The sequence below is a fragment of the Bos mutus genome, chromosome 6 (genome assembly GCF_027580195.1).
Source record: "Bos mutus isolate GX-2022 chromosome 6, NWIPB_WYAK_1.1, whole genome shotgun sequence".
Lineage (NCBI taxonomy): Eukaryota > Metazoa > Chordata > Mammalia > Artiodactyla > Bovidae > Bos > Bos mutus.
The window spans coordinates 1,334,694-1,478,872 of record NC_091622.1 but is presented as its reverse complement, the minus strand read 5'-3'; the positions used below and the strand labels follow the sequence as shown (position 1 = coordinate 1,478,872).

The 144,179-nt window shown below is 40.8% G+C and overlaps 1 protein-coding gene across 1 annotated transcript; it reads left to right on the top strand.

The window, feature by feature from the left end:
* The first annotated feature begins 54,486 nt into the window (after window positions 1–54,486).
* Window positions 54,487–115,031, top strand: QRFPR (pyroglutamylated RFamide peptide receptor). The gene is made up of 6 exons (XM_005897380.3): window positions 54,487–55,352; window positions 101,791–101,949; window positions 104,953–105,014; window positions 109,385–109,620; window positions 111,870–111,967; window positions 112,710–115,031. The coding sequence occupies exons 1-6, from the start codon at window positions 55,013–55,015 to the stop codon at window positions 113,108–113,110; spliced, it is 1,296 nt and encodes a 431-aa protein (XP_005897442.1). The 5' UTR covers window positions 54,487–55,012; the 3' UTR covers window positions 113,111–115,031.
* The last annotated feature ends 29,148 nt before the right edge of the window (window positions 115,032–144,179 follow it).

Genomic DNA, 144,179 nt, shown 5'->3' with positions numbered 1-144,179 from the left:
TTTCAAATGAGTGAGTTCTTTGCATCAGGTGGCCAAAATATTGGAGTTTCACCTTCAGCATCAGTCCTTCCAATAAATATTCAGGACTGATTTCTTTTAGGATGGACTGGTTGGATCTCCTTGCAGTCCAAAGGACTCGCAAGAGTCTTCTCCAATACCACAGTTCAAAAGCATCAATTCTTCAGCACTCAGCTTTGACCAGATGGACATTTGTCAGCAAAACAATGTCTCTGCTTTTTAAATAGATAAAATTTTCTAAAACACACATATCCTTAAATCTACATGTTGAAAGGGCCCTGTTTCCACCAAGTACCTAGCACTATCGATTCCAGAAGTTCAATTCTAACTCACATTCTAGTAAAACTATTGGACTTTAAAGAAAAGGAATAATAATAAGAAAGAATACTCTGTGTCTCTAGGTAAATAGACCAGGTCACTTAGGAAAGAAATCAGGTTGGTGTAAGTCTGCTGTTCAACAGCAACATACTAAGCAAATTATAAAGTCTACATCATGGCAGTTGAAAAAATATTAATAGCTTTAAACATGCAGTAACTCAGAGAGTTATTTTATCTACATGTCCTTTTTAAGGAATCAATGAGAAGATGAATTTCAGACATGAATAGGGAGACTTCTGTAAAAAAACAACAACAAAAAAAAAAACAATGAGCATTTAAGACTAAAATAAAGGCAGAAGAAAAACATATATGCTTTGACAACCAAAAAGTGGAAAAAGGTAAAGAAAAAGAGAAGATGAATTTACCCATAAATAACATGTGACAGATACAGAAAATCTTTTAAAGATAATGAACTTAAGAGTAAATGTTCAAGAAAAGAAAAAAGGGAATAGGGAATTATATAAAAGTATTAGGACAAAGATCACTACTACACTATTAGAACAAAAACACACACCTTCCAAAAACTCGGAAAGTTCAAAATAAAAGAGAACATTTAATGAAAGACACATAGTAAATATAACTTGAAATATTTAAAAGATAGAGATAAAAATGTTGGTCATATTAATAAAGGCAAGTGGAATCAATTTACTATCAAACTAAAAAATAAGATTGGCTTAAAAGTAGATTTAACTGTGTATCATATATAGGACAGATACTTAAAAGAGAACAATTAAGAAAAACTAAAGTAAAAAAGGCTAAAAGTAAAAAATTTTTTTAAATGGAAAGTAACTCAGACAAACACAAACAAAAGTAAAGTGGTGGAGGGGCTCCAATAAATATGACAAAATAGAAGGACATGGAGCTCAACTCCTCCCACAAATGAATCAAAAACACATCTACATTTGGAACAGTTCTCAAAAACTACCTGCTGAATGTTAGCAGATCTCAGCTAAAAGTGCAAGAAAGATCTCCATGTAACTAGGTAGGACAAAAGGAAAAAAAAAAAAGAAGAAGAAGAAGGTACAGGATGGGACCTGTACCACTAGGAGGATGTTGTAAAAAGGAAACGTTCCTTCACCCTGAGAGGCACTCGTCAGTGGGGAGTGTCAAAGAAGAGCGCAACCACTGGTTTGAGATAAGTAGTACAGAAAGAGATCTGCACAGATGATCTATGCACCCCCAAGCCTGAGACACATGTCTGCTGGTACAGGCATGCCCTGGGGACTAAAACTTGGCCTTTAGAGGACACACCTAGGGAGAGGACTGGGGTTGGCTGCATGTAGACAGCCTGAAGGGGCTGCAGAGTTGTATGGCCACAACAGGGAGTGTACATGGAAGAAGCCTGGGCCCACCATAGAAGCAAAGAAACACTGTTAAGAGGTACATGAATGGAGGGCCATAGGAACCTCTTCCTAAGCATGTTCTCAGCCCACTGAGAGCCACCTCTGAGTTCTAGAGTACACAACTACCAGTGGGTTTTCCATATATGGAGGCAGGGCTGAAATCAGAGCTCCTGCCCAAGAGTCATGTGACTTAGGAAGTAGGGCTGAAATCTGAGCCCCATCCTAGCAGCTTACTGATCCATGAATTTATGCTGCCTCCACTGACTTTCTAAACTCAGCATCCATGGGATGTCCAAGTGGACAATGGATGCTCCTATGGCTGGGATGGCTTTGTTCATAGCAGCTGTAGGCTTAGAGGGTATGCAGAGGCAGGATTGGGATCTAGGCTGCTTCCATAGCTCCCATAGTGGGTCCAGGTGCATGACTACTGCAATCCTGGTACCTGACTTCAGTGGATCTTTGTGAAGATCTTTGTAGAGACATCTGATTGATACCAGGGCCAATTGCTGGCTTTGCCATGGTTGAGGCAGGGCTGAGGGCAGTGCCAACAACAGTGTAAGGTGTGAATCCACACTAGAGATGGCAAGTCACACCACAGAATATAGTCCACAGTGAACAGCTCCAGGGAAGGAATACTCATTGGCTCCTCTCCCACTGGCTCCTCCTACCTCATATCACAGCTCAGAAATGGATCTGAGAACTTATAATCCAACAAATAGGAAGCACACTCTGCCCCTGAAAGGGCCATAACAGCCACAAAGCAAAGAGGAGGCCCTGCAGACTCCAGAGCAGACTCTTGTCACCACAACACCAGTCCACAACCCCTATCAAGTGGATAATGTCCAGCACACAATGAGGAAAGAAGCAGAAGGCATCCATACTAAAAACAGCCCTGGCAACAAAAATATTAAACCCACACAGGCTACATCGAAGTGCTCCCACATAAAAATATTCATCCAAGATCACAGAAGATAATTGTTACTCTTAAACTCATAGAGTCAGAGAAATATAAGTAAAATGAAGAAGCAGAAGAATCACTCCTAATAAAAACATCAAGAGAATTCCCCTGAAAGAGCAAACAGTGAAACAGACTTCTTTAGTCTAATATATACTGAGTTTAAAAAAAAAAAAAAAAAGGGAGAAAATGAAAATACTGAAGGAATTAAGAAAGATTATCAATAGAAATGAAGATACTGGAGGGTCAAGACAAGAAAGAATGTGAACTATCTTGAGAGTGGAATGTGAGTTTAGCTCTTTTTAAGGAAACACCAAAATCACAACTAATGGCTGAATAACCATAGACAAAAAACTGCCGAAACCTACTATAAAAAATACCCTATACCCAGAGCCAAAGAAGCCACCAGGGAAAAAAGCAGTGACCTCATAAGAACCTGAGCCAGACTTATCTGCTAGTATTGAAGGGTTTCCTGCAGAGGCAGGGGGCAGCTGTGGCTCACTGTGGGGACAAGGACACTGGCAGTGATAGTTCTGGAGAGTATTGATCAGGGTGAGCCCTCTTGGAGGCCACCGCTTTCTCATCTAGCCCCATCTGCAGCCTGCAGGCTCTCTAGTGCTGGAACACCTAAGGCCAAAAAGTCATCAGGACAGGAACTCTGCTGTACATCAGCAGAAAGGATGCTTAAAGTATTCCTGAGCTCATAGCTGCCCAATAAACAAACCCCCTGACATGGCTTTTCCCAGATGGACAAGATTGAGCTCCACCCACCTGTGGGCAGGAACCACTCCCTCCTTCCAGTAAGCCTGCACAAGGCTCTTAAACTCACTCTCCAGGGTTCAGACAGCATGAGCTAGAAAACTGCAACCCTTCAGCCTACAGAATGGGAAATATAATCATAGAACATTACAAAAATTAGATGGCAGAGAAATATGTTCCAGATGAAAGAACAAGATAAAATCACAGAGCAACTAATTGAAGTGAAGATAGACAATCTACCCACAAAAATTTCAGAGTAATGATAGTAAAGATGAGCCAAGATCTCAGAAAAAGAATGGTGGCACAGATCAAGAAGAGACAAGAAATGAGTAACAAGACCTAGAAGAACTAAAGAATAAATAAATGGAAATGAGCAATGCAACAACTGAAATGAAAAAAAAATCACTAGAAAGAATCTAAAGCAGAATAACTGATGTAGACAAATGGATGAATGAGCTGGAAGACAGAATCTTGGAGATCACTGCTGTGGAAAAGAACAAAGAAAAAGGAATGAAAAGAAGTGAAGATAATCTGAGATGCCTGTGGGCTAATTTTGAATAATAATTTTAAATGTATCAGCATTCACTTCTGGCATTACAGGAAAATATGAGAGAAAGGGCTTGAGAAAACATGTGAAGAGATAATGGTGAAAATTTCCCTAACATGGAAAAAAAAAAAAAAAAAACAATCACCCAAGTCCAGAAAGTATAGAGAGCTCCAGGCAGCATAAACCCAAGCAAGAACATGCTGAAATGCATAGAAATCAAACTGACAAAAAGTTTAAGACAAAGAAAAAATATTAAAAAAAAAAAAGTGAAAAGCAACAAATAACATTCAAGGAAATTCCCGTGAGGTTATCAGCTGACTTCTCAGCAGAAATTCTGCGGCCAGAAGGGAGTAGCATGATGTGATCACAGTGATATAAGGAAGAACCTACAACCAAGAATAGACTACTTAGCAGGCCTTCATTCAGACTTGACAGAGAAATAAAAAGCTTTACAAACAAGCAAAAGCTAAGAGAATTCAACAAGACCGAACCAGCTTTACAACAAATGCTAAAGGAACAGCTCTAGGCTGAAAAGAAAAGCACACAACTAGAAGCAAGAAAATTACCAATGCAGAAGCTCACCAGAAAAGGCAAGCATACACTAAAGGTAGGAAATTAGCTGCAGACAAATAGATATCAAAACAAGCAATATTGAGAAGGGGAGGATACAAATGCAGAATATTGGAAGTGCACTTGAAATTAAAAGAGCAGTAACTTAAAACAATGTTGTTTATATATAGACCACTCTATCAAATCTTCATGGTAACAGCAAAATGAAAATCTACAATAAACACACAAAAAACAAAAATGAATCCAAACATAAAAGGAAAATTAGTGGTCAAATCACAAGAGATGAGACTGAAAGAGGAAGGGGGAAAAAATGACCTACAAAAAAATCCAAAATAACAAAATGGCAATAGAAATATACATATCAATAATTAACTTAAATGAAAACAGATAACTAACTTAAACGTAAATGTATATGCTCCATTGACTTACTGAGTGGATACAAAAACAAGACCCATAAATGCTGTCTACAGGAGACTCACTTCACATCTAGGGACACATACAGAATGAAAGCGTGGGGATCGAAAAAGATATTCTGTGCAAACAGAAATCAAGAAAGCTGGAGGAACAATATTCATGTTAGACTAAAATAGACTTTAAAATAAACTCTGTAACATAAGACAACTTCTATTTCTGCTTCACTGACTATGCTAAAGCCTTTGACTGTGTGGATCATAACAAACTGTAGAAGATTATTAAAGAGATGGGAATACCAGAGCTGTTTACCTGCCTCCTGAGAAACACGTATGCAAGTCAAGAAGCAAAGTTAGAACCAGACATAGAACAATGACCTGGCTAAATTTGGAAAAGGAGTATATCAAGGCGGTATCTTGTCACCCTGCTTATTTAACTTCTATGCCGGGAGAAATATCAATAACCTCAGATATGCAGATGACACCACCCTTATGGCAGAAAGTGAAGAGAAACTAAAAAGCCTCTTGATGAAAGTGAAAGTAGAGAGTGAAAAAGTTGCCTTAAAGCTCAACATTCAGAAAATGAAGATCATAGCATCTGTCCCATCACTTCGTGGGAAATAGATGGGGAAACAGTGGAAACAGTGTCAGACTTGATTTTTGGGGGCTCCAAAACTCACTGCAGATGGTGATTGCAGCCATGAAATTAAAAGACGCTTACTCCTTGGAAGGAAAGTTATGACCAACCTAGATAAGCATATTCAAAAGCAGAGACATTACCTTGCCAACAAAGGTTCATCTAGTCAAGGCTATGGTTTTTCCTGTGGTCATGTATGGATGTGAGAGTTGGACTGTGAAGAAGGCTGAGAGCCAAAGAATTGATGCTTTTGAACTGTGGTGTTGGAGAAGACTCTTGAGAGTCCCTTGGACTGCAAGGAGATCCAACCAGTCCATTCTGAAGGAGATCAGCCCTGGGATTTCTTTGGAAGGAATGATGCTAAAGCTGAAACTCCACTACTTTGGCCACCTCATGCAAAGAGTTGACTCACTGGAAAAGACTCTGATGCTGGGAGGGATCGGGGGCAGGAGGAGAAGGGGATGACAGAGGATGAGATGGCTGGATGGCATCACTGACTCAATAGACATGAGTTTGAGTGAACTCCGGGAGTTGGTGATGGACAGGGAGGCCTGGCGTGCTGTGATTCATGGGGTCGCAAAGAGTCAGACACGACTGAGTGACTGAACTGAACTGAACTGATGCAGAGTATACCATGTGAAATGACAGGTTGGATGAAACTCAAACTGGAATCAAGATTGCTAGAAGAGAAATATCAACAACCTCAGATATGCAGATGACAGCACTCTAATGGCAGAAAGCAAAGAGGAACTAAAGAGCCTCTTGATGAAGGTGAAAGTTCAGTTCAGTTCAGTTCAGTCACTCAGTCATGTCCGACTCTTTGCGACCCCATGAATCACAGCACGCCAGGCCTCCCTGTCCATCACCAACTCCCGGAGTCTACCCAAACCCACGTCCATCGAATCAGTGATGTCATCCAGCCATCTCATCCTCTGTTGTCCCCTTCTCCTCCTGCCCCGATTCCTTCCCAGCATTAGGGTCTTTTCCAATGAGTCAACTCTTTGCATGAGGTGGCCAAAGTAGTGGAGTTTCAGCTTCAACATCAGTCCTTCCAATGAACACCCAGGACTGATCTCCTTTAGGATGGACTGGTTGGATCTTCTTGCAGTCCAGAAAGAAGAGAGTGAAACAGTTGACTTAAAACTCAAGATTCAAAAAACTAGTATCATGGCATCCAGTCCCATCAATTCGTGGCAAATAGATGTGAGAAAATGGAAACAGTCAGACTTTGTTTTCTTGGGCTCCAAAATCACTGTGAATGGTGACTGCAGCCATGAAATTGAAAGACACTTGCTCCTTGGAAGAAAAACTATGACAAATCTAGGCAGCACATTAAAAAGCAAAGATATCACTTTGCTGACAGAAGTCTGTATAGTCAAAGCTATGGTTTTCCAAGTAGTCACATATGAATGTAAGAGTTGGACCATAAAGAAGACTGGGTGCTGATGAATTGATGCTTTTGAACTGTGGTGCTAGAGAAGACTCTTGAGAGCCCCTTGGACAGCAAGGAGATCAAACCAGTCGATCCTAAAGGAAATCAGCCCTGAATATTCACTGAAAGAACTGACGCCTAAGGTGAAGCTCCAATAATTTGTCCACCTGATGTGAAGAGCCGACTCATTGGAAAAGACCTTGATGCTTGGAAAGATTGAGGGCAGGAGGAAAAGGGGTAACAGAGAATGAGATTGCTGGATGGGATTAACTCAGCGAGAGAGATAGTGAAAGACAGAGAAGCCTGGTGTGCTACAGTCCACAGGGTTGCAAAGAGTTGGACACAACTGAGCAAATGAAGAACAGGAAACAAAGAAGGTTCCCTACACATAAGGATCTAGGGATCAATCCAAGAAGATATAACAAATCTCAATATATATGCACCCAGCATAGGAGCACCTCAACATATAAGGCAAATGCTAAGAGCCTTAAGAGGAGACATCAACAGTAAAAGTAATAGTGGTGAACTGTAAAACTCCACTTTCATCAATGGACAGATCATCCAGACAGGAGATCAACAAGGAAACACAGGCCTTAAATGAGACACTAGACCTGGTAGACTTAATTGATATTTATTAATCCAAAAGCAGCAGAATACACATTTTTTTCAAGTGCACATAGAACTTTCTCCAGGATCGATCACATGCTGGACCAAAGAGCAAACCTCAGTAAAAATTTTAAGAAAATTGAAATCAAACATTTTTTCCCGCAAACTCAGTACTATGAGATTAGAAATCAACTACAAGGGGAAAAAAACAAAACACATGGAGGTTAAATAATATTTTACTAACCAACCAGTGGATCACTGAAAAAAATTAGAGGAAATTAAAAAATACCTAGAGACAAATGAATACAAAATATTATGAGCCAAAACAAATGGGATGTGGCAAAAGCTGGTCTAAGAGGGAATTTTATAGCAATACAATCTTACCTTAGGGCACAAGAAAAGTCTCAGGTAAACACCCTAACCCTATGCCTGTACCGAGCAGAGAAAGAACAAACCCTGAGTTAGTAGAAGAAAAGAAACCATAAAATTAGAGCAGAATAAATGAAATACAGACTACAAAAATAAAAGAAAAGATCGATAGAAATAAAGCTGGTTCTATGAAGAGATAACAAATGGATAAACATTTCAGTTCAGTTCATTTGCTCAGTCATGTCTAACTCTTTGTGACCCCATGGACTGCAGCACGCCAGGCTTCCCTGTCCATCACCAACTCCCAGAGTTTATTCAAACTCATGTGCATTGAGTCAGTGATAACATCCAACCATCTCATCCTCTGTCTTTCCCTTCTCCTCTCACCTTCAATCTTTCCCAGCATCAGGGAAAGATTAAAAAAATAGTAAAAAATCAATATAAACAAGAGCTGGTTCTTTGAAAGGGTATAAACAAGACTGACAAATTTCTGGCCAGGCTTACCAAGAAAAAAAGAAAGAGGATCCAAATAAACAAAATAAGAAATGAAAAGGAGAAATAACAACTGATACCACAGAAATACAAAAACCATAAGAGTACAATGAACAATTATATGACAACAAATTTGACAGCCCATAAAAAATGAACAAGGTTCACTAAAGCGGAATCAAGAAGAAATAGATAATTTGAACATACCAATGACTAGAAGTTAAAAGAATCTCTCAATTTAAAATACTCTCTAAAAACAAAATCCAGGGACCGAATGGCTTCACAGGTAAATTCTACCTACCACATGAAGAAGAATTCACATCATTCCTTCTCAAGACTATTCCAAAAGACTGAATAGAAAGGAATACTCCCAAAGACATTCTATGAAGCCAACATCAACCTGATACCAAAACCAGACAAAAACACTACCAAAACAGAAAATTACAAGCTAATATCTCTGATGAATATCAATGCAAGAAGTCTCAACAAAATAATAGCAAACGAATAAGTGAATCCAACAACACAAAAAATGATTATACATGTGTACACCCATGGCTGATTCATGTCGATGTATGGCAAAAGCCACTACAGTGTTGTAAAGTAATTAGCCTCCAATTAAAATAAATTAATTAAAATTTTAAAAAATGATTATACACCATGACCAAGTTGGATTCATCCCATGGTTGTGAGGATGTTTCAAAATATACAAATTAATCAATGTGATGCACCACATCAATAAAAGACAAAAGCCAGAAAAAGCAATTGCTAAAACTCAACATTCATTCATGACAAAAACTCTTACCAAAGCGAGTATAGAGACAACATATCTCAATATAGTGAAAACTATTTATCACAAACCACAACCAATGTAACACGCAGAGGTGAAGACCTGAAAGCTCTCCTGCTACAAGAACGACCACTCTCACCACTTCTATCCAATATGCCTTCTGAAATCCTAGCCACAGCAAGCAGAGAAAGAAATAACAGAATCAAGAAAGAAAGGGTTTACAGATTGAAAGGGAAGAGGTAAAGTTGTCATCATATGCAGATGACTATTAGAACTGATAAATACATTCAGTAAGGTAGCAAGATACAAGATTAACATGCAGAAATCAGTTGCATTTCTTTAAATTAACAATAAAATATTAGAAAAGGAATTTATTTATTTTTGAGATTGCATTTCTCATTTATCAGCTTGGCAAAAATCCAAGATTTTACAACATAGTCTGTTGATGAGGCTACAGGGAACAGGCATTTTCATATATTGCCAGTGGGAAGCAAAACTACAAATGTATTTACTCTTTCACCCAGCAATCACACTTCAGGAAATTTGTTCTGCAAATATATCTGCATACACCCAAAACGATGTATGTATATAGTTATTGACTATGGCATTCATTTACAACAGTAAAATACTAGGAAAAAGCAAGCGTTTTTCTAAGGAGAGCTGGTCAAATAAACAACTATACATCCACACAATGGAATACCAAGCCACTTGGCAAAAGAATGAGGAAGTTTTCATGGATAGATCTCCAGGATATAATGGAAAATGAAAACATCAATGTATGGAACAATGTATATAGAATATTTTAAAAAATAAGATAATATCAGGACTTCCCCAGAGTCCAGTGGCTGAGACTCCACCTTCCAATACAGGGGGCAGAGGTTCAGGAAATTAAGATCCCACATGCCACACTGTGGCCAAAAAGTAAGTAAAACAAGATAGTATGTTCATATTTATTCATATCTTATTTTAAAAACACTGGAACTTAACAATTTGAATATAATTAATACTACTAAGCTGTACACTTAAAAATAATTTTGATGGTAATTGTGTTATGTGTTTTTTGTGTGTGCTCAGTTGCTCAGTCACATCCAACTCTTTGTGACCCTATGGACTGCAGCCAGCCAGACTCCTCTGTCCATGGAGCTCTCCAAGCAAGAATACTGGAGTGGGTTTCCACCCACTCCACTAGAGGATCCTCCTGACACAGGGATCGAACCTGCCTTTCCCACGTCCCCCACTCCACAGGCAGACTATTCACCGCTGAGCCACTGGGGGAGCCCCAATGTGTGTTTTTTTCCCACAACTTAAAAACAAACAAACATGAGAAGTGTCTGTCAGAAGCTTATATAATATGGTTACTTATTTGGGAGGCAACAGGATGCATAAAGTCACTTATTTTACTTTTTAAAAAAAATTTTTGGCTGTGCTGGGTCCTCACTGCTGTGAGGGCTTTTCCCTGCTTGAAGTGCATGGGTTTCTCACTGCAGTGACCCTCTTGTTGCAGAGCACAGGTCCTAGGGTGCACTGGCTTCAGTAGCTGGACTCATTAGGTGCAGCCCCTGGGCTCAGAAAGCGAATTTAAACAGTCTCCTTAAAACCTGCATCTTAAAAAGTAGAATATTTAGTAAAAATCCTGACCAAGGAAGTGAAAGACTTAGATCCTAAGAACTATAAAACATTAATAAAGGAAATTAAAGATGATTCAAAGAAATGGAAAAATAACCCATGCTCTCCAGTTGAAAGAATTAATATTTTCAAAATGGCCATACTAGTCAAAGAGATCTACAGATTTAATGTGATCTTTATCAAATTATCCGTGACATTTTTCACAGAGCTAGAATAATTCTAAAATGTATATGGCACCATGAAAGACAGAATTGCCAAAACAATCCCAAGAATGTAGAACAATGCAGGAGGCATAACCCTCCCAGACAATACTATAAAGCTACATTAATCAAAACAGTGTGATATTGGTACAAAATCAGAGATGTGGATCAATGGGACAGAACAGACAGCCCAGAAATAAACCCACACACCCATGGTCAATTAATCCATGACAAAGGAGGCAAGAATGTACTATAGAAAAAAAGACAGTCTGTTCAGCGACTGGTGTTGGGAAAGCTGGACAGTCATATGTTAAAAAATGAATTTAGAACACACCCTTTTACCATACACAAACATAAACTCAAAATGATTTAAAGACATAAACATAAGACATGATACCATAAAACTCATAGAAGTGAACATAGGTAAAATATTTTCTGACATAAATCATACCAAATGTTTTCTTAGGTCAGTCTCCCAAGGCAATAGAAATAAAAGCAAAAATAAACAAATGGGACCTCATCAAGCTCTTGGACAGCAAAGAAAGCCATAAATAAAACAAAGGAAATCATAAGCAAAAGGACAATTGACAGACTGAGGGAAAATGTTTGGAAATGATGCAACTGACAAGGGGTTAATTTAAAGTATCGAAAGAACTCATACAACACAATAACAATAATAACAACAACAACAACAACAAAAACAGGAAAAAACCCAATCGAAAAATGGGCAGAAAATGTAAATACACATTTTTCCAAAGAAGACATACAGGTGGCCAAGAGGGCCATGAAAAGATGTTCAACATCACTAATTATTAGAGAAATGCAAATCAAAACTACAGTGAAGTACCACCTCAGACTGTTCAGAATATCCGTCATTAAAATGTCTGCAAACAACATGCTTGAAAGGATATAGAAAAAAGGGAACTCTCTTACACTGTTGGTGGGAATATAAATTGGTTTATTCACTACAGAAAATAGTATGGAAATTCCTTTAAAAACCTGAAAATAATCTTCCCACGTTAGTCACTCAGTCGTGCTCAACACTTCGGGATCCCATGGACTGTAACCCACCAAGTTCGTCTCTCCATATTTTCCCAGGCAAAAATACTGATCTGGGTTGTCATTCCCTTCTGTAAGGGATCTTCCCAACCCAGGAATTAAACCAGGTCTTCCACATTGTAGGCAGATTCTTTACTCTCTGAGCTATCAGGGAAGACCATATGTTCCCATATGATTAACAACACCACTCCTGGGCATATATACTGACAGAACAATAATTAAATTCTACATTCACCCTTATGTTCATAATTGCACTATTCCCAATAGCTGAGATAAGGAAGTAGCATAGATATTTATCAAGAGATGAATGGATAAAGAAGTTGTGGTATGCACCACAATGAAATAATATTCAGCCAGAAAAAAATAATGAAATAACACCATTTGAAACAACATGGATATAACTACAGATTATTATACTAAGTGAAGTAAGTCAGAAAGAGAAAGACAAATACCATATGATATTACTTAAATGTGGAATCTAAAATATGACATCATGATCTTATCTGTGAAATAGAAACAGACTCACAGACATAGAGCATAGACTTGTGTTTGCTGAGGGTGAAGGAGGTTGAGGGAGGAATTGACTGGGAGTTTAGGATTAGCAAATGCAAGCTACTGCACATAGAATGGATAAAAAAGTACTACTGTATAGCACAGAGAACTCTATTAAATATCCTATGATAAGCCATAATGGAAAATAATATAAAAAGGAATGTACATTCATGTATAACTGAATCACATTGCTGCACAGCAGAAATTAACATAACATTGTAAATCAATTATACCACAATAAAATAAATATTAAAAAATGAAGTAAACCAGGATTTACAACCTTGAATTCTTAATTAGGTAAATTCAGGCAAATCATTAACAAAGACAAAAGAAGGACATTTATAAAGCTGAAACTCCCCATTTATAATAAAAATAAGTTATTAATATCAATGCTCAAATAACACAGAAGCAATCTACATAAAGTTGAAACTATATAAAGAAATAGAAATACCCTAAAATTTAGAGATTATAACTCTACTTGTAGGCAAGGCAGGTCAAGTTGACAATAAGTAAAGATATATGAGATCTGAACATCATGAATAAAGGAGGTCTTATAAGTTTATGTAAAAATCTGAAAAAGAAAATAGATCTGTTTTCTCTACTGCACATGCACCATTTTAAAATTTTACCGTGTGTTAGGTCACAAAGAAACATCTTGAAAAGTTAGTGATATACACAGAGGCCCCCTAAAAGATATCCATGCCTGGTTCCCTAGAATATGTAAGTTACATAACATAGCCAAAGGGATTATGCAGAGGTGATTATGTTTATAAACTAATGTTAATACAGAGGAAAATTATATTGGATTATCAGGTAGGCCCAATCTAATCACCTGAGCCCTTAAAAGCAGAGAATTTTCTCCAGCTGGAGTCAGAAGTAGTAAAAAGAGAATTCAGACAGACTGAGAGCATGAAAGATAGATGACCTACTATCACTGGAGGGAACCACATGCAAAGCCTGAGAAGGAACATGGGCAAGAACAAAGACTGCCACTTGTCTTTTAGCCAATAAGGAAACAGGAACTCAGTCCTACAAACATATTGAATTGAATTCTGCCTGCAACTAGAATAAACCTGGAAGCAAATTCTATTCCAAAGTTCCTTGATAAAAGTCCAAGTTAATTGACACCTTAATTTCTGCTTTGTGAGACCTGAAACAGAGAAACCTTCCAAGCCCACTGGACTTCTGACCTCCAGAGCTATGGAAAAAATAAATTTGTCTTGCTTTAAGATGCTAAGTTGATGGCAATTTTCTAAGGCAGCAGCAGTAAAATAATACAGTGCCATAAAGCAGAAATGATATAAACAACAGTTTCTGATCACAAAGTGAAATAAGATTATTTATTAATAAAAGTAAATAGAAATTACTTGGGATATATTTGCCTTTGACTCCAAAATTGAAAATTTCTAAAACTAAGTTAAAATTCTTTACATCGTAATTATTAAAGCATTAATAAGAATACTTACACATCAAGACAGTGTGGTACTGGCACAAAAACAGAAATATATACCAATGGAACAAGATAGAAAGCCCAGAGATAAACCCATGCACCTGTGGGTACCTTATTTTGACAAAGGAGGCAAGAATATACAATGGGGCAAAGACAGCCACTTCAATAAATGCTGCTGGGAAAACTGGATAGCTACATGTAAAAGCATGAAATTAGAGCACTTCCTAATACCACACACAAAGATAAACTCAAAATGGATTAAAGACCTAAATGTAAGATCAGAAACTATAAAACTTAGAGGAAAACATAGGCAGAACACTTGATGACATAAATCAAAGCAAGATTCTCTATGACCCACCTCCTAGAGTAATAGAAATAAAATCAAAAATAAACAAGTGGGAACTAATTAAACTTAAAAGCTTTTGCACGGCAAAGGAAGCTATAAACAAGGTGAAAGGACAACCCTCAGAATGGGAGAAAATAATAGCAAAGGAACTATCTGACAAATAATTTCCAAAATATACAAGCAGTTGATACAACTCAATACCAGAAAAAGAAACAACCCAATCAAAAAGTGGTAAAAAGATGTAAACAGACATTTCTCCAAAGAAGACATACAGATGGCTAACAAACACGAAAAGATGCTCAACATTGCTCATTACTAGAGAAATACAAATCAGAACTACAATGAGATACAATCTCACAGCAGTCACAATGACCATCATCAAAAAGTCTACAACAATAAATGCTGAAGAGGGTGTGGAGAAAAGGGAACCCTCTTACATTGCTGGTGGGAACATAAATTGATACAGCCATTATGGAAGATGGTATGGAGCTTCCTTAAAAAACTAAGAATAAATCCACCGTTCAGTTCAGTTCAGTCACTCAGTCATGTCCAGCTCTTTATGACCCCATGAATCGCAGCACACCAGGCCTCCCTGTCCATCACCAACTCCCGGAGTTCACCCAGATTCACATCCATCGAGTCAGTGATGCCATCCAGCCATCTCATCCTCTGTTGTCCCCTTCTCCTCCTGCCCCCAATCCCTCCCAGCATCAGAGTCTTTTCCAATGAGTCAACTCTTTGCATGAGGTGGCCAAAGTAGTGGAGTTTCAGCTTTAGCATCATTCCTTCCAAAGAAATCCCAGGGCTGATCTCCTTCAGAATGGACTGGCTGGATCTCCTTGCAGTCCAAGGGACTCTCAAGAGTCTTCTCCAACACCACAGTTTAAAAGCATCAATTCTTGGCCTTCTTCACAGTCCAACTCTCACATCCATACCTGACCACAGGAAAAACCATAGCCTTGACTAGACGAACCTTTGTTGGTAAGGTAATGTCTCTGCTTTTGAATATGCTATCTAGGTTGGTCATAACTTCCCTTCCAAGGAGTAAGCATCACAATATTGTGAATGTACTTAATGCCACTGAACTGTACACTCGAAAATAGTTGAAATGATCAATTTTACATTATGTGTATTTTACCTTATACAAATTTAAGTTAAACAAAACACTGGCAAAAGATTTGAATAGCCATTTCTACAAAGAAGATATACAAATGCCAACAAGCACATGAAAAGATGCTCAACGTCATTAGTCATCGTTGAAATGCAAATCAAAACCACAACAAGAAACCACTTCATACCCACTTTGGTGGTCATAAAAAAAAATGTTTTTTAATGGAATTACTTTCCATTTGTTTATTAAAAGTGTTGGGGAGCATGTGAAGAAATGGAAACCTTCACACATTGCTGGTAGGTCTATAAAATGGTGCAACCACTGTTCTACCCCTAGGTATATACACAAAAGGATTGAAAACAGGTTTCCAAACAAAAATTTGTGCAGGATGTTCATAGCATTGTTCCAAATAATCAAAAGATGGAATTAACCTAAATGTCCATTAACTGATGCACAGATAAACAAAATGTGGTATATCCTTATGATGGAATATTATTTGATCATAAAAATGAGTGAGATACTAATATTTGCTATAGTTTGGACAGATCCTAAAAACCTGATGCTATGCGAAAGATGCCAGACACGAAAGGTCACATGGTATATGATTCCATTCATATCAAATTTCAAGAACAGGAAGACGATAGATACAGAAAACTGATTAGTGGTTGCCAGGGGCAGAAAGGAGCGGGGAGATAGGTATCCAATTTCTTTGGGGAGGGGCTAAAAATGTTCTGGAAGCTAATCATGGTGATGGTTGCACAACATGCTGAATTGTGAAGTTTACTAAATCGTAGAGTTTGAGAGAGTGTTAATCACTCAGTCTTGTCCGACTCTTTGTGACCCCAGGACTGCAGCCTGCCAGGCTCCTCTGTCCGTGGAATTCTCTGGGCAAGAATACTGCAGAATTAGATATATGTATAACTACATCCTTTTGCTGCACACCTGAAACTTAACACAAAATTGTCAATCAACTGTACTGCAATATTAAATAAAAATTTTTTAAAGGGCAAAAATGCACGAAGTTTATGCTGACAAATCAGCTGGTTATCTTATGGATGTTCCCTTATATTTAACAAGTTGTTCTTTTCTTATTACTCTTAATATTCTCTTGTCTTTAACAGTTAACTGTAATGTGCCTTGGTGTGGGACTCTGCTTCTACGACTCGGATGACTGTTTCTTTCACCAAGTTAAGGATGTTTGGAGCCATTATTTCTTCAAATAGGTTTTCCATCCTTTTCTCTCTTCTCTTTCTGAAACTTTTATGATGCAAATATTTGTATGCTTGATGTTGTCCCAGGGGCTGCCTTAAACTACCCTTAATTACTTTTTCCTTTTTAGTTTTCTAGATGGGTGATTTCTATTACCCTATGTGTCAGATCTCTGATTCACTCTTCTGCCTCCTCTGATCTGTTGATTCCCTCTGGTGCTACTTTATTAACTTCAGTTATTATGTTCTTCAGTTCTGATTGTTTTTTCAAAAATATTTTGTATCTGTTTGTTGTGATCCTCGCTGAGTTCACACATCCTTCTCCTAAGTTTGGTTAACATGGTTACGACTATTACTTTGAACCCTTTATCTAGTTAAGTTGCTTATCTCCATTTTGGTTAGTTCCTTTTCTAAGGTTTTGTCTTGAAAACATTCTCTTCATTTTGCCTTGTTCTCTTTATTAGCTATATTAGCGCCACACCTAGTCTTGAAGGAGTGACCTTATTATAGAACATGTCCTTTGGGGCCCAGTGGCATAACCTTCTCTGATCACCAGAGCTGGGTGCTCCAGGGTATGCCCTGCATTCTTTACTGGTGAATGGGCTTCCCTGGTGGCTCAGACAGTAAAGAATCTGCCTGCAATGCAAGAGGCCCAGGTTCAATCCCTGGGTCAGGAAGATTCGCTGGAGGAGGAAATGGTGACCCACTGTAGTATTCTTGCCTGGAAAATCCCATGGACAAAGAAGCCTGGAGGGCATTGCAGTCCACGGGGTCACAGAGAGTCAGACATGACTGAGCGACTAACACCACACCACTACTCTTCTGGTGAGTGGGACTAGCCCATGGCTGACTGTGTGGCTCAGCTGTGACTGCTTCAGGTATCCCAGTGGGCAGGGCTTGTCCCTGGTCCAATTTTATCTGAGGCCTGACCATGACTGCTGTGGCAGTTTTGGTGTGTATGGCTGGCCCTCTGCTGTGGAGATGCTTTTCGAGGGGTATCAGAGCAGGCCAAGTCTGACCACTGGGTGAGGCTGTCCTAGAGGACAGCTAGAATAGATAGGTTGAGCACAGCTGGTCCTCAAGAAAATGCCAGGGTGGGGTGCAGGGTGTTAGTTAAATTGATGGCGAGTGACAGAAATAGTACCTACCAGTACCAGGCCAGCTAAGTGAAAGGAGAGTGAAAAAGTCTGCCACCTACCAACACTTTCATTCCTAGGGAAATTTCCACCAAAGCCTTGGCGTTCCACTTTAGATCCTAAAATTAGTCAGTGAATCTCCTTATATGACGTAGGTGCTTTTGAAGCTTTTGTCTCTGCATTGGAAATTGGAGACAGTGAAATTGTGCACAAATCCTTCAAGAATAGAGTCTTGGTTTCCCACAGCCCTCCCCCTCTCCCAAATGTAAGCCCTGTTGGTTTTCAAAGCCAGACATATTGGGGGCTCATCTTTCCAGTGCAGGAGCCTCAGGCTGGGGAGCCTGATGTAGGACTCAGACTCCTCATTCCTCAGGGGGCCCCCATGCTTGCGATGTTCCTCCTGCTTATGGATTGCTGCACCAAGAGTGCGGGTTCTAACTAGACTGCCCATTTTGATGTGATGCTTCCACACCACACACACACACATCCTTAGTTTCAGAAAATCTGCTCCCCTGGGCTTCAGGTTGTTCTCAGAGACAGTTGTTCTATATGTAGTTTTGGTGTGTCCATGTGAGAATGTAAGCCTGGGATCTTCCCATTCCACCATCATGATTTGGTGGCTACAACTTGAAAGTCAAGGCAGATATAAACTTTACGGCCTGAAGTTTTTTTTGTTTTGTTTTTTTTTAAACTGATGAATGGACAAAGAAGACATGGTACAAATATACAACAGAATAAAAAGGGATGAAATTGGGTCATTTGCAGAGACTTGGATGGACCTAGAGTCTGTCATACAGAGTAAGTCAGAAAGAGAGAAACACATACTGTGTATTAATGCACGTATATAGGGAATCTAGGAAAATGATACAGATGAACCTATTTTCAGGGCAGGAATAGAGCCACAGGTATAGGAAATGGATGTGTGGATAGTGGGGGAGTTGGGTGGGATGAATTGGGAGGTTGGGGATGACATGTGCACTGCCATCTGTAAGACAGATGCCTAGTGGGAACATATTGTATAGTGCAGGGAGCTCACTTTGGTGCTCCGTGATGACCTAGACAGACGGCACTGAAGGGTGGGGGGAGGGAGGTCCAAAAAGGATGGGATTACATGTATACCTATAGCTGATTCTCTTTGTTGTACAGCAGAAACTAACACAACATTGTGAAATAACTGTACCCCAATAAAAATTTAAAAAATTTTAAAGGCAATTTGGCTTTTCTAATAGAGGAAAGATATGTCTTATTCAGCACAGCGTGCAAATGGCTGTATACATTGTTTATAAGTGGTATTCATTACCAAGCAGACTGGCTGATTCTGGCACATCATTTTTCCTACCTTGAAAATAAGGCTATGGGAATTTTCAACTAAAGGAACTTAAATTCCAGATGGATCATAAACGGAAACAGGAAATGTTGTTACGAAGAACTTAACACAGGTGTTCTTTAAAATCCAATTAAAAAGAAAACGTATGTGGATGGGATTGCAAAGGAGTGAGCAGGATCAAGACATGAAAATAGGTAGAACTGGATGTTTCTGTTTTGCTAGAAGACTCATAATTCTTCCTCTCACCCTAAGGTGGAAATTCTTGCTGGGTTCAGAAGTTTTTCCCAGCTTATTTGCAAATAAACTCTGAAGTCTTTTTCATTCTTTCACACACCTTTCAAGACCAATAGAGGTAGTCTCTGTGAGGCTGCTTATAAGTATAGAAAACATTGGAAGTGTTTGAAAACTCTCCAGTTCCTATGTTGTTTTTATTCTCCTCATGCTTATGAAGTTATTCAAAATTATCTTCCCAAATTAGAAATGTATTATGTGCTTAGAATAAATTTCAACCATAAAACATTTTAGACAGCAGTTGAATATAAGTAAGTTTAATCTAACATATCTGGTATGTCCTTTGCCTAAAAGGGAGATCTTTTAGGGCAATGAGGAGGTTGGAGAGCAGATCCTGTTTAGGTCACAGGACCTTCTGGTCTTTTCTTTCCCACTCCAAGAATCCAATGTTTGACAGTAGAATTAGCCCAGGTGGTTATACAACTCAGGACAATAGACAGCTAGTTAGGGTAACTACGAAGGACCACAGGTTTAGGTGGGTACCTAGAATAGAAGGTAACAGAAGGGAAAGTTGAAAGAGTGGTTACTTAGGACTTTCAACCACAAAAGAACCTCAATATTCTCAGTGGGTGAGAATTTTCAAGGATTTGATGCCAGACACTAAGAAAACATACAATATTGGTAAAATAACAAGAATATCACAAACACATTTTACGTTAACAGAAATTAAACACCTTCATGTGCCCCTGTTTGCCTGGTTACTCATTTTTTTTATTAAAAGGAGGTTAAAAGTGTGGTACTTTTATGGGTATGTATGTGTGCATGAATGTGTGTACATACACACACACACACAAGGGTATTTTAAAGAGCTAAATCTGGTCGTGTTGGCTGTTCAGATTGGACATTGACAAACTTGATTTTTTTTTCTGATAATTTGTGTTCATTTGAAGGGTTCCCCCAGGCTGAATGCAGAGCAATTCAAAGACACACACCTTGGTGAGGGCCAAAGCATGAACTCTTGCTTGGTTTGTCTACTTAGCCAAGCCCACTCAACCCCACTTCCTCTGCTGGAGCCAGCTGGTTGGCGGAAAAATAACCAACTCAGTCAGCTGAACTTATTTGCTTACTTGGTAGCTTGAAGAATGGTGGAGTAAGTATTATTTAATTAAATTATTAATATTTATAATTATGTTTGCAATAAAATATTCAAATTTTACATAAAAGTATACAGTTCAAAGTGAAAGCTATTCTTTGCTTCCTCATTGCTACTTCTAAGCAGTAATTGCTAAGTTTTATATACAAAGCAATTAGATTGAAACTATAATTTTTAAAGTAATAATTTAAAATTAAAACAAATGTACAGTGCAGCCATAACTCTGAGAAAAGAAGTGTTGAAAAATTCTCAAATTAGATGGCACCGTGACTGGGGCTGGTGCCTAGGCACCATGGCAGAGGAGGCAACGGCAGCAGAAGGTAAAAAAAATTATCAAATTAACTCTGTATTTTGTGAGAACAGCATCAACTTTAAAAACAAGTGGGTCCAGGGAACTTTTTGGCAGTTCAGTGGTTAGGACTCTGAGCTTCCACTGCAGGGGGCACAGGTTCAATCCCTAGTCATGGAACCAAGATCCTGTAAACTGTGCAGTGTAGGAAAAAAAAAAAAAAACAAAAGCATAGCATATCTAGGGACCTTCTGCCAAGGTGGCAGAGTAGACAGACCCTGAGCTCATCTCTCATTGAGCATACCAAAATCACAACCATCTGTAGAACAACCATCATGAAACCCAGTTGCTGCTGCTAAGTCGCTTCAGTCGTGTCTGACTCTGTGTGACCCCATAAACGGCAGCCCACCAGGCTCCCCCATCCCTGGGATTCTCCAGGCAAGAACACTGGAGTGGGTTGCCATTACCTTCTCCAATGCATGAAAGTGAAAAGTGAAAGTGAAGTCGCTCAGTCGTGTCTGACTCCTAGCGACCCCATGGACTGCAGCTCACCAGGGCCCTCCATCCATGGGATTTTCCAGGCAAGAGTACTGGAGTGGGTTGCCATTGCCTTCTCCAGAAACCCAGTAGAACCTATCAGAAAAAAATCATCTACAACTAAAGACATAAAGGAGAAACCACAATGAGACAGGTAGGAGAAACAGAGTCATGATATACTCAAATTCCAGAACCCCTGGGTGGGTGACCCACAAACTAGAGTATAATTACATGGCAGAAGTCCTCCCAGGAGTAGAGGTCTGAGCCTCACATTGTGCTCCCTAACCCAGGGGTCCTGCACTGGGAAGAGGAGCCCCCAGAGCACTTGGCTTTGAAGGCCAGTGGTGCTTAATTTCCAGAGTCCCAGAGAACTGAGGGAGATAGAGATTTCATTCTTAAAGGGCACATACAAAATTTCACATGTTCCAGGACTCAGGGGAAAAACAGTCATTTGAAAGAAGTACATATCAGACCTACCTGCTAGTCTTGGAGGGCAAGACTGCCTCCCAGAGAGGCAGGGAGCAACCACAAACTCCTGTGGGGATACAGACATTGGCAGCAGCCTTCTGAGGGAATGTCCACCACATGGACACCAGTACTAGTGGCAGCACTGCAGAATCCTCCCTCTAACGTGTTAGCTCCAGGACAGCCCTGCTCCGGCGCAACAACATGTAGGTGTCAGTGTTGCAATGCCTCAAGCTAGGCAACTAACTGGCCAGGGACACAGACTCACCCATTAGCAGACAGGCTGCCTTATGATTCCCTAAGCCAACAGCAACCTCTAGACATGGCCCTGCTCACCAGAGGGCTCAGGACTCTGCTTCACCCACCAGTTGGCAGGTACCAGCCCCTGAATCAACTGGACTGCAGCCCTGGGAAGTCTGCCCTCTAGCTTATGGACCAGCCTCAGCTCCCAAGGGGGCAGACATCAGATGCAAGAAAACCACAAAGCACAGCCTTTGGGTATAGTGTGCCCACCAGCAGGCTAGTCCTGGGTCCCTACCCTGGGACCAGCTGGACCTTAGTCCTGCCCACTAATAGGTTAATAAAAGCTTTAGGATGTCCCAGATCCAACTGTATCAGGAACTGGCACCTGCCCAGGAGCAATCTGACATTAACTCTAGATCCCCTGGTCTCTACAACCAGACTCCCTGACATTTGTTGCTGTTGTCTAGTTGCTAAGTCACATCTGACTGTACATAATCCCATGGTCTGGCACTAACCCCAGGTTATGGCTCCACCCACCAGAGTATGGCAACAGTGCTGGAGTCTTCTGGACTCTGATGCCACCTATGAGTGAGCCAGCACTGGTGCCAGCAGCCCTGGGGTGCTGCGGCAAGCCACCTTGTGACCCAACCCTGCCAGCCAGCTGCTGTCGGTCTCCACAGGGCACAGCCTGCCTGGCAACCAACCAAGCCTGTAAGACTCCTCACACAGTCAGCTGGACACAACGGAGGCCCCGCCCACACAGCTCTCCTAGGGCATATAGCGTGGGTGGGGTTAGGGGAGTATGCTGCAAAAGTCCACTTCTTCAAGGTTGGGGAATGTAACTAACCTACCAGAATCTTAAAAATACAAACATCAGCTTAGGCAAAATGATGTGACAGACAAACATGCTCTAGATGAAAGAACAGATAAAATTATGAAGAACTAAGTGAAGTGATGGAGAAGGCAATGGCACCCCACTCCAGTACTCTTGCCTGAGGAGTCCCATGGATGGAGGAGCCTGGTGGGCTGCGGTCCATGGGGTCGCTAAGAGTGGGACACGACTGAACGACTTCACTTTCACTTTTGACTTTCATGCCTTGGAGAAGGAAATGACACCCCACTCCAGTGTTCTTGCCTGGATAATCCCAGGGACAGGGGAGCCTGGTGGGCTGCCATCTATGGGGTCGCACAGAGTCAGACACAACTGAAGCGACTTAGCAAGTGAAGTGGAGTTGGACAATCTACTTGAGAAAGAGTTTAGGGTAGTAATCATAAAGATGATCAAAAAATTAAGGAGAATAATGGATGCAAGAGTTAGTTATAGAATATAAAAAACAACCAAACAGATGAATATAATAACTGAAATAAAAACACAACTACAAGGAATCCGCAGTAGACTAAATGACACAGGGGAATGAATTAGTGAGCTGAAAGAGGGAGTAGTGGAAATCACTGATTCTAAACAGAAAAGAAAAGAATTTTTAAAATGTGGACAGTGTATGAAACCTCTGGGAAAACAAGAACACTAATATTAGCATTTTAGGGGTCTCAGAAGGTGAAAAGATAGGAAAAGGGGCCGGGAATATATTTGAAGACATCATAGCTGAAAACTTCCCTAACCTGGGAAAGGAAACAATCCTCCATGTCCAGGCAGTGCAGAGAAATTCCATACAGGATAAACTCAAAGAGGAACACACCAACACACAGTGTAATAAAAATAACCAATAAATAAATAAAGACAAAAAGAGAATAATAAAGGCTACAAGGAAGAAACAATGATTAAAATACAAAGGAACTCCCAAAAGGCTATAAGTTGACTTTTTGGCAGAAACTCTGCAGGCCAAAAGGGAGTGTCACTATATACTTAAAGTGCTTAAAGGGGGAAAAACCTACAACTAAGAATACTCTATCTAGTAAGTCGTTCATTCAGATTTGATGGAAAAATCAAAAAGTTTTATAGACAAGCAAAAGCTAAAAGAATTTAGCACCACCAAATTAGCTTTACAAGAAATATTAAAGGAACTTCTCTAAGCAAGAAAGGTCACAATTAGAAATATTAAAATTGAAAAAGGAAAAAGCATATAAGTAAAGGAAATTATAAAGTTGGAAAGTTATCCATAGACAAAGTTAGAAGGAAAGTTTAAAAAAAATAATAATAAGTATAATCATTCATACCCACAGAAGCAATTAAGTGATACATAAAACAATTAGATATAAAATTTATAACAGATACTTATAACAGAGAAAAAAGAATCCAAACATTACACTAAAGACAGTCACAACAGAAGAAAAGCAGGGAAAAGACCTATAAAAGTAACTGCAAGACAATGAACATGATGATGATATGAACCACATATCAGTAATTACCTAAATCCTCTAATCAAAAGACAAGTGGCTGAACAGACACAAAATAAGATGAATTTACATACACACACACACACACTGCCCACAAGAACTCACTTCAGATCTACAGACACACACAGACTGAAAATGAAGAGATTAAAAAAGATATTCCATGAAAATACTCAAGGTAGCAATACTTATATAAGACAAAATAGACCTTTACATAAACACAGTTAGAAGAGATGAAATACAACACTGTGTAATAAAGATCAAGAGATAAATCTAAGAAGATGTAATAATTGTAAATATATGTACCCAACATAGTATCATCTAAATACATAAAGCAAACATTAAAGGACATAAAGGGACAGTAACACAATAAATGGTAAGGGACTTTAACATCCCACTTACATCAGTGGTAGCAGTATCCAGACAGAAAATCAACAAGGAAACCCTGGCCTCAAATAACACATTAGACCAGATCCAGTTAATGGATGTATATAGAACATGACATCTGAAAGCGGCAGAATGCACATTCTATTCAAGTGCACACAGAACATTCTCCCAGATAGATCACATCTAGGCCACAAAACATGTCTAAATAAATATAAGAAGATTGAAATCATATCAAGCATCGTTTCTGACCACAATATGATAAGACTAAAAATCAGCTACAAGAAAAATACTGCAAAAATCACAAACATGTGGAGGCTGAACAATATGCTACTAAACAACCAATGGTTCACTGAAGAAATCAAAATAAAACATTAAAAAAAAAAATACCTAGAGAAAATGAAAATAAAAGCATGATGATCCAAAACTTATGGGATGCAGCAAAAGCAGTTCCAAGAGGGAAGTTTAAGCAATAAAATGTTTTCTTATAAGACAAGAAAAATCTCAAATAAACTAATCTTACATCTAGAGGAACTAGTGAAAGAAGAACAAATAAAATCAGAATTAGCAGAAGGAAAGAAATCATAAAGATCAGAGCAAAAATAAATGAAATCGAGACTGATAAACAATAGAAAAAAAATCAATGAAACTAAAAACTAGTCTTTAAAAAGGTAAAATTGATAAAACTTTAGCCAAACTCATCAAGAAAAAAACCAATAAAATATTGTAAAGTAATTGCTGCTGCTAAGTCGCTTCAGTTGTGTCCGACTCTGTGCGACCCTGTAGACAGCAGCCTATGTCTACGGGGATCCTCCATCCTTGGGATTCTCCAGGCAAGAACGCTGGAGTGGGTTGCCATTGCCTTCTCCAACGCATGAAAGTGAAAAGTGAAAGTGAAGTCACTCAGTCGTGTCTGACTCTTCACGACCCCATGGACTGCAGCCTTCCAGACTCCTCTGTCCATGGGAGTTTCCAGGCAAGAGTACCTGAGTGGGGTGCCATTGCCTTCTCCAGTAAAGTAATTAGCCTCCAATTAAAATAAATACATTTATATTTTTAAAAAAAATTTTTAATGACAAAAAAAGAAAAAAAGGGAGAGGGCTCTAATCAATGAAAAAGGAGAAGTTACAACTGACACTACAGATATATAAGAAAGACTACTGTGAACAACTATATACAATAAAATAGACAGCCTGGAATAAATGGAGAAATTCTTAGAAAGATACAGTTTCCTAAGCAAGACTGAACCAGGAAGAAATAGAAAATATGAACAAACTACCAGTACTAAAACTGAATCAATATAATGGTACTTGGGAAATTGTACCCTGCTAAGAATTTGTCCATTTTCCTAGCTTGTCTGTTTTATTGGCATATAGTTGTTCATAGTAGTCTCTTATTTGTATATCTATGGTGTCAGCTGTAACTTCATTTTCATTTCTAACTTTACTGATTTGGGCCCTCTCCCTTTTTATTCTTGATAAATCTGGGTAAATGATCTTAGTCATTTAAAAGAATAAAATTATAATATCTGCAACAACATCTGCAGGGCCATCTCTACATGGAGCTAGAGATTGTCACATTGAGTGAAGTATCAATAAGTCAGACAAAGAAACAAAAATATCGTATGATATTGCTCACATGCAAATCTAAAATATATATATATATATATATATATATATATAACACTTACTTACAAAATAGACTCACAAACTTAGAAAATGAACTTATGGTTACTGGGGGGACTAGTCAGGGTGAGAGATAGTTAGGGAGCCTGGAATTGGCATGTACACACTACTATATTTAAAATGGATAACCAACAAGGATCTGCTATATAGCATAGGGAACTCTACTCACTATTCTGTAACAATCTAAGTGGGAAAAGAATTATTTGAAAAAGAATAAACACATGTATACCTATAACTGAATCACTGTGTTGTACACCTGAAACTAACACATTGCTAATCAATTAATCAATTATACTCCAGTCTAAAATAAAAAGTTTAAAAAATGGATCAGTAATTTTAAAACTCCAAACAAATGAAAGTCTAAGAATAGGTGGCTTCACAGTTGAATTCTACCAAACACCTATCTTTCTCAAGTGAAAGTGAAAGTCACTGGGTCATGTCCAATTCTTTGTGACCCCATGGACTATAGAGTCCATGAAATTCTCCAGGCCAGAATATTGGAATGGATAGCCTTTCCCTTCTCCAGGGGATCTTCCCAACCCAGGAATCAAACTAGGGTCTCCTGCATTGCAGGCAGATTCTTTACCAACTGAGCTATCAGGGAAGCCCCTGATATCTTTATCAAAGTATTCTAAAAAACTGCAGAGGATGAAACACTCCCAAACTCATCCTATGAGGCCAGCATCAACATGATACAAAAATCAGACAAAGATACCACCAAAAAAGCAAATTACAGGCCAATATTGCTGAAGAACATCCCCCCCAAAATATTAGCAAACTGAATCCAACAGTATATTAAAAGGATCATTCACCATGATTAAATGGAATTAACAGAGAAGCAAAGATTTTTCAATATCCACAAATCAACGTGATACACATTAACAAATTGAAGAATGAAAACCACAGGATCATCTCAACAGATGCAGAAAAACCTTTTCACAAAAGTTCACATCTTATTATAATAATAAAAACTTTCCAGAAAGTGGGCATAGAAGGAACCCACCTCAACATAATAGAGACCATCTCTGATAAATCCATAGCTAACATCATGCTCAGTGGTGAAAAGGTAAAATTATTTCTTCTAAAGTCAAGAACAGAGAACAAGGCAAGAATGTCCACTCTTGATACTCTTATTCAACATAGTATTGAAAACCCTAGACACAGAATTGGGACAACAAAAAGAAATAAAATGAATCCAAATTGAAAAGAAGTAAAACTGTTACTATTTGCAGATGGCATGATACTGTACATAAAAAATGCTAAAGATGCTACCATAAACCTATTAAAGCTCATCAGTGAGTTAAGTTGCAAGATACAAAGTTAATAGACAGTAATCTGTTGCATTTCTGCCCACTAACAATAAACTCAGTGCGCAACGGCGGCTGCGACCGGTGCACTAAGCGTGACCAAGAGGAGCTACCCCACGTCCGAGGTCAGGGGCAGCGGCCTAGAGTGCCAGGCTGTAATGACGCAGGAACGGCAGAGAAGAGCTACCCAAGTCCGAGGTCAGGGGCGGCGGCCGGGAGGAACTACCCCACGCCCAAGGCCAGGGGTGGCGGCTGGGAGGACCAACCCCATGTCCAAGGAGCAGTGGCTGCACGGGTGCAGGAGGGCCTAGAGGTGCTATCCCACGTTGAAGGTCAGGAAGGGCGGTGGTGAGGAGATACCCCTCGTCCAAGGTAAGGAGCAGTGGCTGCACTTTGCTGGAGCAGCCATGAAGAGATGCCCCACGTCCAAGGTAAGAGAAACCCAAGTAAGATGGTAGGTGTTGCAAGAGGGCATCAGAGGGCAGACACACTGAAACCATACTCACAGAAAACTAGTCAATCTAATCACACTAGGACCACAGCCTTGTCTAACTCAATGAAACTAAGCCATGCCCGTGGGGCAACCCAAGACGGGCGGATCATGGTGGAGAGGTCTGACAGAATGTGGTCTACTGGAGAAGGGAATCACAAACCACTTCAGTATCCTTGCCTTGAGAACCCCATGAACAGTATGAAAAGGCAAAATGATAGGATATTGAAAGGGGAACTCCCCAGGTCAGTAGATGGCCAATATACTACTGGAGACCAGTGGAGAAATAACTCCAGAAAGAATGAAGGGATGGAGCCAAAGCAAAAACAATACCCAGCTGTGGATGTGACTGGTGATAGAAGTAAGGTCCGATGCTGTAAAGAGTAATATTGCATAGGAACCTGGAATATCAGGTGTATGAATCAAGGCAAATTGGAAGTGGTCAAACAAGAGATGGCAAGAGTGAATGTCGACATTCTAGGAATCAGCAAACTCAAATGGACTGGAATGAGTGAATTTAACTCAGATGACCATTATATCTACTACTGCGGGCAGGAATCCCTCAGAAGAAATGGAGTAGCCGTCATGGTCAACAAAAGAGTCCGAAATGCAGTACTTGAATGCAATCTCAAAAACGACAGAATGATCTCTGTTCATTTCCAAGGCAAACCATTCAATATCACGGTAATCCAAGTCTATGCCCCAACCAGTAACACTGATGAAGCTGAAGTTGAATGGTTCTATGAAGACCTACAAGACCTTTTAGAACTAACACCCAAAAAAGATGTCCTTTTCATTATAGGGGACTGGAATGCAAAAGTAGGAAGTCAAGAAACATCTGGAGTAACAGGCAAATTTGGCCTTGGAATACAGAATGAAGTAGGGCAAAGACTAATAGAGTTTTGCCAAGAAAATGCACTGGTCATAGCAAACACCCTCTTTCAACAACACAAGATAAGACTCTACACATGGACATCACCAGATGGTCAACACCGAAATCAGACTGATTATGTTCTTTGCAGCCAAAGATGGAGGAGCTCTATACAGTCAACAAAAACAAGACCAGGAGCTGACTGTGGCTCAGATCATGAACTCCTTATTACCAAATTCAGACTTAAATTGAAGAAAGTAGGGAAAATCACTAGACCATTCAGGTATGACCTAAATCAAATCCCTTATGATTATACAGTGGAAGTGAGAAACAGATTTGAGGGCCTAGATCTGATAGATCTAGTGTGCCTGATGAACTATGGAATGAGGTTCGTGACATTGTACAGGAGACAGGGATCAAGACCATCCCCATGGAAAAGAAATGCAGAAAAGCAAAATGGCTGTCTGGGGAAGCCTTACAAATAGGTGTTAAAAGAAGTGAAAAGCAAAGGAGAAAAGGAAAAATATAAGCATCTGAATGCAGAGTTCCAAAGAATATCAAGAAGAGATAAGAAAGCCTTCCTCAGAGATCAATGCAAAGAAATAGAGGAAAACAACAGAATGGGAAAGACTAGAGATCTCTTCAAGAAAATTAGAGATACCAAGGGAACATTTCATGCAAAGATGGGCCCGATCAAGGACAGAAATGGTATGGACCTAACAGAAGCAGAAGATATTAAGAAGAGGTGGCAAGAATACAGAGAAGAACTGTATAAAAAAGATCTTCACGACCCAGATAATCATGATGGTGTGATCACTGACCTAGAGCCAGACATCCTGGAATGTGAAATCAAGTGGGCCTTAGAAAGCATCACTATGAACTAAGCTAGTGAAGGTGATGGAATTCCAATTGAGCTATTTCAAATTCTGAAAGATGATGCTGTGAAAGTGCTGCACTCAATATGCCAGCAAATTTGGAAAACTCAGCAGTGGCCAACATCCGCTGGATCATGGAAAAAGCAAGAGAGTTACAGAAAAACATCTATTTCTGCTTTATTGACTATGTCAAAGCCTTTGACAGTGTGGATCACAATAAACTGTGGGAAATTCTGAAAGAGATGGGAATACCAGACCACCTGATCTGCCTCTTGAGAAATCCGTATGCAGGTCAGGAAGCAACAGTTAGAATTGGACATGGAACAAAAGACTGGTTCCAAATAGGAAAAGGAGTACCTCAAGGTTGTATATTGTCACCCTGCTTATTTAACTTATATGCAGAGTACATCATGAGAAACACTGGACTGGAAGAAGCACAGGCTGGAATCAAGATTGCTGGGAGAAATATCAATAACCTCAGATATGCAGATGACATCACCCTTATGGCAGAAAGTGAAGAGGAACTCAAAAGCCTCTTGATGAAAGTGAAAGAGGAAAGTGAAAAAGTTGGCTTAAAGCTCAACATTCAGAAAACGCAGATCATCACATCCGGTCCCATCACTTCATCGGAAATAAATGCGGAAACAGTGGAAACAGTGTCAGACTTTATTTTTTGGGGCTCCAAAATCACTGCAGATGGTGATTGCAGCCATGAAATTAAAAGATGCTTACTCCTTGGAAGCAAAGTTATGACCAACCTAGATAGCATATTCAAAAGCAGAGACATTACTTTGCCAACAAAGGTCCATCTAGTCAAGGCTATGGTTTTTCCAGTGGTCATGTATGGATGTGAGAGTTGGACTGTGAAGAAGGCCGAGTGCCAAAGAATTGATACTTTTGAACTGTGGTGTTGGAGAAGACTCTTGAGAGTCCCTTGGACTGCAAGGAGATCCAACCAGTCCATTCTGAAGGAGATCAGCCCTGGGATTTCTTTGGAAGGAATGATGCTGAAGCTGAAACTCCGGTACTTTGGCCACCTCATGCGAAGAGCTGACTCATTGGAAAAGACTCTGATGCTGGGAGGGATTGGGGGCAGGAGGAGAAGGGGACAACAGAGGATGGGATGGCTGGATGGCATCACTGACTCGATGGACATGAGTCTGACTGAACTCCAGGAGTTTGTGATGGACAGGGAGGCCTGGCATGCTGGGATTCATGGGGTCACAAACAGTCAGACACGACTGAACGACTGAACTGAACTGAACTGAACTGAACAATAAACTACCAGAAATATAAATTAAGGGCATAATCTCATTCACCATTGCATTCAAAATAAAATATCTAGAAATAAGCCTACCTACGGAGGCAAAAGACATGTACTCAGAAAACTATGGTATTGACGAAATGAACTGAAGATAATACAAACAGATGGAATGATATATCATGTTCTTGGGTTGGAAGAATTAGTATTGCTAAAATGATCATACTACCCATGGCAATCTAAAGACTGTATGCAATCCCTAGCAAGATACTGGGCTTCCCTGGTGGCTCAGTGGTAAAGAATCCTCCTGCTAATGGAGGAGATGTGGGGCCAATCCCTCAGTTGGGAAGATTCCCTGGAGAAGGACACAACAACCCACTCCAGTATTCTTGCCTGGGAAATCCCATGGAGAAAGGAGTCTAATGGGCTGAAGTCCATGGGGTTGCAGAAAAGAGTCAGACACAACTTAGCAACTAAGCAAAAACAATCAGGATATCAATGGTATATTTCACAGAACTAGAACAAATAATTTTACAATTTGTATGGAAACACAAAAGATTCTGAATAGACAAAACAATCTTGAGAAACAACAGAGCTGGAGGAATCATGTTATATGACTTCAGTCTGTACTAGATTCTATTATAGTAATCATAAACATCAATTCAGTTCAGTCACTCAGTTGTGTCCAACTCTTGGAGACCCCATGGACTGCAGCATGCCAAGCCTCTCTGTCCACCACCAATTTTCAGAGCTTGCTCAAACTGATGTCCATCGAGTTGGACATGCCATCCTCTCATCCAACCAATTCATCCTTCTTCTCCCACTTTTAATCTTTCCCAACATCAGGGTCTTTTTCAACGAGTCAGTTCTTTGCATCACATGGCCAAAGTATTGGAGTTTCAGCTTCAGCATCAGTCCTTCCAATCAATATTCAGAATTGATTTCCTTTAGGATGGACTGGTTGGGTTTCCTTGCAGTCCAAGGGACTCTCAAGAGTCTTCTCCAACACCACAATTTAAAAGCATCAATTCTTTGGCACTCAGTTTTCTTTATACACCAACTCTCACATTCATACATGACTACTGGAAAAACCATATCTTTGACTAGATGGACCTTTGTTGGCAAAGCAATGTCTCTGCTTTTGAATATGCAGTCATAGTCTTTTCTTCCAAGGAGCAAGCATCTTTTAATTTCATGGCTGTAGAAGCCCAAGAAAATGGTCTGTAGCTCTTTCCATTGTTTCCCCATCTATTTCCCATGAAGTGACAGGACTGGATGCTATGATCTTAGTTTTCTGAATGTTGAGCTTTAAGCCAACATTTTCACTCTCCTATTTCACTTTCATCAAAAGGCTCTTTAGTTCTTCTTCACTTTCTGCCATAAGGGTGGTGTCATCAGCATATCTGAGGTTATTGATATTTCCCCGGCAATCTTGATTCCAACCTGTGCTTCATCCAGCCCAGTGTTTCTCATGATGTACTCTGCATATAAGTTAAATAAGCAGGGTGACAATACACAGCCTTTATGCACTTCTTTCCCGATTTGGAACCAGTCTGTTGATCCATATCCAGTTCTAACTGTTGCTTCTTGACTTGCATATAGATTTCTCAGGAGGCAGATCATGTGGTCTGGTATTCCCATCTCTTTCAGAATTTTCCATAGTTTGTTGTGATCCACCCAGTCAAAGGCTTTGGCATAGTCAATAAAGCTAAAGTAGATGTTTTTCTGGAACTCTCTTGCTTTTTCAATGATCCAGCAGATGTTGGCAATTTGATCTCTGGTTCCTCTGCCTTTTCTAAATCTAGCTTGAACATCCAGAAGTTCACAGCTCACATTCTGTTGAAGCCTGGCTTGAAGAATTTTGAGCATTACTTTGCTAGTGTGTGAGATGAGTGCAATTGTGTGGTAGTTTGAGCATTTTGGGCATTGCCTTTTCTTTGGGACTGAAATGAAGACTGACCTTTTCCAGTCCTGTGGCCACTGCTGTGTTGTTCAAATTTGCTGGCATATTGAGAGCAGCACTTTCACAGCATCATCTTTTAGGATTTGAAATAGCTCAACTGGAATTCCGTCACCTCCACTAGCTTTGTTTGTAGTGATGCTTCCTAAGGCCCACTTGACTTCACATTTCAGCATGTCTGACTCTAAGTGAGTGATCACACGATCATGGTTATCTGTGTCATGAAAATCTTTTTTGTACAATTCTTCTGTGTATTCTTGCCACCTCTTCTTAATATCTTTGGCTTCTGTTAGCTCCATACCATTTCTGTCCTTTACTGTGTCCATCTTTGCATGAAATGTTCTCTTGGTATCTCTAATTTTCCTGAAGAGATCTCTAGTCTTTCCCATTATGTTGTTTTCCTCTATTTCTTTGCATTGATCGCTGAGGAAGGCTTTCTTATCTCTCCTTGCTATTCTTTGGAACTCAGCATTCAAATGGCTATATCTTATGTTAAAACAGTATGGTAATGGCATAAAAACAAACATGCAGATCAATGGAACATATGAGCACAGAAATAAACCCATACACTTATGGTCAATTAATTTATGCTCAGTTAACCTATGACCAAGGAGTCAAGAATAAACAGTGAAGATAGTCACTGCTCAGAAAAGTGGACAGATACATGTAAATCAAGTAAATTAAAACATCCTCTAAAATCATGCAAAAAAAAATAATAATAATCTCATTACGGGTGAAAGACCTAAGTGTAAAACCAAAAGCAATATAACTTCTAGGGGGAAATTATAGGCAGTACACTCTGTCATAAATTATAGCAATATTTTATTGGATCTGTCTCTAAAATCAGAAGTAAATAAATGGGAAGTAATTAAAATGAAAAGCTTTAGCACAGCAAAAGAAACTACCGGTAAAACAAAAAGACAATATACTGAATGGAGAAAATATTTGCTGACGATATGACCCATATGACTGATAAGACAAATCAATGTGAAAGAAATAAACAATCTGATTTAAAATGGGCAGAGAAATGAATAGACATTTTTCCAAAAAGGACATGCAGATAGTCAACTGGCATATGAAAAGATGCTCAATACCATTAATCATCAGGGAAATGAAAATCACAGTGAAATATCACCTCATATCTGTCAGAAAACGATCATCAAAAAGAACATAAACAACAGATGTTTGTGAGGATGTAGAGAAAAAGGAACCCTCATGAACTGTTGGTGGGAAAGTAAACTGGTGCAGCCACTGTGGAAAACACTATGGTGGTGGTGGTTCAGTTGCCAAGTCCTGTCTGACCCTTGCAACCCCATGGACTGTAGCCCGCCAGGCTCCTGTGTCCATCGGATTCTCCAGGCAAGAACACTGCTGTGGGTTACCATTCCCTTCTCCAGGGGATCTTCCCAACCCAGGAATCGAAACGGGGTCTCATTATACGTGGATTCTTTACCAACTGAGCTACCCAAGACACTAATTTTCCATAATTTTAACTAATAGCTAACATTTGTTGATTACTTATCATGTGTCAGGAACTGAACAAGGACTTTATACTAAATAGTTCAAAAGGCTATGAGGTAAATACTATTACATTTCCATTCTGTGATGGAGAGGGAAAGAGGGTCAAAGAAATGAAACAGCATGCTCAAATTTCACAGCAAGTAAATGACAGCTGAGATTCAAAGGTAGGCAGTGGGACTTTGTAGCCTTAATGGCTATGCATTAGCAGAGAATTCTTGACTGCTTCCTCACAGGGTAGACATGAAGACAAAAAGAACAGTTTAAATGAAAGCAATCCAAACAATATAAAGAACTATATGATAGATATATGTAGATGTTAGAAATTTCAGTAAATTCTAAAGATGAGAGCAGTGTTTGATCAGTGTGCTCCAAAATACCCTTTGAGAAAATACATCTCAAAATTTAAAATTATGGATGTATATTTCAAATGTACATATGTGCAAAATTATGTGGAGTTATTAATTTCTAGGATTTATGCAATGTATTTTTAAATATTTAACATTTGATAATATAAGCTACTTTGTAAAAGTAAAATACAAAATCAGGATAAAAACTTGCTATACTGTATGCATACCATGTTCATAGCAGTATTATTTACAATTGACAAGATATAAAACAACTTAAGTGTCCGTCAACAGATGAATAGATAAAGAAGATGTGGTAGTATATGTATACAATGGAATACTGGTGGTGGTGGTGATGCTTGGTTGCTAAGTCATGTCCAACTCTTTTGCAACCCCATGGACTGTAGCCCTTCAGGCTCCCCTGACCATGGGATTTCCCACACAAGAATACTGGACTGAGTTGCCATGCCCTCCTCCAGGGAATCTTCCTGACCCAAGGATCAAACCACAGCTCCTGCATTACAGGCTGGTTCTTAATCACTGACCACCTGGGAAGCCCCACAATGGAATATTACTCAGCCATAAAAAGGAATGAAATTGTGTCATTTGCAGACACAAAGATAGACCTAGAGACTGTCATATAGAATTAAGTCAAAAAGAGAAAAACAAGTATCATATAATATCACTTATATGTGGAATCTAGAAAAATGGTACAGACGAACTTATCTGCAAAGCAGAAATAGAGATACAGACATAGAGAACAAACTTATGGATACCTAGGGGAAAGGGGCAGTGGGATGACTTGGGAGATTAGGATTGACATATATATACACTACTATTGTAAAAACAGATAACCAATGAGACCATGCTGTAGAGTACAGGAAACTCTACTCAATGTTCTGTGGTGAAGTAAATGGGAAGGAAATCCCCCAAAGAGGGGATATATAGAGAGCTGATTCACTTTGCTGTATAGCAGAAACTAACACAACACTGTAAAGTGACTATACTACAATAAAAAAGACTTTTTAAAGATGTGGTGTATATATATATATATATATAATATATTACTCAGGCATAGAAAAGGGATGAAATTTGGCGTTTGCAGCAACATGGATGGACTTGAGTACTATGCTAAGTGAGATAAGTCATACAAATATGAAGAAGACAAATCCTGTATGATACCATTTATGTGCGGAATTTGAAAAATTATAACAAACTAGTGAATATAACAGAAAAGAATCAGACTCACAGATGTAGAGAGCAGACTAGCGGTCACCAGTGGCGAGAACAGGGGGAGGGGCAAAACAGAGTAGGGTGGGGCTATAAACTATTGGAAGGAAGACAGACTGCAATGTGGGGGATATAGTCAATATCTTATAATAACTGTAAATGGAGTGTGACCTTGAAAAATTGTACAAAAATGAGAAAAAATATGTCCTATTATAATTATTTTCCCACTGTATTATTTTAGTAACAGAAATGCATACCATTCTCTAAGGAAGATTAGGAATGTGTAAATTTATGATGATGAGTGTTTGCTTGGGATATAGAAACAAGGCTAGGAGCATAAGCCAAAAAAGAATGTGTTGCATGCTTTCTGCTGAACTTCCAGTGGTATAGGAGCCCAGCAATTATTACCACAGGCAAGAAAACGGACAATGGATAATGATTGAAAAGGGAAACTTGGGGTCTAGAAAATCATGTTTAATGAGATAGATTAGGCAGTCTAAGTAGCACAGCCTCCAACAGGCTGGATTCCATAAATTTTCAGTCCACTTTGGGATAAACCCAGTAGGTCTGTTGGCATTGTTGCCTTGAAAGCTACCCAAAGCTACCCAAAACAGTTCAGACTTGATAATTCACTCTGGGCTGTTTTTCTCAAATAAAATAAGGTAAATTTTGAGCCGTATTAATAAAACTTTCATATTCTAAGTGTTTTAACACAAATCTACCCTGCAAGTCTAAGAAGGTACAGTCTGAAGCAATAGGACTCTAGGCCAAATGCTCTTCTGGAAAGATCCCTAGAAATACTGGGTAGTGGTGGTTTAAGCACTAAGTCGTATCTGACTCTTGTAACCCCATGTACTGTAGTCAACCAGGCTCCTCTGTCCTTGGGATTCTCCAAGCAGGAATACTGGAGTGGGTTGCCATTTCCTTCTTCAGGGGATCTTCCCAACCCAGGGATTGAACCCAGGTCTCCTGCATTGCAAGTAGATTCTTTACTGACTGAACTACAAGAGAAGCCCTTTATGACACCTGTATGCATTAAAAAAGATGAAAACTTAAAATCCCAAGTGGGATAGTGTCAGCTGTTTCTGCCACTCAGAATGCATGGTCCTGTCCTGTATTCATCCTCTTACCTCTCCGAGCAGGTAAGGCCAGAGGAGCTAGTGACAGCCGTCCTCCTGCCATGATGGCAACATGGAGAAAATGGCTGAGGTCAACAGTGTTTTGCCACTAAACCTGGTGAGAGAGTCACTGGCCCATCAGAAATAAAGCTTGTAACCAGTTAGCCAGAGCACTTTGGGGCAGGATGCCATATGATAGCTCCTCTGAGTCCACGCTGCATATACAGAGATTTTAGGCTTCAGCTTCCATGTGATATAGAAACACTGGCCCCTTAGGACTGTGTTTCCTGGTGGCTGACCCTGGCCAAGAACCATAATTGAAAAGTTGTCACTGCCCTAAGCATTGCCAATCCCAGAAAATCTGAGAAGCACAGCCTTCTGCAATTTCATGTCTCTTCTCCAGACTGTAAAATAGCTGAAAAATAAACATAAAAAACAAATAAATACAAACATTGGACAGAGTTTTGAGGACTAATGGATGAATCTCATGTGCTGTTTCTCATCCAAGAAAGTTGATTTACATCCTATTTCCTGATAGGAAAGTAATAGACAAAGGACATCCTCAGATTCTAATCACAATCATGTCTGTCATCCTGATATCCTCTGAATGCATATTATAACAGAATCCTCATTCAGGTACAGATAATCTTGGTAAAACATGTTTCTTATAGAAATATGGCTTATCTTATTTCCTCCACTTCTAAATGCCAGAGTTGGGACTTTATTTATCAGATACACACCTCATCCAGGAACATGACTACACACAAAGTCAAGGGGGAATTTCTGATTGAGGGTCGCTGAAGATTTACTTATTTCAGAAACATTTCTGCAGCAGCGTGAACTTCTATAGCAGTGTGAAGGCATTCTTCTAGGTGGTTTACAAATATACATTCCTTTAATCTTCATAACAACTTTTTGAGAAAAGGTACTTTTATAGACTCTATAGATGAAGAAACTGCCCAAGTTTTCCCAGTGACTACTTGACAGAGCCAGGATTCAAACCTGGCAAGTCTGAATCAGATATACTGTGCTATGCTTTGCTGCCTCTAACATCGGCTTGCTGAGACTGACTATAAATTTATTCTGTGATGGGAATTATACACATTTAACCAGTCAACATTTAACCAGTGCTGCACTCAATATGCCAGCAAATTTGGAATACTCAGCAGTGGCCACAGGACTGGAAAAGGTCAGTTTGCATTCCAATCTCAAAGAAAGGCAATGCGAAAGAATACTCAAACTACCGCACAATTGCACTCATCTCACATGCTAGTAAAGTAATGCTCAAAATTCTCCAAGCCAGGCTTCAGCATTACGTGAACCGTGAACTTCCAGATGTTCAAGCTGGTTTTAGAAAAGGCAAAGGAACCAGAGATTAAATTGCCAACATCTGCTGGATCACAGGAAAAGCAAGAGAGTTCCAGAAAAACATCTGTTTCTGCTTTATTGACTATGCCAAAGCCTTTGACTGTGTGGATTACAATAAACTGCGGAAAATTCTGAAAGAGATGGAAAAACCAGACCACCTGACCTGCCTCTTGAGAAACCTATATGCAGGTCAGGAAGCAACAATTAGGATTGGACATGGAACAACAGACTGGTTCCAAATAGGAAAAGGAGTACGTCAAGGCTGTATATTGTCAGCCTGCTTATTTAACTTATATGGAGAATACATCATGAAAAAGATTGGGCTGGAAGAAGCACAAGCCGGAATCAAGATTGCCAGGAGAAATATCAATAACCTCAGATATGCAGATGACACCACCCTTATGGCAGCAAGTGAAGAGGAACTAAAAAGCCTCTTGATGAAAGTGAAGGAGGAGAGTGAAAAAGTTGGCTTAAAGCTCAATATTCAGAAAACAAAGATCATGGCATCTGGTCCCATCACTTCATGGGAAATAGATGGGGAAACAGTGGAAACAGTGTCAGACTTTCCCTTTTTGGGCTCCAAAATCACTGCAGATGGTGACTGCAGCCATGAAATTAAAAGATGCTTATTCCTTGGAAGGAAAGTTATGACCAACCTAAATAGCATATTCAAAAGCAGAGACATTACTTGGCCAACAAAGGTCCATTTAGTCAAGGCTATGGTTTTTCCAGTGGTCATGTATGGATGCGAGAGTTGGACTGTGAAGAAAGCTGAACGCTGAAGAACCGATGCTTTTGAACTATGGTGTTGGAGAAGACTCTGGGAGTCCCTTGGACTGCAAGGAAATCCAACCAGTCCATTCTGAAGGAGATCAGCACTGGGTGTTCTCTGGAAGGAATGATGCTGAAGCTGAAACTCCAGTACTTTGGCCACCTCATGTGAAGAGTTGACTCATTGGAAAAGACTCTGATGCTGGGAGGGATTGAGGGCAGGAGGAAAAGGGGACGACAGAGGATGAGATGGCTGGATGGCATCACCGACTCTATAGACATGAGTTTGAGTGAACCCGGGGAGTTGGTGATGGACAGGGAGGCCTGGCGTTCTGCGATTCGTGGGGTCACAAAGAGTCAGACACGACTGAGTGACTGAACTGAACTGAACCAGTCAACCCTAAAGGGAATCAATGCCGGATATTCATTGGAAGGACTGATGCTAAAGCTGAAGCTGCAATACTTGGGCTACCTGAAGCAAAGAGCCGACTCACTGGAAAAGACCCTGATGCTGGGAAAGATTGAGGGCAAGAGGATAAAATGATTGGATGGCCTCAATGACTCAATGGGTATGAGTCTGAGCAAACTCAAGGAGATAGTGAAAGACACAGAAGCCTAGCATGCTGCAGTTCATGGGTCTCAAAGTGTTGGACACAATTTAGTGAACAACAACAAAGCCTACAGGGACTATACAAGAAAGTTATACTGTAGATGTGAACGGCTTCTGTCTCCTCACTCAAAAAGTGGCCATTGTCTTTGACCAATGCAGCTAAGGACTCTTCCTCTACAGCCTATGCACTTCAGAGTTCCTAATAAAAATCATAGAGAATGTCTATACCTTTGTTAATTGTTCCAGATTTGGTCTTTAAGCAGCATGCAATCAATTTATTCAAAAACATTGCTTCCTTCCAAAACACTGAGCAAAATTTTGGCTTCCTGACTTGCTTACCAGCCTCAGGAATTTTGCAGGTCCCAGACTCTCTAATCTGAATACCCACAACTTCAGTTGTGACTGTGGTCTCTCTGCAGTCATAGGAGTCTGTCTTGCTAACAGGTGGCCCAAACACTTTAATATCCTTTTGGCCAAAAGAACTATTTGCTACTCAGACTCCAAAATAAAAACTGATAGCCCATTCTGTGGTATGCTGTCATTTCCTGGAAAATGTAGCATCAGTTATTATTTTTGCAGAAGTGCCCAGAAATGATCCTGGGGGAGAATCTCTGCTTAAACCAGCAGAACATGGGTTAGACTATCCTGGGAACATCAGCAAGTGTGTGTTACTCTTATCATAAACAAGCCCACAGGAATAATAAAAAGCTTCTGAGCACAATCTCTGCATGAGTACACACACCATTCTGAAGACAGAGGCCTTCCCCCTGCCCTTGTGGCTCCCTTGATAAAGCTCAAAATGATCACTTGCTCCATCGATTTGGCAATTATTTATTGTTTTTCAAAGTTTTTATAGTGTTTCTCATATACTAGAATTCATAAACAAGCATTATGAACTCAACACAAGTACCTCCCAAACTGGGTCACAAAACTGATTCCTTTCAGTTGGTTTTAATCTGTAGTTTGGTTAGCTGTCATTAGACTCATTTATTATAAAATGACCTATTTAGTTAAATGAAACTCTTAAAGCAAGGGAGTCATTATTTACATTAGTGATTTTCATACTTACTTATCCATTACAACCATGTAGAGAGCTTCCACACTCTCAGAAGCCCAATTGGCATTCAAATTAGTTACATTAGTAACTTGGAGTGGGGTCCAGGTGTCATACATTTTCAAATGCCCCAGGAGATTCCAACATGTAGCTAAGTTTGGAAACCACTGATTTAAAGGAAAATTTTAAAATTACTTAATTAGATTTCTACTAATAGCAAACATGGACATCACCAGATGGTCAACATCGAAATCAGATTGATTATATTCTTTGCAGCCAAAGATGGAGAAGCTCTATACAGTCAACAAAAACACGACTGGGAGCTGACTGTGGCTCAGATCATGAACTCCTTATTGCCAAATTCAGAATTAAATTGAAGAAAGTGGGGAAAACCACTAGACCGTTCAGGTATGACCTAAATCAAATCTCTTATGCTTATACAGTGGAAGTGAGAAATAGATTTAAGGGACTAGATCTGATAGACAGAGTACCTGATGAACTATGGAATGAGGTTCATGACATTGTACAGGATACAGGGATCAGGACCATCCCTATGGAAACGAAATGCAAGAAAGCAAAATGGCTGTCTGCGGAGGCCTTGCAAATAGCTGTGAAAAGAAGAGAAGCAAAAAGCAAAGGAGAAAAGGAAAGATATAAGCATCTGAATACAGAGTTCCAAAGAATAGCAAGAAGAGATAAGAAAGCCTTCCTCAACAATAAAGGCAAAGAAATAGAGGAAAACAACAGAATGGGAAAGACTAGAGATCTCTTCAAGAAAATTAGAGATACCAAGGGAACATTTCATGCAAAGATGGGCTCGATCAAGGACAGAAATGGTGTGGACCTAACAGAAGCAGAAGATAGTAAGAAGAGGTGGCAAGAATACAGAGAAGAACTGTACAAAAAGGAGCTTCATGACCCAGATAATCATGATGGTGTGATCACTGACCTAGAGCCAGACATCCTGGAATGTGAAGTCAAGTGGGCCTTAGAAAGCATCACTACGAACAAAGCTTGTGGAGGTGATGGAATTCCAGTTGAGCTATTTCAAATCCTGGAAGATGATGCTGTGAAAATGCTTCATTCAATATGCCAGCAAATTTGGAATACTCAGCAGTGGCCACAGGACTGGAAAAGGTCAGTTTGCATTCCAATCCCAAAGAAAGGCAATGCGAAAGAATGCTCAAACTACCGCACAGTTGCACTCATCTCACATGCTAGTACAGTAATGCTCAAAATTCTCCAAGCCAGGCTTCAGCATTATGTGAACCGTGAACTTCCAGATGTTCAAGCTGGTTTTAGAAAACGCAGAGGAACCAGAGATCAAATTGCCAACATCCGCTGGATCACAGAAAAAGCAAGAGAGTTCCAGAAAAACATCTTTTTCTGCTTTATTGACTATGCAAAAGCCTCTGACTGTGTGGATCACAATAAACTGTGGAAAACTCTGAAAGAGATGGGAATACCAGACCACCTGACCTGCCTCTTGAGAAACTTATATACAGATCAGGAAGCAACAGTTAGAACTGGACATGGAACAACAGACTGGTTCCAAATAGTAAAAGGAGTACGTCAAGGCTGTATATTGTCACCCTGCTTATTTAACTTATATGGAGAGTACATCATGAAAAAGGTTGGGCTGGAAGAAGCACAAGCCGGAATCAAGATTGCCAGGAGAAATATCAATAACCTCAGATATGCAGATGACACCACCCTTATGGCAGAAAGTGAAGAGGAACTAGAAAGCCTCTTGATGAAAGTGAAAGAGGAGAGTGAAAAAGTTGGCTTAAAACTCAACATTCAGAAAACTAAGATCATGGCGTCTGGTCCCATCACTTCATGGCAAAAAGCTGGGGAAACAGTGGAAATAGTGTCAGACTTTCCCTTTTTGGGCTCCAAAATCACTGCAGATGGTGACTGCAGCCATGAAATTAAAAGATGCTTACTCCTTGGAAGGAAAGTTATGACCAACCTAGATAGCATATTCAAAAGCAGAGACATTACTTTGCTAACAAAGGTCCTTCTAATCAAGGCTATGGTGTTTCCATTGGTCATGTATGGATGTGAGAGTTGGACTGTGAAGAAGGCTGAGCACCGAAGAATTGATGCTTTTGAACTGTGGTGTTGGAGAAGACTCTTGGGAGTCCCTTGGACTGCAAGGAGATCCAATTGGTCCATCCTAAAGATCAGTCCTGGGTGTTCATTGGAAGGGCTGATGCTGAAGCTGAAACTCCAATACTTTGGCCACCTCATGGGATGAGCTGACTCATTGGAAAAGACCCTGATGCTGGGAGGGATTGGGGGCAGGAGGAGAAGGGGATGACAGAGGATGAGATGGCTGGATGGCATCACCGACTTGATGGACATGAGTTTGAGTGAACCCGGGGAGTTGGTGATGGACAGGGAGGCCTGGTGTGCTGGGATTCACGGGGTCGCAAAGAGTCGGACCCGACTGAGTGATTGAACTGAACTGAATAGCACACATTGGGATAGCGTGCCTGCTAATGTACTGGGCACTGCTGTAAACCTTTATGAATATAAACACACCTAATCTTCACTACAACCCTATGGTATTATCATCTGCATGTTACAATCGATGGGAAAAAGAGACAGAAATTAAGAGACTTGTCCAAAGTAACTTACATTGTAAGTAGCAGTCATAATTTTTATTCCATTAGTTTGGCTTATCAGAGAAGGCAATTGCACCCCACTCCAGTACTCTTGCCTGGAAAATCCCATGGACGGAGGAGCCTGGTAGGCTGCAGTCCATGGAGTTGCTAAGAGTCAGACACGGCTGAACAACTGCACTTTCACTTTTCACTTTCATGCATTGGAGAAGGAAATGGCAACCCATTACTCCAGTGTTCCAGCCTGGAGAATCCCAGGGACGGGGAGCCTGGTGGGCCGCCGTCTATGGGGTCACACAGAGTCGGACATGACCGAAGTGACTTAGCAGCAGCAGCAGCAGTTTGACTCATAACCATTATTCTGTCTGTTAAATGTTTATGTTTTTAAATAGACTTTGAAAACAAACATTTAATAGTAGTTACAGCGGTGGTGTCAGGCACTCTGAGGCACACTTTTAAGTGCTTTATATAAAGAAATACACTGATGACAAAGAAAGAAACAAAGTGAAAATGAAGTCGCTCAGTCCTGTTCGACTCTTCGCGACCCCATGGACTGTAGCCTACCAGGCTCCTCCGTCCATGGAATTTTCCAGGCAAGAGTACTGGAGTGGATTGCCATTTCGTTCTCCAGGGGATATTCCCAACCCAGGGATCAAACCCGGGTCTCCTGCACTGCAGGCAGACGCTTTACCATCTGAGCCACCAGGAAGCTCAAGAATACTTCTTAAATGCCAGTTCTTATTAGTAACTGCTTGATCTATTTTTAATTGTTTTACTCAGACAAACCTCTTTTGGAATGTTATATAACAAATTAAGCCATATACCGTGTACCAGGAATGTTAGCTTAAAACCATTTGTTAACATTGACAATGCACGTTCCTATGAAAATCTTCATGTAATTGTCTTCCCTTTCATTCTCTTTAAAAAGTTCTGAACCTTTTACCTTTTTAGTTAAAAACATATAAATTATAAAGTGAAAGAAAGAATGGGCCTTGCAGTTAAGTCAGGTCTGGAGTCAAATCCCAGCTCTGCCATTGGCTTTATCTGGGCTCCTTCACCTCTCTGAGCCTCGGTTTTCTCCTCTGCAAAATGGGGATACCTATAATGCTTGTGAATGTGCATGCAGCAGGGTTCCAGGCCTAGATGAGACCCTCCACTGTTCCCAGACCTTGGTTTCCCCACCTAGGCAATGCAGTAGGGAAAAAAATAAACAAATAATGTGACTCTCCTCTCCCCAAACAAGTGAACAAGCACGCCTCTTTTGCTCTTACCTGCAGTACCATCATCCCAGATTACTTAAAGTCCTCCCTGGGAGCCCTCTCCTGTGCTGCAGGAATTCTTACCCCTGGTAACTGCCTTCCCGACATTCCTGGTTTACCCTCTCTCAGAGTTACTGACACCCAAGTTCAGCACAGAAGCAAGCAGCTCTGGCGCCTGCCGGCTCCAGGCAGAACTTCCCTTTCTCTGTTGTGCAGCCTGCAGGAGAGAGGTGCTCCTCCAGCCTCAGACCCCAGGAAAGGGGCTCTCTGGCTGCTCCCTTCTCCTCGGGTCTAGCTCCACTCTGCTTCACGGTGGCCTGTGAGGTTTGCTCACAGAGGCCATGGAGGTCCTGCAGCTGCCACCAGCTAAGCCTGATGTGGGCCCTGAGCCAGAACTCTGGGACAGTGCTGAGTCCCTCTTAAAGTGGGCACATACATAGCTGTTGGTTATCGTCTGCCTTTTAGTCCACCCTCAGCATTATGTCTCTACTTTTCTCTTCTCCACACTCACATTCCAGCCTCTGAGGCTGGCCCTGACCTGAGATAGCCACCCTTTCTTACTCTCTTTCTTCCCTCTGGCATCTGTAGTTTAAGCCCCAAACGTCAGCCCCAGCCTGGGCTGGCCACATGCTGCCACATCTCACTGATGCCCACGGTCCGCTGTTGTGGCCTTATGACTCTGCCAGGCCTCTGGGAATCCATGTGCCCGTCTCCTTGGATGGTCTCTCCTTTATTGTCAAAGCCTGTGGAGACTTGTCCAGTGACCTCCTCTGTCCTTGGGGTTCTATGGAGTCTCTGCTTATTGGTCTTTTCTAGCCTGACCCACCCCACATGCCATTTGAACTGAAGTGTGGCAGCTTTCTCTCCATGGGAGCTGGGGGGTATGATAAATTATTCATATGCACACAGAATTTTGTTTTTACTGAACTGTGTCACCGGCTTCTAGCAGTTGTCCCCACCTGTCTCAAGACGGCTGGCACAGATTTCCCTTTATTTAAAGGGGCCAGGTCACTTTTCATAAAACATTTAAAAAGCACATGTACATGGGGCATACCTGTAAGGAGGTGTGCAGTAGCTTCTGGGGGCTTCACTGGGCATCATGTTTTCCCGTGCCCCCTGCATCCCTCATCTGCATCCATCACTGACCAGTCTCCACCGAGACTCCTCCTTCTTTCTGTCTCTGCAAGTCCCTCCTCATATCCCTCAACCATCAATTTCAATACCCATTCCTCAGGCTCTGGCTGCATATTAGAGTTACCTGAGTCCCTTCAATTAAACTACAGTCTCTGCAGGTGGGGCCCGGCATTGGCACTATGAAAGGCTCCTCAGATGATTCTAATCCGCTTTCAAACATGAGAACTTCTGACAGGAAAATTTAGGCTTCAGTTCTTTTCCAGGAAGGGCAAGAAGCTCCGCCACCAAGAATTAATCTCTATCTAACTTATCATTTTATTACTCATATATAACACAGCATGTGGCATATCTTGGGGATAATGTGAGTTTGATGAATAAATAAATGGATATTCTGAAATGTGTTTACAACTTTGTCCTAAGCCTGGAGGCTATGATTTATATCCACTAAGCCAAATTGGCTATAAAATTTGAACAAACACATTCCAAGTGTGTTCTCATCCAATTATAAAAATTTTAGATTTTGACATTCCTCATCACTATATTAAAATTCAAAATATTTCTCCCATTTTTATATACACTAATTGTAGAAAAAACAGAAAATACTTCCAATCAAAATAAACTAAATAACATCTATGCTTATACCATCACTGCTAACCCTTTATCATCTCTCATTTACTATGCCCACACACTATTGCATATATTAAATTGAATCATACCTTATTCCTTCAGCAATATGTTGTGTAAAACCTTAGTCTCATTAAAAGTAACTTGGAGACAAGTCAGCTAAACATTAGGGAGGTTAAAACTTAAGTGTATAAGTCCCCTAGAAGGACACTGAGACTTTTCTAACATTTGGCTACATTCTTATGTTCAGTGTGTGTGTGTGTGTGTGTGTGTGTGTGTGTGTGTTAGTCACTCAGTCATGTCCGACTCTTTGTAACATCATGGACCATTAGCCCGCCAGGCTCCTCTGTCCATGGAATTCTCCAGGCAAGAATACTGGAGCGGATTGCCATTCCCTTCTCCAGGGAATCTTCCTGACCCAGGGATCAAATCTGGGTTTCCTGCATTTCTCGCAAATTCTTTACCATCTGAGCCAACAGTGTAGCCCATGCCTGTATTCTCTTATTAGTCAAGTCGGTAAATGACATTTGTATGAACTTTAGGTGACTGTGAAATAGATAAAGTTAATCTCCAGTGACTTCCATTAGGGACAAAGAGAAAATTTTTAATAAAAATGAAAACAATTCCTGAGGGTTTCAAATAAACTCATAACATTATTTTAAACCTACGCTTGCTTTTTTATTTTGACAGAAGAAAATCACAATGACTAATGTTTATCAACCACTTTTTTGTTAGGCACTGTACTAAACAGTTTATGTAAACTATTTTGCTTATTGCTCACAATAGAACCATTAAGTAGGTATTATATCCCCTGGTTATGAATAAGGAAACTGAGGCTTAGACAGGTTAACAAATTCAACTGGGTTCTGCAGTTAGTGAGTGACAGAGCTGGGAGTGCGGGATGAGAAGGGGCTCCCCTGACCACTGTGTTCTACTGCTAGTCTCAGTTCAGACACTCATCGTGTTCGACTCTTTGTGACCCCATGGAACACCCCAGGCCTCCCTGTCCTTTACCAACTCCCAGAGCTTGCCCAAATTCATGTCCATTGAGTCAGTGATGCCATTCAACCATTTCACCCTTCTCTCCCTGCCTTCAATCTTTCCCAGCATCAGGGTCTTTTCCAATGAGTCAGTTCTTCACAACAGGTGACCAAAGTATTAGAGATTCAGCTTCAGTGTCAGCCCTTCCAATGAATAGTTAGTGTTGATTTCCTTTAGGATGGACTGATTGGATCTCCTTGCAGTCCAAGGGACTCTCAAGGGTCTTCTCCAACACCACAGTTCAAAAGCATCAATTCTTCAGCACTCAGCTTTCTTTACAGTCTGACTCTCACATCTGTACATGACCACTGGAAAAACCACAGCTTTGACTATATGGACCTTTCTTGGCAAAGTAATGTCTCTGCTTTTTAATATGCTCTCTAGGTTTGTAATAGTTTTCTTCCAAGGAGCAAGTGTCTTTCAATTTCATGGCTGCAATCACCATCTGCAGTGATTTTGGAGCCCAAGAAAATAAAGTTGTGTCTCGCAACTGCTAGTCTAGCAGCACCTAATAAAATGTAGTACTTTGACAAACCTTGTTCTTAATAAAAGCCTGTGTTGATAATCTCCTTCCTTTTATTAAATTACTCTATAGTTTTACTGGAGCTCACCTTAAATTTATGGTTTAAAAATCACTGTTTTCCTTCTTGGGGAAATGGAGAATTTACCCACGTCTAGTCCACACTATTTTTATTGGTTTTTTTATTTTCTAAAGATTCTCAGTGGCAGTTCTTCAGCCCCACGGGTTAAGTTAGTCCTCCTCATAGACAGTGTATTAAAAAGCAGAGACATCACTTTGCTGACAAAGGTCTGTATAGTCAAAGCTATGGTTTTTTCCAGTAGTCATGTACAGATGTGTGAGTTGCACCATATAGAAGTCTGAGCACCAAAGAACTGATGCTTTCAAACTGTGGTGTTAGAGAAGACCCTTGAGAGTCCCTTGGACAGCAAGGAGATCAAAGCAGTCAATCCTAAAGAAAATCAGTCCTGAATATTTATTGGAAGGACTGATGCTAAAGCTGAAGCTCCAATACTTTGGCCACTTGATGCAAAAAATTGACTCTTTGGAAAAGATCCTGATGCTGGGAAAGATTGAAGGCAGGAGGAGAAGGGACAACAGGGGATGAAATGGTTGGATGGCATCACTGAGTTAATGGACATGAATCTGAGCAAACTCCGGGAGATAGTAAAGGACAGGGAAGCCTGGCGTGCTGCAGTCCATGGGATCGCAAAGTCAGACATGATTTAGTGACTGAACAACAACAAACATGCTTTCCAGCTCTACAGTCTGTTGATGACCGCATGCAGAATCAGAGGGGTCCACTTGAATAGTAGGACAGTGCAGCTGATCCTTTAACTTTCCTAACAAATCCACTAACTGGTAGATATGCTGTGTCCACAGCACATGGGTCACTTTTCAATCAACAGCAGAAATTACCTCATTTATCTCAATTTAGAGCCATTTCCTATATGCAGCTCCTGTCCAAAGCCTGACAAATACAATTAATATTCAGGGCTGGTAGTTTATGAGATGTGAATAGCAATACATTCCCTAAGCTTTCTCCTACCCAGTCAAATCGCCAGAAAGCAGCATGCCTGCATTTTATTACTCTGGCTTTCCATACACATCATTTTATGGGCTATGACTCGAATTATGCCATCAGCCGGCATCGTTTGTCCTATGAATGGTGACATGCCGAATGTCCAGTACTGCTGAAGACATATCAGCATGTACTTTCATGTTTTTTCTATAAAGGCTGGTGTGGTCAGTTCCTGCTGCAGTTCAGAGTCAGAAAAAGCCTGGTCTCTTCTGACATACAGGTATGCTTCTTCTCTCTTTTGAGTAATGAAGACTGACTCCCTTCTTGTTAGGAAGCTGGTAGCTAAATATTCTACTCAGTTGCTGTAGCTTCTTATAATCTAGATTCACTGGTATAAGTGCCTGCTTGTCTTTCTTCATTACCAACCCCATGCCTCCATTCCCTGCCTCTCCTTCTTTTTGTTTTGTCCTGGTAAGTTTAATAGATTTTTGCTGGATAGTAAAGACAGCATGGGCTTAAGAACCTTACTTCCTGGAATTCTAAGAAACTAACAGTTTTGAGCTGTGTGAACTTGAGTGAGTTTCATAATATTGCCTATGCCTCCCTTTTTCATTTATAAAATGAGAATAATAAAAGCACCTGCCTCATACAGTTGTTATAAAAATAAAATAATGCAATGTGTAGTTCAAATGATGTTATTATTAACGCTTTCACTCCCTTTAAAAAAATACTGGTTAAATACACAAACCATACAATTTACTATCTTAACCATTTTTAAGTGTGCAGTGTGCAGTTTAGTAGTATAGTACATCCATTTCATTGTGCAACCAATCTCCAGAACTCTTTACAGTTTGCAAGACAGAGATGCTTGATATACCCCAACAACTCTCCATCTGCTCCAACACTTAACACCTAGCAGCCACCATTCTACTTTCTATCTCAGTGAATTTGACTACCCTAGGTACCTCAGATAAGTGGAACCATACAGCATTTGTCTTTTTGTGACTGGTTTATTTCACTTAGCGTAATGTCCCAAGGTTAATTCATGCTGTAGCACATGTTAGGATTTCCTTCTCTTTTAAGGCTGAATAATATCCCATTATATATATACACATATATATATATACACACATATATATTTATATATATGTGTATATATATACACACATATAATACCACATTTTTTATATATATTTATCCATTGATAGACACTTGGGTTGTTTCCACTTTTTGCCTATTGTGACTAATGCTTTACATCTGTGTCTCTGTTTTTGCTTTGCAAATAGATCATCTATACCATTTTTCTAGACTCAACCTATATGCATTAATATACTATATTTGTTCTTCTCTTCCTGACTTATGGAAGTCAGTGATGCCATCCAACCACCTCATCCTCTGTATGACTCTCTTTTCAAATGACATGATTGTCAATGTAGAAAATCCCAAGAAATCAACAACAACAAACTGCCTAAAACTAACAAGTAAATTCAGTAGCATCATAGGTTTCAAGATCAACATATGAAATAATTGCATTTCCATCTACTAGCAATGAACACATGGAACTGAAAATTAGAACTACAATACCACACACAGATGCTTAAAAATAGCTTAAGTGCAAATCTAACAAAATATATGCAGGTCTTATATGCTGAAAACTGCAAAATGCTGATGAAAGAAATCAGAGAAGACCCAAATATACAACGAGACCTACTCTATTCACAGATTTATTCATAGTAGAGATCTCAATTCCTATCAAAATCCTAGAAAGGCATTTTGTAGAGACACATAAATATATCATAAAATTTATACAAATAGGCACAAGTCCTATAACATCTAAAATTCTTTTGTAAAAGAAGAAGAAAGTGCCAGAAATCACCCTACTTGGTTTCAAGACTTACACAGCTGCAGTATTCATGACTGTCAGGGATTGGAGGACAAAGAGACACTTCAGTCAGTGGAACAGAATAGAGAGCTCAAAATGTCAGATGTAAAACCACAGAACTCTTAGAAAAAAAGGACACAGGAGAAAAGCCTAGGGACAGGGAATCTGGTGAAGCGTTCTTAGACTGGACGTCAAGGGTATAACTAATAAAATTAAAAAAGGATAAATGGGACCTCATCAAAATTAAAACCTTTGAGAAGGAAGGTATATATGTACACATAGAGCCAATTCGCTTCATTGTACAGCAGAAACTAACACACCATTGTAAAGCAAATGTACTCCAATAAAAAATTTAAAAATGAAAACTTTGATCCATGAGAGACTCTGTAAAGGGGATAAATAACAGGGTACAAACAGAAGGAAAGATTTACAAGCCACTTATTTGACAAAGAATTAACATCTGGCACTCCAGTACTCTTGTCTAGAAAATTCCATGGATGGAGGAGCCTGGTGGGCTGCAGCCCATGGGGTAGCAAAGAGTCGGACATGACTGAGTGACTTCACTTTACTTTCACTTTATACAAAGTAAAAGTAAACTTTCTAAACTTAACAGCAAATAGACCAAAGAGTTCAATTAGAAAATGGGTAAATATATTTAAAAAAAAACATTTCACTGAAGAAGATACTGGGATGGCAAATAAACACATGAGAAGATATTCAATATTATTTGCTATTAGATGAATGCAAATTAAGATTCAATGAGATATCACTGAACACTTATTAAAACAGCTAAAATAAAAGTAATGACAATACCAAGGATGTGGAGAAACTGAAATTCTATATGTAGACGGTGGAAAGTTAAAATGTACAACTATTCCAAAAAGTAGTTTGACAATTTCTTGTTGTTGCTCAGTCGCTTAGCTGTGTCCAACTGTGCAACCAGCATGGGAAGGCTTGGACTTTGCAGCACACCAGGCTTCCCTGTCCATCACCAACTTCCAGAGCTTGCTCAAACTCATGCCCATCAAGTCAGTGATGCCATCCAACCATCTCATCCTCTGTCATCCCCCTCTCTTCCTGACTTCAATCTTTCCCAGCATCAAAGTTTTTTCCCAATGAGTCAGTTCTTCGCATCAGGTGGCCCAAGTATTGGAGCTTCAGCTTTAGCATCAGTCCTTCCAATGAATATTCAGGACTGATTTCCTTTAGGATTGACTGGTTTGATCTCCTTGTTGTCCAAGGGAGTCCCAAGAGTCCCCAGCACCACAGTTTGAAAGCATCATTTCCTTGGGGCTCAGCCTTTTGTATTGTCCAGCTTTCACATCTGTACATGACTGCTGGAAAAAACATAGCTTTGACTAGATGACCTTTGTTGGCAAGGTAATGTCTCTGCTTTTTAATATGCTGTCTAGGTTGGTCATAACTTTTCTTTCAAGGAGCAAGCATCTCAATTTCATGGCTGCAGGCACCATCCACAGTGATTACGGAGCCCAAGAAAATAAAGTCAGCTACTGTTTCCACTGTTTCCCTATCTATTTACAGTGGAGTGATGGGACCGGATGCCATGATCTTAGTTTTCTGAATGTTGAGTTTTAAGCCAACTTTTTCACTCTCCTCTTTCACTTTCATCAAGAGGCTCATTAGTTCTTCTTCGTTTTTTTGCCATATGGGTGGTGTCATTTGCATATCTGAGGTTACTGATATTTCTCTGGGCAGTCTTGACTCCAGCTTGTGATTCATCCAGGCAGGCATTGCATATGATGTACTCACTTTCATGCACTGGAAAAGGAAATGGCAACCCACTCCAGTATTCTTGCCTGGAGAATCCCAGGGATGGCAGAGCCTGGTGGGCTGCCATCTAGGGGGTCGCACAGAGTTGGACATGACTGAGGTGACTTAGCAGCAGCAGCAGCAGCATATAAGTTAAATAAGCAGGGTGATAATATACAGCCTTGATGTACTCCTTGGCAATTTCTTAAAAACCTAAATCTACAAACCATAGACTGGACAAGCAAAGTGAAGAGAAGTGTTAGTGGCTCAGTTGTGTGTGACTCTGCAATCCCATGGACTGTAGCCAGCCAGGCTCCTCTGTCCATGGAATTCTCCAGGCCAAAATACTGGAGTGGGTGATTTTCCTGACCCAGGGATCAAACCTGGGTCTCCTGCATTGCATGCAAATTCTTTACCATTTGAGCCACCAGGAAAGCCCAGACTGGACAAGCAAACTTTTTGTCATTTCTCAGAGAAATGAAAACATTCATATAAAAATCTATACCTGGCTCTTCATAGCAGCTTTATTTGTAATAGCCCCAAACTGGAAACAACCAAAATATCTTATTATGGGTGACTGGTTAAACTGTGATATATCCTCAGCAGTAAAAATGCAACTACTGATACACCTAACAACTTGGATGAATTTTAAGAGCATTATGCTGAGTGGGGAAAAAATCAGTATCAAAAGATTATATACTGTATGATTGTTTATACAACCTGCCAAAATTCAGAGCCGGATAATAATTAGTGATCAGCAGGGGTTAGAGGTAGGGGGAGTACTGGGTGTGACTCTAAAGGGATAGCTTTATGTAAATCTTTGTGGTGAGAGAAGAGTTTTCTATCTTGGTTTTGGTGGTGGTCACAGGCATCTACACTTGGTATAAAATGACATAGACCTACACACACAATATATCACACACATATCAAATTCCTGGTTTTGTATTGTACTATAGCTAAACAAGATGTAATCAATTGGAGAAACCAGGTGCAGGATACAGGAGACCTCTCTGTACTATCTGTGATTTCCTAGGAGCTGTAATTATTTTTTAATACAGGAGAACAATTAAAAATAAATCTCATTTTGCCTTGGCTGGCTGTAGCCCTATTATCTCATAAGAGGAGAAACCGTGAGACTGTGGAAAACCACAGTACTCAGTTTTACACAGACGCAGGACCTGGGGCGCCAGACAGGATCTGCGCTCCAGAGACTGGGGAACAGTGAGGAGTTTGCCAGTCCCGCCGGGAGGGTGCGGAGGCGGGGTCCCCGAGCTGAAGCCGCGAGTGAGCAGCGAGCAGCCGAGCTCCCGCCCCGCCCTCCGCCGCTCCGGAGCCGGTGCGGCATCCTCACCGCGTGGCTTGGGAGCGAAAGGCGCGGGGACTGCCGCTCCGGCATTCCGGACCGCCACAGCGCCTGGTCTCAGAGAAGAGGAGAACTTTGAACTAGGAACATTTTTGGTCAATGGGATAATCTCCCTCGCTTTGGCTCTCGATTATGAGTTAAAGCCCTGCACTGTTTTCCCTCCCCCGAACCTCCCGAGGTGCTGGCGGGAGCCCTCCCGCGCGCCGGAACGCAGAGCAGAAGCTGCCGAGGCTTCCAGGGGCGGCAGGCGGCCGCAGGGCCGGTCCTCCAGGAGCCCGCGCCCCGCTGCGCGGGAGTCCGCGCCCGGGAGGTGGATGGCGCTCGGGGCGCACGCAGCATGCAATCGCTCAACATCACTCCGGAGCAGTTCTCCCGGCTGCTGCGGGACCACAACCTGACGCGGGAGCAGTTCATCTCGCTCTACGGGCTGCGGCCGCTCGTCTACACCCCAGAGCTGCCCGGGCGCGCCAAGCTGGCCTTCGTGCTCACCGGCGTGCTCATCTTCGCCCTGGCACTCTTTGGCAACTCGTTGGTGGTCTACGTGGTGACCCGCAGCAAGACCATGCGCACTGTCACCAACATCTTCATCTGCTCCCTGGCGCTCAGCGACCTGCTCATCGCCTTCTTCTGCATCCCGGTCACTATGCTCCAGAACATCTCCAACAACTGGCTGGGGGGTGAGTTCGCGCCCTTTCCTTCTCCCCTAATCCCCAGCCTTCCAGGGAATCCCCCACCACAACACACACTCTGCGCTTTTGACTTTCTTACTTTTTTTTTTTTTTCCCCCTCTACCAAATGAATCCAGCGCCCTTTCTCAGAACTTCCTTACCTGCTCTCACTTGGAGATTTGGAAATAAGTTTTTGCTGGTTTTGTTTCCGTTGCACCGTTTTTCTTCCTGTCGCTTAGAAACTCAAGTTAGGAAGCACTTAGAAGAGGCTCAGGACAGTGGGGTGGGAAGTCACATCAGTTATTTCAGCTTCCTTTTCCATAGTTCCCTGGGTGGGGAAGAGCCCCTGGAGAAGGGAATGGCAACCCACTTCAATATTCTTGCCTGGAGAATTCCATGGACAGAGAAGCCATGGGGTCTCAAAGAGTCGGACAGGACTGAGCGGCAAACACACACTTCCCATAATTATCAGAACTTTTTCCTATTTTTTGAATAAAAGTGAGATAATTTCAAATAATAAAAGCCTCAACATCTCATTCCTCTAATCTCCAGCTTCATTCCCCAGTTTGCTTATACAGATATTTGTAGTGCAAGTATATTTATGGACTTAAAACTTTAAAACAAACCTAATGCATTAGCAAAAAAAAAATCTAGTCCTCTTAAAAAAAAAAAAAGAAAAAAATATATAGACAGAGTCATATTTGGAGAAGGAATACAGAAAACATAGTCCCCCTGAAAGAGAAGAGATTAATTTCTCTTCCTTAGGAGAGCAGAAATGGAAGAGAACCATTTGGAACCATTGTTGAGAGTAGTATGTGGGGAAAAATAGACATCGAACTCCCCACAAATGATCCAGTCTTTCCAAAGACACATAGCTAGAGCATGTGTTTTGTAATCCTAAATAGTAATGGGTTGTATTCTTACCAATGGTTATGGGGTGCCCTAAGGAGAAAGCATTGGTTGTACCTGTATTTTCATGGGTGGCTGTACTCTTGTGACCACATCAAAATTCTTAGAAAGTGGTTGGAAATACAGGGAAAACAGAGAGAAGCTCTGCTGTTTCCACCTGTTCCTGAGCTAATCCCTTTTATTCTTATGGCGGGTGTTTATTTCATCCTATTATTACCAACTTGAGATCCTCAATTTAAGTCTCTGGTATTGTTTTTTTGTTTTTCATTAATTTGTACTGGATTTATTGTTAGTGGATCAGGATGCTAAAATCTTTGTTTCCCATCTCATCTATGTTGTATGTATTTCCCGAAACGCATCAAACACTAGAGTACACAGCATTGGCTTAAAAGTGAGACATAATGCAGTGTCATGCATTGATTTATGGATTACTGACTTTCTTATGCACTCTGATTTAAATCATTATACTTGGGTATTTTAAAATTGCCCATTGTAACTAACTCCACAGCATTAATGGAAAAACTTTTGACCATCACATATAGCTTTTTTTTTTTTTTTTTTTTTTTGAGAAAAATGCACAGGAGTTTTCATTTCTAAATGTTTGTGAAGACAGATTTGTGAAGCATCTTTGTATTGCTGGATGATGATAGCAGCATTTATAAAGTTGAATGTAATTAAGCAAAGTGGGTTCTTACACTGGAAATCAAAAGACTTGGATTACTACTTTGGCATTAATTCAGGTTAATGCAACCTGTCTGGACCTGTTTTTCAATTAAGTACTAGGGATTCTAGAAGCTTGAAAGTGGAATGGGGCAAATCTTTAGCCCCTATCATTGGAGAATGATGCCTAGGCAAGAGTACCTGGTGGACCTTCCCTCCTGAGGATTTAGGTGGGCATTGCAAAGATTTTTTTGAACTTCCTGTTTTCCTAGTTCATGGTGAACATTTCACTTTAACTTCAAATGCTGAAAGAGCATACTACATTGCTTACATATATTTCAGAGTTAGTGTGAGGGTAAAGTGTATTATAAAAAGTGCTTTGAAAAAATTTATCATTCCATGAATATGTAAGGAATTAATTCTATGAAGAAGTGTTTAAAGATAATGTATGTTCATCTGGAACCAGATTTGTAGAATAAATGTTCTTATAAATTGAATAAGCATCACCAAAATTGAAGTTCAAGGGAAAAAAAAAGCTTGTAGGCCAACTAGAGATAGTAGTACAAGGAGAATTAACTTGTACTTCACAGGATAGGATAATAATGGCAAAACTCCCCTGATGAATTACAAAAAGAGACTTAAAGGGAATGTAATCTAACAGTTGAAATCAGTTCACAGGTTTTTACTTTATAAAGCTATTGAGGATCTCCTTTGTTGGCAAAGCTTTTTACTATGAGAATACAAAAATGAATAAAGCCCATGTGTGGCTCTATGTGTCACTTTCATGCATTGGAGAAGGAAATGGCAACCCACTCCACTGTTCTTGCCTGGAGAATCCCAGGGACGGGGGAGCCTGGTGGGCTGCCGTCTATGGGGTCACACAGAGTCGGACACGACTGAAGCGACTTAGCAGCAGCAGTGGCTCTATGGGCGTCAGAGAATAGGAAATAACCTAAGCTGGGCAAAAGGTAAGTATGGTAAGAGAGAATTTATTTAGCCCTGCAGCATGGAAAAGTCAGGAAGGTTTCATCAAGGCAGGGATCTTGAAGGGTAATTCAGACTGTTTCCAGAAGAAAAAGAAGGATGGAGTGCATTTTAGGAACGGGGCTTCAAAGTGTGCAGAAAAGAAAGTGATGTAGTCCAAGAATACTATTTCAGTTCAGTTCAGTTCAGTCGCTCAGTCATGTCTGACTCTTTGGGACCCCATGAATCGCAGCATGCCAGGCCTCCCTGTCCATCACCAACTCCCGGAGTTCACTCAGACTCACGTCCATCGAGTCAGTGATGCCATCCAGCCATCTCATCCTCTGTAGTCTGCTTCTCCTCCTGCCCCCAATCCCTCCCAGCATCAGAGTCTTTTCCAATGAGTCAGCTCTTCGCATGAGGTGGCCAAAGTTCCAGCTTTAGCATCATTCCTTCCAAAGAAATCCCAGGGCTGATCTCCTTCAGAATGGACTGGGTTGGATCTCCTTGCAGTCCAAGGGACTCTCAAGAGTCTTCTCCAACACCACAGTTCAAAAGCATCAATTCTTTGGTGCTCAGCTTTCTTCACAGTCCAACTCTGACATCCATATGTGACCACTGGTAAAAGCATAGCCTTGACTAGATGGACCTTTGTTGGCAAAGTAATGTCTCTGCTTTTGAATATGCTGTCTAGGTTGGTCATAACTTTTCTTCCAAGGAATAAGCATCTTTTAATTTCATGGCTGCAATCACCATCTGCAGTGATTTTGGAACCCAAAAAGATAAAGTCTGACACTGTTTCCATTGTTTCCCCATCTATTTCCCATGAAGTGATGGGACCAGATGCCATGATCTTCATTTTCTGAATGTTGAGCTTTAAGCCAACTTTTTCACTCTCCTCTTTCACTTTCATCAAGAGGCTTTTGAGTTCCTCTTCACTTTCTGCCATAAGGCTGGTGTCATCTGCATATCTGAGGTTATTGATATTTCTCCCAGCAATCTTGATTCCAGCTTGTGCTTCTTCCAGCCCAGCGTTTCTCATGATGTACTCTGCATAGAAGTTAAATAAGCAGGATGACAATATACAGCCTTGACGTACTCCTTTTCCTATTTGGAACCAGTCTGCTGGTCCACGTCCAGTTCTAACTGTTGCTTCCTGACCTGCATATAGGTTTCAGTATGGAAGACTGCTAGACCATTCAGGTATGACCTAAATCAAATTCCTTATGACTATACACTGGAAGTGAGAAATAGATTTAAGGGACTAGATTTGATAGATAGAGGGCCTGATGAACTATGGACGGAGGTTTGTGACATTGTACAGGAGACAGGGATCAGGGCCATCCCCATGGAAAAGAAATGCAAAAAAGCAAAATGGCTGTCTGAGGAGGCCTTACAAATAGCTGTGAAAAGAGGAGAAGCAAAAAGCAAAGGAGAAAAGGAAGGATATAAGCATCTGAATACAGAGTTCCAAAGAATAGCAAGAAGAGATAAGAAAGCCTAACTCGGAGATCAATGCAAAGAAACAGAGGAAAACAACAGAATGGGAAAGACTAGAGATCTCTTCAAGAAAATTAGAGATACCAAGGGAACATTTCATGTAAAGATGGGCTCGATCAAGGACAGAAATGGTGTGGACCTAACAGAAGCAGAAGATATTAAGAAGAGGTGGCAAGAATACACAGAAGAACTGTACAAAAAAGATCTTCATGACCAAGATAATCACCATGGTATGATCACTCACCTAGAGCCAGACATCCTGGAATGTGAAGTCAAGTGGGCCTTAGAAAGCATCACTATGAACAAAGCTAGTGAAGGTGATGGAATTCCAATTGAGCTATTCCAAATCCTGAAAGATGATGCTGTGAAAGTGCTTCACTCAATATGCCAGCAAATTTGGAAAACTCAGCAGTGGCCACAGGACTGGAAAAGGTCAGTTTGCATTCCAATCCCAAAGAAAGGCAATGCCAAAGAATGCTCAAACTGCTGCATAATTGTACTCATCTCACACACTAGTAAAGTAATGCTCAAAATTCTCCAAGTCTGGCTTCAGCAATACGTGAACCGTGAACTTCCAGATGTTCAAGCTGGTTTTAGAAAAGGCAGAGGAACCAGAGATCAAATTGCCAACATCTGCTGGATCATTGAAAAAGCAAGAGAGTTCCAGAAAAACATCTATTTCTGCTTTATTGACTATGCCAAAGCCTTTGACTGTGTGGATCACAATGAACTGTGGAAAATTCTGAAAGATGGGAATGCCAAACCACCTGACATGCCTCTTGAGAATACTATTTAAGGAAGGCATTTCAGAGAATCTGGAAATACAGATTTTTATGCTGTTGGCACTAATTCAGATTTGAAAAATAAAATGCAGTTGGATGAAAACAAACCTCTCTGTGGGTTTGGCCACATATCACCTGATGTGAAGAGCCGACTCATTGGAAAAGATCCTGATCCTGGGCAAGGTTGAGGGCAGGAGCAGAAGGGGGTGACAGAGGATAAGATGGTTGGATGGCGTCATGGACTCAATGGACATGAGTTTGAACAAACTCCGGACGATAGTGAAGGACAGTGAAGCCTGGCATGATGAAGTCCATGGGATTGCAAAAAGTCAGACACGACTGAGGGACTGAGTAACAACAACACGGGCCTCCAGTTTGTGACAAAGCCTCTCAGACATTTCTGAGAACAGAAGTGTTGGGAATGACTTGTGTTTCTTCTTTTAGTCTACTCTCTCCCTTGCTTGGGACCAAGACCACCTTCTGAGTTAAAGCCTATGCTTTGATAAGATCCTCAAGTGATTCACACACACATCAAAGTTTGAGAGGTACCGCTTCAGGTAATGGTTCTCAGACCTGGCTGCACAGAGAATCTCCTGAGGGAGTGTGAAAGCTGAGCCGGGCCAGCTCCAGTCCACACTGGTTGCATCTGACGCTCTGGAGTACTGACTTAGAGCCACTGTGTGCATCTCTACCCACCTCCCTGCTGCAGGACATGATGTTGTTGCCTTGACACTGGTCATGGCAGGAGTATTTGAACCGTGGAAATTGTTAGCTATATATTTGTCCTTTAAAAAAACCCAGACACTTGTTTTGCACCATACCCCTGAGCAGAGGTATTGAGTTTCCTTTTGCCCAGTGATGGCACATCCATGACAGTAAGACAAAGTGTAGCCATAAACATTTAGTTTATTTATGAGATACAACTGATCCTCAGCATCTAAGTGTTGCCCAGCATTGTGACAAAGCTGATGTACAATCCTGTTTATATACTGTGTCTTACCATCCTGATATCACTGTCTTTGACCTGTCGATTGACTTGTTCCCAGGCTACTCCCCAGAACTTCTTCCCACATGGAGTCAGGATTCTCTTTCCCCCAAAATAATAAATGACATTTGCTCCTAACTTTTCTTTGATCACTATTACAAGGATGGGGTTGTGTTATTACCATAGTAATTAACAACAGTAGGGCCTTGAAAGTTCTGTCTCTGATCTACTCTGATTTATTTGATGAGACTCTAGCAGTAAGCTTGCCCACTCTGTTCTTGGGGCCAGAGAATTTACCCATCCTTATCTGTAGCCTACTCTTCTTCATTTTGTCTCTTTCCTCCTCCTCCTTTTATCTTTCTTTACAATATCTACATGTACCTCCACATTCACTGAGTGTGTTCAATTTTTTTTCCAGCTAAAATCAGTGTAATAAACTGGGCTTCTGAGTAATGCTCTGGGACACTTTGCTCTCCTTTCTAGCTTTCCCATAAACTTCTCTTTTCCTTCTACCTTTGTTTCCTTTATGTCTCTGTCTCTTTCTTTATGCTTTCCCTTTGAATGATTCTCATTTATCCTTATTTTTTTTGCTTGTGTATCCACTGAAGCCTAGTATGCAGTCTTTTGTTTTTCCTCATTCATTTCTGCATTGAAGCTACAGCCAGGGCTCTTCCTTACTTTCCTGATGATTCTAAAATCAATATCTAATCATTATCTTAAGCCATAGTTCCTCACTCAATTTGAAGGCATTTACACATGAATATTCTTTGAGCCCCTTTTTGGGGAGAGGGGCAAGAATACTGGAGTGGGTTGCCAATACCTTCTCAAGAGATCTTCCCGACCCAGGGATTGAACCCGGGTCTCCCGCATTGTAGGCAGACGCTTAACCATCTGAGCCACCAGGGAAGTCAAGTCATCTATTTCTGCTTTATTGACTATGCCAAAGCCTGACTATGCCAAAGTCTTTGACTGTGGATTACAACAAACTATGGAAAATTCTGGAAGAGATGGGAATACCAGACCACCTGACCTGCCTCTTGAGAAACCTATATGCAGGTCAGGAAGCAACAGTTAGAACTGGACATGGACCAGCAGACTGGTTCCAAATAGGAAAAGGAGTACATCAAGGCTGTATATTGTCATCCTGCTTATTTAACTTCTATGCAGAGTACATCATGAGAAACGCTGGGCTGGAAGAAGCACAAGCTGGAATCAAGATTGCTGGGAGAAATATCAATAACCTCAGATATGCAGATGACACCAGCCTTATGGCAGAAAGTGAAGAGGAACTCAAAAGCCTCTTGATGAAAGTGAAAGAGGAGAGTGAAAAAGTTGGCTTAAAGCTCAACATTCAGAAAACAAAGATCATCGCATCTGGTCCCATCACTTCATGGGAAATAGATGGGGAAACAGTGGAAACAGTGTCACCTTTTATTTTTGGGGCTCCAAAATCACTGCAGATAGTGACTGCAGCCATGAAATTAAAAGACGCTTACTCCTTGGAAGGAAAGTTATGATCAACCTAGATAGCATATTCAAAAGCAGAGACATTACTTTGCCAACAAAGGTCCGTTTAGTCAAGGCTATGGTTTTTCCAGTGGTCACGTATGGATGTGAGAGTTGGACTGTGAAGAAAGCTGAGCGCCGAAGAATTGATGCTTTTGAACTGTGGTGTTGGAGAAGACTCTTGAGAGTCCCTTGGACTGCAAGGAGATCCAACCAGTCCATCCTAAAGGAGATCAATCCTGGGTGTTCATTAGAAGGACTGATGCTAAAGCTGAAACTCCAATACTTTGGCCACCTCATGTAAAGAGTTGACTCATTGGAAAAGACTCTGATGCTGGGAGGGATTGGGGGCAGGAGGAGAAGGGGATGACAGAGGATGAGATGGCTGGATGGCATCACTGACTCGATGGACATGAATTTGAGGGAACTCTCGGAGATGGTGATGGACAGGGAGGCCTGGCGTGCTGCGATTCATGGGGTCGTAAAGAGTCAGACACGACTGAGCGACTGAACTGAACTGGACTGACACATGAATATCTTATCAGTTTCCAACATTCTCTCACCCTACTTTGTTCCTCTGCCCAGGGTCTAAGTTATTATTAATAGTACTATGAGTCATTCTTGTATTCCGCATTTCCTAGGTATCTGCTCTGTTTATTAGGATATTGTAGGTGTTGAGAAAGCTGTGCCCTGGTGGAATAGCCAGGTTTCAGTTAGAGCGAGAAGGGGAAGGAAGCATTCAAAGAAAAGATGGATAATGCAGAGGATTTTGTTGATGTCAGGGTTCCAGTGTGCATAGTGTGAGAAAGCACAGTGGAAGTGTTGGGCAGCAGGGGCTTGAGTCAAGTTGGGGTGAGCCTGGATTGGGACCAGGAGCGAGGGATGGTCAAAGAGAATAGGCTTCACGGTGACTGAGGTACATGTGAACTTGAGGCCCAAGGGGTTATTTTATTTATTTGGCTGCACCATGCCTTAGTTGAGGCAGGCAGGATCTTTGATCTTTATTGGAGGTAGAAAGTCAGTTCTAATTCTAGGCTTCTTTATGGAACTCAGCATTCATAAGGTGAGTGGGGAGTGTTTGGGGAGAGGGTGGAATAGTCCCTTGTTGGCAGGGCTCTGTGCCCACTTTAATCCTGCTGTGAGTGTAGTCACAGCCGGGGGCAAGGATGGTCTCCCCAGGTGTACAAAGAGCTCCATGGCTCTCCCTGCAATCCTGCTTAGGGCAATGAAAAGAATTTTCTAATGGTTGTTGGAAAATTGAGTAAAGCTCTTCTGAAAAAAGGAATTCCAAAAATATGCTAGGTGATGGCTGCATCAGTGAGGGAAGTGTATATCCTTGTCTACACTTGAGGACTTCCACCTTGGGTGATAAAATGTAAAGCATCAGAATGCCTCTTAGAGTGGTGGCTCTCAGCCTTGGAAAAATACAGGAAATCACCTGCAGTTTTGAAAATGACGCCTGATTCTTTTCCCCTAGAGATTCTGATTTAATTGATCCCTGAGTACCAATGTGATCCCTGGGTATCCGATTTTCAAGTTTCCTGATAGAAAATATTGTAATTTATAACCAAGGTTGAGAACCACTGATGTAGGATAAATGCACCAACACTTGGACTGTTATAAAGGTGAAAAGAAAGGATGTATGTAAAGTGCTTAAATAGCACAATACCAGTCACATGTACCAGTGTAATATATTGTAGCTATTATGTATTTTTAATAGCAGTTGCAGTCAGAATGCTCAGAAAATACAGAAGTAGGTTGCATAAAATTGAGTCCAACATGGAACTCTGAGGCAATTCTTTTATTGTACACAGCCAATTTCATCTATACTGATGCCCTTAACTTTTTTTGGAGTCTTTTCCAATGGATTTGAAAAAGTAAAAAATGATTAAAAAAAAATGTTGGGATCTAAGTTATGCAAGGAAAGGTTAGAAGTTTTCTGTCATCTGGAGAATAGAACTCTATACTAAACTAGCACATCCAAGCCATAGTGGCTGGTGGGGGTGGGTGACTTGTGACAGATGAGGTAAAACTCTCAAGCTTCATCAGAACAACTCCCTTCTTTCTTTTTAATAGATAGGGTTTTGCATAAGATTTCATATGAAAAAGAACAGTTTTACTGAAAGGAGGACCAGAGGGAGGAAGGGAGAAAAAGAAAGAGCCCTCACTGAACACAGTATGACAAATTTAGGTGAATTTTTAGAGATTTTGAGCTGATGAATTGTGAAGTGGGTTATTAAAAGAAGTTGTGAAAATTTTATTTGATGATAAGATCTTAATTCTTTGGGCCAGTTCAGAACAGAGAGATTAGACTGAACTTCTTCAGGTCTGTATTATTGTTTTATTATTGATTGATTAGTGGTTAGAAATTATCACTTGTACTTATTATAATAATTTGTTCTAGAACAGCTCAGAAACTTCAGAGTCCCAGGGGAAATTTAAATATGGTGAAATTGATGTAAAATCAGCAGTATTATGGGCCTTTAAAAAATCTTTTCAGAGGGATGATGAAAGCTATTGATGAGGAATAGCCTCATTAAAGTATAAAAGAAATAAATCAAAAGGAGGCCCAACAGCAACAGCAGTTTGGAAATAAAATAAAAAATTGTGCCATGGGGCTGGCCTCTGGGTGATCTTCCCTGGAATCAATTATGTGCACACTCTGAGAAGGAAAGATGCCAGGGGTCAGAAAATCACTAAATTTTCTCAGACGGTGAGATTGGCAGTAACAGCAATGGGATTTGTATAAAATATTCTCTCTACTTAAGACAAAAACATTTTACAGTTAAAATAAGGAAAGGATTTAACAATCAGAAAGTTTGAAAAACTTTATTGTTCACATAGAATAAAAAGAATCTTCTTATAATTTGCTTTTCTGAAACATAAAAGCATGTTCAGCATGCTTTTTATGAAACAAGCTCAGCATGTTCTTTGACAAGTGGTTGGTTTATTAGGATTCTTGTTTGCAAGCAGAGAAACCCAATTTAAACTAAGAAAAGTGGGGAATATTCTTCACAGAACTGCAAATCTCGGGATTAGGATTAGCTTCAGGCACAGCTGGACCTAGGTCCTCCGACAATGGCTCCAGGGCATTGGCAGTCTCCCTCTGTGCCCAGCTTCACTTTCTTCTACACTGTGGTTTCATTCTTGGGATGTCTATTTTCAAGCATGTGTAAAATGGTCCTTGGAGCTATAGGCTTTCATTTTTTATACTCCCTATCTCAAGATAAATGAACAAAGTATAGTACATATATATAAAATGAGCCAAATTCTGATAATAAGTATTATGCTAAGTGAAATAGGCCATATGCCAAAGATAAATCATATGGTTTCATTTATTTTTGCCTGGGCTTTCCAGGTGGCATTAGTGGTAAAGAACCCACCAGACAATGCAGGAGCTGCCAGTGCAGACCTGAGATATGGGTTCAATCCCTGGGCTGGGAAGATCCCCTGGAGAAAGAAATGGCAATCCACTCCAGCATGCTTGCCTGGAAAATTCCATGGACAGAGGAGCCTGGGGGGCTACAGTCTAAAGGATTGCAAAAAGTCAGACACTACTGAGCGACTGAAGCACTTTATTTGCCTATCTAGAATATGAAAATTCATACAGATAGAAAATAGATTAGACATTATTAGAGGCTGAAAGGAAAAGGAAAGAGAGTTATTGCTTAAAAGGTACAGGTTTCTGTTTGAGGGGATGAAAACGTTTTGGCAACAGTAGTGATGGTCACACCACATTGTGAGGTAATTAATGCCACTGAACTGTATACTTTAAAACTGTTAAAATTGCAAATTTTATGTTACAGATATTTTACCACAATAAAAAATTTTCAAAAAAAAAAATCCTATCTATATCAGAAGATGAGAAAGAATCCTTCCTGGTAACTGCAAAATACTCTGAGGACTTGAGGCAGCTTAGCATCATTCTCTTACCAATACAATCAATCATCATGGCCCATGCTTCAAAATCCTCTGCTCAAATATCAGTCACATACACATGCCACTGGGGAGAGGGAAGGACAGAAGGGCGGGGTCAGCCCTACCTGAATAACTTGGATTGAGTAGAACCACTGTGGGGAGCTGCAGGGACAGCTACACACTGGCATCCTGGCAACCTTGCACATAGGTCTGCACACAGGACACAAAGACAAGGCTTAATCTCCATCTGGGGCTTCCCCGGTGGCTCAGTGGTAAAGAATTCACCTGCAATGCAGGAGATGCGGAAGACATGGGTTCCATCCCTAGATTGGGAAGATCCTGTGTAGGAGGAAACAGCCACCCTTTCCAGTATTTTTGGCTTCCCTGATAGCTCAGTTGGTAAACAATCCACCACAATTCAGGAAACCCTGGTTCGATTCCTGGATTGGGAAGATTCAGTGGAGAAGGGATAGGCTACCCACTTCAGTCCTCTTGGGTTTCCTTTGTGGCTCAGCTGGTAGAGTCCGCCTGCAATGCGAGACACCTTGGTTCAATCCCTGGGTTGGGAAGATCCCCTGGAGAAGGGAAAGGCTACCCACTCCAGTATTCTGGCCTGGAGAATTCCATGGACTGTATAAACCTATGGACAGAGGAGCCTGGCAGGCTACAGTCCATGGGGTCACAAAGAGCTGGACATGACTGAGCAACTGAGCACAGCACAGCAACCACCGTCTGATGTGAGTCTTGGCAGAATGCTGGGTGACATCTCTTGGGAAGGAGAAAAGCCTAGTAAGTAGCCGTGAGGTGGTTTCATTCCGTCTCATGGGAGACTGACTGTTTCTCATCCATCCCCCTAGTTTGGTTTTAGTTAAACTCTGGACTTCCTTCCATGTTCCCACTTAACGTTCAGCTACGGGCTTTTGTGGAAGTCTGTAAAAACTGTTTGGCTGTACTTTAAGTTGTGCCGGGGGCATCCTTCCCCGCAGAGCACCCGCTGTGTGTACCATTGGTCACTGGCCCTTCAGGTTTGAGGTCTTCCTGTGGGGCTAGAGACATAGGGGGCTGATGCCATGTTGACCTTGTGCTGTCGCTTGTTTCTGTGAATTGTCTGACAGAATCTTACTGACAGAATCTGTGAGTGTGACAAGCCAACCTAACAACTGTGGTGGGAATACGGGTGGATTCTTAGCCACCACACTGCTGCTTGGGAACGCTGGACTATTGACAGGATGTTGTCCTGAAGGAAGACGTGCGAGGCAGATAAACGCACTTGACAGGGTTGCCTACCTGTGTCTACTGGACTGAGTCCAGCTAATGGGAACTATGAGCTCCCGAACAGGAGGCCTCTGTCTTTGGTTTCTTTGATGCCCTCCCACAGGCATAAGCTCTGGAGTAGGTACTGTGGGAGCAAGCTCAATCAGAGTTGTGAATAGCCTCTCCTGCTTACCTCTTGGAGAAGGCGATGGCACCCCACTCCAGTACTCTTGCCTGGAAAATCCCATGGACGGAGGAGCCCTGTAGGCTGCAGTCCATGGGGTCGCTCAGAGTCAGACAGGACTGAGCTACTTCACTTTCACTTTTCACCTTCATGCGTTGGAGAAGGAAATGGCAACCCACTCCAGTATTCTTGCCTGGAGAATCCCAGGGACAGGGGAGCCTGGTGGGCTGCCGTCTATGGGGTCGCACAGGGTTGGACACAACTGAAGCGACTTAGCAGCAGCAGCAGCTTATCTCTCACGTCTCTCTCTGCTGCCACCTGCTTACCTCTCACGTCTCTCTCCGCTGCTGCCATCATATTCATGTGCTCCTTAATAGACCAGCCTCCATGCAGCTGCTCACCCCATCCCCCACCCCATACTGGAGCGATGCCTTCTCCTGCTAAGGAGTTTCTTACAAGACTGATTTGTTTAATTTTGGCTGCACTGTGTCTTCTTGGCGGCACATGGGCTAGCTTTTGTTTTGGAGCATGGGCTCTAGAGCACACAGGCTCAGTAGTTGTGGCACACAGGCTTAGTTGCTCCACAGCTTGTGGGATCTTAGTTCCTTGACGAGGGATCAAACCCACATCCCGTGCAATGGAAGGCAGATTCCCAATCACTGGACGACCAGGGAAGTCCTGCTAAGGAATTATTGAAAGGTCAGTGAACAGGTCTTCATCTTGGCCATTTCCCCCTCAGCCAGTGTCTCAAAAGGATTCAGCAGAAGCTAAACTTATCTCCTTCCCTGTCTTAAAGCTAAAGACTTCTAATGACTGGATTCTGAAGTACTCGAGGAAGTGTTTATTATATTTATCTATGCAAAACTAAATTTGTTGTTCTTTTGGCTGGGTTTCTGAGGAATACATTACCTTTCGTTCCAGAATAGTTGAACTTTGTTAAGGACTAATAGAAGTCTCCTTAAAAGATAACATGTTCTTGTATCCTGGGAGAAATAGATGAGATAGTTTGGTGCAGTGAAAATGAGCATGTAGTTTAGAGCCACGCTATCTTGTTTCTAATTCTGTTCCACTGTTTATCAGTTCCTGTATTAACTAGGTTATAAGTTGCATTTCTTTGCATTCTATTTCCTCCTATTAGTAGACCAAGTGAAAAAGTTAATAATGGATGATGCTACGCCACAATGGTCAGTGTGGCCCCCGAAACTACAACAAAGATGGAGTTTTTACATCATGCTATATTTTAACAAAAATATTAATGTATATCCAGTTCTTGTGATTTCCCATTGGATTTCAGTATGAAGCAGCTGCTGCTAAGTTGTCTCAGTTGTGTCCGACTCTGTTTGACCCCATAGACAGGAGCCCACCAGGCACCCCTGTCCCTGGGATTCTCCAGGCAAGAACACTGGAGTGGGTTGCCATTTCCTTTTCCAACACATGAAAGTGAAAAGTGAAAGTGAAGGCGCTCAGTCGTGTCCGACTCCGTGCAGCCCCACAGACGGCAGCCCACCAGGCTCCCCAGTCCATGGGATTTCCCAGGCAAGAGTACTGGAGTGGGGTGCCATTGCCTTCTCCATGAAGCAGCTAGTATTTACATATTTTCACCTATAAAACTTCAAAGTGCCTTCGAATACATTTATGAAGTGTTTACATTATTTTTAAAAACCTTTTCCTTATGAAATTGAGCTATTTGAAAATATTATAGATCGGCAAACACAGTGTTTAATGTTAGGAGATTTATTTAATTTCTGTTTGCGGTAGTTTCCTCGTCTATAGGCTTGGGAAAACCTAGGCCCACCTTACAGGGCTGCTGCGAGAATGAATGACCTCACGTTTAAAAACCTGGCACTTCCTGGTACCTGATGAGAGGAAGCAGGCTATTATTCAAAGCTGCAAACAAAAAACAAACACATAGATATATAGGAGAGAATAGTGGTTACCAAAGCGGAAGGGAGGAGAGTGAAGGGGTCAACTCTAGTGGCAGTGGGTGGAAACTGAGCTTTTGGTGGTGAGCACACTGTAGTGTTGGAGAAGGCAATGGCACCCCACTCCAGTACTCTTGCCTGGAAAATCCCATGGACGGAGGAGCCTGGTAGGCTGCAGTCCATGGGGTCGCTGAGGGTCGGACACGACTGAGCAACTTCACTTTCACTTTTCACTTTCATGCACTGGAGAAGGAAATGGCAACCCACTCCAGTATTCTTGCCTGGAGAATCCCAGGGACGGGGGAGCCTGGTGGGCTGCCTTCTATGGGGTCACATAGAGTCGGACACGACTGAAGTGACTTAGCAGCAGCAGCAGCACACTGTAGTGTGGGTGTCCCAGGTGGTACAGTGGTAAGGAGTCCACCTGCCAGTGCAGGAGGCGCAAGAGACATGGTTTCAATCCCCGGGTCAGGAAGATTACCTGGAGAAGGAAGTGGCAACCCTCTCCAGTATTCTTGCCTGGAAAATTCCACAGACAGAGGAACCTGGCAGGCTACAGTCCATGGGGTTGCAAAGAGTCAGACACGACTGAGCGACTGAGCGCAACACCACACAGACACTGTAGTGTATACAGAAGTCAAAATATAGTGTACACATGAAATTTATATAATGATATAAGCCAATGTCTTCAATAAATTCTTTAAAATGTTAGGTGCATTTGTGTGTAGAATGGTTTTATAATCAATAAGGGTGATAGAATTAAAACACTGTATGTACCATGTTACTAATATCTCAGATACATATGATAATGTATTTATATAAAACAACTACAAATAATCTGGCCCATTGATGTTTTTGTTATTAAAATCTTGAAGATATTCACTTCCACATGCAGACTATTATAAAAATTCAAAATAATCATTTGTATTCAGAAAATAAAAGACTGCTTGATTTCTTTTGTCTCAGAAGCAATAATATTTAATATATCCCTAGAGGAGAATTAAGTGGTAAAAAACTTGTTGGGGCTGAAACAGATTTTTGTAATTCCTTCCAAGGCTCATGCCTCTTTCCAGGCCACTCCAGGCTGCAGGCACAGTGTTGCCATGCCCGTGTCAATGCCAAGCTGTCCCACTGAATCGTGCCCCATCTTATAATGCAGAGTCTTAAGGTCCCTCAACTCCTCTGTGCCACCCTCCCCATCCCACCCCAACTGAACCTCCCTTGATTATGAATATGTGCTGCCAGTTACCTTGTGAACATCCCTGCTGCCCAGCTGATGGCGTGAAAAGGTGCATCAGGCACCTCAACTTGACAGGAACATGACCAGAGTCATGGCCATGGTGAAGCAATGACGTCAGTTTCATGACTGCTGTCCTTTACTCTCTCTTGCTGGCACGTGAGATTTGCTGGGATCTGGCCAATTCTGGGGCTTCCCAGGTAACACTAGTGGTAAAGAACCCACCTGCCAATGCAGAAGATGTAAGAGACGCAGGTTTAATCCCTGGGTCAGGAAAATCCCTGGAGGAGGGCATGGCAACCCACTCCAGTATTCTTGCCTAGAGCATCCCATGGACAGAGAAGCCTGGCGGGCTACAGTCCCTAGGGTCGCAAAGAGTCGGACACGAGTGAAGCAACTTAACACAGGCAATTCTGGATGCTAGAATCTCATCGGCTCTGTAGAGAAGAGAGAATATTACTGAAATGAATACCAGACTCTTAATATAGAGTTTTCTATGTGGCAAGTCTATTATTATTCCCATTTTACATGGGAGAAAATGAAGGGACAAAGAGATGGTGCTATGTATCAGTTATCTGTTCTGCATAATTACTCACACTGGTAGATTAACAAACACTCTGTTTATTTGCTCATGATTCAGTGGGTTGGTAGTTTTAGCCTGGCTCAGCTGGGCAGTTTTTTACTAGTCTCACCTGGACTTTCCAGGTAGCACTAGTGGTAAATAATCCTCCTGCCAATGCAGGAAATGCAAGAGACTTGGGTTTGATCCCTGGGTGGGGAAGATCCCCTGGAATAGGAAATGACAACCCACTCCATTATTCTGGCCTGGGAAATCCCATGGACAGAGGAGTCTGGTGGGCTACAGTCCATGGGGTCATAGTGTCAGATATGACTGAGTGACTGAGCACACAGCACACACCTGGGGTCACTCATAAGACTCCAGTCCTCTGGTAGCCTAATGGAGGCTCACTGTTTAGATGGCCTCAGTGGAGACAGGTCATCTCTGGCCATGCAGTTTCCTTATCCAGTAGGATAACCCAGAATTCCTTGTGCAGAAGCATCACGTTTTAGGAGAGTGAGAGCAGAAGATTGAAGACTCCTCGAGACTAGGACTGGAAGTTGTGCAGATGTCACTTCTATGATAAAGCAAGTCACAGCACCAGCCTAGATTCAAAGAATGGAGAAATAGAGATCTCTCGGCTTGATGAGGGAAGTGGCATAGTCACATTGCTAATGGTGGGTGCAGGGAGTTGCAGAGAGTCATGGAAGAAATCTGTAGCCTTTTTTTTTTTTTTTTTTTTTCACAATTTGTCATCATCACATTAAATAAATTGCTCAAACTCATATAGGTAGGAATTGATGGTTCCAGGATCTGAAGGTATCTGCTTCAGTGTTGAGGTTTTAACATAGTGGCTATACTGGAAAGAGGCACAGTTTCTACAATGCATTATTCTTCACCATCTACTTCTGCAACATTTGCCTATGGTATTGGCCTACACAGTTTGACCCCTAGATGTCAGATACTGTTTTGGGACCTGGAGGACACATTTCTTGAAATGAAAAAATTGCCATCATCTTTTCCTCAGAAACCTTGATGAGAAGTTGTTGTTCAGTTGCTCAGTCATGTCCCACTCTTTGTGACTCCATGGACTGCAGCATGCCAGGCTTCCCTGTCCCTTTACCATCTCCTGGAGCTTGCTCAAACTCATTTTCATGAAAACTCATGCTCAAACTCCTGCAAAATGACTCTCAATAGCTCTTCCCACCAGTCCACTAATGATTGGACTACTAATACACACACAGAGTCCATACTGATTGAGATACAGAAGGAACTGTGAGGTTAATCTACAGATGAAACCCCATGTTTGGCTTTTTAAAACTTTCCCTTTGCTGTAATATCTACAGATAATAACTTCTTTTTATGAGGAGGAATTTTATTGGATCAAACTGTAGTCTTAGTATCAATATGAAACTGATCCAAGCAGGGATTGTCTTAAGTGGACTCTGAGAAAGAAATAGTAGTAAATTCATTTTAAGAGAACAGTTTTACTTTCTTTGCAAGAACAGTGATGGAGGCTTAGAAATTAGCACTGATCTAGCGCTTAAAGCAAAGTAAGTGAGACTTAATGAAATAAAATAACACTTTGAGTAAGATGTAGATCCTGTTGAAAATGTCACATTACCTATAAATAGAATCATTAGGTTTAAAATGTAGATCTTCACACTGTGTCTTCAGGATGCTAAAACAGCTGGTAGATTCAGCCAGCACATTATTCAAATTAGATTTTCAGTGTCGGAGAAATAACATATCTAACTTTATGACTTTGAAGACACACTTTATTTGTGTATATCTATCTATCTATCTATCTACATATATATGAGCTTCCCAGCTGGCGCTAGTGGTCAAGAACCCACCTGCCAAAGCAAGAGACATAAGAGACACAGGTTCGATACCTGCATTGGGAAGATCCTCTGGAGGAGGGCATGGCCACCCACTATGCCTAGAGAATCCCATGGACAGAGGAGCCTGGTATGGGCTACAGTCCATAGGGTCACAAAGAGTCAGACATGACTGAAACGACTTAGCAAGCAAGCATACATACATGCATGTGTGTGTGTGTATGTGTGTGTGTGTGTGTTGGTGTCTTTCACTAGAATGGGCTCCCCTGGTGGCTCAGACAGTGAGGAATCCACCTACAATGCAGGAGACCTAGGTTCGATCCCTGGATCCAGAAGATCCCCTGGAGAAGGGCATGACAAACCACTCCAGTATTCTTTCCTAGAGAATTCTGTGCACAGTGGAACCTGGCAGGCTACAGTCCATGGGGTCACAAAGAGTCAGACACTACTGAGCGACTAATGCTTTCACTAGAATGTAAGTTCCATAAGGTCAAAGACTTCATCTGTCTTGTTTATCCAGCACTTAGTTTGTTGCCTAGCAATAGAAAGTTCTTGATATCAAGAATATACATGATATCATGTAAGAGGTTATCAATAAATATTTTTAATGAATTAATGTATATAATCTTATCTATCATTGCACTGATGTTTGAGGCTTTTAAGGAATAAGTTGTATTTATTTTTGTGATGTGCAAAAGAATAAGATTGCATTGACTTTTGCTTTTTTGGTCACAATGAGCAAAGATTCAGTTTACCTCAAATAATTGGAGTTTCGGTGAGGCTGTTTTTCAGCAATAAAGGAAAAGGGCTTCTGTGTTTAATTTAAGGATGGTGAGAAGTAGATCTCATGGAAACTGAAGTGGGACTGAAAGAGGCAGCTGTGTGGGACACACCATGAGAAGTCATGAATCTCCAGAGCTTAGCCACAAATGTGACTTTGCTTCCCTTCAGCAATTGAAAGGCCTGCTGTTTAAATCTGATTGCTTTTTACTACCACAGTGTTTAATCTTTGGTTTATTAAGTCTTTCTCCTGTCTCATATCTTCTGCCTTCTGCTTTACTCTTGGTAGCCTGAATAAATCCTAGTGTTATAGGTAGCCCAGGCTAGGTACAGCATCACATTCTAAGAAACATAGTCCAGTAACCAACACTCACGTAAAATAATTTAAAATTTTACTTGTATACTTCAAAAAAATTTTAAGGTTTTAGCTCACTTTTCACAAGGTTATTTCTTAAAACCCCTTTCTTCTCTTCCACTCAGGTGTTTTCTGTCACAATTTGTCATGTCCCACAAGACTCTTCTCAACTTGCAAGTCTCAGGTGTCTTTTCAGGCCATCTGTACTGCAGACACAATGTTGCCATATTGTATTAATGCAAAGCCCTCCCACTCACTCTTGCCCTCCCCCTTGGTAATCCTGGACCTCTAGACTCCTCAACTCCTTTGTGCTACACTCCCCATCCTTCCCCAAGAGAAGCTCCCTTGACTACGTTCCAGTTACCATGAGTATGTTCCACTTATACTGTAGACATCCTTGCTCTTTAGGTCCTTTCCTTTATCCAGCCAGCCTGGTCAGTCTTTTCTCTTTTTTTCTTTCTTCTTCTTCTGCTGCTGCTGCTAAGTCACTTCAGTCGTGTCCAATTCTGTGTGACCCCATAGACAGCAGCCCACCAGGCTTTCCCGTCCCTGGGATTCTCCAAGCAAGAACACTGGAGTGGATTGCCATTTCCTTCTCCAATGCATGAAAGTGAAAAGTGAAAGGGAAGTCGCTCAGTCATGTCTGACTCTTCGTGACCCCATGGACTGTAGCCCATCAGGCTCCTCCATCCATGGGATTTGCCAGGCAAGAGTACTGGAGTGGGGTGCCATCGCCTTCTCTGCTGTTCTCCTATTCCTGTTTTTTTTTTCCCCTCTCTCTCTCCTTTAAATCTCAGTCTTATTCATGCAAATACCCTATCCTAATATCTACCCCCCCAACTTATCCCACACAATTTGGTTAATAAAATGGCCCCTAGAGGGAAATATCTAGCAAATATTTTCCTTAGTTAAGAAGTGAAGTGTTGAGGAGAGAACAAAGCTAGGAAAACTCATCCTATTCTATTTATTCATCTTTCAGATCAGATCAGATCAGATCAGTCGCTCAGTCGTGTCCGACTCTTTGCGACCCCATGAATCTCCGGTTTTCTATTTCCTCAAAATCCTGTGGTCTCCACCCTTGCTTATGTCTCTTCTGTGTATCCTCTAGCTTCATTTGACACTGTATCTTTATTTAATTTATTAGGTCTTAGCCCAAAGAGAAGCTTTGATTTTGGGCATAATGTGCTTTGAGTTTGGCCTTGACTTTGACTTTGGGCCCAATATCCAGTCAGCAAAGGGCTGTGGGAGAAGGGGCAAGGTCATGAGACCCACACAGAGCATCTCCTTCAGCAGACTTGGAGAGAAAAGGCAGTGCCGTTGTGTGGCAAGATTGACACATGAAGCAGGATGTAGTTTGGGCTCCTTCCTTGGGAAATTCCTGGAGGCTGCAGAATACACTAGGCTTGTGTGGACTTCAAAGAGGTTAATTGACTAATTGTTTCCTTTAAATTTATCTATGAAATTCTCAAGTCTTTGGAAGAACTGTTCTCTCTGTGATAATTTGCAGAGTTATTTCAATAATTTTGATGGGAATTTCATGTCAGATAAGTATAAACCTTAGTGAGTTATCTAAATTGGATTTGTTTTTTATCCTTGACAGACTTCACTTTAAATAGTCTTTATTGTAGTAAACATTCCAGAGAAAGACTTTCTCTTTAGTTAAAGCACCTCTATATATAGTCCCCATTTTTTCTCTCCTTGGGAAAAGGTATATAGCAAAAGCAAAACAAAACAAAAAAGCTTTAATCAAGGAAAGGAACTGGGGGAAAACTACACCTGCATTTTTCTGTTATTGTCAAAAACTCTTGACTTATAGATGTTAGTGACACATGGGAAGCTGACTCTATGAGACTGGGATTTGATTATCTTCCATTAAAAACTTAAAGGAAATCTAACAGAAAAAAAAAAAAGTTAAGTTAGAGGAATATGAGCCACAATAGTATAGTGAGCTGTTTGGGTTCCATGTGACTTTTATATATCTTTTCAAGATGTTTCAGTTCTAGGTAGTAGCAATGTAGAGAATTGATGACAACTGAAGTTCCTGATGTCAATGAAAAATGCTGCTTCACTGGTAACTGGAAGATATCTTATTCTGGGAAGAATACTACTGGTTCCCTTTAATTTGGAATCCTGTGGAGGGAGGAAGGGCTGCTGTTTGCCTGAAACAGTTCCTCCAGCGCAAGTCATTAGGTCAAGTGGTCATAGGACCCGCTTATGGCCCAGTTACCTTGGTAACACAAATATTTGAAATGGTAATAATGCTGCCTAGGATCAAAAGAGAACGTCTTCAGTAAACTGTGTACTTTTCGTGAATGCTTCATACATGATGATCCCATAGTCTTACAAAAACTATTGTATTAGAAACTCTAGTATTTCAGGTCAGTAATGCCAATGTGAGGCTTTTGTAGATGTAATTTTGTTTCTCAAACTTGCCACTTTTAAAATGTAGACATTAAATATAGATGTCTGCAAAAAAATAATAAAAATTGTGTGCTTTTCTTGCTATTTGGGCTTAAATAATGCTTTTCTTGCTTGTTGAGCTTAAAGCTCAACATTCAGAAAACTAAGATCATGGCATCTGATCCCATCACTTCATGGCAAATAGATGGGAAAACAGTGGAAATAGTGTCAGACTTTATTTTGGGGGGCTCCAAAACCACTGCAGATTGTGACTGCAGGAAATTAAAAGACTGTTACTCCTTGGAAGAAAAGTTATGACCAAACTTGATGGCATATTAAAAGCAGAGACATTACTTTGCCAACAAAGGTCCATCTAGTCAAGGCTATGCTTTTTCCAGTAGTCATATATGGATGTGAGAGTTGGACCATAAGGAAAGCTGAGTGCTGAAGGATTGAGGCTTTTGAACTGTGGTGTTGGAGAAGACTCTTGAGAGTCTCTTGGACTGCAAGGAGATCCAGCCAGTCCATCCTAAAGGAAATTAGTCCTGAATATTCATTGGAAGGACTGATGGTGAAGCTGAAGCTCCAATACTTTGGATACCTGATGTGAAGACCCAATTCATTTGAAAAGACCCTGATGCTGGGAAAGATTGAGGGCAGGAGAAGGGGATGACAGAATGAGATGGTTGGATGGCATCACCAACTCAGTGGACATGAGTCTGGGTAAACTCCGGGAGTTGGTGATGGACAGGGAGGCCTGGTGTGCTGCAGTCCGTGGGGTCACAAAGAGTTGGACATGACTGAGTTACTGAACTGAACTGAACTTTCTATTTAGAGTCTGGGCAGTAGACCTGTAGCATTGTATCACTTGGAACCTTGTTAGAAATTCAGTCTCAGATTCTGTTCCAGACCTAGTGAATCACAATGTGCATTTTAACAAGAACCAAATTCACAAGGAAGTTTGAGACCCATAGGTCTCAAATACACTACTGATCTCTAATACACCATTGATCTCTAATGCACCATTCCTGTGTTCCACTTTGGGACAGATTATTTTCCCTGATGGTAATAGGCTACCACTAAGCCCAAAATCACTGCAGATGGTGACTGCAGCCATGAAATTAAAAGACGCTTACCCCTTGGAAGGAAAGTTATGTCCAACCTAGATAGCATATTGAAAAGCAGAGACGTTACTTTGCCAACAAAGGTCCGTTTAGTCAAGGCTATGGTTTTTCCAGTGGTCATGTATGGATGTGAGAGTTGGACTGTGAAGAAGGCTGAGCGCCGAAGAATTGCTGCTTTTGAACTGTGGTGTTGGAGAAGACTCTTGAGAGTCCCTTGGACTGCAAGGAGATCCAACCAGTCCATTCTGAAGGAGATCAGCCCTGGGATTTCTTTGGAAGGAATGATGCTAAAGCTGAAACTTCAGTACTTTGGCCACCTCATGCGAAGAGTTGACTCATTGGAAAAGACTCTGATGCTGGGAGGGATTAGAGGCAGGAGGAGAAGGGGACGACAGAGGATGAGATGGCTGGATGGCATCACTGAGTCGATGGACGTGGGTCTGAGTGAACTCCAGGAGTTGGTGATGGACAGGGAGGCCTGGAGTGCTGCGATTCATGGGGTTGCAAAGAGTCGGACACGACTGAGCAACTGAACTGAACTGAACTGAAGCATTTTTCATTAGCAAATAGACAGGCTAAATATTTCTCTTTGATTGTCTATTATACCACAGAAGCAGTTACTACAGTAACCAGGACTTATGCTATTACAGCTCCAGTTTTCCAAGTCATCATTATACCAAGGAGGTATGGAATGTAATACACAGTCAAATTTATTTGTCTGTCTGATTTGTTGATGGCCACAATCCAGCTGAACCAAATTAAATGGGGAACATTTCCTCAAAGTAAATAAGCTTTTATGAAACTGTTCACTCTAGTTTCCAGAAATTATAATTTTCCTTAGTAAATCTCTAGTTTATTGAGTGCTTTTTTGCCTTTCTGTAGCCTAAACCTGCATTTGCAGAGTGAAATCTGTGGAATGTTATTGTCAAAGTACATTCTTTGAATAGATTTTTATATAATTTTTCCTTGGCTCATTTATTCATTCACTTACTGATTCACCTAATATTTTTTGAATCCCTAGTTTTCTTGCCTGGAAAATCCCATGGACAGAGGAGCCTGGTAGGCTGCAGTCCATGGGATCGCTGAGGATCAGACAGGACTGAGCAACTTTACTTTCACTTTTCACTTTCATGAATTGGAGAAGGAAATGGCAACCCACTCCAGTGTTCTTGCCTGGAGAATCCCAGGGATGGGGGAGCCTGGTGGGCTGCCATCTATGGGGTCGCACAGAGTCGGACATGACTGAAGTGACTTAGCAGCAGCAGCAGTTTATGCTAGTCATTATATTGAACTCAAATACAAGGGTGAACAGTACACAATTTATGTTGTGTAAGATTTTGAGGAAAGAGCAATTTTCCTAGAAAATGTGAGTAGCTCTGTATTCTTGAAGTTTAGCATGCAAAGAGAAAGTGGTGAGAGATGAAGCTGGAGAGGAAAAGAAAATCATGAAGAAGAGCCTTCTAGTGCTATAGGAAGGAGTTTGAACTTTATTCTGAAGCAGAGACATCACTATTCTGGAGCAGTGAATTTCAAACTAGAAGTTGCAACCTGTTAATTAGTCATTTGTGCATCAGGATTAGCAATTTTTGAAAAAAGCTGAAATAGAATAGAGAATGTCAAAGAGCATTTACATAGTAAAATTTTAGTTGTGTGTGTATGTATAAGTATAATCATGTATGTATAAACACATGTAGTAAGAAATTAAATTTCACATCTATGTAAATAATGTAAAGATATTTCCTATTGTAGGTCATGGTCAAAACTGCTACTGTAAAGGAGATCAAGTTAGAGCAAGTACAGTTGCCCACAAGCAAACCAAACCCATCAGAACTCAGCAGTGTCATGGTTATGTTCCATCGCTACACGTGGCAATACTCTGTGTCAGCCAACTCTCAGAATTGAATTATTAAACTGGAGGAATTGATGATGCAATTTCTATGAAACAGTTAATTTTTAAAAATTGATTTGAGTTGCTAATAAAGTAGAAGTTTGTATTCATCTTGGAATGTGTGAGTGTGGAATTGTTCAGTTGCTCGGTCGTGCTCAACTCTTAGCGACCCCATGGACTGTAGCACACCAGGCTTCCCTATCTGTCCTTCACCATCTCCTGGAGCTTGCTCAAACTCATGTCCATTGAGTTGGTGATGCCATCCAATCATCTCATCCTCTGGTGTCCCCTTCTCCTCCTGCCTTCAATCTTTCCCAGCATCAGGGTCTTTTCCAATGAGTCAGTTCTTTGCATCAGGTGGCCAAAGTATTGGAGCTTCAGCTTCACCATCAGTCCTTCCAGTGAATATTCAGGAGTAATTTCCTTTAGGATTGGCTGGTTTTATCTCCTAGCAGTCCAAGGAAATAAAGACTCTCAAGAATCTTCTCCAACAGCACAGTTCAAAAGTGTCAATTCTTCGGTGCTCAGCCTTCTTTATGGTCCAAATCTCACATCCATACAGGACTACTAGAAAAACCAGAGCTTAGACTAGATGGACCTTTGTTGCCAAAGTGGTGTCTCTGCTTTTTAATACACTGTCTAGGTTTGTCCTAGCTTTTCTTCTAAAGAGCAAGCAAGTGTGGAATAGACCGTGACAAAGGCAAAGAGATGAGATGAGACTGAGATGAGATTATGCCAAAAGATGCAAGTGGTGGCTGCATGGAAAAATGGCTATCTTACATGGTTTTTTGCCTCAGGCCACCTAGCTCTCTGACTATTTTTATTACTGCAGTAAAATCAGAGCTGTTCCTAGAAAAATATGATGTGTGTGTTTGTGTGTGCTCAGTCACTCAGTTGTGTCCATCTGTTTGTGACCCCATGGACTGTAGCCTGCCAGGCTCCTCTGTCCATGGGATTTACCAGGCAAGATTACTGGAGTGGGTTGCCATGCCCTCCTCCAGAGGATCATCCTGACCCAGGGATCAAACCTGTGTCTCCTGCACTGGCAGGCGCGTTCTTACCACTAGCATCACCTGGGAAGCCCAGAAGGCATTAAACAGGGCAAAGAAAAGGCGAGCAGAGAGAGACTTTCATGATGTTGCAGAGCTGCAAAAGTCAATGAGAGAAGTGTAGGGAAAGAGTTGAAAGACAAGCATGTTAGTCAGGGTTCTTCGGGGAAACAGAACCAATAGTACATGTGTGTATAAGATCTATTGTGAAGAATTGACACACACACAGTTATGGAGGCTGAGAAGTCCCACAGTCTGTTGTCTGTAAGTCAGAGACCAAGAAAGCGTGTGGTGCTGGTAGTTCAAAAGCCAGAGAACCACAGAACCAGCGTTGCAGATTTCAGTCTGAATCTGAAGGCCTGAGAACCAGGGGTCTTGAGGACAGAAGAGCAGTTTCTCAGCTCAAGCAGTCAGGCAGAGAAAAAATTCAACCTTCCTCCAGCCTTTTGTCTATTTAGGCCCTCAAAAGACAAATATGCCCTACCACACTGGGAAGGGCCATCTGCTTTACTCAGTTGATCATTTCAAGTACTAATCACCTCTGGAAACACCCTCAAGTAATGTTTAACACACCCAGACACACCCAGAAGTAATGTTTAACCAGACATCTGGGCACCCCATGGTCCATTCAAGCTGGCACATAAAGTATCACAGAGTATTGAATAGAGTTCCATGTGCTATACAGTAGGTCCTTGTGAGGTGATAGATGTTAACTATATTGATTGTGGTAATCATTTTGTAGTGTATACTTGTTTCAAGTCATGTTTTACACCTTAAACTAATGCGAGGTTATATGTCAATTTTATCTCAATGAAACTGGGGGGAAAAAAGAAAAATTATAAATCCACTTCCCATTTTCTTTTCTTTCTATTTTGAACATTGTTTAGTGTCAGCCCACACCAGTGCTATAGTGTTTATTGCAAAGACTTTTTAGGATATCTAAATATTGTATTTGGAAAGCCCCTCATTCCTTTGACCTTCTCTTTCAGAGTTAATTTAGCTGTGTAGGAACCTTTATTTTTCCATAAGTGTTTAAAAATAAGTTTGTGCATATTAAGTTGCTTCAGTTGTGTCCAACTCTTTGTGACCCTGTGGCTCATAGCTCACCAGGCTCCTCTGTCCATAGGCTTCTCTAGGCAAGAATACCGGACTGGGTTGCTGTGCCCTCCTCCAAGGGATCTTCCTGACCCAGGGGTGGAACCTGCATCTCTTATGTCTTCTGCCTTATAGGCAGATTCTTTACCACTAGTGCCACCTGGGAAGCCCCCAAAAAATGTTTGTTCCCCTGGAATTTCAATTGGTATTGTATTCAATTTATGTGTCATTTTGGAGATAATTGGCATTTTTATGATAAGTCACTGTGCAATATTAAGTCGTGTTAATTCTATGTGATAAAACAGAATAGTGGTCCTTCAAAGATGTCTATATCCTAATCCTTACAGACTGTGATTATGTTACTTTACTTGGCAAAAGGGATTTTGCTGATGTGACCAAGTTGAGGATCCGGAGCTGGGGAGATCATCCTGTATTATCTGGCTGGACTTTCTTAATCACAAGGGTATGTATAGTCAGGAGTGTCAGAAGCAGAGAAGGAAATGTGGCAACTGTGTCACAGGTCAGAATGATGCAGAACTTTGAGCCAAGAAATGTAGGCAATCTCTAGAAACTGAAAAAGGCGAGGAAACAAATTCTTTTCTAGAGCCTTGAGAAGGAATGCAGCCTTGCAGACCCATTTAAACACCTGACTTCCAGAACTGTAAGGTGTAAATGTGTGTTCTTTTAAACCACTAAGATTGTGGTAATTTGTTGTACCAGCAGTAGAGAACTAATAATATCACCCTTTGCATATAGAATAATTCTATTTATTTAGGTATTATTGGGTGTTATTCCTTCCAAGCAGAAACCTGGTATGTTAGGTATTGGATGGACATGTTCTTCAGGGATGTTTAGGATCCTTCTCAGCTCTTGGATTGGATTTCATTAATTTAGGTCAGTATTTTAAATTTCATTCCCCTTGTCCATGATGAGTTATAAAATGGGCATACAACCCATTTTGGCCATGGGGGTTTGGAGGGTAGTCTAAGATTTTCCTCACTTTCATAAAAGGTTTGAAAAAAGTATATATTTTCCTTTCCTCTCTTGGCTTTTGAATATTGATTGAGTTGCAGTGCTTAGAGATAGTGTAGTCATCTTATTTGCACAAAGGTAGCATGCTAAGAACAAAAGCAGAACCCTGCTAAGGAGGATGAAGTAATCGAAAGGAGAGAATGCCAGTCCATGGTGAAATCATTCAGCTAGAGAGTTTACTGCCCCATTATTGCTCTACCTTTGGAATCGCTTTCATGTGAAGTAGTACATCTCTCTTATTGTTTCAGCCAGTTGAGATGAATTTTCTTTTATTTGCAGTCCAAAACATCCTAATTAACATACAGAACAAAAACATATGCATGCAGAAATATAAAGAAAATAAAATTTATGTATTTCAAATCCAGAGGTAATTATAATAAGAATTTTAGTGTGTTACACTTTAGTTTTCTCCTGAATATATTTTTAGCAAAATAGAAACTCCAGTGTTTGAGTGTATGTGTGTGTGTGTATGTCTAAATGTATATATCACTTGTTTACTGCTTAATTTCAGTTAGTTTTTATTTTAAACCATCCATTGAAAGATGGTTTAATAATTTATATTATATTGACACATAAATTGTTTACTCATACAGCTATTTTTTGCATTATGTTAAACTAATTTGACATTGTTTTATGTTTGGTGATCTATATAAATTACATGAATGTTTAATATTTTTTATTAAGCTTTTCTGGGAAGAACACTTTATAATGTACTTTTTTTGCATGATAACCTTTACATTCAAGAATTTTTTCCCTAATGCCTAATCTGGGTTTCTGTATTTCTTTCCTCGTATACAAAAAAAAAAAAAAGGAAAGAAAAGAAAGTAAAATCCCTCCTTCATTGTTTGATAGTAAGTTATTTTAACATTTTAGTGTAATGAAGCCACATTGTTTCTGCTTTCTGTTTTATTACCCTGATGTTTAACCCAGGCTTATTTTATTCTATTATTTGAAAATCTGACTATTGCTATTAATGGAAAGTAAAAAACCAATTCAGTTACTTTTTAAAAATAGTATTTGTACCTATTAGAGTAATGCAAATAAAAATAAAATTACCAGAAGAGATATAATTTTACTTCAGTCTACTTGTTTTTTCTAGCACAAATATACAGGCAGAAGGTTCTTCTTCTAGAATAATTGAAGGAAGCACTCTGAGCAGGACTACAGAACTAGTACCAACTTGGCTCCACAAGGGAAAAACCTGAGAGTCCTGCAATTTATATGACCTCTAGAGGAAGCCCATTCATCCTAAATCAAAGTCTTTCTGAGGACAACTCCAGCTCATGCACACAGAGAAGCCAGAAGTCTTTCATGTTGCTCCATCCTTAAATGTGTAAAGGCAACCAAGGATTGTTAGGCAATTGAAGAAAGTTTGCAGAATAAAAGGGAATAAGACAAACAGATAAATGTAACTAGAATAAATGGGTGATTTATAGATTAGAAAAATTCTAAGTAGTATGTTTATACCTACATATTCTGAAGAATGTCTCCTCATTTAATATTTTCCTAGTGGAATTCCTATTGGTTTTTAAGTCTCAAACTTCTACAATAAATACACCTTTTTTTTTTAGTTGATGTTACACAAGAAAAAATTTATATCCCAAAACTTAATAAGAGATTTTAAACAAAATGATTTATCTATAAAATAAAAATTCTCAAGCTATATTCCAAATACATTTGGTAGAACATCAAAATCATGGATATTTTGAACAGCATGCCTAGTGTCCACAAAGGGATGTGTGTACAGAATGTTGCTGACACTAATAAAAGAAACCACACCATTTCACATATTCTCATGACTTCCTAGGTAGCTCAGCTGGTAAAGAATCCGCCTACAATACAAAAGACCCTAGTTTGATTCCTGGATCAGTAAGTTCCCCTGGAGAAGGGATAGGCTACCCATTTCAGTACTCTTGGGCTTCCCTGGTGGCTCAGCTGGTAAAGGATCTGCCTGCAATGCAGGAGACTGGGTTCAATCCCTGGGTTGGGAAGATTGCCTGAAGGAGGGCATGGCAACCCACTCCAGTATCCTTGTCTAGAGAATCCCCATGGACAGAGAAGCCGGGCAGGCTAGTCCATGGGGTCACAAAGAGTCAGACACGATAGAGCAACTAAACACATCACACATTTTTTGCAACTGAGCCATTCTTTGCAATCATTAGTCTTGAAAAGGAGACTCACTTTGCAAAGACATCACTGGAAAAGATATTGAATTCTTTAATTGCATGATGAGAAATTAACAAGTACTGAAATTGTTCAGAATATTAGTCTGAAAAATTTAATCACAGTTGTAACCAGAAGGTAGGTATTCAATTAAACCACTATATACTGCTTGCTAATTGGCAAATACAATGATAATCGTTATCTTTGAACTTGGTGGAGATATTACTGCCAGATATTTCTTATAGCACCATGCAATAAGACTAGAGGAGAGTAAGTAAAACTTTATTCTGAGATTTTTCATCCTAAAATATCAACTATCTCCCCTGAAGATTCATTCAGGAGTCTTTACCTGAGCACAGAGGTTATATTTAAAAAAACTGACAGCTTCTGAATTTTATAGTTTGCTTGAAATTGCACCTGTGCACCCCACTTACCCATGATATCACTCTCCACAACCAATGACAATAATTACACTGCAACCCTCCTCGCCTCTCAACTTTCTTCAAATTTCCAGTCTGTTCCTTTCTTCATGGGCAACAGGTCATCCAAGGTGATTGTCCTGTTTTTGTTGCAAATTATACCTGAATTTTTCTCACATATTCATTAATTTCTGTGTGCTGGTTGCTATGACTTGTTGGAAAAAATATTCATGATGTACCATGAAAATGCTGCATACAGAACAACATGCACACAAACCATTTGATAAAAACATTCTAATTGCTTTTGCAGTTGGAAGCAATATTTTAAGCACTTTGGCATGCTAAATGATGACTTCTGTTGGAAGGTTAATTTGGAATTCTAAATAATAGGAGCAGGCTCCAAGTGCACATTTTCACACAGAATGTTTCATTTTCATGAATAAGTTACTGATGATAAGTGGGAGGTGTCTTGATTTAAGAAGATATTGACTTCATAATTCAAGAGCAAGCATTTCTGAAAAGAAACAATTTGAGAATAAGAAAAGCTCTTAAAAGTGAAAATATGATTACTCAATTTATATATAAGAATTGGAAGATAAAGACAAGAAAATTTTTATAATGTGGACCAAAGGACAAAGAGAATTTATAAGGTAAAAAATATGTATAAACAAAAGATATTCAACATGGGGGATACACCCAGGAATTCCAAAATCTGATTAATAAGAGTTTCACCCCCCCAAAAAAATGAAGTAAACAGAGATAAAACACAGAAATAATGGAGTCAAAAGTCTCCAAATTCCAGAAGCACACAAAGAGCAGAAGAATAAATGGGCCATGCTTCAACACATATCCCCGTAACATTTCAGAATCCAATTACAAAGAGATCAATAAAAGCTTCCAAATAGTAACCAGGGTACTCATAAGGGAGAACGGTGTGATGGTATAAATATGTTAACACCAAAAGTGGATGCTAGAGATCAATAAAGCAAGATTTTCAAGATTCCAAAGGAAGATGATACTGAATTTAAGTCAAATTATAGCCAGTTTCTGATAAGCAAGAACTTACTTTAAACTCATTATTTTGAAGACGTTATGTGAAAAAGATTTATGCAAAATGAAGATGATATGCAAGAATTAAGTAGCCATGAAATAAAAGGAACAGTGGAGAAGGTATCCATTCTAAATGAATTTCAAAATTATGGCTATAGAACAATCTTAAATAAATAAAGAGCTGCAGTCATCTAAATTGGAAATCAGTAGTGTTCTAGGGGAAAGTTTTAAAAGAAAAAATGTTAGAAAAATAGGTAACAAATAAGGACCTACTATATGCAGATGACACCACCCTTATGGCAGAAAGTGAAGAGGAACAAAAAAGCCTCTTGATGAAAGTGAAAGTGAAGAGTGAAAAAGTTGGCTTAAAGCTCAACATTCAGAAAACGAAGATCATGGCATCCAGTCCCACCACTTCATGGGAAATAGATGGGGAAACAGTGGAAACAGTGTCAGACTTTATTTTTCTGGGCTCCAAAATCACTGCAGATGGTGACTGCAGCCATGAAATTAAAAGACGCTTACTCCTTGGAAGGAAAGTTATGACCAACCTAGATAGCATATTCAAAAGCAGAGACATTACTTTGCCAACAAAGGTTCGTCTAGTCAAGGCTATGTTTTTTCCTGTGGTCATGTATGGATGTGAGAGTTGGACTGTGAAGAAGGCTGAGCGCCGAAGAATTGATGCTTTTGAACTGTGGTGTTGGAGAAGACTCTTGAGAGTCCCTTGGACTGCAAGGAGATCCAACCAGTCCATTCTAAAGGAGATCAGCCCTGGGTGTTCTTTGGAAGGAATGATGCTAAAGCTGAAAGTACTTTGGCCACCTCATGTGAAGAGTTGACTCATTGGAAAAGACTCTGATGCTGGGAGGGATTGGGGGCAAGAGGAGAAGGGGACGACAGAGAATGAGATGGCTGGATGGCATCACTGACTCGATGGACGTGAGTCTGGGTGAACTCTGGGAGTTGGTGATGGACAGGGAGGCCTGGCGTGCTGTGATTCATGGGGTCGCAAAGAGTCGGACACGACTGAGCGACTGATCTGATCTTATCTGATATAGCAGAGAGAACTCTACTCAATACTCTAATATCCTATATGGAAAAGAATCTTAAAAAGAGGAATATATTTATATAACTGATTCACTTTGCTATACACCTGAAACTAATATAATATTGTAAATCAACTGTGTGCCAATAACATTTTTTATAAAAAGTAAGAAAAAGAAAAAAAAATACTGGAATTGATTCCAGGTAGTAAATATATTATGTGAAAAGTTGAGGTGTAATAGTAAAAATGATGATGATGATGGTGACAATCAATGTAGCTAACACTCATGAATGCTAGTCCACTGGCGCTAGAGATTATTTTAAACACACTGTATATATGATTTCACTTAATCCTCTAAGAGTCCTCTGAAACAAGTAGTGTTTCATCATTTGCATTTTATAGATAAGAAAATCCAAGATACAATGAAGAAAGGTCATGTCTTTGGGGTTTCCCTGGTGGCTCAAATGGTAAAGAATCTGCCTGCAATGCAGGAGCCTGGGTTCAATCCCTGGGTTGGAGAGATTCCCTGGATAAGGGAATGGCAACCCTCTACAATATTCTTGCCTGGAGAATCCCATGAACAGAGGAGCCTGGTGGGCTACAGTCCATGGGGTCTCAAAGATTTGGACACACCATTAAAGTGAAAGTGAAAGTAAGTGAAGTCACTCAGTCATGTCCAGCTGTTTGTGACCCTATGGACTATAGCCCACCAGGCTTCTCTGTCCATGGGATTCTCCAGGCAAGAATACTGGAGTGAGTGGCCATTTCCTTCTTCAGGGGAATCTTCCAAACTCAGGGCTTAAACCCAGGTCTTCCACATTGTAGGCAGATTCTTTACTGTCTGAGCCACCAGGGAAGTGACGGACACACAGTAAACTACTGATTAACTCAAGATTCAAACCCAGGCAGTCTAATTCCAGAAGGTGAAGTGAAAGCGAAAGAGTGAGAAGTGAAAAAGTCGTGTCTGACTCTTTGAGACCCCATGGACTATACAGTTCATGGAATTCTCCAGGCCAGAATACTGGAGGGGGTAGCCTTTCTCTTCTCCAGGGGATCTTCCCAACCCAGGGATTGAACCCAGATGGAAATGGCAACCCACTCCAGTACTCTTGCCTGGAAAATTCCACGGATGGAGGAGCCTGGTGGGCTACAGTCCATGGGGTTGCAAAGAGCTGAACACGACTGAGTGACTTGACTTCTTTTTCTCCCACATTGCAGCAGATTCTTCACCAGCTGAGCCACAAGGGAAGCCCCTAATTCCAGAGCTCATGCTCTAGACTGCTATGTCGTGCTGAAGAAGGTGCATGTTTCTTCTTCAAATTAGAAAAAAAAAAAAAAGAAAGAAATGCAAGAAAAAAAAGAAAACTGTAGGAAAAATGAAATAAATGAAAATGCTTTACAAAAGAGCATAGCCTTGATCAAAAACACATTAAATTATGGCATACTTTAGGGCAGTAAGTAAATTCACAAGGATCATGACTATAAAATCAGAGAAAGAAAAATGTATTTAGAGCATACCTACTGGCTTTGTACTTAAAATATTTAAATAGTCATAGTCATACTGATGAAAATGCTGTTTATAGTTTTAATCTTTCATAATTAAAATGTAGGCCAAGTGCAGAAGACTTAACATGGCTATGAAACAGAATGAAAAGTTATTAGTCTCGATAAAGTACAGGTAAAGGTATGGCTGATAGAAGTTATAGGGAAGAAGAGAGGAAGAAAAGGAAGAAGGAGGTGATGTGAGGAGGTGAGGTATTATCATCTTACAAAATGAGGGGCAAGATAAACTGTTGGAAGCTGTGAAACCAAGGAATAGCGTGTTAAGTATATTACTTCATGAGTCAAAGATAGGGGAAAACACATACTTAAATTTAGGAAGCACACTTCTCAAAATCTTTTCAAAGAAATTATTGAAGAAAGTGCTTTAACTCCAAGAAAACTAAAAGGAGAAGCAGACGTAGGAAGTGATTAAAGTGAACTAAAAGCCCATCTTTCCTAGAAGAAAGTCAAAACAGACCATCTAAAATCCGTAAATCAAAAAACAAAAGCAGTTTAATTAGAGATGTAAAGGTGCCTGACAGAAGACTGCAACACAAGTAGATGTTGGAAGTGAGACAGCAGGTGACTGGGGGTGGGAGAGACCCATTCTTTTTTATTGTAGCCCTTTTGATTTTGAAACATTTGCTCATAATTCTTTGACTAAAAAGATATTCTTAAAAGGAAGAGACACAATTAGTTTGCACCCACCAAGCTGCCCCTACCCCCCAAAAAAATCTCCCAGCCCAGATGACTTCACTGGAGAATTCTGCCAAATATACAAAGAAGAATTACTACTTTTACACAAACTCTTCCTGAAAATAGAAGAGGAAAGAGCATTTCCTAAACCATTTTCTGAGGCATTTTTTCCTCTGGTAAATAAACTAGACAAAGACAGTACAATAAAAAGAAAACTGCAAGCCAATGTCTCTCACAAACTTAGACATAAAAATGCTCAGTGTATCAACAGACAGAATCCAACAGTATATAATAAAGATTATACACATGATCAAGTGGGATTTATCCCAGGTCTGAAAGTGTGACTCGGCATTCAAAAATCAATGCAATCCACCAACAACAAGCTAAAGAAGAAAAGTCATAGAAGCATATCAAATAACACATCAAAAACATTTGACAAAATCCAACATCCATTTAGATAAAAGTTCTCAGCAGGTTAATAATAGAGAGACTCTCAGCTTTATAAAGAACATCTATGAAAACCTACAGCTAACACCACCTGTAATAATGAAAGACAGTTTTCTTTTTCCTTAGACTTGGAACAGAGAAAGGATGTCTATACTCACCACTCTTTTTTTTAATTTATTTATTTTAATTGGAGGCTAATTACAATATTGTAGTGGTTTTTGCCATACATTGACATGAATCAGCCATGGGTGCACATGTGTTCCCCATCCCGAACCCTCCTCCCACCTCCCTCCCCATCCCATCCCTCAGGGTCATCCCAGTGCAGCAGCCCTGAGCACCCTGTCATGCATCGAACCTGGACTCACAATTCGTTTCATGTATGATAATATACATGTTTCAATGCCATTCTCCCAAATCATCCCACCCTCACCCTCTCCCACAGAGTCCAAAAGACTGTTCTATACATCTGTATCTCTTTTGCTGTCTCACATACAGGGTTATCGTTACCATCTTTCTAAATTCCATATATATGCATTAGTATACTGTATTGGTGTTTTTCTTTCTGGCTTACTTCACTCTGTATAATAGGCTCCAGTTTCATCCACCTCATTAGAACTGATTCAAATGCATTCTTTTTAATGGCTGAGTAATATTCCATTGTGTATATGTACCATAGCTTTCTTATCCATTCATCTGCTGATAGACATCTAGGTTGCTTCCATGTCCTGGCTATTATAAACAGTGCTGTGATGAACATTGGGGTACATGTGTCTCTTTCAATTCTGGTTTCCTCAGTGTGTATACCCAGCAGTGGGATTGCTGGGTCATAAGGCAGTTCTATTTCCAGTTTTTTAAGGAATCTCCACACTGTTCTCCATAGTGTCTGTACTAGTTTGCATTCCCACCAACAGTGTAAGAGGGTTCCCTTTTCTCCACACCCTTTCCAGCATTTATTGCCTGTAGACTTTAACTCACCACTCTTATGTAATATAGTGCTTGAAGTTCAAGCCACTGCAGGGAGGCAAAAAAAAAAAAAAAAAATGAAAGACATTTTTAAGTTTGGAAAAGAAATATAAAACTGCCTGTATTTGCAGATGACATTATTTTTGGCATAGAAAATCCCAGGGAATCTACCAGAATCTCTGAGAATTAAGTGAATTCAACAATGTCAAAGTATACAAGATTAACACACAAAACTCAATGGTATTTCTATATTAACAAGTAACATGCAGGAAATGAAATGAAAAATGCCACACTGCTTCCAACTTCTCCAAGAAAATGAAATACTTAGGTATACAGTAAACACAGCACAGTTTTCCATTCAATGTACTTGAAAATGACAAAATGCAGGTGAAGAAAATCAAAGAATACATAAATAGATGGTGAGACATACTGTGTTAATGGTTTAGAATACTCAGCATATTAATGATGTCAGTTTTCCCAAAAGTGATCAATAGGTTTAAAGTAATTCCTATCAAAATCTTAGCAAGGATTTGTTAAAACATAGATGAGTTTGTTCAGAAATTTATAATAGACACAGAGACTAGAAGAGCTAAAATAATCTTGACAAAGAAGAATGAAGTGGGAGGAATTCCTCTGCCTGTTGTCAAACTTCTTATGTAGATAAAGTAATCAAAATGGTGTGGTATTGGCAGAGGGATAAACACACATGAATGGAACAGAATGGAGAACTTAGAAATAGACCTACACAAATATGCTCAACTGATTTTTAACAAAGGTGTGACTCGGTGGAGGAAGGAATGCCTGTTTCACAAACGGTACTGGAGCAGTTGACATTTGTAGGCAAAAATAAACCAACGAAACAAACAAAACTACTCATCTTAAATCTGACACTTTATACAAAAGCCTACTCAAAATGTGTTATATACCTAAAAGTAAATGTAAGACTATAAAACTTTGGGGAAAACCATAGAAAATGATCACAGCTGAGCACAGAATTCTTGGGATTCTTAACTGACACCAAAAGCTCAGTGCGTAAATCGAAAAACTGATAATTTGGACCTCATTAAAATTAAATACTTGATCTGTTAAAGTCCAGTTGGGAAGATGAAAGGACAAGCTACAGATGGAGAAAAAATATGTACAAAATGTATATCTTACAAAATACTTGTATCTAGAATACATAAAGAACTCTCAAAATTCAGCAGTGAAAAGGCAGTGTAATCAGAAAATGGGCAAAACACATGAAGAGAAATTTCATCAGAGAGGATATACAGATGGCAAATGAATACATGAAAAGAGGTTCAGCCTTATAGAAATCAGGAAATTGAAAACTGAAACAATACCAATACACGTAAATCAGAATGGCTAAAATAAAAAATAGTGACAACATTGAATGTTGGCAAGGATATGGAGAAACCGAATCACTTATACATTGCCAGTAGGAATGTCCAATGACACAGCCATTCTGGACAATAATTTTGCAATTTATTATAAAATTAAATATGCAATTACCATGCAGTCAGAGAATTAAACTCTTGGGTATTTATCCCAGAAAAATGAAAAGTTTTGTTCATACCAAAACTTTTGCATGAATATTCATACCTGCTTTTTTGTAATAGTCAAAAATGGGAATACCCTAGATGGTCCTCAGTGGATGAATTAAGCAGACTGTGGCACATACATTCTGTGGAGTATTAGCATACAGAGGAACAAACTATTGAGAAATGCAACAACTTGGATGTGTGTTCAGGGGTTTGTGCTAGAAGAAAAAAGCCAATCTCAAAATGTTATTTACTACATTACTATATTTACATAATATTTTTGAAATGAAAAGTTTTAGGAATGGAAAACAGACTAAAGGTTGCCAGTGGTTAGGGACAGGGAGGGGCAGAGACAGGAGGGACATGGATGTGATTATAAAAGGGCAACGGGAGGAACTATTCAGTATCTTAACAGTGGTGGCAGATACATGAACCTATTAATAAAAATCCATAGAACACAAATGAGTACAAGCAAAATCTGAATAAGATCAGTGGGTTATATTAATGTCAATGTCTTGGTTGTGATATTTGTGTAGTTTTACAACATGTTACCATCGGGGAAAACTGGGCAAAGTGAACAAGGGGTCGCTCTGTATTACTTCTTACAACTGCATGTGACTCTACAATTATGACATTTTCAATTAATAAAAAGAAAGAAGAAATAAGAGGTCAGGAGAGCAGAGCCCTCATGAGTGGGATTTGTGCTCTTGTAAGAGAGATCCCATGGAGCTCTCTGGCCCTTTCTGCCAGTTGAGGACACTGTGAGAGATCTGCAACCCTGAAGGGTCCTCCCTGAACCATGCTGTTCACATTGACCTCAGGCTTCCAACCTCCACAGCTGTGAGAAGTAAATGTCTTTGTAAGTCATCCCATCCATGGGATGTTCTTATAGCATCCCAAATGGACATGCTTCCTCTCAGAGCCAGCTGGGGGGCCTTCTGTCTCCTTCCCTAAGTATAACAAGAATTCTGGAAAAGAAAAAAAAAAAAGTGGCTTATCTCCCTTGCTGTCAGTTTCCTCCTACTGTCTCTCAATAGAGACTCTCTTCTTGGCACCTGGGAACTGTAAGACTTTTCTCCTTGCTCCTCTACTCTGCAGGAGTCAAGGTGCCTTCTGCCTCCTTTGAGCCTTCCCCTTTCACTGGGAGCCAGGCTTTCCTTTCCCTCAGCTCAGTTCCTCCCTCTTTTCTGCTGCACAGATGCAGCATTATCAGAAAGTTTGTAAATCAGAGGATAATTACTAGATTGCTTTGTAAAGGTCTTACACTAATTAGGGATACAGTTGACTCCTGAACAACACAGATTTTAACTTCAAGGGTCCACTTATATGCAAAATTTTCAACAGTAAACACAGCAGTACTGCACAATCCAAGGTTGATTGAATCCTTGGATACGGAAGGCTGACTGTGAAGTTACTGTCTGATAATCAGCTGTGCCCTAGTCAATGCCCTAACCCCCATGTTGTTCAAGCGTCAACTGTAATTATCAGGAGGGCTGAAATTCTAGGAGACTTCTGTGGCTGAGAACCACAATGGAACACAACTGTGGAATTCCTTGGCAGGAAGGCCCTCCCAGCAATGATCCATGCTGAGGGTTTCCATCAGTGTTCCATGGAGCACTGTTTTAAAATTTAGTCTGTTATGGTTTAAATTGGCAGAATCTCCCAGTTCACTTTGGAGTTCTAACTTCTTTGAAATTGCTGGTGACTTATATGCTGGAGCCACGTTAAGTTCAACTGGATGCAGATGGAGCTGATCCAGCTGCAGCAGGAATGGAGCTCAGAGCCTCCTCTCCTTTCTTGGCAGTTCCTAGAGCCTTCCTGCAGGAGCACAGGGCTCCATGGACCACTGATGGAAACCCTCAGCCTGGATCATTGCTGGGAGGGCCTTCCTGCCAAGGAATTCCACAGTTCTGTTCCACTGTGGTCCTTAGCTACAGGTTGTATAGCAATTCTGACTCTGACTGTATTTAGTTTGTTCCCAACCATTGGATGTGTTTGAGGGAAATGTGGTTAGGATTCAGGATTTGGTAAATTTATTAGCAGCTAGCTGCTTAAGAAATGCTGTAGAAAAAAACTAGAAACTAACAGCCATAATGGGGCAGGATGCATCAGTTGTTTGAATATGGCTTAATTTTTCTGTACAGGAAATTAAGTGCCAGATTGTTTTGTAGTTTGTTAGACTATTGTTTCAATACTTTATACTTGTATAAAGTAATCTTTCCTTTAAAACTGCAAATATGTGTTCATTTTGTTTATTACCAACCTTGGAATGAATTATTCATAGACATCATCATAGTTATCATCATTTCTTGAAATCATAGTTCATTCTACCATTTTCTAAATTAATAAAGAAATGTTTTTAATATTTTCTAAGTATGAAAACTCTGGTTGTTTTTCACTCTGTCCTTTCCACTTGGATCCTTTTTAAAGTCACTATTACCCAAGCATGAAAACAAATACTGGCCAAGTTGTTTTCAATTTCCAAGTATCATTTTTAGAAATAATGAGATCTTGTTTTGATTTGAATCATTGAGACCTACACTGCATACAATAGGAGGTGAGGACAGGTGTGGGTAGGTAGAAGAGTGGATATCATTCATATGCAGAGCAAAGAGCTCATTTTCTGGAAAATTGAGTTGTACAAAAAGGTGGTAAAAAGAAGGCTTTCCGTGCTTACTCGCTCAGTCGTGTCCAGCTCTTTGCGGCCCCATGGACTGTAGCCCACCAGGCTCCTCTGTCCATGGGGATTTTCCAGGCAAGAACACTGGAGTGAGTTGCCATGCCCTCCTCAAGGGGATCTTCCCAACCCAGGGATTGAACCCAGGACTCCCGCATTGCAGGTGGGATCCACCAGGAAAGAAGGCAATAAATAAAGAAGGAAATAAATATTTAATCAAAGCATTTGTTCCTAATCCAGTAGGCCAAGGAGAATTATTGTAAATTATTGGGAAAGAATTTGATGTAGTAGAAATAAAACAACAATGGCAGCAAACTATAACAGTAGGATTTGAACTGTTATCTAAGCCTTAACAATACACACAGGAGGATGCTGACCGGAGTATTCTACATTTTAGGAAATCTACCTTCCAGAGAAAAAGTGACAAAAGAGAAGTAGCCAAATGAGTTTACTTGGTCGGCAGTTGATAGCTAAGTAGCTTAAGAGAACGGGATATACCAGAAAGATGTTGGAGGCTCACAGGATCATGAATCTGTAGGAAGGACCTGCAACAGGCAGGGACCAAGGGTGCACAGAGGTGAGCAGCCACAACTAAAGAGTGTTCTGTTCACGCTCGTGATCTGGTGAGCACAGGGCCCACCACCTCAAATCTCCCTTCCGTCTTCACTGCACTCTCTCAGCAAGTTAAAAGAACAGATAAATTTGGCACATTTGGAGCCGATAGATTCTTTGAGAGACTCCATCCTGTGTTTGCCTTGTCTTTTCTAGTAAGGCCTCTTCCCTAACCTTCCCGCATACAGGGTTCATGCACCAGAGGAAATTGTGCTTCTGTTAGAAAGTGAAGGTGGATGGTAAACAATCAAAATGTGAAAAATAGGGAATTTCTTAGCAGTCTAGAGGTTTGCACTCAGAACTTTCATGGCCAGGACCCAGGTTTTGATTCCTGGTCAAAAACTGACCCACAAGCCACAGTCCAGTTCAGTCATTCAGTCGTGCCTGACTCTTTGCGACCCCATGAACCGCAGCACGCCAGGCCTCCCTGTCCATCACCAACTCCTGAAGTCCACCCAAACCCATGTCCATCGAGTCAGTGATGCCATCCAGCCATCTCATACTCTGTCGTCCCCTTCTCCTCCTGCCTCCAATCCCTCCCAGCATCAGGGTCTTTTCCAATGAGTCAGCACTTCGCAAGAGCTGGCCAAAGTATCAGAGTTTCAGCTTTAGCATCAGTCCTATCAATGAACACCCAGGACTGATCTCCTTTAGGATGGACTGGTTGGACCTCCTTGCAGTCCAAGGGACTCTCAACAGTCTTCTCCAACACCACAGTTCAAAAGCATCAGTTCTTCAGTGCTCAGCTTTCTTCACAGTCCAACTCCCACATCCATACATGACCACTGGAAAAACCATAGCCTTGACTAAACGGACCTTTGTTGGCAAAGTAATATCTCTGCTTTTCAATATGTTATCTAGGTTGGTCATAACTTTCCTTTGGAGTAAGTTTTAATTTCATGGCTGCAATCACCATCTGCAGTGATTTTGGAGCCCAAAAAATAAAGTCTGACACTGTTCCCATTGTTTCCCCATCTATTTCCCATGAAGTGATGGGACCAGATGCCATGATCTTCATTTTCTGAATGTTGAGCTTTAAGCCAACTTTTTCACTCTCCTCTTTCACTTTCATCAAGAGGCTTTTTAGTTCCTCTTTACTTTCTGCCATAAGGGTGGTGTCATCTGCATATCTGAGGTTATTGATATTTCTCCCAGCAATCTTGATTCCAGCTTGTGCTTCCTCCACCCCAATGTTTCTCATGTTGCATTCTACCTGCTTAAATAAGCAGGGTGACAATATACAGCCTTGATGAACTCCTTTTCCTATTTGGAACCCGTTTGTTGTTCCATATCCAGATCTAACTGTTGCTTCCTGACCTGCATAGAGGTTTCTCAAGAGGCAGGTCAAGTGGTCTGGTATTCCCATCTCTTGAAGAATTTTCCACAGTTTATTGTGATCCACACAGTCAAAGGCTTTGAAATAGTCAATAAAGCAGAAATAGACGTTTTTCTGGAACTATCTTGCTTTTTTGGTGATCCAGTTCATGTTGGCAATTTGATCTCTGGTTCCTCTGCCTTTTCTAAAACCAGCTTGAACATCCAGAAGTTCACGGTTCATGTATTGCTGAAGCCTGGCTTGGAGAATTTTGAGCATTACTTTACTAGTGTGTAAAATGAGTGCAATCGTGCAGTAGATTGAGCATTCTTTGGCATTGCCTTTCTTTGGGACTGGAATGAAAACTGACCTTTTCCAGTCCTGTGGCCACTGCTGAGTTTTCCAAATTTGCTGGCATATTGAGTGCAGCACTTTCACAGCATCATCTTTTAGGATTTGAAATAGCTCAACTGGAATTCCATCACCTCCACTAGCTTTGTTCATAGTGATGCTTCCTAAGGCCCACTTGACTTCACATTCCAGGATGTCTGGCTCTGGGTGAGTGATCACACCACAGTGATTATCTGGGTCATGAAGCTCTTTTTTGTACAGTTCTTCTGTATATTCTTGCCACCTCTTCTTAATATCTTCTGCTTCTGTTAGGTCCATACCATTTCTGTCCTTTATCAAGCCTATCTTTGTGTGGGTAGTTATACGTAAAATGTGTTGATAATGGATCCATGTCCATTTCGTGGAAAGTCTCTTCTGGTATTTCTTTAGCTTTAGCCTATCCAACTTTTGTTCCGAAAGAGTCAATTTGGCCGAAAGAATCAAGGAAATTCTGATCAAATTTTCCAAAAAAAAAAAAAACCAGGAGAAATACCCAGATGAATAATTTGGTCACATATTCATTTATTCAAATGTCACATCCAAAACAGGATTTGAGGTAAGCTATTTCATTCAAAATATGGTCAGTGTTCAAGTAGTGAAATATATGGGTACTGAAAGTATTGATAAATTACTGCATTTAGCTCAAAACTATCTTGCTGGAAAGGAAGCACCTTAACTTTGAACAGGGTTGGAATTTGAGGAGCTGGAACAGAGATTTGGAGTTTGTGGGACAGGCTCTTAGGTTGCCATGTGGAGCTTCCAAGAAGGATTAGAATGAAAGTATCTCTAGCAATATTAGGTCTTTTTTTTTTTTTTTTTTAACTAAATCACAGGATGGAAATTAAGGATATCTTGAGTTAACAGAAATTTTGTGTTCAGTTCAGTTCAGTTCAGTCACTCAGTCATCTCCGACTCTTTGCGACCCCATGAATCGCAGCATACCAGGCCTCCCTGTCCATCACCATCTCCCGGAGTTCACTCAGACTCACGTCCATCGAGTCAATGATGCCATCCAGCCATCTCATCCTCTGTTGTCCCCTTCTTCTCCTGCCCCCAATCCCTCCCAGCATCAGAGTCTTTTCCAATGAGTCAACTCTTCACATGAGGTGGCCAAAGTACTTTCAGCTTTAGCATCATTCCTTCCAAAGAACACCCAGGGCTGATCTCCTTTAGAATGGACTGGTTGGATCTCCTTGCAGTCCAAGGGACTCTCAAGAGTCTTCTCCAACACCACAGTTCAAAAGCATCAATTCTTCAGCACTCAGCTTTCTTCACAGTCCAACTCTCACATCCATACATGACCACTGGAAAAACCATAGCCTTGAAGAGATGGACCTTTGTTGGCAAAGTGATGTCTCTGCTTTTGAATATGCTATCTAGGTTGGTCATAACTTTCCTTCCAAGGAGTAAGCGTCTTTTAATTTCATGGCTGCAGTCACCATCTGCAGTGATTTTGGAGCCCAGAAAAATAAAGTCTGACACTGTTTCCACTGTTTCCCCATCTATTTCCCATGAAGTGATGGGACCAGATGCCATGATCTTCGTTTTCTGAATGTTGAGCTTTAAGCCAACTTTTTCACTCTCCTCTTTCACTTTCATCAAGAGTCTCTTTAGTTCCTCTTCACTTTCTGCCATAAGGATGGTGTAATGTTAAATGGACCCAATTCATTTCAAATTGACTTCAAGTTGAACAGACACCAACCATTTGAAAATTCTAGCATGAAGGGCTGATGTGTATTTCAGTTAAACTCACAGAAGAAGATGTTCAGACCCAGGGAAGCAGTACAGCCCTACAGTTTCTGCCTTGTCCAGGCCACATCCTGAGCATGGTGGGTTCCCTTCTGGGCCACATAGTCACAACCTGAGTAAGTTCAATGGAAGGTGTCCAGAGAGTTGCAAGATCTGAAAAGCATATCATGAGGAATAGCTGGAGCAACTGGAAAAGACTTAAGAGTGACATAAAAGTATATTTTAAATATATGAAGAATTGCTCTTTGGGAAAGATAGTTGGTTAATTCTAGAACTCTCAGAAAGAAAAATTAGAAGTGGATGGAATTATTGAAAGATCTTTTTCCCAGCGAGAGCCTCTCCAAAGTTGAATGATGTCAGTTTAACACGGTTAAGAGCTTGCTAGTCACTCATCCTCTTCGGCTCAGTGAATGCCAGTTGAGCACCTTCCATGTGCCATTCTCTGTGCTTGGAACACATCAGTGCGAAAAGAGACAAAAACCCTTACTCTCAAAGTGTTTACATCCTAGTAGGGCTGGGGAAGGTCCTCCCAGGTGCCACTAGCAGTAAAGAACCCACTTGCCAATGCAGGAGACACAAGAGGAGGAGAAGACACAGGGTCAGGAAGGTCCCCTGGAGGAGGGCACAGCAGTATTCTTGCCTGGAGAATCCCATGGACAGAGGAGCCTGGTGGGCTAAGGTCCATGAACTTAAGAGTCGGGTCACAAAGAGTCGGACATGAACTGAAGCGACTAAGCATGCATGCACAGGGGTGAGGAAACTTTCAATAAACGGTAAAGCAAGTCAGTAAATTACATAGCATGTTGGAATTGGAAGAGTTATGGGAAAAGAGTAGAATAAGAGAGGAGGAATGAAAGGAGGTGGCAAGGGACATGCTGTAGTGACAACAGGGTTGTTCAAGTAGGTCAGCCTCATTGAGAGGGTGACATCTGAGCAAAGACTTCGGTGAAAGGTGTGAGGAATATTCTCCTGGGGAAGAACATTCCAAGCAGACGGAAAAGACATGAGAAGACCTGAAGTGAGGATGTGCCAGCAAGGAGGGCTTCCTTAGGTCTCTAAGCAGAGCCAGGCAGAGCATTTGGGAGAGGAGGTGAAAAGAAGATCTCTGGTTTGAGCAAGTGGATTGAAGTCTCTTCCAACTTTTTATACTCCCTGAGCTTATGTTTTTCAGATAGTTCAAAGTAATTAATTTGGTATTGATGAGCAGGGTGGATTCAAGAGCAGAGATATCAGACCGTATCTCACAAATACCAGTGGTGAGGGGGCCGGACACACAGTGTAAGAAATTTATAAATGCAGACAATGCATTCAGATATTTTTATTTAAAATATTATGTATATCAAATGAAGTATGCTCGCAGACTTTGAGACTTTGCATTAGAGAATGTGAAATCAGTTAAGAGCCTAAAGGTATAATCTGCATATTAAGTCTTGGACAGGAAGTCAAAGGACAATAAAAGATAAAAGAAGAAATCAGAGAGTCTTTGGTGAAAATTATTCCTTTGTTATGATTTGACAGGGAACCAAAAAGGAAGAAAGAATCAAGAACCACTTTGTGGTTTAGACCCCAAGAAACCAGTTAATAGCAACTTTGCTTATTCTCAAGGAAGGGTCACACTGATTTTCTTCTGCTTATTGTCAATGGCCAGATACTTATTTGTCCTTTCATCATCCCACTATACATAATTACATATCGTTTAGTAACTTGAAATCCACTTAAGGAAAGAAAATATCAGCCAGTGCAAACTTCCTCAATTATTTTGTATCTACTGTGTAATTATAGTCATAAAACTTTTAAACAGAGGCTCAGAACTAATTTATTGTGATAATGACAAAGAGAGATAACACTTGGATTCCTATTGCTGCTTAACTTGTCCTGGTTCCTTGCTGCAGGTGCCTTCATTTGCAAGATGGTGCCATTTGTCCAGTCCACCGCTGTCGTGACAGAAATCCTCACGATGACCTGCATTGCTGTGGAGAGACACCAGGGGCTGGTGCATCCTTTTAAAATGAAATGGCAGTACACCAACCAAAGGGCTTTCACAATGCTGGGTGAGGACATGCCCCTGGCAGCATTAAAGCTGTGCTTCATTACAGAACAAAGAGAATTTCTGTAACGTGAACCATGTTTATGAACTAAAGGAGGAACCGCCTGTCTGTCTTGGAGGCACTGGGGTGTCATTTTACAGTTTCAGTCATCTCCGAACTTACTGTTCCCCTCCCCTCTCTCCTTGAGCCCTAGCTCAGCTCTGAAAATCTCTTCTCTCAGATTTCCCTGAGTTACTGTTCCTAACTTTTTAGCCTGGCGCTAGTGGTAAAGAACCCGCCTACCAGTGCAGTTAGGCATAAGAGATGCGGGTTCAATCCCTGATCAGGAAGATCCCCTGGAGGAGGGCACATCAACCCACTCCAGTGTTCTTGCCTGGAGAATCCCATGGACAGAGGAACCTTGTGGGCGACCATCCATAGGGTTGCAAAGAGTCGGATAGGACTGAAACGACTTAACGCGCACAGGCACACAGCTGATCTAAAATCTGTCAGTGGCATCTCCATATTAATATTCATTAGATTAGTCAGCTGTCATCCTGAGGTAAGAAGCAAGCAGATTTCAACAGGTAGGTTTTGACAGAGGCCAGGAAGGTGTGTTTAGAAGAGTGGGGAACACGGGTGCTGCCTAGACGGGTCTCAGTGCGAAGTGTACAACAGCAGAAGGCGGCAAGACCTGTGAGGACACCCAAGCGCTGGAGATGCCTGACAAAGGTGGATTTCATTCACATCCTAACTGTGCTTCAGGCACTCCTGAATCCCCAGCTTGCTGTAACCATTTCTGAATCACCCTGTGTCCTGTGATGTATGTAAACCGAAAGCAATGTCATAAAGCGTAGCACAGTGAAATGGAAAAATTTCTTTATTTGGTAATTATAATTGAGCCATTTAAAACTTCAGTGTGGTTCTCAGCGATTTGAATGCGTTATAGCTGAATAACCAGAGGTTTCAGAAGAACAAATATGATAATCAAAGAGAGCAAATATGATAATTTTTACTAATATCTCACTTGAGAGGAATGAGTAAACATTTATTTCTGCTGTAAGAATTTAGCCAGCATGGGATAGTAGAGTTACAGAAAGAACTCCTGAAGGTTTTGCTACACTAAACTCTTTGAAATAATTTGAACCGAAGAGATAGGCCCATAGAGGGAAAAAACTGTTAATTATTTTCAAATTTGTCACATTCTCCCTGAAAAAGAATTCAAAGACCTCTTGGCTTTTAATAATTGACATGTTTCCACCATCAGAACATCTGAAAATAGCATGTGGGTGTGGAAAGAGGGTTAGGAAAGAAATACATGGAGGGCGGAAGTTATTTTCAAAAAGACAGAGAAGGAAAGAGAGTTTTGACATTTGAAGGCAAAGTTGATAATAGGCAGCCAAGGCAGTTCCTACTCAAAAAAGTCGTAGGAGACAGAAAGGCATTTAAATCAAGAAGGTTCATCTCCCCAAGAGGCTTTCCGCAGCACTGACTCATGTCTCCCTCTGTCTCTGTCACTAGGGAAACCAGCTGTGTCCTCTCACTGGGTCCGCCCCCTCACTGGGTCCGCCCCCTCACTGGGTCCGCCCCCTCACTGGGTCCGCCCCCTCACTGGGTCCGCCCTCTAGATGAATCCCCCACCCCCATGCCTCAGCCGGCAGAACCTGCTAGGCTTCCTTGCCTAGATTATACCACTTATTGCCCTTCTATCACTGAGCAGACAGTGGAGTCAAGAGAACTGGCAATGAGCTAAGCCAGGTAGGCTCAATTCCTCCAAAATTTCTACTAAAGACTGGAAAAATGATTGGATATGAGATAACAATAAAATAATTATTGGACTAGAAGAGAATGGATGTGTGTAGAAATGAAGAGAGAGTGGGGGGCAGAAACAGAGACAATGATCTGTGAGCCTGAGGACAACCTTGAATCATTGATTCATGATAACTTTCTATAGGTGGTGTCAGTCCGTGTGTATCTTTATAATAAATTCCAATCACAGTTTAAGTGGGTTCCTTGAGATCTACAGCTACGCAGTGTTTTTTTTAAATGCTCCCACTCAATACACAAAGAGCAAGCAGAGTTTGAGCTGGGAAATTTTCTTCAAAAGCAGTGCTCTTGGTTCTGGCCTTGCCCTGGTATGTTAAGATTCTCTTTTGTTCTTTGCTAAGGAATGCATCATTGAAGTAATCCCCTCAACAAACTCATGGAAAACGGGAAATTTGGAAAAAGTACTCTGGTTTTTTTTTACACATGTTTGTTTTGTAAACAAGAAAATAATGCTTATATAATTATGCTTAAAATAAATATAATTTCAACTTTAAGAAGCTATAGAGGATTCACTCTATCATGTTTATGTTATTCATCCATTCAAAAAACAAACAGTAGGTGCCCAATCAGTTCCTGCCAAGGGAAATGGGAGCTGAGACCAATTCTGTAAATTCCTCATGAGAGGACTCGGGCGTGAAGAACGTGAACAGAAATGTCACAGGACACAGAGAGGCAAGCGACATTGTAGAGAACCTCCGGGACCCTTTTAAGGAATTTGCGCTTTATCCAGCAACAGCTTTTTATTCTTTAAATTAGTTGCTTAATTACTTTTAATTGGAGGATAATTTATATTGTGATGGTTTTTGCTGTACATCAGCATGCATCGGCCATAGGCATACACGCGTCCCCTCCCTCCTGAACCCCTCTTTCACCTCCCTCCCCACTCCTTCCCTCCAGGTTGGGTTCCCTGTGTCATGCATATATCAAACTCCCACTGGCTACCTATTTTACCGATATGTTTCAGCGCTATTCTCGAAAATCATCCCTCCCTCTCCTTCTCCCAATGTGTCCAAAAGTCTGTTCTTTATGCTCCAGTGACGATTTGGAGGGTAGAGTGGAAAATGTGAGGAGACCACTGCCCTGCGCCAGGGAAAATATGATGCGGTCCCTTGAACATAAGGAGTCTTTATGGTTAGAGAATTAAGCGCAGGTGGATTTTGCTTTGCTGAGTTGCATTCTAATAATCTTAACGTTTTACAGGGCTGGTCTGGCTGGTGGCCATCATCGTGGGAGCTCCCATGTGGCATGTGCAACGACTTGAGGTAGACTGGGGGCTGGGATTGGTAATCAGTGTTGAAATGTTTTTCCACCCCTCTTACTTGTAATCATTTTCCTCCCTGCAAGCACATTACTGCAAATTTGTGTGATCTCAATTTTTTCACTGGAGGTTTTTCAAGTGGAATAAAATAATTTGCTTTAAGATAGTTTTCTCTGCTTTTTTCAGCTCTTCCTTGAACTTATATTGTTAAGACTTTAATGCTTAAAATAAAATGTTCCAGGGTCACTTTCTGCATTTGCCTGACATGCCGTTGCTGGTGTTGTTCAGTGTCTTGTTACATCCTAAGAGTTTGATGCTTGCTCTAGATTTTTCTTTTGTTTTTAAGTCACAAAAAAATGTTAACCATTTATCTACTTATTGGTTGATTTTCCTTCATAAGCACTTCCGCTGCCTCTTAGTCACTGACAAATATCTGAACTGGAACATGCAAGCCATTGATTTGTGAACCTGAGAATGACCTTAAATGATTGATTCTTAATAACTTTCTATACGTGATATCAGTCTGTGTGTATCTTTATAATAAAGATAAACCTCTCTGTTCCCCTCACACCTCTGTCAGCTGGGCCCAGCCTGCAGTGGTGATTCACAGTGAAGAAAACACTGCACCATTTTTGGTGACCTGGTCTCTTTACTGGGGCCTACTTGAATGTGTCCTGCCTGGGAGAGCTAGTGTAGACAGTGGTCTTCAAAGACACAAGAGGATTGCTCACATGGCCTCTGAGATAATTTTTTAAATTACTTATCTTTTGTACCTTTTTAAATTAGTATAGGTAAACATGAAGCTGCTGGACACTCAGTGTTCCCCTGGCCAGGATATCAAATGAGCCCTCAGGCAAGAGTGCATTTTAAAAAGTGACTTAGGGCTTCCCTGGTGGCTCAGGTGGTAAAGAATCTACCTGCAGTGCAGGAGACTCAGGTTTGATCCCTGTATTGGGAAGATCCCATGGAGAAGGGAATGGCTACCCACTCCAGTATTCTTGCCTGGAGAATTGCATGAACAGAGGAGCCTGGCAGGCTATAGTCCGTGGGATCGCATAGAGTCGGATACGACTGAGCGACTGACCCTTTCACTTTTCACTTTGATGTTCGATGCAACCTGTATATAAATGAGCTTGAGTGCACAGGTAACAACAGAAGGCAGTTTTATTCTCTCTTACCACCTCTAAAAATGTGATGGATGAAGCCTTGAATGGGTCCTGTAACTCTTGTGGTCATTCAGAGAATAAAATTCCTCCGGTCATTTTCAGTCACAAGAACAGTAACTGGTCACTGAATATTGTTAGTTCCCTTATCAAAATATCCAGTCCAGTGTCACAATCCCTCAAGTCCATACTTTCAAATCAATTTAAGATATCTCCCTTTCCCCAGTTTGAGCCATTTTAGGCCTAGAATCCTAGGGTATGGAGAGGAGCTTTGATCCCCTTATTCTGCAGATTACTGTTTCTCATGATTGATTCTTTATTTCATGGGTTCCTCACAAATAATATCCCTGGGGCTTCCAATGGCTACTCCCTTCCTTAAGCTTTCACACACAGCTGGACGTGGCCAACTCCTTTCTCTGAGGCTGCCCTTATTTCCAGCAGGAAACCCATACCTTTAAAAATAACCCAACCCAGTTCCCATAGGGAGTCTAATTCTGGCTCACAGAACACAAGGAGATATGTCCATTTTTAAAAATAAAATTATTTTATCATATGCTTTAAATATATTTTAAAATATAACTCATTTATTTTGTAGAAAATTAATTAAATCTAATTGGCAAAACCAGTTCCCTCTGTCAGCCGGATCAGCCAAATCAGATTTGCTTTCTGTCAAGAAAAAGTATGATTTCATTTTTCAAGTCAAATAAATGTATTAATACGCTCTCCCACGGCCACCTTCTCCCTCCTAAATTGTATTAGCAAGAGTGCAAGCATGCAAGACGCTTTAATTCCTCAGCCAGCTGAAATGAAGTGCCAGTGATGTCACCATTTGCACTGATGTTCTCTTTGCTTTGCTCCTGCTGCGCTCTCTCCCAGGAGTGATGTATCTGACAGCTTTCAGGGGCTGGAAGCAACAAGGTGGTTAAGTTAAAGTTGTCATCACTTCTGCCCTTTACTATGCAGATAATGGGAATTCACATCTCATCAACTGTCAAAACACCTTTTTTTCTTTTTCTAATGTCAAGTTTCCCCTGAATAGAAATCCATTTAATACAGGGAAAGGCACAAAACCCTGTCCTGGATTTATGGTGCCTTGATCAAGGGGGCTTCACTGACATCCATAGTTTGGACTACCTCTTATTTTGGTGGTCCAGAGTGAGATTGCAGTTGGGTGAGAGATAGGACTTGTGGAGACTGAAAGAAGGGGGATTATGAAAAAGGAATTGGGAATGTAGACCCAGCATGACACTTCAACCCCACCCCCACACATTCTCTTAGGTAGTGAGATTTTTGGAGAATTGTGAGTTTAGACATAGAAGGTCTGAAATTGGTTCCCATGAAACCATCTGAGCACACCCTCTTGTCTCTTCTCAGAGACAAGAAGGTCTCTGCTTGTCCCCAGGGGAAAGTGCATAGTTCAGAGGCTGTCAGCCTCTCCTTATGCTTTAGAATGCATCAGTAGGTGACCCCCATGGTTTTAGGCCCTGTGGGCTCTGCTTACATGAGTCAGAATGAGCTTCACCTTCATATCCTCTTCCCAGGGAGTACAGACCTTGAAGTTATTGTTTAATACTTTCATTCCTCATTGCATTTGAAAAGTAATGCCTAGATCAAAACTTGAATTGTCATACTTTTGATAACAATACCAGAAAGCTTCCCACCCACCGCCCCCGCCATTCAATTGGCTTTGAAGATTGGTGATAATACTCTGGGAATGGAGGCCGAAATATGTGTTAAGACTTAAATGTTCCTCATCTGTAAAGCTCCAGAGTGACTCAGATGACAAGAATTTTGATCAATTCTCTAACTTTAATTCCTATTATCCAGATATATGACTTTTGAATGTACTGTAAATGTTTAATTTTTCTCATATTAGCATTTTCTATGGTTTCCCTGGTGGCTTGGTTGTAAGCAATCCACTTGCCAATGCAGGAGACATGAGTTTGATCCCTGGATCAGAAAAATCCCCTGGAGAAGGAAATGGCAACCCACTCCAGTACAATATTCTTGCCTGGGAAATCCCATGGACAGAGGAGCCTGGCAGGCTATAGTACATAGGCTCGCAAAAGAGTTGGACGTGACTGAGCGACTAAACAACAGCAACAAATTGTAATTGTTATTATTAATTTTTGAACTCATAAGTCAGTCTCTTAGAAATAGTACTTAGAAATTGCCTTTCTGTATAATATATACGTCAAAGGCTTATAATTGGGTCTGAATATTAGTACACTGGCAATAGTTCAGATTCTAATTTCTCATTCATCTCAAAATCTAAAAGCTACAAGTTTCCTCTCTAAAATCTTTGTGAACAGCATGATCACTACAATCTGAAACAGCAGTAGCAAAATACAGAATTTCAGTTCAGAAACAAAATGCATATTTTTGGTACTTATTCAATTGGAAGAAGTCTGATGCCTTGTCAAAACTGATCTCATCAACAATTGAGGAAGCAAAATCATGTAACAGCAAACTAGCTGGTTGCTTTCCCATGTGGCACAGTGATAAAGTATCTGCCTGTCAGTGCAGGAGATGCAAGAGACAGGGTTTGATCCCTGGGTTGGAAAGATCCCCTAGAGAAGGAAATGGCAACCCACTCCAAGATTCTTGCCTGGGAAATCCCATAAACACAGGAGCCTGGTGGGCTACAGTCCAGAGGGTTGCAAAGAGTCAGCTGTGACTAAGTGATGGAGTATGCATGCAGCATAACCAGCTGGCATGCTAGAATAAAATATTTTTTTCATACATACTTTGGTCATTCTAGTGTTCTTTCTTTCACTCAACTGAAAATTTAATGCTGCTGCTGCTGCTAAGTCATGTCAGTCATGTCTGACTCTGTGCAACCCCATAGACAGCAGCCTACTAGGTTCCTCCATCCCTGGGATTCTCCAGGCAGGAACACTGGAGTGGGTTGCCATTTCCTTGACTATCATGTAAGAAGGTGGAAAAGATTTTTTTTTTAAAGTGAACAGGCTATGGACCTCGATTCCATTTAAAATCGAAAAGAAAATATCAAACTGTCAAGTATCTAAGCAGTGAAGGCGAGAAAGCACACTTCACAACAAAAGAAGAAGCAAAATTGTATCTCATTTGAAATATGTACCCACAGTAAACATGTGAGGCTCTGAGAAGCCTGCCTGACAGTAGACTTGGTTGCTTTGTGTGCTTTGATGCTGCCTCTGGCTCTTCTAACTGAATTATACTTATTTTAAAGATTAAGTATGACTTCTTATATGAGAAAGAACATGTGTGCTGCTTGGAAGAGTGGAGCAGCCCTGTGCACCAGAAAATCTACACCACCTTCATCCTTGTCATCCTTTTCCTCCTGCCTCTCATGGTGATGCTTATCCTGTACAGTAAGATTGGCTATGAACTTTGGATAAAGAAAAGAGTTGGGGATGGCTCTGTGCTTCGAACTATTCATGGAAAAGAAATGTCAAAAATAGCCAGGTGTGTTGCATGGAACATTCACCTGTTTAAAACATTCACCTGTTTTAGAGACCGTAGCCAGAGATCTCAGATGCCTGGATAATGTAATCAAAGTGTCATTGGTAATTTATGTCGCGCACATGCGCTGACTTTGAACTTTTTATTTTACATATGACAGAAAGAAAGAGCAAGATCACCAGCTCCCAAGTTAGAGGGGGAGGTCACTGTTACAGATAATTGCCTGAAAATTTTTTAATTGTTATATTTTCATCTGCATGTTGATGCAAATTGTTGTGACTCTCTCCTTTCTGCTACTCCCCAGCCACTTGATGTAGATAAATCTCCTTACTCCCAAGCCCCTGACTTTCCTCATATGTACTAGAAAGCATCAAAATATCCATCCATACTTCCTCCTGTACAAGTAATGATGCTAAAAGATTTGAGATGATATGTATAAAAATACTCTGGAAACCAGAGTATGTTATTTATTTTAAATTGTTATCTTATATTTTATTTTGGGGCTTCCCTGATGGCTGGCTCAGTTGGTAAAGAATCTGCCTGCAATGCAGGAGACTTGGGTTCAATCCCTGGATTGGGAGAAGGGAATGGCAACCCACTCCAGTATTCTTGCCTGGAAAATCTCATGGACAGAAGAGCTTGGTGGGCTGCAGTCCATGAGGTCGCAAAGAGTCGACGCGACTGAGCAACTAACACACACATACATACCCAAAGAATGATGCTAAAAAGAGTGAGATGATACATATGAAAGTCCTTTGGAGGTGAGAGTATGTTATTTATTTAATTTAAAATAATTTAATTATTAAATAAAAATTAAAATAATTTAATTATTTTATATGTTATTTTTACCTAAGGGCTTTACTTTCTGATCATATGGACTAACAGAAATTTAAAAACACAATTACTGCTACGGTACTTGTGGGCCATTTGGTTTATTTTATAAGCTACACTGCATGGCACCAGCTTAGAAGTCTAGTGGTGTGGCGGTTTATCATTTCTTGAAGTGTGCAGCGACCTCTAGTGCCCGATTTGTATAAAGACGTACTACGGCTCCATGTACAGGGTGCTAAGCTGTTCAGCATCTTGGGACTATTGCTGATTTAGCTCTCTTTTCCTCCGAAGAAAAGGCTAACACGTTGAGATAATAATGAATGCGACTCGTTAAAATTTGAAAATGCGCAGATCTCTTGCAGACGTTAATCGTGACTAATAGAGAAAACTCTGAATCCCTGGTTAATCATATTATTTAATTATATAATGGAAGATTACGTTTTAATTCTGTCCTGAGGACTTCCCATATTTTTCTATCACAGGCATGAGTGTTTTTTGATATAAAATGAATAAGAGCTTTGGCACTGAAGTTAGACTGCCTACATTTAAATCCAAACTAAACTTTATCGTTTAAATTCTCAACTTTCTGATCTGCAAAGCCATCTGACTTTGCAAGTTACTTAACCTTCTCTGAGCAGAAGGCAATGGCAACCCAGTCCAGTACTCTTGCCCGGAAAATCCCATGGACGGAGGAGCCTCGTGGGCTGCAGTCCATGGGGTCGCGAAGAGTCGGAGACAACTGAGTGACTTCACTTTCACTTTTCCCTTTTATGCATTGGAGAAAGAAATGGCAACCCACTCCAGTATTCTTGCCTGGAGAATCCCAGGGACGGAGGAACCTGGTAGGCTGCCGTCTATGGGGGCGCACAGAGTCGGACATGACTGAAGAGACTTAGCAGTAACCTTCTCTGTGCCTCAGTTCCTGCTTCTGTCCAATGGCTTGTCAGGAAGATTAATCTGTGCCAAGCATCCAGCATGCTGCTAGGCTCATAATGAGCACGTATCTTAAGGATATTTGTAATATTAGAAATATAGGGATGAGGATAGTAACGATGGGGAAGGATGATAAACAGCTCACAGTTAGCTTGTCATGAGCTTCATTAGAGGCTTCCCTCGTGGCTCAGTGGTAGAGAATTCACCTGCAGTGCAGGAGATGCAAGAGACAGAGGTTCGATCCATGAGTTGGGAAGATCCCCTGAAGAAGGGCATGATAACCCACTCCAGTATTCTTGCCTGGAGAATCCCATGGACAGAGGAGCCTGGTGGGCTACAGTCCTTAGGGTCACAAAGAGTTAGACACAACTGAAGAGACTGAGCATACACAAGCTTCATTTACATTTGAAAATTATCACTGAGAGGTCTAAACTTGACACATCTGCCAAGGAAAAGTTAACTGACACAGTGTATCCTTATGGACCCAGGAAGAAGAAGCGAGCTGTCGTTATGATGGTGACAGTGGTGGCTCTCTTTGCTGTGTGCTGGGCACCTTTCCACATTGTTCACATGATGATGGAATACAGTGAGTGACTGTCCTTCTCACTTGATGGAAGTTTTGGTTCATTCCCTGATAGAATGGACAGTGAATCATTGAAATATTTAGCCATTCACTTGGGTAATCAAATCTCAAACATTTACTAGGTTTCTTTCAAATTTACAAGATAACCAGATCATTATGTGATGGGTAATTATATATGAGTTTGATCAAAGCTTTAGTAATTATAGAAAATAAAGAAAAATGTTTGAGATGCATCTCCCATGCTATGCCTTCTGGTCTCCCTAAACCATTTAAACCTTGGAAGAAGTGTGACATCCTGTGAGTGTTCCCTATTTGGAACCCACACGTGAACCACATGAATTTAATAACACCCAGGATTTCAGCTAGATCTTTAATATATCATCTCTGATAATCTGAGCCTTAACATGGTTCTCAGATGATTTGTTTCTGTAAGACAAGTGGACATTTGAAGGGTGACTGCATCTTCCAGTTTATGTGAAGCTTGAAATCATGTTGAAATGCAATAAGCCCTCTAACATGTGCTGGGCTTGTAACCCTAGATTCTTTAACAAGGAGGACTCATCACAATGAGTCCTCTTCTTCAGACATCAGATGGCTCTCCCCAAAGTCTTGGAGAATTTTTCACAGAGAATTTTACATAGTTGTACAAGTGTAACTGTTTCATAAAGATGGAAGATAAACAAAAATGTTGTTTTATATTCATTCAAACAAATGTCCATTCTAAAGGATTATTTTTTTATTTCAGGCAACTTGGAGAAGGAATATGACGATGTTACAATCAAGATGATTTTTGCTATAGTGCAAATAATTGGATTCTCCAATTCCATCTGTAATCCAATTGTTTATGCATTTATGAATGAAAACTTCAAAAAGAATTTTTTATCTGCAGTTTGTTATTGCATTGTAAAAGAAACCTTATCCCCAGCACGAAGGCATGGAAATTCAGGGATTACGATGATGCAGAAGAAAGCAGTGTTTTCCCGGAAAGGGAACCCAGTTGAGGAGACCAAAGGAGAAGCCTTCAGTGATGGCAATATTGAAGTCAAGTTGTGTGAACAACCTGAAGAGAAGAAACATCTCAAACGACACCTTACCCTCTTTAATTCTGAACTTTCGGAGAATTCTGGTTTAGGCAGTGGGCATTAATTATAACTGTCTTCATAATTCATGCTATTCATAGCTGAATCTGAAAATTATTTTGAACAGAAGTTAAAGACTTGCTTTTTATCTAAAAGCCTTCTCCATGTGCAGTCAGTGTAATGTGGCTTTCTATTTATTGCTAAGTTGGATGAGATCGTTTAACACTTGTATTTTTTTTCTGAAGTTTAACAGTTGAACACTATAATGTAATTTTTAGTGCACCATTGAAGGTTGGTGATAGTCTCTTGCAAATGAAGTGTGTCCAATAATCATAAAGCCAAAGACAGTGAAGACACAGCAGAGTGACAGCTTAGGTTTTGAGCCAGATGCTTGGGTTTCAGTTTCTTACCCATCACCATGGTTGTAATGACTGACCAGCCACTCAATGTCTTCAAGTCTCCTTTCCTTCTTGCGTAAACTGGAGTGGTTCCTCCAACTCCAGGAAGTTTCTGCTGCTGCTGCTGCTGCTGCTAAGTCGCTTCAGTCATGTCCGACTCTGTGCGACCCCATGGATGGCAGCCTACCAGGCTCTGCCGTCCCTGGGATTCTCCAGGCAAGAGTACTGGAGTAGGGTGCCATTGCCTTCTCTGAGGAAGTTGCTACCAAAACAAAATGAGATAGCAGTGGGAATGCACTTTGCATTCTGAAGCACCCAAGTTCTGAAGCATTATTGTAGTTCTTCATGTCTCGGTACCGCCCCACCCTGTATCTGTTCTCTTTTCCTTTCTGAGACTTGACCTCAACCCTATTCAACCTTTCACATGTCCCTGTTTTGTAGCTAGTTTCTTTCATCAAAAAGAATATTCCTGGGATCCTCATTCATAAGTTGACTATAGTATACTTTGGAGAAGGAAAAGGCAAGCCACTCCAGTATTCTTGTCTGGAAAATCCCATGGGCAGAGAAGCCTGGTGGACTCCAGCTCATGAGGTCACAAAGAATTGGACACAACTGAATGACTAAGCACATAATACATTTAGGCCAATCTAGCTATATCAAATATTTATATTTTTAAAACTTTTATTTTCACTAGTGGGATGAAAGACTTTTTGTCATGTTAAAGGGCTTTTAGGTGTAGTTAGAATCAGCTGCAAGTCCATGACATTTTATCATGCCCCAAACTGACCCTCAAGAGCGCTGGATCAGGAAGAACAACAGAGTTCCTCACCTGTATTCCTGACCTAATTCTCCCTTAAACACAGCCCCTCTCCTTTTTGTCTTTTCCTCTTACTCCCAAATGTCATGGTTCCAGTGGTCACCCTCATCATACTCTGTTGCTTCCCCTTTATTATCTGAGCTTCCCAAATTCCATTCATCACAGCCTCGTGACCAAAGTGTTTCTTCTGCCTCCAACACTTCTTCTTCCAGCCAGGTATTAGAAAGAAAGGGAAGCTCAAAAATTCTTAAGGTATTTCACTTGTAGAGCTTTCAGGTTTGGGAACCAATGAATGCAGGCCACTGATATCTTTCAAAATACAGACATTTAATTTTATATGTATGTTAATGTGAGCATGGTTTTAAAAAAAACACACAGATGAAACGGTGTATGATACTGAGGCCACTGATATCTTTCAAGATACAGACATTTAATTTTATAGGTATGTTAATGTGAGCATGGTTTAAAAAACACACACAGATGAAACAGTGTATGATACTGAGGGAAATATGACAGAAGAAAATTAATAGTCAAGAGGAAAAACTGATTATTTGGTTGTGTTAAAATGGCCTCACCATGGGTTATTTATATATACTGTTCTCCTGTTTTCCCTAGTTACTCTGTAGCAAAACAGTGATTATCACTATGCCATCAAAAATAAATCATACTCACTGACTTTTGGTTATAGTTATTTGGCCAATATCCATATGACTTTTCCTAAATTTGATGTTACACATGCTCCTAATATGTCAATGAAGAACAAATAATACTATTCCTGACTCTTTAATTATTAAGACTGTTGTTATTTCATTGCTAAGCCATTTCAACTCCTTTGGACCCCAGTGGCTGAGGCCTGCCAGGCTCCTCTGTCCATGGGATTTCCTAGGCAAGAATACTGAAGTGGGTTGCCATTCCCATCTCCAGGGGAATCTTCTTGACCCAGGGATTGAACCTGTGTCTCCTGTATTGGCAGGTAGATTCTTTACTGTCTGGGCCAGCAGGGAAGCCCAATTCCCAAAGGTTGATTATTAATCACCATGATGAAGAGAAAGAGCTGGTAAGTAAGAGAGAAATGGCAGCCACACAAATTCTGGTTGTTCGGTGATTCTTTACCACTGAGCCACTTGGGAAGCCCATGGTTAAGGAGGGGGGTAAAGAAAACTATTCTTCCATTTACCAGCCTTTGGGTAAAATGTCTATGAAATCAGTGAAAAGATCTGTACCCCTGTTCAGATGCTTAAGTCTTTTGTTTCACTCTGGAACACTGTGCCAAAAAGATCTCTGTGTATTGACCAATATGGTGACATAATCAAAAAGGGAGAGGACAATCTTTCAAACAAATGCTTCCAAACCAACTGAATACCCAAGTACCAAAAATAGGACCTTGATCTTTATATCACACATGAAAATTAAATCATAATGCACCATAGACTTAAATATAGACGCTAAGTCTATAATACTAGAATAAAATATAGAAGATAATCTTTACAACCCAGATTAGGGAAGGTCAGAATTTTATAAGTAGAGCACTAAAAGGAGAAAGGCTAAAATAAAAAACTGATAAAATGAACTCCATCAAAAACAAAATTCTAGAGCTGGTCCTAAGATGGCAGAGGAATAGGATGGGGGGACCACTTTCTCCCCTACAAATTCATCAAAAGATCATGTGAATGCTGAGCAACTTCTACAAAACAACTTCTGAACACTGGCGGAGGACACCGGGCACCCAGAAAGGCAGCCCATTCTCTTCAAAAGGAGGTAGGACAAAATATGAGAGACAAAAAGACAAAAGAGTAAGGGAAGGAGACCCATCCTGGGAAGGGAGTCATGTCAGAGGAGAAGTTTCCAAACACCAGGAAACCCTCTCAATGGCAAGCCTGTGGGGAGTTTTGGAATCTTAGAGAGCAACATAACCGGGAGGGGAAAAAAAAAAACCCACAGAATATGCGCCTAACCACAACTCCCAGTGCAGAACTAGCCCAGACACTCATCCGCCACCAGCGAGTGGGGGCTGGACAGGGAGGCACAGGCTGCATTGCTTAGGGTAAGGACCGGGCCTGAATGCCCTGAGGACAATGTGGGGGAGCTAATGTGAGACAGCAACCCAAACTGTGGGATAGCCAGAGAGAGAAAAAAAGAGAGAGAGAGAGGACTTTCCCGCAAAAAGCTCTAACCTAAGGCACAGACTGGCCCACTCACAAAAACAAAGGATTGCACAAACACCAAAGGAGCGCTAGCTGGCTGCAGACCAGCCCAGCCCCCCACCGGAGGCAGAGAGGCAGGCGAGCAATAGCCAGAGCTGGAAGGCAAGGGGCAGTTTCGACCCCAGAGACTGGCATCCTCCACCAAACTGTGAGCAGGCTTCCAGTTGCTAACCGTGTCTTCCTGGAATCCTAGACGGTTGACATCTACCAGGAGGGTTGCAGCCTGAGATCAGCTCCCCAGAGGAGACACACGGCACCTGAGATGGCACTCTCACGGCGCACCCAGAAAACCAAGTGGCCAGAAGCGGGTGGTGATTAAGACTCACAGCCCACCTAGGAAGGTGCACTTGCCAAGCACATGGTTGCCTGAGCTGCTCGGAACTGGATAGGGCACAAAACACAGGCCCAACCGTGTCTGTGCCTTTGTGGAGTACCTGAGAGCCTGAACCTGAGCAGCTTAGACCTGGAAAGTGCATGAAACGCAGGGCCCAATTTGGACAGCACCCCTGCAGAGCAGGCTTCAGGAACCTGGAGCTTGAGCAGTGTAGACCGGGGAAGTACACACTGCCATGAACTGGGGCAAACCCAGTGTGGTCCATATACACTGCAAGCACTCTTTGCACACGCCAGTGATATGTGTTTGCAGTGTTCCTCCCTCCCCACAACAGAACTGAACAAGTGAGCCTAAATAAGTGACCACCTTTCCCCTTGTGTCAGGGTGGAAATTAGACACTGAAGAGACTTGCAAACAGTGGAAGCCAAAATAAACAAAAAAGAGAGAACTGCTCTGGAAGTGACAGGTGCAACAGATTAAAACCCTGTAGTTAACATTGACTAAGCATTGGAAATGGCCTATAGACCTTGAGAACAAGTATAAGCTGGAGCAAGGAACTATCTGAAACTGAACTGACCCCACACTGCCCTCAACAGCTCCAGAGAATTTCCTAGATATATTTTTACTATTATCATTTTTTAAAATTTTTAAGTTTTTTATTACTCCTTTAATTTTCATTTCTATAACCTACTATTATCTTGCAAAAAAAGAGATCCTATTTTTAATGCAAATTTCATATTTTTTATAATTTTTGTGATTGATTTTGTTTTGTAGTCTTAATATTGTATTTTTGAGAGTCTAACCTCTACTCTAGCTTTTTAATTTTTGCTTTTTGGTATTTGTTATCAATTTTGTACCTTTAAGAATCTAATCTTCAGTACCTATTTTTACTTAGGGGTGTGAATACTGGCTTGATTGCTCTCTCCCCTTTTGACTCTCCCTTTTCTCCCCCAGGTCACCTCAGTCTCCTCTCTCCCCCTATTCTTCTCTACATAACTCTGTGAATCACTCTGGTTTTTCTGGGCTGTGGAGAACACTTGGGGAACTGATTACTGGGTAGACTGATCTCTCCTCTTTTGACTCCCTCTCTTCTCCACCTGGTCACTTCTATCTCTCTCCTCCTCCTCTCTTCTCCATGTAATTCTGTGAACCTCTCCAGGTGTCCCTCACTGTGGAGAATCTTTTCACCATTAACACAGATGTTTTATCATCCGTGCTGTATGGATGGAGAAGTCTTGAGGCTACTGTAAGAATAAGACTGAAAGCCAGAGGCAGGAGACTTAAATCCAAAACTTGAGAACGCGAGAAAACTCCTGACTCCAGGGAACATTAATCGACAAGAGCTCATCCAAAAGCCTCCATACCTATGCTGAAACCAAGCTCTACCCAAGAGCCAACAAGTTCCAGAGAAAGACATACCACACTAATTCTCCAGCAATGCAGGAACATAACCGTAAGCATTAATATGCAGGCCTCCCAAAGTCATGTGAAATCCATAGACACCCCAAAATTCACTACTGAACACTTCATTGCACTCCAGAGAGGAGAGATCCAGGTCCACCCACCAGAACACAGATGCAAGCTTCCCTAACCAGAAAACCTTGAGAAGTCATTAATCCAACCCCACCCACAGGGAGCAACCTTTTTTGTGGAAAAAAGAGGAACCACAAACTTTCAGCCTACAGAAAGCCACCCCAAACACAACAATCTAAACAAAATGAAAAGGCAGAGAAATAGTCAGCAGTAAAAGGAACATGATACATGCCCACCAAACCAAACCAAAGAGGAGAAGATAGGGAGTCTACCTGAAAAAGAATTCAGAATAATGATAGTCAAGATGATCCAAAATCTTGAAAACAAAATGGAGTTACAGGTAAGTAGACTAGAGACAAGGATTGAGAAGATGCAAGAAATGTTTAAAGAGTCAATCAATAATAAATAATGCAATATCTGAGATCAAAAGCACTCTGGAGGGAACCAACAGTAAAATAACTGAGGCAGAAGACAAGTGATGTGGAAGATAGAATGGTGGAAATAAATGAAGCAGAGGGGAAAAAAGAATTAAAAGAAATGAAGACAACCTCAGAGACCTCTGGGACAATGTTAAATGCCCGACATTTGAATCATAGGAGTCCCAGAAGAAGAAGACAAAAAGGGCATGAGAAAATACTTGAGGAGATAATAGTTGAAAACTTCCCTAAAATGGGGAAGGAAATAGCCACACAAGTCCAAGAAAACCAGAGTCCCAAACAGGATAAACCAAGGGGAAACACCCCAAGACACATACTAATCAAATTAACAAAGATCAAACACAAAGAACAAATATTAAAAGCAGCAAGGGAAAAACAATAAATAACACACAAATGGATTCCCATAAGGATAACAGCTGGGAATAGCAAGACATACTTAGAGTGATGAAAGAAAATAATCTACAGCCCGGGTTACTGTACCCAGCAAGGATCTCATTCAAATATGAAGGAGAAATCAAAAGCTTTACAGACAAGCAAAAGCTGAGAGAATTCAGCACCACCAAACAAGCTCTCCAACAAATGCTAAATGATCTTCTCTAAACAGGAAACACAGAAAGGGTGTATAAACTCGAACCCAAAACAATAAAGTAAATGGCAACAGGATCATACTTATCAATAATTACCTTAAATGTAAATGGGTTGAATGCCCCAGCCAAAAGACAAAGACTGGCTGAATGGATACCAAAAAAAAAAAAAAAAGAATCCTATATATGCTGTCTACAAGAGACCCACCTCAAAACAAGGGACACATACAGACTGAAAGTGAAAGGCTGGAAAAAGATATTTCATGCAAATAGAGACCAAAAGAAAGCAGGAACAGCAATACTTATATCAGATAAAATAGACCTTAAAACAAAGGCTGTGAAAAGAGACAAAGAAAGACACTCAGATCAGATCAGATCAGATCAGTCGCTCAGTCGTGTCTGACTCTTTGCGACCCCATGAATCGCAGCACGCCAGGCCTCCCTGTCCATCACCAACTCCTGGAGTTCACCCAGACTCACGTCCATCGAGTCAGTGATGCCATCCAGCCATCTCATCCTCTGTCATCCCCTTCTCCTCTTGCCCCCAATCCCTCCCAGTATCAGAGTCTTTTACAATGAGTCAGCTCTTCGCATGAGGTGGCCAAAGTACTGGAGTTTCAGCTTTAGCATCATTCCTTCCAAAGAAATCCCAGGGCTGATCTCCTTCAGAATGGACTGGTTGGATCTCCTTGCAGTCCAAGGGACTCTCAAGAGTCTTCTCCAACACCACAGTTCAAAAGCATCAATTCTTCGGCGCTCAGCCTTCTTCACAGTCCAACTCTCACATCCATACATGACCACAGGAAAAACCATAGCCTTGACTAGACGAACCTTTGTTGGCAAAGTAATGTCTCTGCTTTTGAATATGCTATCTAGGTTGGTCATAACTTTTCTTCCATGGAGTAAGCATCTTTTATTTTCATGGCTGCAGTCACCATCTGCAGTAATTTTGGAGCCCAGAAAAATAAAGTCTGACACTGTTTCCACTGTTTCCCCATCTATTTCCCATGAAGTGATGGGACCAGATGCCATGATCTTCGTTTTCTGAATGTTGAGCTTTAAGCCAACTTTTCACTCTCCTCTTTCACTTTCATCAAGAGGCTTTTTAGTTCCTCTTCACTTTCTGCCATAAGGGTGGTGTCATCTACATATCTGAGGTTATTGATATTTCTCCCGGCAATCTTGATTCCAGCTTGTGTTTCTTCCAGTCCAGCATTTCTCATGATGTACTCTGCATATAAGTTAAATAAACAGGGTGACAATATACAGCCTTGACGAACTCCTTTTATTATTTGGAACCAGTCTGTTGTTCCATGTCCAGTTCTAACTGTTGCTTCCTGACCTGCACACAAATTTCTCAAGAGGCAGATCAGGTGGTCTGGTATTCCCATCTCTTTCAGAATTTTCCACAGTTTATTGTGATCCACACAGTCAAAAGCTTTGGCATAGTCAATAAAGCAGAAATATATGCCTTTCTGACACTACCTAATGATCAAAGGATTAATCCAAGAAGAAGATATAACAATTATAAATATATATGCACTCAGCATAGGAGCACCACAATATGTAAGGCAAATGCCTTACATATGAAGTATGAAAGGGGAAATTAACAGTAACATAATAATAGTGGGAGACTTTAACACCCCACTCACACCTATGGATAGATCAACCAAATAGAAAATTAGCAAGGAAACACAAACTTAAAATTATACAATGGACCAGTTAGACCTAATTTATATCTATAGGACATTCACCCCAAAACAATGAATTTCACCTTTTTCTCAAGGGCACACAGAACACTCTCCAGGATAGATCACATCCTGGGCCATAAATCTAGCCTTGGTAAATTAAAAAAAAAATTGAAATCATTTCAAGCATCTTTTCTGATCACAATGTGGTAAGATTAGATGTCAACTACAGGGAAAAAAATTATTAAAAATACAAACTTATGGAGGCTAAACAACATGCTTCTGAATAACCAACAAATCACAGAAGAAATAAAAAAAGAAATCAAAATATGCATAGAAACGAGTGAAAATGAAAACACAGCAACCCAAAACTTATGGGATTCAGTAAAAGCAATGCTAAGGGGACAGCTCATAGCCATACAAGCTTACCTCAAGAAACAAGAGAAAAATCAAATAAATAACCTAACTTTACACCTAAAGCAACTGTAAAAAGAAGAAGTGAAGAATGCCAGGGTTAGTAGAAGGAAAGAAATCATAAAAATTAGGGCAGAAATAAATGAAAAAGAAACAACGGAGACTATAGGAAAAATCAACAAAAGTAAAAGCTGGTTGTTTGAGAAGATAAATTTATTTTGGACAAACCATTAGCCAGACACATTAAGGAAAAAAGCGAGAAGAATCAAATCAAGAAAATTAGAAATGAAAATGGAGAAATCACAACAGACAACACAGAAATTCAAAGGATTATAAGAGACTAACCAACCGCTGCTGATGCTGCTAAGTCACTTCAACTTAGCAGCATACAACTGGGTTCGATCCCATAGATGGCAGCCCACCAAGCTCCGCTGTCCTTGGGATTCTCCAGGCAAGAACACTGGATTGGGTTGCCATTTCCTTCTCCAATGCATGAAAGTAAAAACTGAAAGTGAAGTCTCTCAGTCATGTCCAACTCTTCGCGACCCCATGGACTGCAGCCTATCGGGCTCCTCTGTCCATGGGATTTTCCAGCCAAGAGTACTGGAGAGGGTTTACCATTGCCTTCTCCCTATAAGCAACTATATGACAATAAATGGACAACTTGGAAGAAACTGACGAATTCTTGGAAAAGTGTAACCTTCCGAAACTGAACCAGGAAGAAATAGAACATCTTAACAGACCCATCACAAGCATGGAAATCAAAGTTTTAATAAAAAATCTTCCAACAAACAAAAGCCCAGGACCAGATGGCTTCACAGGTGAATTCTACCAAAAATTTAGAGAAGAGCTCTCCTACTCTTCTTCCTATCCTACTCAAAGTCTTCCAGAAAATTGCAGAGGAAGGTAAAACTGCCAAACTCATTCTCTGAGGCCACCATCACCCTAACACCAAAGCCAGACAAAGATGCCACAAAAAAAGAAAACTACAGACCAATATCACTGATGAGCATAGATGAAAAAAATCCTCAACAAAATTCTAGCAAACACAATCCAACAACATGTTAGAAAGATCATACATCATGACCAAGTGGGCTTTATCCCAGGGATGCAAGGATTCTTCAATATCCGCAAATCAATCAATGTGATACACCACATTAACAAATGGAAAGATAAAAACCATATGATTATCTCAATAGATGCAGAGAAAGCCTTTGATAAAATTCAACATTCATTTCTGATAAAAAAAAAAAAAACCTCCAGAAAGCAGGCATGGAAGGAACATACCTCAACATAAAAGCCATATATGATAAACCCACAGCAAACATTACTCAATGGTGAAAAATTGAAAGCATTTCCCCTAAAGTCAGGAACAAGATAAGGGTTCCCACTCTCACCACTACTATTCAACATAGTTTTGGAAGTTTTAGCCACAGCAATCAGAGAATAAAAAGAAATAAAAGGAATCCAAATTGGAAAAGAAGTAAAACTCTCACTGTCTGCAGATGACATGATCCTCTCTCTGCATAGAAAACCCTAAAGACACCACCAGAAAGTTACTAGAGCTAATTAATGAATATAGTAAAAGTTGCAGGATATAAAATCAACACACAGAAATCCCTTGCATTCCTATACACTAGCAATGAGAAAACAGAAATAGAAATTAAGGAAACAATTCCATTCACCATTGCAACAAAAAGAATAAAATATTTAAGAATAAATCTACCTAAAGAAACAAAAGACCTGTATATAGAAAGCTATAAAACACTGACGAAAGAAATCAAAGATGACACAAATAGATGGAGAAATATACCATGTTCATGAATTGGAAGAATCAATATAGCTAAAATGAGTATACTACCCAAACCAATCTATAGATTCAATGCAATCCCTATCAAGCTACCAACCGTATTTTTCACAGAGCTAGAACAAATAATTTCACAATTTGTATGGAAATACAAAAAAACCCTCAAATGGCCAAAGCAATCTTGAGAAAGAAGAATGGAACTGGAGGAATCAACCTGCCTGACTTCAGACTATACTACAGTCATCAAGACAGTATGGTACTGGCACAAAGACAGCAATATAGATCAATGCAACAAAATAGAAAGCCCAGAGATAAATCCATGCACCTATGGACACCTTATCTGTGACAAAGGAGTCAAGAATATACAATGGAGAAAAGATAATCTCTTTAACAAGTGGTGCTGGGAAAACTGGTCAGCCACTTGTAAAAGAATGAAACTAGAACACTTTCTAACACCATACAAAAAAATAAACTCAAAATGGATTAAATATATAAATGTAAAACAAGAAACTATAAAACTCCTAGAGGAAAACATAGGCAAAACACTCTCTGACATAAATCACAGCAGGATCCTCTATGACCCACTTTCCAGAGTAATGGAAATAAAAGCAAAAATAGTTAGTTCAGTTCAGTCGCTCAGTCGTGTCCAACTCTTTGTGACCCCGGGAACCACAGCACTCCAGGCCTCCCTGTCCATCACCAACTCCCGGAGTTCCCCCAAACCCATGTCCATTGAGTCAGTGATGCCATCCAATCATCTTATCCTCTGTCATCCCCTTCTCCTCCTGCCCTCAATCTTTCCCAGAATCAGGGTCTTTTCAAATGAGTCAGCTCTTTGCATCAGGTGGCCAAAGTATTGACTTTCAGCTTCAACATCAGTCCTTCCAATGAACACCCAGGACTGATCTCCTTTAGGATGGACTGGTTGGATCTCCTTGCAGTCCAAGGGACTCTCAACAGTCTTTTCCAACACCACAGTTCAAAAACATCAATTCTTCAGTGCTCAGCTTTCTTTGTAGTCCAAATCTCACATCCATACATGACTACTGGGAAAGACATAGCCTTGACTAGACAGACCTTTGTTGGCAAAGTAATGTCTCTGCTTTTGAATATGCTCTCTAGGTTGGTCATAGCTTTCCTTCCAAGGAGTAGGCGTCCTTTAATTTCATGGCTGCAGTCACCATCTGTAGTGATTTTGAAGAATATAAAGTCAGAAAAATAAAGTCAGCCACTGTTTCCACTGTTTCCCCATCTAATAAACAAATGGGACCTAATTAAACTTAAAAGCTTTTGTACAACAAAGAAAACTATAAATAAGGTGAAAATACAGCCATCAGAATGGGAGAAAATAATAACAAACAAAGCAACTGACAAAGAATTGATCTCAAAAATATACAAGCAACTCCTGCAGCTCAATACAATGAATTAAACAGACATTTCTCCGAAGAAGATATACAGATGGCTAAAAAACACATGAAAACATGCTCAACATCAGAGCATTATTAGAGAAATTATCAGAGAAATACAAATCAAAACCACAATGAGGTACTATCTCACACTGGTCAGAATGGCTGCTATCAAAAAGTCTACAAACAATAATTACTGGAGAGGGTGTGAAGAAAAGGGAACCCTCTTACACTGTTGATGGGAATGCAAACTAGTACAGCCACTATGGAGAACAGTGTGGAGATTTTTTAAAAGACTGGAAATAGAACTGCCATTCAACCCAGCAATCCCACTGCTGGGCATATACACCTAGGAAACCAGAATTGAAAGAGACACGTTTACCCCAGTGTTCATCGCAGCACTGTTTACAATAGCGAGGACATGGAAGCAACCTAGATGTACACTGGCAGACGAATGGCTAAGAAAGCTGTGGTACATATACACAATGGAATATTACTGAGCTATTAAAAATAATGCATTTGAATGAGTTCTAATGAGGTGGATGAAACTGGAGCCTATTCTACAGAGTGAAGTAAGTCAGAAAGAAAAACACCAATACAGTATATTAACACATATATATGGGATTTAGAAAGATGGTAACAATGACCCTATATGGAAGACAGCAAAAGAGACTTTTGAACTATAAAGAACAGATTTTTGGACTCTGTGGGAGAAGGCGAAGGTGAGATGATTTGAGAGAATAGCACTGAAACATATATATTACCATATGTGAAATAGATAATCAGTCCAAGTTCAATGCATGAAACAGAACACTCAAAGCCAGTACACTCAGAGAAACCTAAGGGATGGGATAGGGAGGGATGTGAAAGGGACGTTCAGAATGGGGGCACATGTACACCCATTGCTGATCATGTCAATGTATGGCAAAACCACTACAATATTGTAAAGTAGTTAGCCTCCAATTAAAATAAATAAATTAAAATTTTTAAAAATCTGTGCAGGAGTGTTCATAGGAACTTAATTCAAAATAATCAAAAACTGGAAACAGCCCCAATACTTGTCAACTAATGAATGAATAAACAAATTTTGGTAATGTTATCCCAATGAATATAGCTCAGCAATAAAAAGGGTTAACTATTAATACATGTAACAACAAAAATCAATTTCAAAAGTATTTTGCTAAATGAAAAAGGTGATGCAGTAAAGAATATATACTCTGTGATTCCATTTATGTGAGATTCCAGAAAAGGCAAGCAGGTAGGGATAGAAAACAAGCAAGTGGTCGCTAGGGGCTATTTGCATGTGTGCTAAGTTGCTTCAGTCATATCCAACTCTTTCCGACCCTGTGGACTATATGCAGCCCGCCAGGCTCCTCTATCCATGAGATTCTCCAGGCAAGAATACTGGAGTGGGTTACCATGCCCTTCTCCAGGGGATCTTCCCAACCCAGGGATGGAATCTACATCTTTTATGTCTCCTGCATTGGTAGGCAGGTTCCTTACCACTAATGCCACCTGGGAAGCCCCAGGGGCTAGCTAAGTCTAGACAATTGAATGAGAAGGCCATGAGGGACGTTTTTGAATGATAGAAATGTTCCATATCTTGATTCTGATCATGGTTAGTTGACTTTATACATTTGTCAAAATTTTTTGAATTGTATACTTTAAAAGAATGAATTTATTGTATAAAAATTATATCTCAATTTTAAAAAATACATAAGGGAATTTCATTTTGCAATGCAAAAATGTCAAATCCTTATATTGGTTCCTTGACTGGTAGCACAAGATTTGCCATAGTAGGAAAGTTTTTGAAACTACCCCTCCTCACTTCCAGCAACCAAGAGAGTAAACCAAAAACAATATTGCTTCCCAGGATGAACAAAGATTAGTGCCACTCTCAAAGTTTAAATGATGCACATAAGTACCCATGATATCCCCATTTAACTCACCAATCAGACCCCTGAAAAAGCTGGCCTTTAAAACTAATTAGTTTAATTTTTTAACTTATTTATTTATTTATTTTTGGCTGCACTGGGTCTTCCTTGCTGCCCACGGGCTTTCTCTAGGTGTGGAGAGCAGGGGCTAATCTCTTATTGCGGTGCTCGTGTTTCTCATTGCATGGCCTCTGGTTGGGGAGCACAGAGTGGTGGCACATGGGCCCAGTTGCTCTGTGGCACATGGAATCTTCCCAAACCAGGGACTGAACCCGTGTCCCCTGCACTGGCAGGCAGATTCTTAACCACTGGACTACCAGGAAAACCCCCCAGAGCTGATCAGACCTTAATGAATGACAGTGGGTTTACACAAATTTAGGTCATAATTCCAAGTGCTGCTACTGTGCTAAGTGCAGTATCTTTCCTAGAGCAGATTATCACATCCTCTGGTCCATTTCATGCAACTGTGGATCACCAAATGCATTGTTTTCAATGCCCACTTATAAGGAGAATCAGCAGTTTACATTCATGTGAGATAGACAATAAGTACATTCCACTGCATTAACCAAGATTATGTTACTTTTCCTGCTTCTTCATAATATAATCCAAAAGGAAATGAACAGTCTGGATATTCCTCAGAAGATCATTTTGGTCCATTATATTTGTCACATTACTTAAATCTGATAAGAAGGAAAAAGTTGGCAAGGGCTCTGCTTTCATTATCACATGTGCTCCAGAGAGAAGACAATAATAGTGATAAAATTTTAAAACATTTAGAGGCTGCCACCTTGGTGAAGGTTTTAGGGTGTCTTATGCTCTGGGAAGTTTTAGGACATAGCTTTCAAAGTAATTTATGGGTTTTTGTACCTTGAACATCCTACCACTAACAAAGCACAGTACTTAATAGACCTCTCCTAAGTTTCAGAGGCATTATATTCTCCTCTAGTTTTGACCCATTTGTTGGTAATATGGTAGATTGCTAATTTTGAGTGGGTCCCAGAGCCAGAAGGGACTCTGTAACTGATCTAGGTTACATCCAAGCAGACCTGTCACTTGGACCAGATGACCTAGAAGATCCAATAGCCTAGGTTGCAGTATGAGAAATGTGGTCACCTGGATCATATGCCCCACAAAATTCCATAGAAAAGTATCTGTGTGAGATACAGATGTCATGTGGAGCCTCTAGCAAACTGCAGTTAAAGAATTGCTGCATACCCTTGAATTTCTGGAGCAAAGCTCTGTCATCTATTCACCGTCAAAATGTTGCTCCAGACCAAGTGTCATATCATCCAGTCACCACGGGACCAAAACTGCCTACCATGAACTGGGCAGTCTCATCTACTAAGTCATAGACTGGGCAGTCCCATAAATAATGCATAATAAAAGGAAAGTAGTACATCCAAGATCATTTAGAGCAGGTTCAGAGGGCACAAACAGGTGGCACACCCTCCATATCCCTCAACAGTCCTGCACCAAGGTCTCTTTCTTAGCTCACATGGATGTTCTCCTGTTTGTTACAGTATCAGTTACTGACAGAGATGTCTCAAATCCTACCACTCTGCTGTTATATTTATCTATTTCCTCTTTTACATCAGCCAGCTTTTGCTAATCTGTTCAGGTTATGCTGTCAAGTACATGGACATTTAGGATTCATATGTCATTATGATTGGCTATTTAATCATTATGAAATGTTCCTTTCTATCTCCAGTAGCAAAAAGGAAGTTTTCAAAGAGAAAAAAAAATTATCAAAATATCTTCATTAAAAAAAAAATTTTATTGCCACTTTACAATGTTGTGTTAGTTCCTGCTGAACAGCAAAGTGAATTAGTTATATGTATGCATGTTTCCTCTCTTATTTTGATTTCCTTCCCATTTAGGTCACCACAGATCATTGAGTAGAGCTCCCTGTGCTGTATAGTAAGTTCTCACTGCTTATCTGTTTTATAGAAATTAGTGTATAGATGTCAACCCCAATTGCCCAGTTCATCCCACCCCTCTTTCCCCTCTTGGTGTCCCTCTTGGTTTCCCCTCTTTCCCCTCTTTGTTCTCTCTGTGGGTCTCCATTTCTGCTTTGCAAATAGGTTCATTTGTACCGTTTTTCTAGATTCCACATATATACATTAATATGTATTTGTTTTTCTCTTTCTGACTTACTTCATTCTGTATGACAGTCTGTAGGTCCATCTTTAAATATATTTAATAAAATGACTTGTACTGGTGTTTATCAATAGAAACAATTCAGAGATAGGAAAAAGCCTTAGTGCCTGCCAATACGGGAATGGCCAAATAAATTGTTACATCCACAAAACCTATATTTTCAAAGAATGTTTATCGTCATGTGTGGCAGGTGAAGTAATGCTAATAAAAAGTGAAAACTGCACATTCAGGAATTTCCTCCTAATACTCAATCTGACCCTCTCTACTCCTCATGCAGTCTGTAAGACTAAAATTCCTTTCTTTATCATTCCATAAAGAGTTCTTTTTACATTCTCAGCTCACTGAATAGCCTTAATGTGTTTTTCTGCTTTACTTCTCTAAAATTCAACCTGGAGTCATTTAATTTAATTATCCGTAAGGCTAGCAGGTTCTTTAAATACAATATTGAGAGGTTATTACTATGAGTAGAGGTAAACAAGAAGTTTAGCTACCTTTCAAATGTAGTCTTTATAGGTTTTATTGGGAATACAGGAGTCCTTGTGAGAGAGTCAGTTCCTAGGCAGGTTGATGAGAAGTCCGGGGTCCCCAAGGAGGAGAAAGGGGTCTGGGGCCCTCAAAGTGGAGATAAAGGTCTGGAATTCTCAAGGAGGAGGAAAGGACAAGCATCTTTTTTTTTCTCTACATTCCTCAGTCTTCGTCGCATAAAAGGTTTTTTTTTTCTTTTCATGGAATTCTTCAGGCAAGAATTCTGCAGTGGGAGTTCCCATCGCCAGGGGATCTTTCCAACCCAGGTCTCCTGCATTTCAGGCGGGTTCTTTCTCTTCTGAGCCACCAGGGAAGCCTAGAAATACTGGCATAGGCAGCCTATCCCTTCTCCAGGGGATATGCCTGACCCAGGAATCCAACCGGGGTGTCCTGCATTGTAGGCTGATGCTTTACTAGCTGAGCTTTCCCAGGTTTGGCTCTATGCAAATATGGGATGGAGCCAGCACGTGCCTGATTGGTTATACCCAGGACCAATCAGGGAAGGGGGTGTGTTTTCCCTGGTGAAAGTGAAAGTGAAAGTTGGTCAGTTGTGCCTACTCTGTAGGACCCCATGGATTATAGCATGACAGGCTCCTCTGTTCATGGAATTCTCCAGGCAAGAATACTGGAGTGGGAGTTCCCATCACCAGAGGATCTTCCCAATCCAGGGATCGAATCCAGGTCTCCTGCATTTCAGGCGGGTTCTTTACCATCTGAGCCACCAGGGAATTCTAAGAATACTGGCATAGGTAGCCTATCCCTTCTCCAGGGGGATATGCCCCACCAGGAATCCAACTGGGGTATCCTGCATTGTAAGCTGATCATTTACCAACGAGAGCACAGGAGGGCCAAAAGGAGCTACGCCACGTTCAAGATCAGGAGGGGCAGCTGTGAGGAGATACCCCTCATCCAAGGTAAGGAGCAGTGGCTGCACTTGGCTGGAGCAGCCATGAAGAGATATCCCATGTGCAAGGTAAGAGAAACCCAAGTAAGATGGTAGGTGTTGCAAGAGCCATCAGAGGGCAGAAACTCAAACCATAATCACAGAAAACTACTCAATCTAACCACACGGACCACAGCCTGGTCTAGCTCAATAAAACTAAGCCATGCCCTGTGGGACCAACCAAGATGGGTGGGTCAAGTTGGAGAGGTCTGACAGAATGTGGTCCACTGGAGAAGGGAATGGCAAACCACTTCAGTGTTCTTGCCTTGAGAACCCCATGAACAGTATGAAAAGGCAAAATGATAGGATACTGAAAGGGGAACTCCCCAGGTCAGTAGATGGCCAATATGCTACTGGAGATCAGTGAAGAAATAACTCCAGAAAGAATGAAGGGATGGAGCCAAAGCAAAAACAATACCCAGTTGTGGATGTGACTGGTGATAGAAGCAAGGTCCAATGCTGTAAAAAGCAATATTGCATAGGAACCTGGAATGTTAGGTCCATGAATCAAGGCAAATTGGAAGTAGTCAAACAGGAAATGGCAAGAGTGAATGTTGACAGCTAGGAATCAGTGAACTAAAATGGACTGGAATGGGTGAATTTAATTCAGATGACCATTATATCTACTACTGTGGGCAGGAATCCCTTAGAAGAAATGGAGTAGGCATCATGGTCAACAAAAGAGTCTGAAATGCAGTACTTGGATGCACTCTCAAAAATGACAGAATGATCTCTGTTCATTTCCAAGGCAAACCATTCAATATCACGGTGATCCAAGCCTATGCCCCAACCAGTAATGATGAAGAAGCTGAAGTTGAATGGTTCTATGAAGACCTACAAGACCTTTTTGAACTAACACCTAAAAAAGATGTCCTTTTCATTATAGAGGACTGGAATGCAAAAGTAGGAAGTCAAGAAACACCTGGGGTAACAGGCAAATTTGGCCTTAGAATACAGAATGAAGCAGAGCAAAGGCTAATAGAGTTTTGCCAAGAGAACGCACTGGTCATAGCAAACACCCTCTTCCAACAACACAAGAGAAGACTCTACACATGGACATCACCAGATGGTCAACACTGAAATCAGATTCATTATATTCTTTGCAGCCAAAGATGGAGAAGCACTATACAGTCAGCAAAAACAAGACTGGGAGCTGACTGTGGCTCAGATCATGAACTCCTTATTGCCAAATTCAGACTTAATTTGAAGAAAGTAGGGAAAACCACTAGACCATTCAGGTATGCCCTAAATCAAATCCTTTATGACTACACAGTGGAAGTGAGAAATATATTTAAGGGCCTAGATCTGATAGATAGAGTGCCTGATGAACAATGGATGGAGGTTCATGACAGTGTACAGAAGACAGGGACCAAGACCATCCACATGGAAAAGAAATACAAAAAAGCAAAATGGCTGTCTGGGGAGGCCTTACAAATAACTGTGAAAAGAAGAGAAGCAAAAAGCAAAGGAGAAAAGGAAAGATATAAGCATCTGAATGCAGAGTTCCAAAGAATAGCAAGAAGAGATAAGAAAGCCTTCCTCAGCGATCAATGCAAAGAAATAGAGGGAAACAACAGAATGGGAACGACTAGAAATCTCTTCAAGAAAGTTAGAGATACCAAGGGAACATTTCATGCAAAGATGGGCTCGATAAAGGACAGAAATGGTATGGACCTAACAGAAGCAGAAGATATTAAGAAGAGGTGGCAAGAATACACAGAAGAACTGTACAAAAAAATATCTTCATGACCAAGATAATCACGATGGTGTGATCACTCACCCAGAGCCAGACATCCTGGAATGTGAAGTCAAATGGGTCTTAGAAAGCATCACTACGAAAAAGCTAGTGGAGGTGATGGAATTCCAGTTGAGCTATTTCAAATTCTGGAAGATGAGGCTGTGAAAGTGCTGCACTCAATATGCCAACAAATTTGGAAAACTCAGCAGTGGCCACAGGACTGGAAAAGGTCAGTTTTCATTCCAATCCCAAAGAAAGACAATGCCAAAGAGTGCTCAAACTACCGCACAATTGCACTCATCTCACACGCTAGTAAAGTAATGCTCAAAATTCTCTAAGCCAGGCTTCAACAATACATGAACCGTGAACTTCCTGATGTTCAAGCTGGTTTTAGAAAAGGCAGAGGAACCAGAGATCAAATTGCCAATATCCACTGGATCATCGAAAAAACAAGAGAGTTCTGGAAAAACATCTATTTCTGTTTTATTGACTATGCCAAAGCCTTTGACTGTGTGGATCACAACAAACTGTGGAAAATTCTGAAAGAGATGGGAATACTAGATCACCTGACCTGCCTCTTGAGAAACCTATATGCAGGTCAGGAAGCAACAGTTAGAACTGAACAAGGAACAACAGACTGGTTCCAAATAGGAAAAGGAGTACGTCAAGGCTGTATATTGTCACCCTGCTTATTTCACTTCTATGCAGAGTACATCATGAGAAACACTGGGCTGGAAAAAGCACAAGCTGGAATCAAGATTTCCAGGAGAAACATCAATAACCTCAGATATGCAGATGACACCACCATTATGGCAGAAAGTGAAGAGGAACTCAAAAGCCTCTTGATGAAAGTGAAAGAGGAGAGTGAAAAAGTTGGCTTAAAGCTCAACATTCAGAAAACGAAGATCATGGCATCTGGTCCCATCGCTTCATGGGAAATAGATGGGGAAACAGTGGAAACAGTGTCAGACTTTCTTTGGGGGGGCTTCAAAATCATTGCAGATGGTGATTGCAGCCATGAAATTAAAAGACGCTTACTCCTTGGAAGGAAAGTTATGTCCAACCTAGACAGCATATTCAAAAGCAGAGACATTACCTTGCCAACAAAGTTCTGTCTAGTCAAGGCTATGGTTTTTCCAGTGGTCATGTATGGATGTGAGAGTTGGACTGTGAAGAAAGCTGAGCACCGAAGAATTGATGCTTTTGAACTGTGGTGTTGGAGAAGACTCTTGAGAGTCCCTTGGACTGCAAGGAGACCCAACCAGTCAATTCTAAAGGAGATCAGTCCTGAGTGTTCACTGAAAGGACTGATGCTAAAGCTGAAACTCCAATACTTTGGCCAGCTCATGCGAAGAGTTGACTCATTGGAAAAGACTCTGATGCTTTGAGGGATTGGGGGCAGGAAGAGAAGGGGACAACAGACGATGAAGTGGCTGGAGAGCATCACCAATGGACATGAGTTTGGGTGTACTCCGGGAGTTGGTGATGGACAGGGAGGCCTGGCATGCTGCAATTCATGGGGTTGCAAAGAGTCGGACATGACTGAGCAACTGAACTGACTGAACTGACCAGAACTGATGATTACACAACAACTCAGTTTAAACTCTAAGGATTATGCAACAAGATATATCCTGCTTGAGGACAGTTTCTCCTTCCTGAAAACCTTCTGGCTAATCCTCTTATCTTAAAATGTAAATTATGGGAGTGGGTGTAGTAAGGTCTTCACAACCTTGAGACATTCTTTTGATTTACTGTAATAGCTAATGAAAAAAGTATATAACTCCCTTGCTAACACTACAGAGGGGGGCACTCTCCATCCCCTTTCTGATGTCCATGTCAGAACCTTTCTCTCTCCCTTTCACACTTGAATAAAACTCTGCTACACAAAAGCTTTTGAGTGATCAAACCTGGTCCCTGGACCCAAAGCTAAATCTTCTTCAGAGATCAAGAATCCAACACTGCTCACTGTAAACTATCATCTTGGGGGCTCATCCAGGATCTTCAGGACAAGGTAAGAACACTCAGAGCTGTAGGTCTTTGCTTTCTCAATACATACGTTTTCTGCTTTACTTTACTAACTCTGTGGTATGCTTGTTTGAATGGATGATGTGCCCTGCGCGAAGTGAGTTGAACCCTGCTCTGTGGTTTTGCAGAGCCTTGAAATGACTGAAGGCAGCCCCCAAAAGGGGCGCCTTGTCGGGGCTTCATACTGACCTGCCAATGCCAAGAGACACCCAGTGTCCCTGCAAGGGGAGCGGCCAGAGATGGGCAAAGCACGTGGACCGATCTCTCCCTTCTCTGTCATCTTTTCCTGGTCTCTTTGACCATTTTGTAATTGCCTGGGGAATTAGAACTACTAAGATAATCTGTCGAATCATAGACTTTCAAGGGACTTGTGATCAATGCTGTTACTGTGTTCTTTTACTTAGACCCCAAGTATGGAAGTGCCTAGCCTTGCTAGGAGCCAAAAGTTACAGGAGCACATTTGGAAGCGAGGCGGAACTCTAGCTCCAGGAATGTCTCTCAGGCTAGAGGTCTTGGCTGCCTGCTTCAGGGGCCAGCGCCTAAAACTGAGTCTTTGTCATGGCTGTGTCTCCTACCTATGTGGATATAAGCATTGCTGGTGACCATGAGGTTTTTGAGAACACAGATTGGGAATTGAAGGATCTGGTAGATTGGAAGTGCAATGGGCTTCTTCCTTTGGTAGCACTAGCTCTTAGTGGACCAGAGGAAACTCTCCAGTGGTTTCTGTTTCAACTCCTTAAATAGTCCTTTTGTGGAATCTGTGGAAATGAACTCGAAGGATTGGCCCTAAGCTCAAGGACAAAATCACTTTTTCCTCACTGGCCAACCCTCCACCACCTCTTTTGCTGTCACATTTACTGGATTGGTGACACTCAGAAGAGACACCTTGGTTGTTGTTCATCCCTTTATAACTCACCATTTCTACTGCAGTTAAGACTGTACTCGGGAATGTGCACGGGCACGGGTAAAATGGATGCTCCCCCTGGTAGTACTAGCTTGAGAAACATTCCAAAAAGCTACTCTACTCCACGCCGGGTGGCATCAGAGAAAAGGGCAAATCAAACAAAGGTGTTGGTGGTATGGAACTAAATCAGTCTGAGGTGCCGTCAGGTCTACCCCTGGTGTATTTCCACCTCACCTCAGTGGTAGAACCAGGAGGGGTGAGTAAGGTGCCTGCATCAGTAAGGGACAGACTAAGTCTGAGCAGGGAAGGAAAGCTTCAGTGCAAAGTCTGTCTACACCCCCATCAAGAGCAGGGAAGGATGCTTCCAGTGGAAAAAAGCCATGGTTGTGGATGCCACTTTTTTCTCTCTTACAGATGGGAGCTAGCATTTCCAGAACCATTCCTTTACAATGTATTTTAAATACTGGGACAAGTCTGAGCCCCAGAATTTAAAAAAGACATTCCTGATCTTCTTCTGTGATACAGAATGGCCATGGTATACTTTGGAAGACAGGGAACGCTTACCTGTTGAAGGAGCTCAATTATTACTGTTTTAACAACTAGAGCAGTTCTGTAGAAAATAAGGGAAAATGGAAGAAGTGACACATGTTTTACTCTTTATCTCTCTGTGAGACATGCCAGACTTATGTCCTAAGGGTACAGATTTGGGTGTGAAACCTTCAGCTGCCTCCTGTTCTTGTACTTTGCCCCTTTATCTGGGGCTCCCAACTGAACAGGCTGAGAATCAGGGTACCCTTCCAGGAAGGGTTGCCTCAATGTAGGTAGAAATTCAAACAGTACCAACTGTGGTTGAGACTATTTAGTGGATCCAAAAGGTACATAGAAGCCTTTAAAGGACTGACTACTTTTTGAGCTTACTTGAAGAGATATAATGCATGTCTTGGGACAGACGCTGACTCCTGACTCAAGAGCTCAAGTTTGGGGGAAAACTATTACTTTTGGAGATGAATGGCTTGAACATGAGGCAAGGGGAAAGAGGGAACACAAAATAGCCCTCCTCCCTACTGGGAATCAAGCAGTTCCCATAACAGAGCCACTTTGCCTGATGTATTCTCCAAGGACCTAAGCAAGTGCACCCTAAGGCTTTAGACTATGCTAAGTTGGTTGAAATAGAACAGGGAGAGAAGGAAACTCCTGGTAAATTTCTAGATAATACAGGAGGCTGTCTACAAGTTTACTGATGTTGGTTCCCAAAGTTCAGAGGAGGGATAACCTTAAAAAATAGATAGCTCACTCAGTTAGCTCCAGATAGCTGCTGTAAGTTACAAAAACAGATGTATGGACCAAATCAGTCTTTAGATAATCTGTTGCAACTGGCTTATATGGTATATTATGGTAGACAATACAAGGAGGAAAATCAGAGGCAAGAAAGACCAGGGAAAGACTGAAGCCCCAGCATGACAGTTAGATCTGTTCTGAAACAGCCTGAGGAAAAATGCCCAGAGGAACCCAGGTGAAATGAGACAGACTTGTAATTACTGTGGAAAGGAGGGGCATCTCAAGCAAGATTGCCCTCAACATCTAAGCCACCCCAGCTCCATAAAGGACCACACTGGAGGAGAGACTGCCCCCAGAGGTGTAGGCCCCAGGGGTCAGGATCTCAGGACAATCAGGACTGAAGGTGCCTCAGGGTCCCCACACAAGCTCCCATCCTAAAAACACCTGAGAAGCCCCAGGTATTAATAACTCTGGGGGGCCAATCAGTCGATCTCTTTTTGGACACTAGGGCAACTTTCTGCTCACTAAAGCCCCTGGTCTGCTTTCCTCCCAATCCGCTACTGTAACGGGGCTGTCTGGATGAGCCAAATGCTGTTATTTCAGGCATCCTTTAAGCTGCAACTGGGACTCTGTGCTGTTTTCTCATGAGTTTATGATCCTGTCAGAGTCTCCCACACTCTTCTGGGGAGGGATATAATGAGCAAGGTCCAGGCCTCTGTTTTCATGAATATGGAACTTACTCTTTTTAATGGAACAAAATGCAAATCCTAAAGTGTGGCTGATAGAAAAACTGTGGGTCAAGCACAGAATGCTGTTCCTGTCATTATCAAGCTCAAAGACTCTCACCTATTTCCACATTAAAAGCAGTATCCATTAAAACCTGAGGTTAAGGATGGGGTAAAATCCATCATTGAAAATTTAAAGAAACAAGGGCTACTAATTCCCTATAACAGTTCATGCAACACTGCTATTTCTGGGTATAAAAATGTCAAATGATAAATGGAAGGATGGTTTCTACAGTTAAACCTACATTAAATCATCCTTTTCCTATGACTTTAAGACAATTGAGAGAATTCTTGGGCATTATAGGCTATTACCGCATTTGGATTCTGGCTTATGGGAAATTGCCAGCCTTTATATAAACTTATAACTGAGACTCAGCAGACCAAACCAAATGGTTTGGTCCTCAGAGACTCAAAAACTTTTAAGGCTCTTCATACTGCTCTCCTGCAGGCTCCAACTTTGAGCTTCCCCACAGGATCCACGTTTGGTCCTTACTGAAAAAAAGGCTATAGCCACATTCTTTAAGGGTAATTGCTACTGTTGTTTTGCTAATGTCTAAAGCTCATAAGTTTACTAATGGACAAAATCTTACTGTACTGACTTCTTATGATGTAAGTGGGATCTTAAACTCTAAAGTTCAGAGTAACAGTGGTTCCATCTTTAAAGCTGCTGTAACTCAAGGGGTGTCAAAAGCTCTAGGAATAAAATATCATTTATACTGTTCCTAGAGACTAGGAAAAGGCTAAGGACATTATTTTTAAAAGTTGAAAAGGCTAAAGACGTTGTTAAAAGACATCCATGTAAGCTAACTCAGGAAACACAAGACAATTGGTTCACAGTTCTACCCATAGCTTTAATGAGGGCTCAAACTAACCCCCCAGAACAGTCTGACAGACTGTTTTGTGCACAGACATTGTTATAGACCCTGAAACCTTAGACTTAACTATGTGACTCAGCTTTCAGCCTTTTCAAAAAGACATTACCAGGAGGTTAGCTCCTGACCCAGCCTTTGAATTAAACAAGCTAGTGTTTGAGCCAGGAACTGAGATGGGCCAGAGAATCTATATGGGCTTGCTTCTGCTGACTCCAAAAGTCCTGAGTCTGCTGTTTGACCCTTAAGATAACGCCTTCCTGTCCTGGGCTCATTCTTACACTGCATTCCACAATCATATAATTGCTGGGTCTGCAGAGTGCTCCCTCTCCTCATCAGTTGAAGACTTCCCATAGTGGGTTCCTCCACTTTGAGGAAAAGACCTTCTTCAACTCTGTCAATATCTTCACCAACAACAATCACTTTAATTTGATGACATCTAGCAGTCCTAAGAAGGACTGGTGTAACACTTTGTACCTTAACGATGGACATAATGTGACTTTCAACTTTGATTATACACATTATCTTGGTTTAATGACTATTTTGCTGCACATAAGAAGGTAAATGGGTCTAGATCTGCTGGTTTCCTACCTGATGTTTATGAGCTATGGGATGAGATCATATGGCTAATGCCTGAAAATGGATGCCTACTATCTAATGTTCCCATATGCTGGGAACAAAAAAGCCATACCCAGAAGTTAGCTGACAACTTAATTATAATGATTGAAAACGATTGGGGTTTTTGCCTCAAGAAATATGCGATGTAATCATTCCTGTGTTTTCCAATCCCAGCTCAGGTCCTTCTTTTGCCTGGCCAGGAACTCAATGGGACTGGATCCTTCAGTCATGCTGGTCTGCTCCAAATGTGGCTCTTACCTACAGGCATGGCTTCCCCCATGCCTGGATAGGGAGGTGCTCCCTAGGTTTACCTTTTACTCATGGCTTCATATTTCCAGAGCTTCCAGAGAAGCCTGCTAATCTGCCACATCTTAAAACTCACTGGACAAGGTCTGTATTTCACTGGTATGATTATCTGGCAGAACTATTTGTTCCCTCTCTGGGAACTACAGATGTTATGCTATGAGTTGATGCTCTAAGTTTACTCATGAAGCTTTACAAGATTTTCAAAACTAGGCCCTTAATGCTAAACAAATGCAAATTAGAAGGGTGGTTTTACAAAACAGATTGGCCTTAAATATTCTAACGGCCACATAAGGAGGAACTTGTGCTATTATTCATACCCAATGTTGTACATATCTACCAGATATGAGTACTAATGTTACTCACTTTACTAAACACGTGAGCAAGATGATTCGGGCTATGGATTCTCCTGAAGCCTCAGTCACCTCACTTTGGGAAATGTTAACTAGTTCCCCATGGCAGAAAACAATTCTAATCGTTCTGTTTTCACTCTTTGCTCCGTGCATCTGTAACTGTGTAACTCGGTTTGTTTCTAACTGTTTGAAAGCTTTTCAGTTACAAATGGTTGTCCAGGCTCCTACCAGTGCCACAGACTCCTCCAACTATTATTTGTGATCCCTGGATCAGAGACCCTCCATATGAGGGTGAGGAGAATATGTTGCCTCAACAATTTAGGGACAATGCCCCTCAACAGCAGGAAGTAGTTATGGAATGAAAACAATGCCCCTTTTCCTTGGCAATATAATTTTCCTAAAGAAAAGGGGGGGATGAGAGAGTCAATTCCTAGGCAGGTTGATAAAAAATCCCAGGTCCCTGAGGAGGAGAAAAGGGTCTGGGGCTCTCAAAGCAGAGATAAGGGTCTGGAATTCTCAAGGAGGAGAAAAGGACAAACGTCTTTTTTTCTCTACATACATTAGTCTTAGTCACATAAAACGTTTTTTCTTTAAGCCCAGAACTGATGATTACACAACAAACAACTCAGTTTAAACTCTGTACTAAGGATTATAGAACAGCAATGTATCCTGCTTGAGGACAGTTTCTCCTTCCTGAAAACCTCCTGGCTAATCCTGTTATCTTAGAATGTAAATTATGGGAGTGAGTGTGGTAAGGTCTTCACAACCTTGAGACATTCTTTTTATTTATTGTAATAACTAATGAAAAAAGTATATAACTCCCTCGCTAACACTACAGAGGGGGGCACTCTCCATCCCCCTTCTGATGTCCATGTCAGAATGTTCCTCTCTCCCTTTTCACACTTTAATAAAACTCTGCCACACAAAAGCTCTTGAGTGATCAAAACTGGTCCTTGGTCCCAAAGCTAAGTCTTCTTCAGAGATCAAGAATCCGACACTGTAAGCTATGACTCAAAATGTTGAAACAAAACAGACCCACCTATCAAAAAGTGTTGTTCACGACCAGAGAACTGAGTCAACAAATATTTTTGGAGCTCCTATTGTGTGTCAGACCTAGACACCTTCTTTCCATTTTGGGATCAGCAAAAGCATTTCTATTCTGAATCAGATGAGGCTGAAAAGAGTTGGGTGGCAAATTAGAGAATGGGGGGTGGGGTGGGTGAGGAGAGTCATATCTCTCCTCAGTTGAATCTATACATTTTAAAAACATACAGAGTTTTACTAGCTTAGATCTCAAATTCCTTTTCCTCTTGCTCAGCAAAACCTCATTTTCCAGAACAGAATATGAGTTCTCTATATAAGAAGAAAATCAGAAAGAAATGAGATAAAATAAGATCAAAATGCTGCTATATGAATACAACACCCCATGAGATGGTATGGGGAAATGCTACTGTTCTGACTCCTTTGGCTTCTGGTCACTCTGCCAGATCTCTTGACTACTGATATGCTTATAAAATGATGTTACCTTGGCAAAACCTAGAAAATAGATATGAAGAAGCTATTTTTAAAATTAATTTTTAATGAATTGGCAAAGGCAATTAAAAGGGGGACATCACAAGGGAAAAGAGCATCCAAGAAACTTCAATTTACGTTCCTTCTCTGTAGGGAGTGGGCATTTCAGTGTGACAAACTCTAGACTCCACCAACATGAGTGGTTTAAAAACTAATTAAGGAATAATTTCTTAAGACAGTAGACTGTCCAAACATTTATTTTTTCTCCCAAGATCCTACCAGAGTGACAATGAAAGAAAACAAAGTGTATAAATCCACAACAATAAAGAAAAAGAGAATAGTCACAGTGAATGAGAATTTTCAATACATTTCTTGAAAACAAAAATAGACTGCTGATTATGAACATCATGTTGAAGCCGAGAGTAGTCATCAGTTAGATCCATTTACTGTAACTTGCTTAATTAATAACAAACTGTAACTGTCTTCCCTGATCAAGCTTGCTGTAATTGTTTTTATAAAGCTTGCATATCCTCCAAATGTCCCCTAGCCTAAACAGTAAGATGTTTGCCTGAGTTATTTTCCAGGGACTTGGAGTCAGCTGTGTCTAGTTTGAGCTCCAGCCAGTTAAGACTGGGCCATCAGCCCTCCATCTGGGCATGTGTGAGTGTCCTCGGTGACCTTTGAACATCAGAGGGCCAAAACTCCATCTTCAGGACATTTTTCTGAACATGCACCCTATAGAGAAGCATTTAGCTTAGTTGCTCCTGCATAGAAGGATGATCACCTCACCTTTTTCTTGTTTCCAGTCAGCTTTCCCCACACTTCTCAGCTTTACCCATGAATATTCTAAGCCTCTCACCTTCAGGGAGGTAGATTTGATATTTGTTCTGTCTCCTCACTCAGCTGCTTTGTGTATAAACGCTTTCTCTGCTGCAAACTTCAGGCTTCCCTGGTAGCTCAGTGGTAAAGAATCCACTTGAAATGCAGGAGACGCAGGAGACGTGGATTTGATCCCTAGGTCTAGAAGATCCTCTGGAGGAGGGCATGGTAACCCACTCCAGTATTCTTGCCTGAAAAATCCCAGGGGTCGCAATGTGTCAGACACGAGCGAAGCAACTGAGCACACAAGCGTGCACTGCTACAAATCTCAGTGTCTCAGAGTTTGGCTTGCTATACATCAAGCAAATGAGCCTGGATCAATAACATAACTACGAAGAAAAACAGTGGAAGTCGGAGATTAGGATAAACTCGGAGAAGACCACAGGAGCAAAAATTAGTCTCTTCAGCAGAATCCTAGAGAGACTCGGGAAATTTTAGATAGTATCTGAATTGGAGAAAGAGATGGGCGAAGAGGGCAGATTCACTGATGGTTTGTCTACAGAACAGTTAGCCACCCCAGTCCACTCTAGCACTCACCATGGACAGAATGGGCATCAGGAAGATATTTACCCCTCAGGCCTCGACACTTCCTCCCTCCACAAACACACACGCATGCACGCACAGGTGCACAGGTTTCCTCTTGAGAGAAATTAGAGGTGAACCACAGCATTTAGTGTTAATATTGACAGAAACTGCAGTGTTCTGGAATGCCAGAATGGCCAACTGTACTGATTGAATCCATACCCAATTACCATCCCATGTTCCACAGAGCTCTTGGTCAGTTCACATTTCTGCATTCTTAAAGGACTGTTAGACATTCTAAAAAAAAAAAAAAAACCTGAAAAGTAAAAGAATAAGATTAAGATAAGTAGAAAACTAACTCTAGAATAATCAAATAAATACAACGTAACAAAAGAGAACTTGGACATAAATTTAATTACTATTCTCATAAAGATTTAAGAAAATATTGCTTTTATAAAAAACAAGCATGCTGTGAAAAAGAACAATTGGATTCATAAAACACTGGGAAATTAAGAAATAGATTTCTGAGGTTAAAAACAGATAATTTACTCATCTTTATTTCCCATATATTTAATAAGAGCCTCTGCAAAACTTTCTGCAAAAGTGTTTTCTAAAGGATGTTTGTATGGCAACCTCAGTGAGCATATGTTTATCATTTGGAGTGCTGTTTGGAGACAGATGGCACATTCAAACCAAGTACCTTGAGGTGAGATTAACAAAGGAACCATTCACAAAGGAGTGAACGGGCTACATAAAAACAGAGGCATTAGTGCAGTTGCTGCTGCTGCTGCTGCTAAGTCGCTTCAGTCGTGTCCGACTCTGTGCGACCCCATGGACTGCAGCCTACCAGGCTTCTCCGTCCATGGGATTCTCCAGGCAAGAACACTGGAGTGGGTTGCCATTTCCTTTTCCAATGCATGAAAGTGGAAAGTGAAAGTGAAGTCACTCAGTCGTGTCTGACTCTTAGCGACCCCAGGGACTGCAGCCTACCAAGCTCCTCCAACCATGGGATTTTCCGGGCAACAGTACTGGAGTGGGTTGCCATTGCCTTCTCCATTAGTGCAGTACCAACTGCTAAAAGCAAGGCTCTCTTCCCATCCCTGGGCCTGGAGGGATGACAAGAAGCAGGAGAAAAACAAACAAGAGCAGGGAGAAAAGGAGTAGCAGAAGAAGGAAAAGAGGAAACAGAGAGATAGAGAGGGAGAAAGCTATGTGGGAATAGAAACTGAATTGGAGCTATGACTTTGGGCAGAAGCAGGAAGCCAGTCCATGCTGCCCTCATGGGAGGTCCTGTGACTCTTTATAAGTGACCTGATTCCCCGTCTCTTTGATCTCTAAGTGGTCTCTGTTCTTCAACACAATGAAATGCCTAGGGAGTCCCTTGACCCCAGCATTGGGCAAAGTAATGCAGGGTAGATGATTCAGAACAGGCAAACAAGATATCCAGTACATGTGTCCCTGAACATTTGATAGTCACACGTTCATATTTAAATGGTGCTTTGCTGGATGTAAAAGGTCTAAGGTCTAAGTTCATTTCCTTCAATACATTTAAGCCTATAATGTTTTGTCTCTGATTCTAGTGTGGCTGTTCAGAATTCTGATATAAGTCTGACATACCCTCTTTCTCTTTGCTATTTTAAGGCTAGTTCTTCAACCCTTTGATCCTATGAAATTTCACTATCACGTGTTTATATGTGTATTTTTTTATACCATTTGAGTACTTTCAGTCTGAGGTTTCTAATCTATATTTTTGAAAAGTTCCAGTTACTATTTCTTCAAGTATTTCCTTTCCTCTATTTATTTTTCCATTTGGGATTTCTACTGTATGTATTTGACACTTCTCCTTCTCATTGAAGTTTCAACTGATGATTTTTTTCAACCATCAAAACTTCTCTGATGTCCTTCTCAGAGAGTTTCTTAATATTCCTGCTCCTTAATTCATTCTTGCTCTAACCTACTCTGCTTTATAATACTTTTATTTCAAATTTTATATTTTTTATATGCAGTGTATCCACTTGACTTTTCATTGCAACTGCTAGATTTCCTTTTCACGTCCCCAAAATCTTCCTTAACATTTCTTGAAGGATACTTATGATGCTGCATTTTAAATTCTTGACCTCGTCATTCCATTTATTTTGTATTACTGCATAGATTGTTAAGTCTATTATC

Excerpts from the sequence above, each read along its gene's own strand:
- QRFPR (XM_005897380.3), top strand. The coding sequence starts at position 55,013 with ATGCAATCGCTCAACATCACTCCGGAGCAGTTCTCCCGGCTGCTGCGG. Across the intron at positions 105,015-109,384 it reads GGCATGTGCAACGACTTGAG|ATTAAGTATGACTTCTTATA; the intron begins GTAGACTGGGGG and ends CTTATTTTAAAG. Across the intron at positions 111,968-112,709 it reads TCACATGATGATGGAATACA|GCAACTTGGAGAAGGAATAT; the intron begins GTGAGTGACTGT and ends TTTTTATTTCAG.